General features: G+C 43.3%; 2 protein-coding genes across 2 annotated transcripts; both read right to left on the reverse strand.

Moving 5' to 3' along the window:
• Positions 1-25,015: 25,015 nt before the first annotated feature.
• Positions 25,016-45,907, reverse strand: ptp4a2b (protein tyrosine phosphatase 4A2b). The gene is made up of 7 exons (XM_030082355.1): positions 45,789-45,907; positions 29,961-30,256; positions 29,520-29,628; positions 29,340-29,432; positions 29,119-29,249; positions 27,175-27,249; positions 25,016-26,416 (listed from the first exon to the last, which is right to left on the reverse strand). The coding sequence occupies exons 2-7, from the start codon at positions 29,963-29,965 to the stop codon at positions 26,305-26,307; spliced, it is 525 nt and encodes a 174-aa protein (XP_029938215.1). The 5' UTR covers positions 29,966-30,256; positions 45,789-45,907; the 3' UTR covers positions 25,016-26,304.
• A 2,319-nt stretch (positions 45,908-48,226) lies between these two features.
• On the reverse strand, positions 48,227-89,336 carry col8a2 (collagen, type VIII, alpha 2). Its single transcript, XM_030082281.1, has 3 exons — positions 88,490-89,336; positions 55,636-55,827; positions 48,227-52,363 (listed from the first exon to the last, which is right to left on the reverse strand). The coding sequence occupies exons 2-3, from the start codon at positions 55,796-55,798 to the stop codon at positions 50,460-50,462; spliced, it is 2,067 nt and encodes a 688-aa protein (XP_029938141.1). The 5' UTR covers positions 55,799-55,827; positions 88,490-89,336; the 3' UTR covers positions 48,227-50,459.
• Between the last annotated feature and the right edge of the window lie 54,843 nt (positions 89,337-144,179).

The raw sequence follows: 144,179 nt of genomic DNA on the forward strand, positions 1-144,179 counted from the left end.
ACCGATAACCACTTCCTACAGTTTCTCCCACATGTCAGCAAAATTTATGTAATCATTTGTTCTCTCTCGGATCAGTTCCAGCAGGAAAACACTCTTTTTGCCTCCCCAATCTACCTCCATGCTGTGGAACTTTGCCCTGATGCAGCCCAAACTAATCAGCAAATCATCTGACGGAGACGACTCCGACGGTCCTCCCTTCAACACGCCACGCACAAGTTTGCGTGTATCACTGTGAAGACTGCCAGGAGGCCCGACCTTTCCCACTAATCATTGCGGCAGGGATCCATTACCTCAAAACCTGCTGGGAGAAACGTTGTGCTAAAGACGCACCACTCATCTGCCAGCATATTTCACTCTTCCCCTCAAGAGGTGTCTCATAAGATGAAAATGAAATATGGGAGCAATCAATATGAAAGTGGGTTTTTTTTTTCCCCCAGTCTCATGAAGAGTGATTACCATCGGCACATCTAGAGAAGAGTGTGATGTTTATTACTGGGGAACCATGCTGGAGTTGTTAATGTTTCTATTCACTGACACACTTACTGATAAAATTGTTTGTTTTGTTTTTTTTTTAAATCTCAGGAGTGGGAAAAAAATGAAGCTGCATGTTTACTCAATCCTGACTTGTTGCAGAGGACAAATGTGTTTAGAAAACTTAAACACATGCTGCATCAACTTATTCTATCAAAATAATGAAACTTAAATGAAGAATTTACTGATGAACACTTAATAAAAGAGTAAGACTATTCTTTAACTACACTATACCATGCGTTTGTTTCATCTAAACGGACACGAGTAATTTCAAAAGGCTGAGACAACAACCAAAACTGTTAAATCATAAACATGAGCCAGAAGGCAATGTGACAATTTCAGGCAGGATATCAACCTGCCGTTTTCCCAATCAGTCACAGATTCCCCAGAACATTCTCTAAAACATGTTTGATTTCCAAGGAGCTTTGAAGAAGACACCTCAGTATAAGGTTGCTTCAGTTCCAGACATTCCTCAGAGAAATAGATCCAAATTTATCACAGACAAAACCAGAAGGAAAGTTGGTGTGCAACAACCAGTAACATCATTTGCCAATAATGTAATAAAGTAGTTAAAGATTTTATCTGAATAATTGGAAATATAATAAAGAGAGACTTCACTTTGATGGACTGTTGTGGACTCTGAACTTTTTTTTTCCTCTCTCTTTCATGCGAGTTCGGCTGGCGAAGTTGTCAATCTTTAAGGCTACTGCACCATAATCCAATTCTGAAATACCACTCAATATGTACACAGCACACAACGATAAAAGTCTGGGTTTGTGAACTTGTGAAATGCCGTGACTTTCTTCTGCGGAGCCTCGGCGTTACTCACGGTCAGTACATTTCTGTCAATGCACTGCCTGCAGCTTCATCCAGGGAGCATTGTCTTGTGAATCTCTAACAATTTGTAGACCGTCTTTCATCTGCCCGTCCTCTGCAGAGGCAATCCTTTTAAAAGCTTGTACCAGAATCACATACCGCCATCGAGGCTGCGATGATTAAACGCTGTGCAGCCGGTGTTTGGGCGGTAATGCGTGTGTCCATGTTCCCTGTGTATCCCTCATCTTGAACATTAAATCCTTCCTCCTTCCATCCATCCTTTTCTCCCTTCATGTGAGAGGGGAATAATACGGCGCTACGTCAGATCCACAGAGAAATGGATACAATTTGCGAAGTAATGAAGAGAAAGACAATAAGCGGGTGCAGGCAACTGAACAAGCCGAACAATGGTGGAAAACACCCGAGGCTTCAGGCCACATTAGGAGCTCTCAACATAATCAGAAGTGACAGAACAACACTCGAATTATGGATATCTGGTCACGGCCGCAGATGCCATGCGCACGTATACAAATACTTGCAGGCAAACGCACGCACATCCAAAAGCTGTTGACTTCACCAAAAATACTATTTCTAGCACTTTGTATATTCAACAGCAGCCGCCTCAGTATCAACTGAATCTGGTTAGGTTGGGGGGGGGGCGGTATTTTTGAGACATTTTGATAAACATTTTTATGTAGTGTCAGCAGTATTCCATCTCCCTCTAATCAGAATATGTCAGAAACGTAACTCCCCTCAATGCTCGGCTGTGTCACAGGAACCTGGAGTTGCATTCTTCCTGCTAGAAAATAGCAACACACGTACCCAAAATATATATATATATATATATCTCTATATTTGTGACATTTTCTCCTGCAAGCCATCAAGCCTTTGTCAGCCTAAAAATAACAGCTAGCTACAGAGTATTCACAGGCACATTTTCACCCGTCTCCAGCAGCAGGAAAAAGAAATCCGAAAACAAAATCCAATATGGTTGCTGGTGCCAGCATCACATCTGAACTGGGCCATATGTCTTCATTACAGAATCCTGGGAACAAAAAAAAATAAAATAAAGGCAAAATATAAGTTTAAATAATGAAAATTCTTCTTGCACTTTGCGCTGGGACACCTTATTATAACTCACACCAGAAGTCGTCATGAGATCGCTCATTTCAACTCTAATTCTCTGCTCCTCACTGGAGAGCCACAGCAGAGTAACGTATATATAAAATCCTGCAGATGCCAAGGGTGTTGTTTTGACAGTGTGAGGAAACAGGTGAGAACAAGGGGAGGGTGGAGGGGCTTCTGACACGGGATGATAAATGTATGGCAGAGGTGGAAATGACTTCCACCTGATTTGATATGGAACACTCTGCCTGTCCCTCTTAATCTCACAGACCTGGTAACATATTCATTGGTACTGTCAGACACACTGCGTTATCGGCTAAAGGTGGGGAGTGTTGCCACATGCTCATCTGGGGGAAAAAAGAAGGAACTTTTGGCATTTCAATACAACACAAGCAGGACTCTATCAGCTCACATAGGGGATTTCAATCCATGCAGGAGTTGATCAATTCATTTTAATTCGAGCTGTAATTCTGTTTTTTTTTTGTGTTTTCTGACTTAGTTGACAATGCAACTAAACCAGAGCTGAGAATGAACACCCAAAGTGAAGCGAGGTGGGTAAATGTAGGTTCAATTTGATATTAGAACAGATCGGGGGTCTGCTACTTCTGTGGCCAAAAGGACCATTTCTTTGTGTGATTTTTCACCAAATTAAGTTTACTTGGAACTGAAAAAACATGTTTGACCTCTAAAATGAGGCTCCTAAGTTTAATATATACGGTATTTTTGAAACGTGGAAAAAAAAAAATCATTCAGCTACCGATTCACACAATAAACAGAAAGCTGAATATCAAATAAGACAGGATAAAAGAACAAAATAACACAGATCAATAGGTATACATGAAGGCATTTGAGCACTGAGAAGAAATCCAAGTGTGTTTTATCAAATCATTGCGATTTGATCGAAAACATATGAAGTCTTTGACATGATCACCTCAGCAATTCAATAACTCCAGAAAGTGAAGCATGATCACACATCTGGTATTTCTTTACTTACTTATGCTTTTTGATACCATCATGAAGAATATTGAGTTTTATCACGTCACAAAAGCCTTTTTTCACTCATCTTCATTCTGCCATCTGATACCAGACTTAATGCTTCAGCAATGATTAATTTACTCTACAAGAGATTAGACCCATTACTTGTAACTAGAGTTTAATTTGCTTATATTGTGATCGCTGCTGTCATTACAAGGTTCAAAGGTCACTAAACTTGTGGTGTTGGATGAAGGAGTTTAGTGAAGATTTGTAGAGTTTTCTGTCAGAAGTACTGACTGTACTGTTTGCTATGTTGCAAGCAGACTGGAGGTTTAAAAACGAAACTAAAGGCTTTATTTTAACGGTCTGAAAGACGCAGCGTTAAGTCCAAGGCACTAGTGCATTCAAACAGACCCGCTGTTTAAGGTCCAATGATGTGGAAGAGAAGGTTTTCAGTTATTTTTCTGGACATAAAACCGCCGCTTGCTGTATAAATACTGTCGGAGTATCAAACCATGCAGCCCTTGGAGAAATGTACACCGCCAATTTTTCGGCAACTGTGCAATGCAGTGCGGCTATTCAGACCTCTGCGATGTCACCGAGATACGCTCACACACAACCCACCACGCAACCTTTAACAGGAGAGGAAACTCGCGAAAGAACAAGACCAAAGTAACCTGTGCTTGGTCCAAGTGTGCAGCGCTCAGAAAACAAGCTGCTGCACACAAGAGAAAGCCTCTTTGATAGCAATGTGCCTGTAAGCTACAGACACAAAACAGTATGTTCTTAGCAGAGCTCTAGAGACAAGCTTAAGAAAGAAGATGTAAAACTATATTGGGATCGTTTTTTGCTACTTGAAAACACAAAAATATCTTCTGATGTGTATCAAGACTGAAAACAAAACAACAGAAAAGTGCGAAATGTGGGAACTTTACAGCCAATCAAAGTATCTGGTTATAAAAAGCAGAGCATAAAGAGAGATTGTCAGCCTGAGAATCCCTATTTTTATATCTTTATCTGCAGCTCTGCATAGTTTACTTACACGGACACACACAAACAAATCCTCTGCATGGTGCGGGCTGGGAAATCTTCTGCTGCCAGAGAGACCGAGAAGCTGCAGAGGCCCCAGCTGACCTGGGCACCGCTGTGCTATGAATCTTTTATCACATCACCCCTGCAATTGTTACTCTATCCACTCTGCCCTCCCCAGCATCTTTCCCACCCCTCGCTTTCTCTTCATCGGCACACTGCAAAGAGACCCAGCTTTTTCTTACCATTGACAAAACAAAGAGGTATATGTGTAATTTCCAGAAGTGCATCAAACTCCACAAGCTCTTTTCAAAAACTCAGAAAAATTGATGCCCAAGGTCGGCAACCCTCCTCCTGGAGGGACGCAGTGCTGCAGATTTTCTAAATGTAATAAACGTATCATAATGAAGCTCTGCAGAAAGCCTGATAACGAAGCTCTCATTACAGGTTGGGCGTGTCGATACAGGGACACGATGAAAACATTCAAGGCTTCACCCAACAGGACCCATTACTGCTGCTCCCGTTTCTCACGTTACAGTATTTGGTTGACACAATCTGACATGTCTCTATTCAATCCAAACGAGGTATGAATTAAAAGTGTGCCAGTATTTGCCAGCCTTTTTTTTTTTTTTTTTACATACAGAAACATTCTCAGTTAATGAGCTCGTGCAGATGTATGTCACACTGCAAGGCCAAAGGCTGGATTTCAAATGAGGTCAAGGTGAATGTGCGTGTCTACCAACTCCCTGGACGTATGCAAAGGATTAATTATGTAATGTACGGAGAAGAGAAGCCTGCCTTATTCCATCGTCTACGAGAATGTGGTAGGGTCCAACTTACTTGGATAAAAAGGTCATGAAATGTTTGTCAGACATGTTTCATGCCAGGATGCCCTGTTATGCCAAACTATGTGTGTGTGGATTATGCTCCAAAAGCTTTTTACAAAGCTCAAAACAGCCTAAACTTCTGCACTTCAGACTCCTGCAGGCTGGGAGACCTGTTGCACGTTGCTGTAAGGATATCTTGTTATTGCTGTTAATGTCCGTTTGTTGACCGAGGAGTAAGAAGACGGTGACAATGAACACATAGTGGGGAAAATAAAGCTTAAGGTTAGAGCTGCCATGTACTTCCAGAAGGGTGGAGCCCTTTTGAGTCTGTTTAGGATGAGCTCTACCACCCTCAACACAGCTGCAGGTCCTTCTTGTTCTCCTCTGTATGCTTGGAGATCCACACGGTGCAGTAGTGCGTCTTGAGGCTTTCTTTGGCCGATTGTTAAAGAACGAATCAGGAGGTGATCGGCGAGACGAGCCTGTTTCAGCCTCCTCTCTGAATGACTTTGACCTCATGTCGGACGTTTGTAGTTCAGCTGAGGTCATCTGAAATGCAGACACAAAGGAGTACAAGTCTCTCCGCCCTCTCCATTTCCTCAGGGTGTATGCAGAGGGCAGAGTGAAACAAAGCAACGCTGCACAAAAGGTAGAAGCGGGAAAGAAGATCACATGGCTTTGTAAGCCGTCCCATCCTCCGCTTGTTTCCTGTGTCTGCAGGGCTGGATGGAAAGAGGAGAAAGGGAAACTGAGAAAGGAGAAAATGACAAGCGGAATAAAGAGTCACCCTGAGCCCACGCATCAACTACGCAAACACTCCGGCAACATCAACACATCCCGCGAGCTGCTTTCTGATTCAAATGCCTCACTTCTTCACCTGCAGTCATTTCCCAATCTGCTGTCAGCCAGCACGGCGGCAGTCCAGAGAGAAGGTGTGTCGTTCAATTATACCTCCCTTTCCAGGACGAGTGCAGCGACCTTGGCCACCTCGGCTTAACTTTAAATGAATAACAGAGGGGACTTTTATGTGAAATGTGAAACAGTACGGCACATGACAGGCAATTACTCTTGGTGATGTCAGTCTGTTGAGAGGTCACTCCTGCCGCCATTGTTGTTATGCGCTGCTCCTCCTGTTCAGCTGACTTCTGATGGACATTTCTTTAGAGTTTAGGCCAAGCGTTGCTGGCAGTTTGTGGCTCTGACTGGACAGAAACTCAATATGGGCCAAAGCCGGTATGAATGAACTAGAAGGAAGGGATTGGGGAGGGAGGAAGGGAGCGAGACACCGAGCGAAACAGTGATTTCACTAAATGACTCGAAGACAGAGAATAATCTTTGTTTTGAGCTAAACCACAGTTTATTCATGCCCAGTGTCTTTTATTTTCTATTTACATGTATAAAATTATTCAACCGTGAGCCACATCCAAGCCTTCTGAGAACTTGAGTGACTGTGGAAGACCATGGATGATTTCAGGAGCGCCGTGTCATTCCAGGAGACAAATTACAAACAAGCCAAAATCTCATCAAAGAGCACAGCGTCCTTTTTGAAATTTAGCCACCGTAACCACATCTCATTTCCCTGTTGGCCATCAGATTGGTCTTCATCACTTCAAGAAGGAGCTAAGAGAATATATAAAAAAGGAGGGGAAAAATGGGAGGGTCTGTTTTCCCCTGGGCCCCAATTAAAACTTCCTTTAGCAAAGTGACAGCTTTTTATCCTCTGCCGTCCCAATGTTTCCCCCCACCACCGCATCGCTTAACAAACTGCAGGAAAGAAGCTGTGAAAGCAGGCTTTTAGGCACCAAGAGCCAAGTGAGGGACGAACGAAGCCACGAGATAGACAAGAAGACGGAAAGAGCAAGAAAGCTATTAGTCACGCATTAGTCAGAAATTATGGAACAATTCCAAATGTTAAAACTCCATATCTGGTACTCGGAGTCATTATTATACAGTTAGCTTGAACCTTGGAGAGTGAGTGGACTGCTTATGTAGAACAAGAAAGACAACTTTTGAATGGGGAGGGGTTATAATGCCAAGACATTAAGAGGTTGTTTCACAAGGTCTTTTAAGTTGAACGACAATCAAGAGTTAGGAGCGAACGGTCAACGTGGGACGCAAAAGGAAAATGTGCACATCCGCTGCTGTGATGAAGCTGTGGGTTAATTGCCGATCATGACAGATCTAACAGACCACAATGTGTACGTTCAAAGTTGGAGCTGAAATTTCCCGTCCAGTGTTCTGCACAGTGTGAGGCAGGCTTCCAGTGGGGGGGTGGTGGGGGTCGAGTGAGGGACGCAGCAGCAGGAAAACTGAGGGAGTCGGTGGAATGCCTTTTCACAGCTTGAATTTTCCCTTTTATCTTTAGAAAAGGAGCAAAAACCCAAAGAAAACATTTCCAGGGTAATATTTATTGTAAACGTGGATATCATTTAAAGCATAAGCACAGACTTCACATGACGTCCCAGATCACTGAAGTCTTTCTACCAGGACCAGAAAAGACACGTCGACTGTTTATGAATCCTTGATATTCAACTAACGTGTCGTTTACATGGTAACAGTGCTCGGAGCCACGGAAAACGCCACTTTTTGACAACAGCTCCCAAGGTGGACCTCAAAAATGCTCCAACTCCGTCTGGCCTGACATGCTCACAAAGTCGTTCTCTGCGTTTCTGCCGTTTCTGTGTAAACGTACATCGATGTCAAAATGTTGCCAAGCAAAGGTGAAACTTTGCTGAACAGGAAACGCAAAAATGGCCTGAGACCTCCTACTTCACTCTATCACACTTTGAAACCCCCGTTTCACTCCCTGACTGATGCCGGGCAGGAGTGCGCACGCTGGCCATCTATTCGAGCGCACACATGCAAGCGTGCGTATCTTCCACAATTACACATCAAGCACAGTCACAGTCCAAAAAAAAATCCCAACATGTCTCTGGTGCTTTGATGAAGCGCAGTGCGCTGTGCGGTGATTAGTGATGCTTGTGGGGTGTGGATGGAGAGATGGCTGTGCTTTTAGGTTTTTTTCCCCCCTCTCTCTATCTCTGGAAGCCAACAGCTCAGCTTGTTGTTTCTCAGAACACAAAGTTTCCATCTGGACCGTACCATCAGATTCAATTAACTGAGCACAAAGCCCAAAACAGCACAAAACCCTCAGCATTCAGTCACTGAAAATTAAATATGAATCTATAAAAAGATGGGGGGGGGGGGGTGCTGCTCTGGTAGCAGAATTGGCCCTTGAGGTATTTTGATTAAAAATATCGACTGATTGCTTCCTATCTAGCTTTTTATTTTTGTGTGCAGCATTCTAAAGACCTGAATGAATACAGACACGTTAGCAGTCACGTCTTCATCCAGGTAATATTTTGTCCCTGTGAACTTGCTGGAATTGGCCGTAACTCTAATCAAGGGATTTACAAATTGGGTTGAAAAGGTTAAATATGTTGTTACAAGCCTTGTTTATGGCTGTGGTTATTAACTTCGTGCCAATGTGCATCTATTGTGAAATCATTAAATCCTTCCAGATTTTAGGCAGTGGCCTCACAAGCAGAATCCAATACTAGAGATGTGGGAGAGATAAGAGCTTTGGAAATATGCTTTTTAGCAATTTAAGCATTTCCTCAATCATGCAAATGTATGGTCGCGCTAATTATGACCCATTTTAATCAAGTGTTGTCTTTATTTTGCACTTGATGTAAAAAAAAAAAAAAAAAAAAAAAAAAAAAAAACACATCCTGTAATTTGTAGAAATTACCATATGATCCATGTAAGCTTTGTGCCACTTCATCCAGTTGTGTTCACACCCTGGACCAATCCATCATGCAGCAAACCGAAAGAGACAGTCAAACACTCAGATTCACATGTATAGAAGCAGTTGATTGAGGGATGGGTGGGTGGGAGTGTCCATCCTATGGTTTGTTAACCGTTCGTCATCCAAACTTGACCATTGTTTTTCCATCTCTTGTATTGCCCCCACATAACCCACAGTCCAAGAAATGTAAACATTTTAAAACTTTTTTTTTTTTTCCGAGAAGGTATAAAATTAAAAGTCTGCAGCGTTGAGAAATGCCACAGAGTGACATCAAGGTGAAAGCAGTCCTCACATTCAGAGTGATTCAGCTGTCACGGCTCTGCATCATCCTCTGCGCCACAAACGAGGAGACGTCCCCAACAAAGCCATCAATCAACGCGGAGAAAAGGTCAAGCACAATGTAAATGAGCTTCCACAAGTAATATTCTACGATTAATGTTCACATAGGCGAAAATCAATCACCGATGAAATTTTTTTCCATGCACTGCTTGGACACATGGATTTCAAAACAACCCAGACTGACTGAACTCTCCTCCATCCGTACAGCGGCTTCCAAATGCTCCAAAGCAGCGACGGACAGCATGTAAACACTCTATCAGTGAGAGACTGACGTATTAACGACATTGATCCTCAACTATTTCATTGCAGCACAGATAAGGCAGCCACTGCTGCTTCACATAAATGAAATCTGGGAATATATCTCAACGCCAGGATGTGACGCATTATGAAATACAGAGGCAACCATGCAAACTGGTTAGTCACGTTGCCACCGAGGGTTTGTGTGTGTGTGTGTGTGTGTGTGTGTGTGTGAGGGTGTGTGATGCAGGGGTTGTGACAGCAAGGATCAGATAGCAGTGAATGCATTCCAGACTGGATTTAGAGTCTGTCTGATATCGGGGTGAAAAGGGGAGATTGTCTCAGATATTTATTGACTGCAGCACTTGGGCAGGCTGTGGCAGTGCTGCGAGAAGCAAAGGGAGCCTTTGTGTCGCGTTTCTTCATCACCAACTCACATTGCGTTGACCAAGACAGTCGCCGTTGTAACGCCCAGGCTGAAACACAATGCTCTACTGTATTGAATATTCCAGGCAAAACATGTAATCATATTTCAAGCTTGAATTGACCATTCTCTCTTTAAAGTCTGTCCCTTTGAGCTGCTGATTTGCAACCTGTCAGCACATAATTACTGTTGTCAGAGCCACACTCGATCATGTCAACAGCAGTGCCACCCATTTGGAAGGTTGGGCGAAAGGCGTTTAAGGACGTAAGGCCTCTGAATCCTGCCACTTCAGATAAATCCATTCGGACTCTGTTCATGACGGAACCAGAGGACGGAGGGTGTGACATGGAGAGATGGTCAGGTAAGTGAAACTGAGAACATAAACATGAAAATCGTGTATTTTGCTAAGGAAAATAAGATGCTGTGCAAAAAAAAAGAAAGAAAGGAACAGCAGTACAGCATGTTGACGATGCACAAGCCTCCCTCAGGCCCCGTTTAACAACGGTGGGAACAGACATTCATATGGACAAAGTTGGATTGCTGTTACGAATGACTCAACCAAGTGCCAGGAGAATACGGACTGAGATTTATGACACTCTGAAGGCCGCCGTGATTGTGAATGTCCATCAACTCGCACGTGCAGAAGAACCACTGACTGTTCACCACGGTGCACATGCACAGCAGCAGCGTTTGAGAAAAGTTGGATTTTCAAGGTTTCCACGAAGACAGAGTTTGAGCGTTTCTGAATATTTCCACCTTTAGAGCTGTAGTCAAATAGCTGTGTTTCCCGGGGCTCAGCGCACCATTGTTGTGTCCGAAAGTTTTCACTTGGAAACATCATCGCATAAATGGGGTCTCAGTCTGTGCTCGCTGAGGGTTTTAATGCAGTTTGTCACCAGGAATTTATGTCCCTAACAAGCCTTTGTCTGGATTCAGACTGAGGCAATGGCCTTGCATGGCCAAGCAGCCTGGAGAGAGAGTGTGACTCGCAACAAGGGGCCAAACCCTGACAGGCCTTTCTTAAAACCTTTTGTCCTGTCTTGCTCCTTTTGCTGAAAAGCCCCAGGTGTTCAGTTCCAATGTAGAACAGCCATCTAACACTGAACACTATGGAACGGTGCAGGTTCATTTAGGAAACACATTGCATCACATCCACCCATACATATATGTATGTATGCATACAAACAGCCCTGCAGGCATGCATTTCCTGATTTGCCTTCCCTCCTCGGTTTATTTCCACATCCTGCTGTTTGTTAGCTGGGAAAATTGCCTCCAAGTCTAAGCATGGCCTGTTCATATTACCATCAAGGTGGTGCTCTGCAAACACATTTGAGGAGGCACACGCAGCGCAGTGCTCTCCTGCATTTGCATGAGGACGAGTTCATCCGTTTCTCAACCTCTCGTCACCCCCTGATTTCCTCCCCGGCCGCTCCTATTACCTCCACCAACAGGAAACCCGTTATACAGCTTGACAGTGGTGGGTGTTTTCCTATGTGCCGCGCAGTAAACCTCCAGAATACTAAACAGGTTTATGCGATGCTTCTATATGGGCTCGGCTGCAGAAACAGGGCTGAATTATACATGCATTTGGAGATCACGGCGAGGATGTGTGAGGAGAGGAAGAGGCGGGAAGGAAAAACAAAGCCGCAAAGGTTGGAGAGCCACTGTGTGGAATCAGCTGTCAGTTGCGATAGCTTCCTTTTCATCCGCTCTTCTTACTGTCTTGGGGGCTTTTTGTCAACTCCACTTGTTGAATTTGGATGTATTATTGTTTGCTTCCCCTCCACCGCCACCACCGTCTCCCTCACTCAGTCCCTCTGATTGCAATCGCAGCTCCAGCCTTTCAGCATTAACTATGCAAGCCTTGCTCCATGCTGTGCATCCACTATCAGCAATCAGCCAATGCCCGTCTCGTACCTTTTTTCCCCCCCCAGACAAAAAGAAGAAAAACTTCCATTTTTTTTCCCCTGGCCATATTCAAAAGCCTTGAGCTCTCGCCCATGAACAACAAGTGGTCTTCGCTCATTAACATTTAATTTTGCTAAGCCCTTCGTCCACAAACAATCAGAATTTTGGATGTCACCACACTTTGCTGGATTACAGAAGTGCAACACTGTGCACCTTGATGAGAAGAGAAAGTTCCTGTCTAAACCTCTTAAAGCAGAGTAATGCACCCTGAGACATTCCACTGGTTCGCTGAGATTAAAGCCTCAGACAGATGCGTGTTGTCTGTCACTTGATGAAAACATCAGTGCCTGTAGCCTGCTTTTATCTTGAGAACAGGTAGACGTCACTAATGATCACAGCTACAAACCAGAACAAGCTGTGGAAGGAACACACACACACACGCTTAAACAACTATGCTTCAAAGTAGCGCCAATAAGCAGATAAGTGTAGCTTGTATTTTTGTTAAACTCATCGACTGCAGTTCTTTCAAAAAAAAAAAAAAAGAAATAAGAGTACACAGCACAAGCAGTTTCAAAAGTAAATCGATACTATTATATGATTAGGGACGGATAACACTGCTGGTGACTGGCTGCCTGATGCTCAGCATAACAGAAAAACACAATCCAGTGAGATATAAACCATATTTGTGTGTGATGTAACTTGAGATTTTCTAAGAACAGAAAAAAGCAATTCAGGAAAATGTTGACGACAGGAAAGTTACCTCATAATATTCCGCTAATCACCCAGCTTGAGTGAACCTCAGTTTATTTGTCTGAACCAAACAGAAAGCATTCCAACTCTTGTCTATCTGCTCAAATGAAAACGCAAAACTTTCATTGCATTTTGGGCATTTCTTTACGTGACGATGATGCTTGGAGCCACTGACAACTTTCTGTAAATGCTGAGTTTTTATAGTTGCGAATCACCTGCAATAACAATCAAACCTCGTCATCTCGCCATATGAATGTCAGTGTATTTGTCATTGTAATTGAAATAGTGTACTTTGCTCTGCATGCTTGTGTTTGTGTGTGTGTAGTTTCATTACAAAAACCATATATTGACTATATATCAACTATTGACATGCAGACTACATTATTATGAGCATTTCTGCCCCTTTCCATGTTAACAGCTTTCAAAACGTTGCCGAGCAAATCAACTTTATCCTAAACTAAAGTGCACAAGCGATGCATTTTCACTTGAAACATTTTATCAACAGGGCTTAAAGCTGACAGTAGAGAGACAGAAATCTGTGCTACTGCACAAAAACAGCTAAATGTACAATCACCTCATCTAACCAAAAGCACAAACGGTTAAAGCACTCCTTTAAAACAACAGTTTTCACTTCAACTCTGTAATGATGATGCTGCACTGGATTGACCCGATGAGTTCTTTTCAGTTTCCGTCTGACAATCTGGGCCGACAACCTTTCATCCATGGAAAGGTTCCCCCCTCACATTTCAGTATCCTTCTCTACGGCATGTGTGAGTAGCATGCAGAGGCCTAGCATGAATCCCACTTTGATCTTCCCACAATGGTGGAGTAGCTCAGGGATAATGGTGATTTCACCTCTCCAAACCTCCTCTCATCGACGCCCTGGAACATCACTGGCTGTAGTCAATGAGCAAAGCATTGTGCTCAGAGTCAATAGTGGAAAAGGGCAGCACTGAAAAGAAAGCCTTATTGAGTCAATGACTTGACCATTACTGTGGGATTAGCATTACTTGAATTGCACGGTTCAATGCCGAGTTGAAACGAGGATCGTGGCGGAGAAAACAAGGTTGTAAGTCAGCGGGAGGAGCATTTGTTGTATGATGCAAAAGAATTGCTAATGCCTTTGTTTTGATTAGCAGCTTGACCCCAGAGATGGACTTGGCTCGTTTGTTGTCAGCGAGAGACTAGAGGGGAGTGTTGGCATTCAGACCAGATTCTTTGGCAGCCGTTTCACTCAGCGGGGATCAGCTGCCTGCCAGAATAGATTACGCCGGGGACGCTGACGCCGTCTCTGGAGAGTGTTTCGACAGCTGACCCTAAAAAAGGTGATCTCTCATGGAAGGCCGGGGCGGACCACGGAGGAGAGTGGTAAAATCTGGGCATTCTTAACAACTTCAAATGGGAATCATGACTCAAATTATTGTGAAGGGAGTTTCAATGTTAAACAGACACAATGGCAGCTACCTAAAAATAGTCAATATATTGAATTACCTTAATATAATCAAAGGCTTTCCAATATCAACATTATGATAATGAGATTTTCTCTCAGCAGTCACGTTCTTTTGAACTTCTGCACCAACAAACAAGAGATTTGAAGCCATCGCTGCCCGTTTAATCTTTTTACCACTTCTAAGACACGCTTCAGGGCCCCTCTCCCGCCCGAGATCTGGCTTCAATATAATGTTTCAGCCAGACATGTTCCATCATGCAACACTGAAAAGCAGGACATGTCAAATTCAAAGCAACTGGCAGTTTCCCAGATTTGGTTGAAAAGTTTAACAGCAGAACAGGAAAAACCTTGAGTCTTGATGCCCCTTGGAGGGGGTCCCAGACCACAGTTTGAGCACCACTGCTGTAGCAGAAGATTCATATTTTTATACATTTTATGAAAATGCAACAAATGACAAAAATCTGGAGTAGATCACGCCTTGAAAATGAGACAAATGATTATTTTGGTTGTTGTTGATTACACAGGTATAATACCGGACTTGAGTTCTGGCTTTTCACTTTAAGAGATACAAAAAAGGAGGATTATTTTTAGGCTTTCTAGGAAACTGCCTGAATGTTATGTAGGAATTGACCTTCTACAGAGTGTGTGCGTGCACACACACACACACACACACAAACAAACAATCCGGTGTATTTGAGCACCGACACGACACGTCACGACGTCGACACTTGAGCTCAATCTGAACACAGGGACAACTATTTTTATCTGAGATTCAAAGACGTAACTGAGCATTTCAATGTTGTGTAGTTCTTTTACTTGTTAAAATTACTTACAATGGAAAACTAATATAACATGAGAATGCATTTCAATATCTTTAGTCAAACGTCAAATTCTAAAATATCCTTGAATGTGTCCGTTCAAGAGTATTTTTGTCCACTATAATGTTTTTTTGTGCACCGTTAGCTGCTACTTATCAATTTCATTACTCACTGTGACAGGGCTGCGTTCAAGCAACCAAAAGACAGACAGAGAGATGTAACAAAGAATGAAAAACAAAGAGCTGGACACACCTTCCTACTTGAAGGCGTGATCCCAGCTGCTAATGAATAGACAGCTCAAACACAGCCAATTAGTTGCAGTGCTTGTTAAAACAGCCACTTAACACATGCTGTGTCAGGATAGATTGGCCTTTCATGGCTGCTTTGGGGCTATTGATATGGTTGCTGACAAGTGCATTACAAAAAAAAAAAAAAAAAAAAAAGCTTGGGGCTGAAACAAGCCCCCTCTTCCGCAGTAGTTTTCTCATTTCAGAGGGCAAATAAGTCAGATGGCTAAACAGCAAGAAAAACAAACAAGGATAAAATCATTCATCTACCATTCTTTCTGCTTGGAATTTTTTGTCTAGTTTGAGTTTTCATAAAGAAAAAGAAGGGCTAAACATGGGGAAAGGAGGGAGGGGACAGAGAGAGAAACAGACCAGTGAATAAGAGACCGGTGGGGTGAGAGGGTGAAGCTGTGAAGCACTGCAGAGCTGCAAATCCACAGGAAGGTGGGGGGGAAAGATGCTAAAGCAGCAGCTGAAGTGGAAGATGAAAGCTGGGCTGATAAAGAAACAAAAAGGCAAAGAGACGAGTCAGGGGGCATGATCGCTGAAGACAAAGGAACATGCAAACAAACAGAGTGAGGATTTGGGCAGGTTTGGCACAGATGAGGCAGTGCTGCATTAAGGTGCGTCTTTGGAAGACGCCACATATCAAATCCCCTCGAGAGCGAAGGAGAAGGGCCGGACAAACCCTGCTGATTGACTGGCAGGCCTCTGCCCGTCATTCACCCGCTCACACTCATCAACACCGGCCAAGCTACCGGCGATGAAGCCGAGGGCGGAGAACAAGCACAGCACAATAAACTTCACCCATATAAAGCCATTCAATGCCAAACAACTGCGCCACATGAAAGGAGCTTTTAAAATATGCAACTCCCCGTCCCGGGCGCTTCTTTATCCAGTAAACATGCATGTTATTCTGGCAACACATGTGAGAGCTCCGTCAACCACTTCTCATATAAACAAATAAGATTAAAGCCACTGGCATCGCAGCAAAGGTGTAAGACAGAAATATGCACTGTTAAAAAAAAAAAATACAAGCTGCAGTCAGAATCAGCTTCTCACTAACATGAGGCGAGTTAGGTGGGGCCGAGTCACACAGAAGTTGAGCAAGCTAAGATTTCGTCTTTGTCTCACAAACGTGAACGTGTGGTTATTAATTACTACTACCGGTCCCTGCTGCCGGATCCGAACCTCCTGAACACAGTGGCAGGGTAACTCACCAGACTGGCGCTGTCCGAGGTGCTGCCAGAGAGAATACATCACTCTTCTCAACACTGCGGCCCACCAGTGGCATGAGAGACAGCGGCGGATCAGAGCTGCACTCTGGTGGAGGTGGCGGGGTACTTCCGAGCGGCTCATGCAGGTCTGCAGCACCATCTGCTGGGGAAAACAGAGAATGCACATTTCTGTCTCTCTTTTCAAGTGGTTAACAGAGGAGCCTGGAGGCTGTCCGCTTTAATTAACTTTGGACATTTGAAAGAAAGTCATGGGATGCTTTTACTTCTTCTTCGCTTGTATGTAGGTGAGCAAAAGTGTGAAGGTGTGTTTGTGTGTGTGTGTGTGTCCCGAGCCCTTGACTCCCACCAGCTCCCCAGAGCGCCATCAATGTGGCCGCGCACCACATCCTACAAACAGGATGGGTAAATGTGTTTAAAGGAATATGTACATATTAAAGTTCGAGAAGCGTAGTTACAGCTGTAGCTGAAAAACAATGGTTAACTAAAAACTCAAATATATAAAATAAAATCAAGAAGAAAGTGCTATGCTGGGTCAAAAGCAGTTGTAAGAGGGAACAATGAGTAAGGACAAGAGCGAGAGGGCTGTGCACACTCTGAACTTCATGTTTGACCTTGATACCTCCAGGAGAAGATTATCAGCTGGAGGCACAGAGCAGGAGTGTATGAACAGAGCAGCTCAGAGAGCTAAGGCAGAATAAAAGAGCCTTAAAATGAACTCCAAAGTTCACAATGCAGTCATTGGAGGAAAGCTAGGGTCGACGTTACGTCCTCTGACGTTCTCCAGTGGAGAGACGAGCAGCTGCATCCTGACCCAGACGGGAAGATTGTCTGACTTCAAAACAAAGTGCATTACAGTAATCCAGCCCAGACATGATGAAGGCATGGATTACTGTTTCAAAGTGCAAGAAAGGGATTCACCTTTGCAAGCTGCCAGAGCTGAAAAAAGCTGGTTTGGTGATCCAATTTAAAAATCACTGTCCTTTAAAATCCAGGTTACAATATGTTGACTTCACACACTGTGTCAGCGGGTGGTTGGACAAAAGCTACCTGAACCAAATAACAGGACGTCTTGTTTTTCTTCTCTGGTGAATTTGAAAGTTTAGTAACCATCTAGGCTTTAAAGTCATTGAGACAACAGAAGTGGCGTGATGAAGAAAGCATCTTTCTTTATCAGTGGTATAAACACCTATTCATCAGCAAAACAGTGAAAAATGTACCATGCTTTTCAAAATTGGAGCCTGAAGGAGGTAAATAATGATGGAGGGAAAAAGAGGGAGAGCCCTGCGGAAGTCTGTAAGTCTGAGGAGCAAAGGAGGATTTATATCAAGCAAAACTCAAACTTTCTGCTCGGAAGGTCCTGAAACACTCCAGAACACAAATTCCCACCAGGGGCCACAACCTTGATACAAAAATATTGTAGGCCACCGTATCAAAGGCAGTAGTCAAGTCCAGTCAGGTCCAGCAGGAGGAGGGAGAGAAAATCCCAAAACCTCCTGAATTGTTTGCCAGAAGAATGTCAATGAAGTCCCAGAGAAAAACAAAGTCTGAAAGCCAGACTGGAAAACCTCCAAGATATTAAGCTCATTCAGAAAAGACTGCAATTAATCGTAAACAACGTTCTCCAAGATTTTGCAAATAGGTCTAAAGTTACAGCACAGTCTGATCCAAGCCAGGTTTCTAAAGCAGGGGCGGCACAACAGCATGTTGAACACTGAAGAGGACCAGACCAGAGGACAAATTGCTGTTAATAGTGGCAAGACCAGATGTCACTCTGCTGAAGGAGACTCTTGAAAAAGTGACCTGGTCCACCTCAACCATGTTTTCTAAGAGTTATAACGTTGCAAGGTAAAACTTCTCAAATACAGTCTGGCAAAGGGCAGAGCCGGAAGGGTCAGAGGCAGCAGCCCAGATGAGAGCCGTTCTGGAGCAAACCTGAGAAATGAAAGACTGCTGCAAGTTACTGCACAGTTTAGCTTCCAAACACCAAGACTGTGGAATATTTAGGATTGAGTTACGGGTTAAAAAAAATAACGTGTAAGAGTGCCGATGGCTTGACGTGATCATGTTTATTGGGTGTTGTCTTTCAGCTTGTTCAACAGTAAAACGTCCAAACATCCTTTGATAAGACACCTGGAGCTCAACAAAGTGTTTCAATATCTATATAAACTGGACTCAGAATGGCAGTAAGAGATACAAAAACTGTTCATTCTACTTATTCTAAATCTGTGCTGACTGTATTGGAAGTGCAGAAATTTTAGAGAAAATCAATAAACTGAGAGGCAATCCATCAGGTTTTGGTCAAAGCATAAACAGCCTGATTACAAGCAGCTAATCACTCGTTGCTTAAAGTCAGTCAAATAATAGTTACAAGAATAAATCACAGTTTAATATTTATGCATTTCATGAAGATATCAAATGAGTAGTCGAGCTCCAGACAGAACTTCAGTCAACCAATAAGTTTGATTTTACTAGTTTTACATTAATTGGTGACATAATTACTCAAAAATGTGAGACAACTGGCTTAAACATAAGAACTGTTCACAGGATGGAGTAGAATATGGGTTACAACTGACACTTCCCGTGAATACATGGTTCACACATTATCCAATTAAAACTGTGTCATAATAACACTTCAGAGTGGATCGGCACGATTCGACTGCAAGGGTGATCAGAACAGAAACGTTGACATGACCCCATCCATGATCTGATTAGAGTCGATGTAAACTCCACATCAGATTAATTCCAACTGTCGCAGCTTTGTGGACACGTCTGTCATTTAACGTCACACTTCACAGGCAGCGTTTCTCAGAAAATGAAGGTAACAACTGAAAACATGCACACGCACCGGACAATGACATAATACCTGAAAATTATAATTTGGTCATTCTGACTGATATAGTTGATCAATCAATCAATCAATTTATTTTTGTATAGCCCAGTATCACAACAACAGTTGCCTCAGAGGGCTTGATAACGAAGCAAAGTAGTAAAATATCTGACAGCTATGATTAATAAAGAATGCTTCATAGAATGTTTACTTACTGAATTATGACTTCATCATCCATGATGCCATCTTGTTCATAAGCAAACTGCAGAAAGTTGCCAGAATGTCATTTCCAAGAATTACCCTAATAAAACTACCTTTGGCTCCTGTTATATTTTAAAAGCATTTTTGAATCCTGCTTCACTCATGTAATCATGAAATTTTTGGCAAAATGTTAATATGATAATGGATCAAAGATCAAATGGTACAATTGGCACCTTCTCACATTTTGGGCATTATTACATTGAAAAAGGCCAAAAATCTGACATTACAGACTCACCAGGGTTTGCAATAGCGACTCATTTAATGAGACGCTAACTGGGTCCATCAAATCCATCATTGCTACTGGCAGGCTTCCAGGTGAAGCTGGATGTCACAAACTGCCAACTTTTACAGTGCAATGCACCATGGGATTGATGCACTGACTGAACAGCATAATATTACCCATGCAAATAAACCTGCACGTCAAACTGACGGCTTCATTCAGAGTTTTCGTCAACAGGAAAGGGTTCAATCAGACTGTCCGAAGACACTTGAAGAGATATGGGATTTATTGAACGATGTCTGAATAAACCTCTCTGCTTGGCTGACATTACACCTCCGACTGCAGTGAAGTCAAGTTTAACTACACCCCCGACTGCGGGACTGCCATTAACACGCTCACTGTTTGCAGAGGCGTGTTTGTCGTCTTAGCATTCATCATTCCCACAAGACGACACTCTCAATGTGACAAATATCCTTTTTGCAAATCCCCGCCATCGCCGGGTGAAAATTGATAATTTCTTAGAGTGTGCACAGTCTTAAAAGATGCTAAATCCTACTTTGAAAATTAAATGGTTTTGCTCTGAAGCAGCGGAGAATGATATGCACCAGTGTAGCCTGTGGGGAGCCACAGTGCGGAAATACGCCGTCTGCATTCGACAGAGACAATTGATCAAAACAGACTAATTAATGTATGTGTTTTACATATATTCATTTCCGAATCAAATATTAATGAAAATAAACGTATTTGTTTTTCAAATGAGCACGAGGCTATCAAATATTTCAGACACACCTCATTAAAGATACAGAGCCAGGAGCGAACATGCATTTTTAAAGGGCCACGATTCACAATGGGATCTGACTGAGCTGGCTGCTCGGTGCTGTGGCCCAGATCAGCCGTTTAAACAGGGAGGGCAACGTCAGAGACGTCTCGTGTGACAGGATTAACCTTTGAGCTGTTTTCATAAAAGGCGAGCTTAAAACTAGGAAGTTGGACTCATTTTTCAGAGTAAAGTTAAAACGGTACATGATCAGATTTCACATTTTTAACAGAATGATTGATGAATGTCTGCTCATGACAAGTGATCAGATTGATCTACATTTACACTCCACTGTTCAGAGGAGGGGTCTGTAACATGCACCTCATGTGGATCTTCATCCCCTCTCTCTGAAGCTACACAAAATCACTTTTCGATCTGCAGTTTTATTTGCATTTTGGACTATGTGTCTAAAAGTGTCATATGTTACAGCTCATTTCTGGATGAACAAAGGGTTTGTCAGCTATGTCAGAGGCATACTCCCTTAACTTTAGATGATAGGAGTTCAATGCAAATGAAGAAAATTGTCAGGAGGAAACAGTTTAAATCAACTTGGACAGACTCATTTGATTAATAGAAACAAAGTTATGTTCAAAGCTCTAAAACAGAAACACCACAAACAATGAGAGGAAAGACAAACTGCTAAAACATCTGAGAAGTGTTAAAAGAGAAAGATAATGTTTCATTATATGTGATCAGAAGCATCTCTGTACAGCACAGAGCAAATAAACTGCACAACCTCCCATCTCCGGATATGACTTAACAGAAAATGAACAAAAACATCTCATCACAATACAAATTGTTGGAAAGTATTGTAATATAATTCAGTCCAACTTCTAAGCTGAAGTCAAACCAACCCCAGAAACTGACCTCCAGCACTTGAGGCCTCACATCCAGGCTGGTGCCTGAAGGAGCCTGCATGGGAGAACTGATGAATGAATGTTGGCTCCACACAGAAAGTCACCAGTTAGAGAGACTTCATTACCCAAACTAGTGCATGCTTTTCAGACTGTGGGATTATTGACTATTAGACCTATTGACCTACCACCAAACTACTAGACCTGAGGCAAGCCACCCCTTTATAGAAAATAAATAAATAAATTACAACTTTTTTTCCATTACCAATAATAATAAACACACAACTGGAACAACAGCAGCATCACTTAGCACATTCACACTGCATGAAGACTGAAAAGAGTTTCACTTACATTTGAGAGCTTTCCCAAACACAGAAACAAGTTTCTGGTTTTTGGTTTCTGGTCGGTCCTCCTCCAGACCTCCACGGCTCTCCGGGTTGTGTCTCGGCTTTGCTTTTCTCGTTTCCTTGTCGGCTCGAAGAACTGGCTGCTGGAGTTCTGGTTGATTTCTTGCTGTAGTCCCGGTTTTGTTCAAAAGCTGTTTGATAATGAAGTTTACAGCAAGTTCATGATCAGAAAGGCCGGAAGAACCTGCACACGTGCAGACAATTAAGAAATTATACTTATGGTGCGTTCATGTAGTGGGAAATCTGAAAACTCTCATACAGCGTGTGCATATCAGCCAATTCATGGGCGGAATTGTGTTTGGATGGTTGATTTTTTTTCCCCCCATCATCATCATAACACTAATCATGTGAAGACACTGCAGTAACTCCTGGGACTTTTCAAAATAACCTACTTTAATAGCAGTCAGCTGCATTCTTCCCACTCTGGAGTAGAACTTTTCCGACCACCGTGCTGTGCATAAACACACCATCATAAATAATCTCAGTTACATTCATTTTAATTCTAATAACTTGTGATACATTCCAGTTATCTCAGGATTTCTAATTCTATTTCTATTCTGTCTATTATATTTGATGTACCATACATCGGGCTAGAAAAGGCAGCAGCCAGCTATTGAACTGTAATGCAATAAAGAGATTACGCGCTTTACAGAAGAGTGTCATTGTTTTCATTTTTTATTACATACAGCAATGTAGCATGTAAGTTATAGCTGGTGTCATTTGAGACAGCTGCTCAAGATTGAAATGCAACAAGTTGATATCCTCATTTGTTTCAGATGCTTTATATTATTTCAATCAGTGATTCTTACATTTTCTGATACTGGTTGTTACTGTGATTCTGACCCAAACATGTATATTGTAGAGTGCCAGAAGTGTTAAACCCTCTTGAGGAGGCACCAGAGATGTGCATTTTCAGAATAAATGCCCTCAGTTGAATGTCCCTGCTTTTTCATGCCAGTGAAAGTGGATGTAACCATGTCTGTTTGGCTTCACTATAATGTCAAGAAATCTGCCGCCTTTGTTTCCAGGTAGAAAACAAAGGGAGTGATTGGTAAAGAGTCAACATAACGTCAACAGTAGTTTCTCTTAACAAGTTGACACAGGTTGTACTAAAAGTGACTTTAAGTTGTCTTCAGTGTCACGAAGCAGGGAATGAATCTTCCTAATAGCACTGTGTGATCATTAAAGTGAAGTCGTAGACCTGTTTACATGGTAAACAACCCACTGTGTCACAGATTATAGCCAGTTCTGAGACGTGTCTCCGTTCCCTTTCATCAGCCACTTACCCGAGGAAATGTTTCATTCAGACAAACACATGTCTCTAAAATAACTCAACCAGCAGTGTAATTTCTTCCCTGTGTAACCCAATAGATGGTAATTATACAAAGTGAAAGTAGAGGGAAATTACAGCTTCCATGAGGTTGACTGAGGTGAAACAATCCGCTCCATGCAGGCTTGTAAAACACTTTGTTCTGAAACGTGATCTGTGACTCATCGACTGTTCTGCACAAGTTCCCACCTGACACTGAATAATAAGTTCAATTAGATTAGATAAATCTTTATTAATCCCACAAATGAGCACAGTGGAGAGGCACACAGTTATTTAAAAACTAAGCAAATGGAACAGGTCACACGCACAAAAAAAAAACACTGAGCAGTACATACAGTGCAGAGCTTTAATGAAATTTACTCAGTTTCACTTAGGTTGTAAAAAGTTGGACGTAAATCAGAGGTTTCAGGGCCGTCAGAGATTTAAAGTGAGTGACATCCCTATTTTTCAAAGCAGGAAGCAGTGAACTGGCAACATGAGCTAATTTGTTTGTGGTTGTGTTGCTTTGTTGCTTTGACGGCCTCCGTCACTCCGTGTTTATCCTGTCAGAGAAAGCGGCATCTCTTTGTCACACCGGGTTGATCAGATTTCTGCTCAAATTAAATTGTGTTTTCCTTTGATGCAACGGCTTTACAGTCAGGCTTGGACTTTGGACTCAATAAAGCAAACACTTCCTCATGTTTCCGGCTGTCTTTGCATCGATCGCACAGCAGAGGGCGCCCTTTCAATGGGCGAAAGGCATTGGCAGGAGTCGTGATCACCAGTTGAAAGCTGTGACTCATTTCTCAGTAGCATGGTGTCCTGTGCCTTCCACGTGTTGCTGAGTCACTCTCGACCGGGGAGAGAGGACATGCAGTGCAGCCCGTGACTGACATGTCTCACAAACACATGCTGTCCAGGAACCACTGAGCACGACGATCACCCGCAGCAAGGTGGCACCACTGAAGGTCACTGAAAATGACATTTGAAGGATGTTCAACAGCAAAAAAAAAGAGGAAGGAGAAGAATTTCAGCAGTCGGCTTCATTCACGTACAGGAGTCTCTCATCCTGTCCTTTCATTTGTGGGAAAATGAATGAAGAGCGAGATGGGTTTAAAGGAGAGATTCAGAGTTGAGCTGCTGCTCGTCCACGATGAGAGGAGCCGGTCGAGGTGTCCGGATGCCTGGTCAGGCACGTCCGACAGGCGGGAGAGGAATCTCTGGAGAGACTACAGCTCTCGGCTGGTCTGGGAACAGTTTGAAGGATGCTGTGGGGTACAGGGATTTCTCACCTTTTATGTTTTTAAGTTCCATAGGTATTTATTGGGTTTAGTTACAGAAAAAATAGGAAAACTAATTTACTCGTAAAAAGCGTGCTGTGTTGTTTGTTTACTAGACTTTGAGCTAAAACGACAAAGGAATAAAATTTGTGATTTAAATCTATGGAAGTTCTATTACAGGAGAAATACTTTCCCCCCATGTTAGGGGGGGAATTCATTATGAAAAGGAAGAAGTGGAGTAAATACTTAATCCTGCTGAACCTCCTTATTACTCAACTTATTGTGTGTGAAGGAAGATAGTTGGAAGATAAGATGAAATTTTCTGCTGAACCACAGAAACCAGTTGTAGGCTATGTAAACAAAGAGAAAAATATTTAAAATTAACATCTTGTTAACATTGAGGGAGTTATGTTGCCTATGGATCACAAAAGAAAAGAAGACAAAAGACACAGAAATGCTTTTTATTTCCATTTATTTATCTTTAAAGAACCAATACGAATTGGGGATTTTTTTTTTTTTTTTTTTCAAAATGGGTACAATGATAAAAAACTGACCATTTTCATTCTTCTCCACATTGTCTTTCAGGTTGGATCGCAGGCTCGGTGTACGAGTTTAAGGTAACGGGAGGTCCGACTGCTGTGTCCCCGTTACCGAGTGAATGAAAGCAGGAGAAGTACCTGTTGTAGCAGTTTTTTTTTCCTTTATCCTGTATGACTGTTGGTGGTGGGTATGTGTGTGTTTGTGTGTGTGTGCGTGTACACGTGTATGTATGTATGTGTGAGTGTGTGTGTGTGTGTGTGTGTGTGTGTGTGTGTGTGTACACGTGTATGTATGTGTGAGTGTGTGTGTGTGTGTGTGTGTGTGTTGCTCTGCAGGATTTGGTGGGCTTAACTGAGGTGGACTGATTATTGCACTCCAACAAGATAAAGAGACAAAAAAAAAAAGAGAGACAGAGAAGAAGAAGAAGACATGGCTCTCAAAAGAATATTGACGAAATATTGGAAAACAAAGTGTCCTTGCCCCTGCAAAACTCTGCCACACATATCTTGTGAATAAATATTGCAGACATACTCCAAGTCAGTGAACCCCTAAAATTGAAAGTGACTCTAAGCAAGTGAAGGGTAAAAATGAAAAGAAAAAAAAGAATTACTGCATTTTCAGGTGAACCTTTGAGTTTTGTGCAAAAAAAAAAAAAAAAAAAAAAGAGTCACAACGTGTGTTCAAAGTTTAAAAATGTTGGGGTTTCTTTTCTTTAAAAAGGTACATTATCTTGGCCTAATCATAATTTCAATAATGAGAGGAAATTAAAAAAAAAAACGAAATAGTACAATTCATCTTACGTTTGTGTAAAAAAAAAAAAAAAAAAAAAAAAAAAAGAGAACATTGTTATCCCATGATTACAACTGAGGAAATAAAAAAAAAAAAAAAAAAAAAAAAGAAAAAAGAAAGAACGAAAGAAAAACAAACAGGATGGACTCAAGTTGCTAAATTGTGGCCCGTGGTTGAACAGTGTAACCGGGAGGCGGGCCTTTCTGTGTGCTTTAGACTTCCATTCATTGGTTCGGCTGGTGGATCCCCACATCTGGATTCATTCGTTTGATCACTCGCTTGCTCTCCGATCAATTAACCATGACTCAGTGTTAACAAATCACCACAATAATTACTTATAGCACTCTTCATTTTTTTGTTTTTTGTTTTCCAAACGTCTCCCCATACCGGGAGACTCCCCGCTAAGATGCGCACGAGAACGATGCAGTGGCGAGCGGCCTACTGCACGCAGCAGTTGTGGCCGTTGGTATCCTTGAACCGCAGACGCATTTTGGGTCTGTATTTCTCGAGGTAAAGTAGCTGTTTGGAGTTGAAGGCTCCACGTCTATTCCTGGGAGGCAGAAAGGAGGAAAGAAAGAAAAAAAAAAAAAAAAAGGAAAGAAAGTTAAAAAGATGCTGGAGACTAGAGAGCAAAGATGACACTTAAGGTGTTTTACATGATCACAGTTTTCATCCTGTCATCAAACCGATGGGTTTATGTACACCAAAAATATCTACTTCAGTGTTTAGGAGCAGCGTCAGGGTGAATTTTCATCTTGTGACCAGACATAATGGACATTTGTGACTGTGGAAAGCAATCTGAGGGTTCGTTTTCATGGAGTTTGATCACAAGGTGAAGAACAAAGTGACTCTGGCTCGTCCATAATTCAATCAGACAGCGCTAAACTCATCACAAGTGTTTACACGACTTCATTTGTTTTGGAATCGTTGACCGTTTGATATTTGCAGCAGAAACACTGCAAATCACTCTTTCAGTGGTAAATGGGCATATTAAAAACTGAATGGAAACATGAAATTGCATTTTCTAACCTGTACAAGGAATGTTGAAATTAGTTAGATTGCAAGTTTCCAAGTTGACTTTTTTTTTTTTTTCAATTAGAAGGTGGAATGTTTATTTCAGTTGCTCCAATTCTTCACAGCCTTCACTTTGCATCAAAGCTCCAGAATTCCCACTAACATTTTGGAGTGTTTGAACAGCTTTGAAACACTTTTAACAGGAATGAACCTCATGAGCGCAGTCCGTGGTAACGACCTGTTTACGACAAAATCATAAATTCCAGCTATAAATAAATATAGAGAAGTACTTACTGCCTTATGAACTGCACAGCATCCTCATACTTCATCCCACACTCAATGAGGGCTAAGGCCACCAAGACCGGAGCTCTGCGAGGCGGCGGAGAAATCCAGCGGGCCGGGAGAGGCGTTGGAGGAGAGAAGGAGGACAGAAAATTAAATGCCAAGCTTCACATGGCTCCATAGTAATATGGTGGGGAGGGAGGGGGGGAGGAGGGGTGTTTCAGCCTTGGAAACGGAGCCTGGGAAATCGACGGGGGGAGGCACAAGTTCAGCGTTGCCCTGCTGGGGCACAGCGCTCGCACCATGAGCCTTCGCACATAAAAACACACACGACTGCGATAAGTTACGGTAAGGCAGCCTTCTCTTTTCTCAGCGGAGGAGATAGGGTGAGAAAAGATAAACACCAAAACTTGGGGGGGTGGGGGGGATCACTCGGCAGGACAGGTCTCAGCGCTGACGGAGCACTTCCTGCTGCTGCTGCGTGTCTCTCTTGCGCAGAAATAACAGGACGGAAAGAAACAAGTGTAAAGAGATTACTATTAACGAAAGGACAAGCAACAAAAGCAAGGCGCGCTGAGGGCCTGTGCGTGTGTGTGTCTGCCTGCCAGGAGGAGATGGGACTGCGAGGCTACGGAAACCCCAGAAGATTACAGTGAGCGCAGTACGGGTGGAGGGGAGGGGGGCGGATTCAGCAAATGCCAGTCTAACCAATACTGGGGGAATTATACAACCTCTGGAATGCCACAGCAATGCGAAATGCTCCGAGCCATTGAGAAGCGATTGGCTAACTGTGCTCTTGCGGTCAGGAAAGACATTTTCACACTCTTCTGCCCACGTCATGTGCTTCTGCCTTCCTTTGTTTTATTTTTTTGGTTTATTTTTTTATTTTCGCACTTGCTATTCAGCGCAACTTTCTGACTGCGCACATATTCAAATCACATTTAACCTCATGACCAGTGGAACAAACGCCACAGCTCCGCTCCCCTCCTAGCTCTCCCCAGCCAGTGACTTTTGTAATGAGTGATAGCTTATTCAACCAGCTGATTGTCTATTTACAGAGCTTGAAACGGAGGCTGGGAGAGAGGGGGGGGGTAATCATTCAGGTTACTGAATGAGTCACTCGTGTGTGCTGAAGATGAAAGGCAGAGAGCTGCGGGATCAATCAAGCACTGCTGGGGTGACGTACTACTGTTGACCAACTTGTTTGCGTCGCTCTTGTTCCCTCAATAAAAAAAGCTGACAGGATTTTTCCGTGTGGAGAGGCCGGGGCAGAAAACAGGATTATAGACAGTCATTTAAAATCAACTCTACCAACCATTCAATCTGATTTTGTGGAGGTACTCTTTCAGAGTATTCCCTCTATATTAATATGACTGAGTAATCAATGACTCAAATCTATAAGGTGAAAGGTTTTTATTGTCATAGTTTGTATAAACATGGCTAAGCTGTGACGCTTCACTAGTTTGGGTTTGGCGTGATTCCATGACACTCAAGTGAAACATAAAACCCGAGGCGCAACTGACTTCTGCAGAACTCCAAACTAGTCTAACAAGTAAACGACGGCAAGGTTAGGAGACAGAAACGCATCTGAACTCATATAGCCTGCAACTGATCAATGCTGATGTGCGGCCTGTGCATCGGCCGTCCCAGACAGCTCCTGTCTGGACTCACCGCCGTTGGAGGGGAGATCAAATGAACCCTGATCTGAGCAACAAAACATCACCACTCTAACCAGATAATGCTGACAGGAAGGGGAAACAGGAAGAGGGACCTGATCAAATGGGCTGCGGTGCACACGGGAGAAGAGGCTGGACGGAAACAACAATGAACAACGTGTGAATGAAAGCATGTCGATACACTGTCTGATTATGTTTAGCTATCAGAAGCATACATGAAACACACAGATACATTGAAAATAGAGTTTCAGATCAAAACAGGTCCAAGAGTCTTGCATACCTGCCCAGTCCTGCCACGCAGTGCACGGCGATGCAGCAGCCGGGTTCCTCTCTGAACTTGTTATTGACCAACTTGAGCCAGTTATCCACGATCTGGGTGGGAGGGGGGGCTCCGTCATCGAAGGGCCAGTCCTTCAGCAGAGAAGGTCAGGGTTAGAACGTCAACAGCAAAACTCAACGAGCACACACTTTCAATTTGTGAACGTTGGTGTCTATTCTCACCAGGACTTGTATCCCCTCTTTTTCTACCGGAGCCTTGTCGTAGGTGGCATCGCACACTCTCACCAGAGTGTTCACCTTGAACTTCTTCAGCTCCTGGAAGACATGGCAGGGAGAGGAGTTTAGGATTCTGGAGCGACTGTTGCATTATTATAAAGAGCTGATGTACAGATGAGAGCGTACCTCGGTGAACTTGTTTAGCGTGGCATTGGTGGGGTTGTGGGTGATGAGGAACCTCATGCACTCGTAGGTGATCTCGACTGCAGCGGGGCGGTTCATGTTGGCGAGACGGCTTAAAAAACAATTACAATAAAAAGACTCTTACAAAACGAAAGGCGACTTTTGGCTCAGAAGTCAGCAAAGACTGCGAGGAGACTATTCGGGTGGGGGGGAGAATAAATAAGTGACTACATGTGAAGACGGATGGGTCAGGATGACAACAGACGGTCACTGTGGGATGATTTACACAGACGGGGAACAAAAAAGGATCGACTAGTCTTCCAGGATGTAAAAAATAAAAATATCAATGAATACAAAAAAAAAAAAAAAAAAACTAAGGAATTCAAAAAAAAAAAAGAAAAGAAAAAAAAAGGAGACTATCCAGGAGTCATCCAATCAGTTTACCCCATTCAGGAGAGCTGTTTGTGATTGGCTGCTTGAGGAGAAAGTGGAAAGTGAAGGTTATTCGTATTGGTCGGGACGGGGCGGGGCGGTCGGGCCGAGGACTACGCAATATCCCAGCAGGCCTTTGGAAAAGTCAGCAGTTCCTTAAAGTGTGCCGGCTGTCAGGGGGGCTTCTGGGCAGCGTAGTCCCTCAGGGGGCGGCCGATTCACTTCTCCACCGAGGTGAGGTGCTGTGCCTGGCAGAACTCTCCGCTCACACACGCCATATAGGTACGGCTCAAGTCAACACGGAAACCCTGCAGAGATGGGAAAGAAAGAAAGGAAAGAAAAAAAAAAAAACACGGTTAGCGTCCATCCATCGACTAACCACTTTACCCCAAGATGGGGTTCACATGATGCAACAGTGAGACAAACCAAAACACACACACATTTACGCCAGACATTTTTTATTATTGTAGTAAAATTAAAGTACGAAAGGGCACGTATCTAAATAAATAAAGACACTTCTTGCATATTTTACCAGCCCCCGTTGATCACACTTGCCATCAATTACCCTGTAAATGTCCAAACGCTTCCCCTTGATAGCCACGTTTTATTTGTTTACTACTAGTCATGACGTAAACGAGATGTTGATTTGTATGATTTGCTTCCTGGATGGACGTAAATCAACACAGAAGATATTCGGAAAAGCTGTAAGTATGCAGTTTATATGTGTGGCTATAACAATTTAACACAGGTATCGCTTTGCTGTGAAGCAGACTGCAGAAATCAATGTTGACCGATAAAACAACATGAAAGATTTTTATCCCCATTCAGTCAAAGAGGTCAATATCGATTGTTTCCACATTTCCAGGTTTGTATTACATCACGGTCAATTGGCCACCTGTCACCACGGTGGAAAATAACACACACGCTTCCTAAGAGTGTCTCCCAGAACAGGTAATGTCTGGTTTGCAACTGGCCAGGGAGCAGCCTGTCCGAACTGTGCCAAGTCCTTGACAGTCTAAACCCAGCCGCCACAAACTGGCTGGAGCCGTCTCAGAGCAACAGCACGGGGGGGGAGGGGGGAGGATGAAGCGAGCTGGCTATCACTACGCCGACTACGCACACAACCTGGTGGGCGGAGGGAAAAACGCCCGGACTTCAGCACCGTGTCACAAGGTGAGGATTACAGGGTGGGCAAGGCTTCAAACAGTTCCAGCATTTTAGTCCCACGCTCCCTCTTTTCACCTACTTGAGAATGACACAAGGCTCTCTGTACTTCCCTTGTTTCCCTCCAGGTTATTCAACTTTAATTTATGGGCCCTCCTCAATTTGTCTCAACAAACTCTGCAACATTTAATGTCAGAAACCCAAAGCCATATTGTTTTTTTCCTTTTTCTTGCCCCCTCACCCTCTACCTGCAACTTCAAACCATTATACATCGTGAATTTTATTGTTTTGTTATTATTTATTTATTTATTTATTTATATAGCTGGCAACAGTTACAAGGGCACTCAAAACTGTGTTAATTCTTTTCTCTTTTCCTCATGTGAAAGTTGAAATTTTCTGTAATGCCTTTAACTACCACTCCCAAGGAGCACCGAACAGAGCGCGGCATCGCTTCATATCGTCAACTGAAGCCCGACAAAGACCCGACACGTTTATTCAATTTGTCGTCATCAGCTTTTAACCCTCCAGGAATGAAAAAAGGATAGATGAGTTACAAGGGGTGTAAATACTCATAAAAGGAGCTGAAACAAGAAAAAATGCCGCAAGAACAAACAGAGTGACACACACACACCGGGGACACCGCAATGACAGTTTTGTAAAAAAGATAAAAAGCAACAGGATTGTGGATGGCTGCCCAGGCGCACAAAGTGACTTCATAAAGTGTGTGTTTTATGTGCAGCCAATGAAAGGGTGACAGCAAGGCAACAAAAGGCAGACTTCAGAGTTCACAGAATATTCAGAAAGTGAACATCTCAGCAAGGTGGGGGATCATGAGCAGAAAGTCTGAGACATCTGCGTTAAGTTCAGTGAAATTGGAATTCGACCACAGGTCTTCATTGTGTGACACTCTGTCAGATAACAAACCAAAACTGTTATTTGACAGAAGAGCACAAAGAAAGAATGAAGTCAAGCCCCTTCGGTCACATGATGGTAAACCGAGCATTTTGTGATTCCCACAGGTTGAGAGTTAAATTGTGGTTCAGCATGTGACTGGTGTACAAAAAGAGACAGAAGCAGTTCACAAAAGAACTATCTGACTCTCTCTCTCTCTCTTTTTTTTTTTTTTAACATATTCCCTTCAATGCAAACTCTTAGTGGACGCAATAATCTGCAAGTTCAAAAGATCACAGTTGGACAGCCCTTGAAGTACTCAAACTATCCCCAAAAGCTATTCTGATCCATCTGAAGACTAATCACAATATTCAAAATATATTGGATTTTAAAATGCTTGAGTAAGAGGCTCTGTGCACCACACACAGTGCTCTGGAGGTTTGGCGTCTTGGCTAATTGTTTTCCAGATGAACTTCCTGGAGCTTTTACCTTCAACAAAATTAAGTAGAAGCATGTTTGTGGGTTTATTGTCACGATTAGCCTCTTATCCTCCCCGGTCTGAAAAGATAACACAGCTCAACGACACCAAACAAGCCTGAGCATGGTGAGCCAGCACTACGTACTAACAGCTGTCGTTCAGTGAGGGTTAATGTATAAATGCTTGGGTTGAATGTGATGGTGTAAAATATTGATCTACCTCATTCCAGCCATTCACAGTGTATTATAATGCTTGCTATCATTGCTCCTGCTGAGCTCTGGTGAGGGGATTTTTTTGGTGTTTTTGCTATTCAAAGAGAAATGAAAAGAAAACATTAACTATTAGTAGATGTTCTGCCCAACACCACCGCTTGCTTACATACGTGCCAATAAATGAGAGTATAAATCTGTAGACTGAAATGTTGGCCCCCTGTCCCGAGTGTGCTTCACAAAGAAGGAAGCAAGCTAGACGTGGTGACATCGGGCCAGCGCGGCTTTCTCACAACACTGTTGGGAATGCATGCAAATCTCTCTTGAAATTTGCAAACTAGCTCTGCAGTTACACACAGCACAGATGCAGGAAGAAGAGCACAAACACACACGGAGACACAAACCAAATTTGTTTGCAGAAGCAAAGATATGTTTAACCACACAGGAAACCAGTAGAAGTGTCTTAAAAAGCTTTGACACCCCGTGGAGGAGAAAGCAACCTCCAACCGACTCGAACATAATACTTCACACCATCCTTACTGCACAGAGGCCAAACCAAACATGCATCACAGCTACAACTAACTACTCACTTCAACGTAAACAAAGCTGCTGATTAATCACTTCAGTGGCATTTTGAAAGAACTTCAATCATAACTTCAAATTCACTTCAAAATAAGCTTTTGACTCAACATTTAAAGAGCCTGTTACAAACATCTGGTATGTTTTTTTTCTTTCCAAAACTGACTGTCAAAACTGTTTTCATGCTAATTCTTTCCACCACGCAGTCATCATACTTCATCTATTTGACTCTGGAATGCAACATCATCCTCGCTTTGTTTACAAAGTTTCATTTAAAAGTTATTTATACATATTTACATCACCAAATTAAGGTTCTTTTCACCTTCATTTTACCAGGGCCAAACCGAGAACAATGAGATGAAAATTCAATGAAAAACATATCTAAGCATAAGCATCTTCTTGAATTTAGTGCAAGCAATGATACAACTTAAGTGTCTAAGCTGTGGCGCATGATCTCTGCACAAAATGACAAAAAAAGACTTGTGAAGAAAATCCGGGTGGCAGTCAGCATTTAGTTCATGCATGTCTATGTACAAACATATATTCTAAATTGGGAGAAAGGTCACCAAGTAAAGGCAGAGGCCCACTCAGTGGCCCAGAGAAAACTCCCTTGGTGCTCTGCTCTACATCACGTGTTGTGCTGCTGGAGTGGAGCTGCAACAGGATAAAGAGAAGCACGGAGAGAGAGTGATAGGGCCAGAAAGGGACCGACTGAGCTGATATGAAGCCCGTCCCAAATCAGCTGACCCCTCCTTGAAAGCTCTCACCATGAGCAAGAAGAAAGATGTGGCGTGGAGGAGCTGGGAGTAGCGCCTTGGGCTGATAAGAGTCACAGTATCAGAACAGAAAAGGACATACAGACCTTAAACAGGTGGCAAAAAGGAATGGGAACTAGAGCATGGGTGTCAGGAAAGTGCCAACGCATCATTTTAGGATGAACTGTGTGACCCACAAAGTATAGAGTCTAGTCTAATAGACTGAATGAAAAGAGATTTAAAGGAAGAGATGAGCTTTAACAAAGCTCAACGCATCCACAAAAGACAGAACACTGTGGGTGGAAGTTGTAAAGTCATCACAGTGTAAGTGCATGAAGGGAGAGTAAACCGCTACAGTGAGGCAGCTAATTGAAAGCCTTTTATTGTGTTAAGGCTTTTTTTACTGCTGTGGGACTACAGAAGCTGGAAGCTGAAGCAGTGGGCCGCTCCAGTTGACACCTGATAGCAGTCAGGTGGGCCATCTGCATGACTCTCACACCACTACTACTATATACAGTATACGCACTATGTACATCATGTACATAGCGTACATAGCCACAGGCTGACCGGCGAAACATTTGCCACAAGAGCGAGGAGGGAGGTGTTCTAAAATTAGAAATTTAAAAAAAAAAAAAAAAAAAAACACACACACACACATACACAACACTGAGCTGAAGTGTGCAGACATGAAATACATCAGACTTTCACACAAAATGTGGAATGTCTGAGTGCGACGTCTTCTCCGCTTGCGAAAGATGTTAGTGTTGCATGCATCCCCGTCTGGTGGTTTGAGGTTGTGTGTCCCTCGATGTTTTGTCTGGAGTCAGACTGGGCATGACCAGACTGTACTGCCTTGAAGCAGCTGGAGTGCTAATTCACTGTGTGGCTTCCAAGTGGAGTGGCGGGGGGGCGCCTGCCATCCATGGTAACACAGACACCAGGCAGAGGAAGAAAGGAGGGCAGACCAGAGGAGAGCCCTGTTCTGTTTGAAAGGGCAGACGCAACGGCGGCTCGAGAAAGACGACGCTGTGGCGCTCTCTCACACCATTTACTCAGGGCATGAGTTTTAATAAACATAAACATACAAGGTGACAGCAAAGTACTGCAGTCTCCTTAGATAAGTCTGATGCGAATCTCATTGATGACAATCCACGGGAAAGTAATGAGAGCTGCGAATAAACCTACGGAAGCGGTGAATCATTGGGAAAAGCACCAGAGCCAAGTGTCGCAGAGGCGTGTCTTCATTCCCGTGGCCTCTGTGGGTGCCAAATAAAAGATAACTGACAAAATGTCAAGGAGGATAGGGACAAGAGAATAGTTTAGAAAAAAAGAAAAACTGGTCAGATGTCATGAGGATCAGAAATGCCAAGGAGGACGAAACAATGGGCTTAGTTCAAATAAACAAGGGACAACAAGAGGGAAAACGGGGAAAAAGTCGAGAAGTCAAACCAATGGAGAAAAAAAAAAAAAAAACAGGATCACACCTGCCCAATGGACCAGCTGGTTGCTCTGAGTGACGTCAAACAGACGTCCGATAAGCTCAGTGGGTGGATCTCACCTCGGGTTGGGACTGCCCGCAACCGAACTGCACTCACAGCAACACCAGGAACAAGGGCAGTAACCACTAATAATAACTATTCAAATGTTAACGTGACGCTGTGAAAAGAAAAAGCAGTTGGCAGGGAGCCTTGGTGACAGCCTTACAGTCACATACATGCCTTCTCACAGGGTGTTCTCACACTTCAACGGACATTCAGATCGAGTCAGAGTGAATGTATGTGCACATTTGTGTAAGTGTGAAAACCGATGTCAAACTGGGCTATGGGAGGGAGCCATGTTTTGTGGTTTCTATCAGTGTGTTGCAAGTCTGAGTATCGTTCCGATACCCCACTAGGTTACCCTTCACCACCACCAAGAAAAAAAAAAAAACTCCCTCATGGCAACACTACTGCAGTGGTATCAACAGTCTTCCACCTCTGGCCTCACCACCTTGGGAACTACAAGTGCCCAAAACAAGAACAACTGATTGCAACATCAACATCTGCAGAGCACCAAACAGTTGTCACACTTGTTATAAACAAAAGAAGGGTCCTCTAATCAGAATGTATAAAGATGGCATCACTCAGATCAAGTTCACAACAATAATCACATGAAGTGAGAACTAAATGAGTTGGCGGCCATTGCAATAGTGACATCTGACACAGAGGCAGGGTGAGATGAAAATATACACGAATATACTTCAGTTGATGGGTCTAAAAACCACTAGTATATCAATGTTTTATGGGCGACACATTCAGGAATATTTGTTGAACCAGTAATGCACAAGTCAGATCACATGCATTTGTTACAACTACTGGTTTTCCTGGCAGCTTAACGAAAAATTTTAAGATGAGTGGACGAGTCTAAACAAAAAAGAGAAATGCTCAGAAAACTGTCCAAATTTAACACCATGCATTCATGCTTAAAATACTCCAACTTACTGGAAACTTTGCGGCCTGACGAGTGGTGATCTCCATAAGTGTTAAATTGCTTTGTACAGAATTAAAGAATTGGTTTAGTCGACTAATATTGGTGATGTTTAAAAAAAGGGGTGTATACTTAATTATTCAGCTGATACTGAGTACCTGAAGTCAAAACGACCCCAAAACAATGTATCACTGTTTAAGTGAGAGCCCTCGGAAAGGAGAGGTCACTTTACACTGAATAAAAGGCGCCCTGCACTCTGAGGACACAGTCCAACACTGAAGGGACCTGTCAAAGAGGGAGGGGGTGTCATGACAGGTCACCGCACCATTCAGCAAACAGGGCACACATAAAAGGAAGGTGTATGACTCTTTCCATCGATCATACTTAAAGGGGCAAGCATGCGCACACACACCCCCCTACAACAAACCACTTTAGTTCAGCTCCCTTTTTCTGAGCCTCACTAGTTGATCTAGTGTAACGAGCAAGACACAAATCCCCAGGCATGCCCAGACAAGACACCTTTGAGCGACTGAAGCTTGTATGCAAAACTTAACTCCAGCAGAGTTCCCTAACTTCTGTGGTGCCTCTCATGAGCTGCATACTCTTGGGAATTAGAAAGCAGGAGGCTCAGCTGAGTGACATTTCCAGTCAGCAAATCCTGCGTGGCTTCCATGTTTTGTTGATTCGATACTGTCAGCGTTCATGTGACTGGTTTTCCAAGAATCCAAGCGTTTCCAAGAACAGCATCTTCTCTTCACCTGCCATGTCTGTATGTGTGTGTAGGGACTGAGGAGCAACACAGCTCCACTGTAGTAAGGCAGAGTGCATTACACCTGATAATCAACCATTGCAACTATCTCTAAACAGTCGCAATCATTTATTTCACTCATATCTACGATTTATTGCACTAAACCTCACCAAACAAGGAGAGCGCAGACATAAAAAGGCTGAGAGATTGGTCAACTCCATCTGTTGATTGTTTTTATGGGCAGGCGAATTTAATACATGTTTTGTATGTACAAAACAAGGACTGCCTGCACTTTGGACATCATCGAAGCCTTCTAATTGTGACATGAGTCAGAGCTGGTCATGTCTGGGTTTACCTGTGTCACTGTGAAACCATGCACAGACTGCCCGACTGACGGTTGTTTGAAACATAATGAACAGGGCTTTAGAGAAGGATTATATCCAGATCTATAGCCCCCGCCTCTTTAGGAAGCATCATTGTAAAAAAAATAACTACAAAGAAAACCATAGAGCAGATCATATCGTTCACTTCTGTTGAAAATGCAACAAATTGCAGAGTGAGAGTACAACAAACATGTGACACTATCTTAACGGAGATATCTTGCATTGTAAATGTTTAATGGCTTTGAAAAGCACATTCCTTTAAGACTTGCTACACATCTCTACTGTTCCAGGCTGTGTGTGGGTGGACAGTGTGCGATCAGGCCTAGAAATAGGTTGGGGGTAAAGTAACACGCCTCAACGAGAATAAAAAAATTAAAAAAAATCTACTGCACTGCCCACAACTTGGATTCCTCCACTCACACAACAGCTTAACTATGCTCACAATGATTAAGCCACTTCCAAGTATTCCAATTCTTAGGCTCTGTTTACACGACAACGAAAATTAGTGTAAATGCAAAACTTTCGTCACGTTTCGGGTGTCCCTTTACACAACAGTGCTCGGAGCCACCACACCCATGACTTTTTCAAATCGGCTCTCAAGCTGGAACTTGACTTTTATGTTTTTCTAAAAAGAACAAAGTGTTGTCACAACGTTGTCATGTAAACGGAGCCTTAACCAAAAAAAAATAAAAAAAAAAGAATAGGAAGGCCAATTTTAAAATAACCCCTAATCGCTTTGTTTATATCAATCAATTTCAATCAATTTATTTTTGTATAGCCCAGTATCACAACAACAGTTGCCTCAGAGGGCTTAAAGATGTTACATTGGTTGGTAAAAATAAAAACAGTGAATAAGCATAATGTTAATATGTCAAATTCACAGTAAAAATATATAAGGCCAGAGAAACGGACATCAATAAAAAGACATGATATATCGTAAGGTTAAGACAAGAATAACTTGACTTTCTTGCACCGTTTGAGTTTTCAGGCCGACAAGCTTAAAATATTAATAAGCTTTGAAGTTTAGTGGCGGTTTAACTGGCAGACGTTTCCTCAAGAATGACTCATGCCTGTCGGGATGGTCTGAACCATAAAAAGGAACTTTCATTCAGACGTTCGGAACGGTAGACAGCAGTGTTTTCTTTAAAAACCATTTAGTTGAGCATAAATACACCAGTGCAGATGCTCCTGGGCTTTTTCCACATGAGCATTATAGCCACAGCACTTTTAACAGACACTACACACAATTTCTCCTAAACATTTTTTGTCACAGTTTCTATACTACAACAACTTATCTATAAAATATACAAACCATGACAGCAGACGCGTGTCTACCTGAAGGACATCTACAAACCAGTCAGAGTTCCACTTATGAGTACCTCTGAATGGGTGTAACTTTGAACAGGCCACATTATATTTGGTATGCATTTAGCTGCTAGTGGCTGTAAAGTTCTCCCAAATCATTATGAATTACTGGTTGAAGCCTGAAAAAAAAAAAAAAAACTCGCAATATGTCACAGGAAAAAAGCCCAGGTGTTCGAGACAAACTGAAAAAACAAAAAATACCCATTTGTTTTTGACGGCCCAGCTGGATGTTGTTGACATTATGATAAACGGACATCCTCTTTCTATCTCCTGTTGAGCGCGACAGGTTCCATCTTTCTCGGCTCCCTCAGGACAGCGGTTGATCTTTCTGTGGAGAACTTGTTGTTCTGGCTCTGTGTGTCAGTACAAACTGGGCAAGAGAACGGAGGCAAGAGAACATGTATCCCCCCCCCCGTTTTTCCACCAACAAGAAAAGCCCCCCCCCCCTTCCAGCATGCACACTCACACATGGTGAAGCCCACTTATCACACTGCTTTGCAGCCTCTGAGTGAGCACAGATAAACAGTGTGACGATCAAAGGCCTCCGATAGCGCTTAGGGGGGGAGGGTGAGTTCACGAGGGGTGAGGGGGAAAGAACTGAAGAGACCACTACCTTAGAAACAGAAGTGAACAGGGGAAAACACAAAGGCATTTTCTGTCTTTAGTGTAGCTGCCATAGCTGCATGCTCAATCACACGCTCGCAAAATTAAACACGAGCACATGAATGCCAAAAACTGGGAAAGTCTTATTTCGAGTTCAAATGATGTCAAGAAATACAAACTCTTTGTTGACATTGGACCAACAGCAGGTATTTCAGCTAAAAGGTACTACAACAAAAGGTTTGGTGAAATATCAAACATGAAGAAGCATACTGCGAGCCCAGTAGTCTGCTGAGCCAAAGCTCAGGGGAATGTCCGAATGTTTAAAGACATTTCAATCATTTCGGTCAACCAGCTCAGCTAGACATAGATATCAGTGACATTTACAGCCAGCAAATTGTCTCATCGAGGTAAACCAGTATCTGATGGAAGCACAGAAACCACCTGAAGCAGAAGAAAACAAGAGTCACTGGAAGAGAAGGCGATCAACAGATTGCTTCATGGGAAGTTCAACCTGTGTATGAAAACTCATTAAAGGCCTGGAACGTCAGTCCGAACTGCTTTCGTGACGTGAACCTTTAGTAATTATAGATTTGGGTTTGTTTTGAACAGTGTACAAAACAGCCATGCTGCTTAGCAATCCATCTCTCTTTATCCAGGCGTGACTGGAGCCGGCTAATTGTGGCGACAGATGAAAAACTAGCAAAACAAGTTGGAGAAAAATGAAGCGAGCAAACATTTTGCCCTCAAATTTACACTGTTAGCTCCTACACATGAACAATTCGTCCCTTGTGAAGAGTGATGTTCCATGTGACTGAGATGCAGGACTGACTGCGGGACTGTTCAAGCTATAACCAGTAGATGTTCTCTAAACGGCTCATATGCTGGATATTAGTTGAGAATAAGTGCAGCTTGAAGTGTACTCCCATCAGATGCAGGCGTGACCCCCTCCCCCCAAAGGAAAAAAAAAATAAAATCAAAGAGTAAAATAAGGCATCATTGCCTAAGAAAAATGATTTAATCTCTGTGCAGTTCAGTCAAGCACAGCTCTTGTAAAGGAAACACTGCACCATTTTAATAATAACCTGCTGAGTCTAAAAATCTGAACAACATTCTAGAGGACAGCCTTTGTCTGTGCTTAAATAGCCAAAATGGGAACCAGTTCAAATTTTTCTTAATGTTTCAATGGTTCATGAAATGACTTTTGAAAGCTCATCCACTTAGAACAACTCAGTCTTAGATAAGACGCATGACGCACAAGTTTTGAAGGGGCCTTAGTTTACCTTTTTAATCAATAACCAGAGACTTCTTTGTGCACTGAGGATTCAAACAAAGCAGGAATTATACTTTAAAGAAGAAACTGTTTTGCACATGTTCCATGAGGGAATGCATTCATTGTATTTGATTCACATTGGCGATAAGCACAGGAACTAAACATTTGCTTGGTTTGAAGAAACATTGACATTCCACTTTCAATGCTTCTGATACATTTGTGTACTGCAAAGTGTCAGAAATACTCCCATTTTAGGCTCAAATACAGATACTTTTGTTAAAAGACATTGGTGAGATACTAATTCCACTTATGCAAAAGCACAAGTTATAGAAATCAGTAAATATTATTTTCTTAGAGGTGTAATAAGTAACGTTACGTCACATAACATATTTCTCCCCCTCCCCCTTGGAGAGAGCCGTGTAGGGTGCCATTTTGGGAGAGTTTAAGTAAGTTTACACAATGCAGGTGCATTGCAGAGTAGACGCGCACACGGCACATCCTGCATGGTCGGAGCCACATACGTACGGCACATTGAGCACGGCCGGTGGCACTCGGCATGCGGCCAATGGCACGGTCAGACAATACGGAATGCTGCGCTGCTTGCTTGGCAACCTGGGGACCTCACACATGATTGGCTCTGGAACCAGGAAGTGTGACGGTCTAGCCCTGACCGCCAAAGTTGTTCTGGCCGATACCTCTCATTTTGAAAGAAGAAAACCTGACAAAGACATTGTTGATGGAGACAGCATCTTGTTTAAAGGAAATTTGGGAATGATTTTAAATTTTATGGTAAATTTCTTAGTAAATGCACCTTTCATACTGGGTGGAACTGTTAACACATATATGAGTGTAAAGTACACAACTATTAGGACCTTCATTGATACACCTATTTAATCTTCAGCCTGCCGAGTTTTTCTATGAAATTTAAAGTTTTATATGAAGATAACAAAAAGTAAGCCTTGGCATTCAACCAATATTGATGTAACTTTATCGCTCTTGAATTTCTCAACTTTATGGGTGGATAACTTAAATCACCAGCAGCTTTGAAAGTTTTACTGACAGATACTGAAGTCACAAACTCTTTAAATGTTATTTAAGTACAGTGGCAGTATGAATGCTGGTGGATCCTATACACCAGTGCTGGTGTGCAGGATCTCCCCAGATGGGACAGTAACATTTCCAGTCCAGATGGAGAATATGGGTCACAGAACTATATCCAGCTATCTGAGCTCCTTTGATAAGTCATAATCGCATGTCACAATCCTAAATCGCCTCCAGGATCCCATCTCCCAGGGCACCCGAGAGGAGCCACACCTCCACAAAGTTAGCCAATACATCAGTTCCACATGAAGTGCACAACAAAAACAGCCAGAAAAATGAATCGCAAAGCAAAACACATTGAATTATAACGCTGAATGGATGAACCGGTACACAAGGTGTTCCTTCCACATTTGAGCTTATAATTTGCCTCCACTTTGGTAAATGACTGATGGCCACTGCATGCAAAACGTAACTAATTTACTGCTTAAAGGGACAGCGGGTTATTGTTTACAAGTGTGTACCATCCACCCTTATAGTTATGCTTGCTATGAGAATTCGGCATAAACTGAAACCAAGAGAAAACCTTGTGTAAAGTTCAGGAACTGTCTGAAATGAGACACGTTGCAGTTCAACAGGCCGAGGCTTGAGCCAGAGAAGAGCATTCAGGTCCACATTTTTGCTCCGAGGTGCAGGGTCCCACTGGAACATCAATTCTTCTGACATTTGAAAACCAACTTCTCCTTCTGACAGCGGCATCAGGGGATGCCTGTTGCTATACCAACGATTATCTCTGTGGTGGCAACAAGAGCTCCTGCAGGGAATACTGGTTGTCCCTTGTGAAGCGTTGAGAGAAGAGCAATTGTACATTTTTTTAAACATTCACAAAGCAAAACTGAAGAGGTACAACATTAAGTGGACAAAGGTCCAGTTTCGACGGTTTCACAAACACCTCGACTGAGAAATTTTAACTTCTGAACCAACTTCTTGGAGCACAAATCACATTCTCTGATCTTAGATTAGCTCCAGGTTGCAAATCCATCTTTTTAAGGATTATAACTACAATGAGTACATTAGTTAGAGGCCGGTGTTGTGAGTGGTAGTCACACTTTTCAAGCGCTCAATAAGCCCCTTAATGAAATGAAAGGGGGGAAAAAAATAATCAAACAAGCTCCCGGGCAAACAGCAGGAGCGTTTTCTGAGCAGTAACCCGGCTTTTCTGCACCACAACAGCTTCAAATCTTTCCTGAATCAGAAACGGTGAGCAGTCATAAACAACAAACAGTAGATTCAGTGATTCAGTGACGATAAAGAGTAGCTCCACTGTTTCTAAGCTGACTGTTGGCTCAAGCTGGAAGCATTAAATAAAAACACAAATGATAGAAGAAGATCCTAATCCTACCTGTTGCTATAGTTTCACTTGGCAGCCATGCAGCAGCATCAACAAGTGTCAATCTGTCAGACACTGCCAGCGCAACAGAGACCGTGTCGTTCCTTTATCCCAACACTGTGGCAACAACAGTAAACGAACACTCCGCCGAGCGGGGCATGATTCATTAACCAACACACTGCACAACAAACACACACACAAAAGGTGCCCATGGCTACTAGAGCAGAATCACATATGCATTTTCTTACTAAAATGGCTTCAAAAGTGCACACAAAAAAAAAAAAATTGTGACCATCTAATCCCAGTTTTCTACTTGGAACCGATTTCCACTCAGCACAACTTCTAAAGATATAAAAAGAAAAAGAAAACAAAGCTTGTGATCCATTCTCACCACCACCAGACTACCCAGAGGGAAGAAGCAGATTTTAAATTGACCAAATCTGTTAAGCCAGTCAGTGTGGAATGGGCCTCTTCCACCCAACTTTTCAACACTCTCAGTCACCCCGTGGCTAGATGGGCTGGATGCCAGCAGGCTACAACATAGGTGTTCTTCGCCCCCAGTAACCCTCCTCGGTAGGCTGGCGTCAGGTTACCGTACACTGGGTTCACCTTTCACAGTTACGGTAACCAAGGCTGAGAACTTCCCCGCTTGACAAGAAGCGTTTTTCAATGTGGGCAGTCCAGAGAGGAACTACTCAGTTCTTGGTATAAAATATAACGCAGTCACCAACATGGTGCGCTCGCAACATCAACCTACTTATTCAAGCACAACTCAGTATGTGTCTTTTGATTCAGGTCAGAGCAAAAAGGGCAACAATGCAAGCCATGCAGTTTACAAATAAACACTTTTTGCTGAGAGTGGAGCGACAGGTAGTTCTTGAACTGCATGTAACTGCAGGATGTGCTGTTCTGAGAGGAGAATACTATTCAGATATCAACCAGTGCATCATGTGCCCATTAAAAAAGCAGGTCAAGAGTGGGAGACGCCTACTTTCACCATACAATATGAACAGCTAATCAAGACTTACAGGATTAATGGGACACTCTTGTGTTATTTGTTCTTTAAGACTACAATTTCAACTCCGGATGGCCAAGCCTTAGGTGTAGTCTGATAACTACAATGGCAAACTCAACTTCCCTACACTCCTGAGGGAATTTAGGTCACCTTGCAAGTGACTCATGTGCAGGAATGTATAATTAGCTTACCTGTTACACCAGTTACTCATTGACTCATCCGTCCTGTGCTGATGAGTGTTTAAACCTGGTCGTTTGTGTAGCCGCCCAGTGAGAGGAGCGTGGAATCACTAGAAGGTCATAAATTGAAAACTGAGAGGCATGGGAATGAGCCGCGGCCTTTTAGTGTCACAGCTGCTCCAGTCAACTTCCTCCCCAACTGCATTTCCTCATTTCACTACAGCCCACATGGCTAAATGCTCGGGTGCTTTCCGTTTTAGGAAACCAGAGGAGGCTAAATTACAGAGCCGTCTAACCCCAGTGTTAGTTACATCTCAGCAAAGGAGATCTGAGGCAAGTCAACTCGTATATAGTTCACAGTTTCGACAGCAGATTGAGATTATTTAAACCTCCGTAGATAAAAACACCGATCACACAGGAAACACAACGCAAATCAAGTGTAAACGGGGCATATGGCTTCACAGAAACTGGTCAGCCATGCTATGGCTCAAGATTTCACCACAAAGGGCGGAAGAAGCTTTCGCTAGCAACCAGTTACCTCCAGCCAAGCTTTTCATAACTACTGACGTCTATCGAGACCACAAAGAAAAAAAAGAAAAGGAAAAAAAAAAAACACAATAACATGTTTAATTGCTCGGACATCCGAGGACGGGGTTAGTCTCGAACCAAACCGATCAACTGTTGATATGGAAAGCAAAACACTGATTATAGATAATAAGCCGAATGCTAACGCTACCTACACCGACACATCAGCCCATATTGTAGGTTTTCGGTATGATGCCAAGCTTGGGAGACAAACACCACAGTGATCAACACAAAGCGAAATCGATATATTCTAATAATAAAAAAAAGAATAAAATCGCTCCAGTTTTTTCGTCAGTCACTGATTTTTTTTTTCTTGTTGTTATGAAATAGTCATAGCCGCGATAGCTAGCTAAGCGCTACTACGTTCGCTAGCAGGCTAGCTTAGCTCCGCACTTTGCTTTCACCGGAGATACGTCAACACTCAACGAACTTCGAGGCGACTCGCTCCGACAGAAGAAAAACATTTTTTCTTAAAAAACGGACACCCATACATGTTTGTACAGTTTCCAGCTGTAGCGAAATCCTGTAGCCACCCAAGCTTTTGAAGCTAACGTTAACGTGGCTACACACTGGCTACGTCTACTCTTCGTGCAACTTCGGCTTCAGGTTGGTCTACTCCCAGCAAACAAGATCGAACCCAACTTTCAACAGGGCTCACCCACACCTGAGACGCGTTTTTAAAGCGTCTTCAGGAGCTCCGTTTCGGTGAAGTAAGTACTTACAAAGAGCAGGCTGAACATTGAAATCTCGTGACTGCGCCGGAGAAAGTGGAGGGAGAGCTGGAGCCGCTGTCAGGTCGCCTTTTTGTTCCTCTTCAATGTGGCAGCCTGGATTCTGGTCTGAGGCTGAGAACTGAGAGGGGAGGAGCCATGCATTCAAGGACCGTCGGAAATCAGGATGTCGAAATCGGTGCAGGACAACTTTTTGCAGTTTGTGTTTGTGATTTCATAATTTTAATAATTTCTAAATATTTAAACACTTTAAAATGTGCGAAACAAGACCGTTGTGGTGTTTCTATTTGATTTAAATGTGTTTAACTGACAGGAACCAATCGTAATGTCAAGTCAAGCTGTGCAGTTCGTTTCCCTTCGATTGTTATCGCTGATAGTTCAAACCTTTCATCGTGAATTTCTAAAATCTCCTCAATGAACCTCGAAAGCACACGTATGCACATCATGTGGTTAACCTCGGGATGAGATTTCCCGGGTGCCTGGAATGCAGCACGGAGTGTGTGGCGTCAGTAGGACGTAAGAAGAATCCGGGAGCACGAGGATCACGACGGCTGCTCGCCATCGTGACGTCAGTTCCAGAAAGTAATATTATTCTTGTGCTTAATATAAAATCTCATGTCAGATTATCAGTTCAGGAACCCCTCAAGACTCTATAAAACCCAACCCAGGCATATCTATATCCGCATGTCCACAGAGTAACACTAAAGGCCAATCTTTATGCTTGCTCACGTTTAGTTTCTTCCATTTCTCACTCCTTGCTGCAGTATTTGTTGTGATTTATCATATCCTTAAATGTGTTGTAGTATCACATCAGGATATGAATATAAATCTAGTTTAAAACCACTCTGGTGGAAGCAACAGCCTGTTTAAGCAGATCAGTCTTGCTTTAAATGTATATCCCCCCCTAGTGTTCAATTATTTTGCCTGCAACATACTTCTTTGTCGAGCTGAGGTTTGCATGAGTCTTCACACCAATTTAAAATGAAATGCATGTGAGAAAACCTACACGCGCGCACGCGCACACACACACACACACACACACACACACACACACACACACACACACACACACACACACACACACACACACACACACACACACACAGAACATGCAAACTCCACACAGAAAAGTCTACAATTGTGGATTTTGTTGCTACAATCACAACACTCAACATCAATAAAAACTCTTACTGGAGCTACTCAGGGTCTGGTCGGACAGACGCATGCATTCCTAATGAGGCAATATATTTAATATGTAGCACTGCAGCAGACAGGGAGCAAAAACCAGTCTGACGCCAACATACAAGAACATTTTTATTGATGTGGTATCAATACAATCAAGTACTGTAGATTTTGTATAAGCAGACAAACATTTTCAATCAAAAGGAGTGCATTTTATACCCACATTCTATTGCATAGAGTGCAGGAAATAGCCATTTATGACCAAAAAAAATCTATACGTTGATACATTGTACAATACACAAATACAAAATACAAGTCCACAAAAAAAAATCCTTCACAAACAACTCTAGAATGCTAACTACATGTTGTAAATGCTCTTAACTCATCAATGCTGTTAAATACAATCTATATGTTCTAGGCTTCGGTGGTCGGTTTTGGCATTCCTATTAAATTAGCATAAATGTATAAATACATCTTCATTAATTTCATGTGCAAATGGGAAAGGACGTTTGTATTTATTGAATCTAAAACAAACAAATATCCCTTAATGACCGAAGCAAGGATTTTGTAAATCTTTTTTCTTTTTTTCTTTTTTTTCCTTTTTTTCATGTTTATCTAGTTTTTAAAAAGAAAAGCAGAAAAAGTTTCATTTCAATTTGTGATCGAGGCGGTACATGGGTCTTACTGACACTTGATTCATGATTTGCACGCAGGGGCAAACTCAGCAAGCAAGTGACGTTGTCTAAGAAAACATAAGAGCGTAATAGGCTCGTGTAACTCTCATCACCATTTCATATGTCCAAAGAATAGAAGGTGACAAAAAAAAAAAAATAACATAACATACAGTACATAACGAGTCTTGGACAGCCTTTTACACTTGCATAAAAACATCAACAGAACAGTTGCGGGCTTGCTCATGTTATGAGACAGGAAGGTTGAGTTTAAGTGCATTACAAGGGTGTGAAATACTGATTAGGCCTCATCCGTGCACTAATTTTCCAGAGTAAACTGGACCATTCATGGATAGTGATAGAGCATTGTACATGATTCATGAAAATTCTAGTAAATCAATGACATACATTCATTCTAACTGCAAAGCTCGATATTTGGCACAATCCTTCAGTATCGTGAAATTTCTCCATCTGGTTGGAAAGAAGCTGTAATTCAGTGTAATATAGATTTGGCTGGCATAAATTAGAAAATCTGAGCTGAGAGACAAGAAGGCACCGAGACAGTAAAATAAGCACCAAGTGTTCATTGCAAACACTTTTACCCAGAATATTTTTTTTTTTTTTTTTTGGGGTGGGGGGGAGATTTTCCGAACTTTGGAGTAGATCTTCAACTCTGCACAACTCCGAATTATTGCACGCTGTTGTCATTTATTTGACCAACACGCCGACTGTTCAGTGTCAACCAGTAATGCTGTCATTCAGTATCCCTGTTTCATTTATTCTATCTCTACTTCCAAGTCACATTCATCCTCTATTCCATTGCTTTTTCCCTTACTTTAAAAACTGTATTAAGACATATGAATTCTGGAACTTTCTTGTGGATCATTCACTCTTCATAAGTAGGTTTTTTTTTGTTTGTTTGTTTGTTTTTTAACTCTATTTGAGTTTATTATTATCTTTGCTGAAGTGATCTGAATGACAAGGGGCCAGCAGTGTGACACACACTCGCACACAAAGACATGTTGACGCAGTGCCAGACAGAAGAGTACACCGTCGAGAGCGTACAAGCTGAGGAGTGTATCTTTCATGTTTCACCCGGCAGAAATGAGTAAATACACAGCGCTCACCTCTGACCTGCCACCTCTCCCAGAAATCTGGCAGTGATTTGTTAAACGTTACACAACCTGTGTTTCACAACGTGCGGGCCGAAGTCAGTCCCTTTACTTATTCATAGAGGAAATGCAAATCAATTCTCATTTCCAGCAGTACACTTAGAGAACACTCATTTCTGAAACATCCTGTGGCTGAAGCTAAACAGTAATTCAGCTTTTTTTTTTTTTTTTTTTTCTTTTCACACACTCGCACACACAAACTGGTTTGGAAATGAATAGAAGGTCATTTCACTCAAAACTAAAGAGGATTCAAAATTGCTTGTATTTATCCAGCGACAATCAGAAGTCAGACACGAACTGGCACTGAAGGACGACGCGGATGTGTTTGAGTTGTTCAGCTTTGTGTCAGAACTCGGCTTTGTGACAATGCCTGTGCATATTACATTTTGTTGTTGATCAATAGGTAGTATGCTATTAGAAATAATGTGACGTTATGATCAGACATCAGGGAAAGGATGCCTGTGACACGGTGAATGGATTTACAGTGCAAATGGGAAAAATATGATCAATAAAAGGAAGCAGGCCATTGATCCAGCTTTATGTGTTCTGTCCATTTGTCAGCTGCATTCTCTATTTTTTCTATGGCATGTAAACATTGACTGCATGCATACGCATTTTTAATTCATATTGTCCTGAATCTTTTTTTTTTTAAGTCTTGTATTTGCATGATACTGTAAATTTTAATGTTAAGTTAATGTTTAAACCTCTAATACTTTAAGGTCATATTTATTTTTTGGGTTGTTTTTATTGGATTCAAAATTCAATAGAAAATCCAATATACTTCGGGAAAAAATACTCCAGATTTCAAATGGTTGGCTATTGAACACAGAAATAATAATAAAAAAAAAAAGAGCTTCCAACAGAGCCTTTGGCCAACGAAAATTCAAAATATATATCTTATTCTAAAGACAACTATTTAATCCCATTATAGTTTTTAACATAGCAACTGTCCGAAGTACCAAAAGGGCAAAGTGAAAAATGAAAAGTGAGAGTATGACAGTCTTGTTTTGCCGCTGTACGTCAGAATACTGTAAATGCACCTCGATGTGTTGGTTTCTTGGTTTTATTGTCACGATTATGGTTCAGGTATTAAAAAATGGGGTTTGTGACCGCATCCGGCGAACAAATCCACCCTGCTGGGGTTTGGTGAAGGCGTTCTGACGTCAGAACGCGTGGGCAGGATGTGCAGTCACATGGGAAGCTCTGTTACTAGCACATTACTCGGAGAAGGCACTTTGTGGTCTGACTCCACTGACCAACAACAACAACGATGACATGGACCAAATAATAACAATAACATCATGACAAAATAATAATTAAAATAATATACGCTAAAAAAAAAAAACAAAAAAACACCAACATAAAATACAACCCAAAACACACATTTGAAGGACATTGAAAATAAAGAACACAGTATCAAAAATCCTTCCCCTGCCTTTTAAAACTTCTCCTATATTTCATTCACAAAGTTAGTTTTTTTTTCACTGATGTTCTTGAGAGCGACACGGATACAGACGGAGGAAAAAGTATCGGAATCTTTCTGGACGTTGTGTTTTGATTTATGGCTACAGGTCTTGTAGATTGAGGGCTACTCTGAGGTGCTGATACAGGAAGGTGTGTTGAAGGGAGGGACATGGTTATGTGGGACAGAGCAGGAACCCTGAAAAGGAGGAGTGGATGTACTCGGTGGAGTAGAGGCCGTTGGCCTGATCCGAGGGCATCTGGATATACACCTGGTCTCCCTCTTTCAGCTCCAGCACGGCGCTGCCCGACGCCTGGTCCATGTAGCCTTTCTTGTATTCGTCGTAGGTGTAAGTCGCTGGTACATTGTTCTTGTACAGCGCCACCCACAGGCTCGTTCCCTTTACATGCATGTGGTACGCAAAGTAGTAGACGCCGGACAGTGGTGCGGTGAACATGCCGGTGGCGGAGCTGTAGGCGTTCTGCCCGTTGTACAGGGTCCTGTCGAATTTGATGGGCATGCCGGAGGGAGGGAACGGCGTGGTGAGAATGGCGGTGAAGGCCGGCGCCACGGAGGCAGAGAGCGGAACCTGACTGTACGCCGGCCCCTTCCTGTCCCCCGGTACTTCACCCCCTTCCAGCTGGGAATCTGTCGGCCCTGCCACCACCGTCTGGCCGTTTCCTGCCGGACCAGGGGGGCCTGGAGGCCCAGGAGGACCAGGCATGCCATTAAGCCCAGCTGGACCCGGCTTCCCTGGAGGACCTTGAGGACCTATCGGTCCCTTCTCACCAAACTTACCCAGTCCCGGAGGCCCTGGGAGTCCAATGTCACCTTTTGGGCCAGGGACGCCTTGTGGTCCCATCGGTCCCATCGGCCCCTGAAGACCCGGAATGCCTGACTGGCCCCTGGGACCCGGAGTCCCCACAAACCCGGACTCTCCTTTAGGTCCAGGGGCCCCTGTCAACCCTGGGTTTCCGGGTAAACCGATATGCCCCGCCTCACCTTTGGGTCCGGGTTTCCCAATAGCACCAGCAGGCCCCGGAAGGCCTTTGTCTCCTGGGATTCCCACTTTCCCAGGTGGTCCATTGAAGCCTTGGTCTCCTCTGAGACCAGGCAGTCCTGGAGGGCCCTGAGGGCCCAAGTCGCCTTTTAGTCCTGGAACTCCATGTTTCCCTGGGAGTCCCATTGGGCCCTGAAGTCCTGGTGGTCCTGGCAGTCCATTAAGACCTTGCTCTCCAGTTGGGCCCATCATTCCCTGATCTCCTTTATCTCCAGGGAGACCAGGGAATCCACCATGACCCTTTTCTCCTTTTGGTCCACTCAGACCTGGTTTTCCATAGCCAGGAGTTCCTGGCATCCCAGGAATACCTCTCAGTCCTTGCTCCCCTTTTGGACCCAGTGGTCCCGGTGCTCCTGGAACTCCGTCTAGCCCAGGTTTCCCTAATCCGATTGGCCCTGGTTGCCCCTGCAGACCTGGAGCACCGCTTTCTCCCGGTTGTCCTCTATCCCCTGGCAGTCCTTTGTCCCCTTTAGGACCAGGAAGTCCAGGCAAACCTTTCAGTCCTGGTTTACCATTGCCTGGAAGACCAGGTGGTCCTGGACTACCTTTCAGTCCAGGGGGACCTCTCAGACCTGTAGGGCCTGGCTTTCCATTTCCATTTTCACCGTTTAAGCCACGCTCACCTGGTGGACCTGAGCTACCCTTTAATCCTGGTTCACCTCGAGACCCTGGTGGACCTCTGACCCCTGGAAGTCCAGGTTTACCATTCAGGGACAAACCAGCTGGACCAGGGAGGCCGGGTTGCCCAGGTGGACCGCGTGGACCAGGTTCACCACGGGGACCAACCTCGCCATTGAGTCCTGACAAACCTTTAGGCCCAGGCTTTCCCGGAAGACCAGGAAGTCCAGGTTTACCAATGCCTGGAAACCCTGAGGGCCCTTGGGGGCCAGGTTGGCCATTGAGACCTGGTTTGCCCACTCCGGGTTTTCCTTGAAGCCCTGGTGGCCCAGGGGGACCTCTTGGTCCAGGTTTTCCTTGGGGGCCTGGAATCCCCTTCACTTCCATCATAGGTGGCATATCTACAAAAAAAAATGTAGTTACACTGTTAATATAAAGACATCGAAAAACTAAATATGTCTCACACAAATCAGAAAAGGGTGCAGCAAGAGATGTGAAAATAACCTTGGAGTTTGAAACTTCTATCTGAGATACACTCTTTTACTGCATGGCCAGATATGTTTGTACTCCTGTGTATACTTGACTTTTTAACAGATACTGTCCATCATCAACTAGGACTACGCGTATCAATGAAGTTAACCCAACAAAGTATGAAGTTAAAAAAAATTAAAAATACAGCAGCGACACCTTAAAAATTAAGATTGTGTTCATAAAGACAATTTCATAAGAATTGCCAGCAATAAATTGAAAAATAAAGTGAAGAAATAAGATCATACTGTGATGTTTTAGCTCATTAGCATGTTGGCTGCATGCATTTGATGTTTCTATTTCAGAGAGTTAGACTAGATGAAACTTTCTGCTTCTCTACCTGACTGACCTGGAGGTGTCATTAGACCTGATGTTTGTTTGTGCAACACGGAGGAAACCTGACTGACAAAGTTTGCCACATGTCTCAATATTCTTTCCAAGCTCAGTACAGTGTCACACACTGAGGCCAAAAGAATGGAAAGACAAATCCGGTCTGAGAGAATTTGTTTCCAGTTTGAGATGGTTTGCTGTTCCTGTGTGTCATGGTAGCAAAATACTGCTTGTATATCACTTTCCAGAGTCAGGAGAACATCTGGTTTTCTCTTTGTATAACACTGCAAGCATGACAAATGTCAATATATAAAAGCGTGTAGAGTGCCCAACAAATTGGGAAGTAATGACTAATTTATTTGGCTCGATTGTATAAAGTTTCATCTTAAGCTTTAGGGAAGTCCAAACCTCTTTACTCGTTTAGCTTAGTGAGTAAACTACTGAGGACAAAGTCTGAAGTGAGGTCTGGGATGTACTGCTTCTTCCAAATTAAACCTGTATGCAGCCACACGGTGTTTATCTAACTATGGGCCCACAGCGCCCCCTGCTGGCCATCAGTGAGACCAGCAGTCTTGAAAACCGAAATTCTCCCGACAACACTCCAAACAGAAACTGAGGCTAAATTAATTTACATCTGGGCTTTAATGTGAGTGTGGAAGTGGTTCTAATAAGTGATATAGAAAATGTAGCTTTGGACAAACCGAAATAGGTTTAAATAATGATGGATACAGTGTTTATATATATATATATATATACAAACAAATGCCACTGTAAATATTTTAGAGTATGTTTGTTAAGGTTATTAAAGCAATGTATCAACATTTAGTAAAGTGCAGCTTCAATGAGGTAACAGCAGGTGAAGAGTGCGAGAACACAAGCAGTCAGTTTGCAAAGAAGCAAAGAGGTTATGAATACATGAAACCATTTACATATGAGGAGGGTGATTTGCAGAATAAAAATAATTTAAAGAAATGTATGTTCGTCGTGATTATATAAAAAAAAGGTATTCAAGAATGAAAGGCATAAAGATTTATTTAAAATTATCAGTGTTATAGATGCAGTTTACACTAGTTTGACAGGGTGACAATAATATGACATACTCTGGAAAACATACACAAAATAAGTAATCAAGACTCAACTTAAAGCATATTTATTAAGGTACTTTGCAGTCTGTCATGCATGTCAGTGAAATGTTATGTGTTGATGTGATTTTTCAACACTGGTTGGGGTCAGATTGTTGAAAAGAAAAAAATAATTTCAACTCAGTTTTAAGTGTTTTTTCCTTGTTATGCAGCTCTCCTGAATATAGCTGAATTTAATCCTCCAGAGAGGAGACAGGAGCTTCACTGCAGAGCATTGTATATGCTTAGTAAGATTCATGCCCATTTAAAATAATTTACCTCTGGGATTAATTAGGTAATTCTATTCTATTGTATAATCTCCAGAATGTAAACATTCATAAAGCACTCATCAAAATATTTCCAATTAGAAATTGTTCATCTTGTCATGGACACTTTTTCTTTTTTGTTCTGTGACAATATTGGCCATTTGAATTTGATTTATTTATCTAAATAACAAATAATCAGTCAATCAATAAAATTACACTAATCCACACACTCATCCATGTCTCCACTTAAAAATATAATTAAATTTGAAAATAATTTCATAGTTTCACCATAAAGACGTGTTGGATGCATTTCCCTTTTTTTTTTAAACCACATTTTCAATACTTGTAAGTTCCCTAATATGATGTGTTATTGGAATAAAGTAGCTTATTTATGATTTGAAATGCATTGTGAGCATGTTTGAAAATAGAGGTGCACTAATTCGACAAGTACAGTGTTTAACATCAAATACGATGTGAAAAGGTATAAATACAATCGTTTTTATGTTAGTGAGCCCTTCATTTTTATAATCCTCCCATATGTTAGAAATCCTGTACAAGCTGTATCAATAATCTATTTTAAAGTTACAGAAAGAAATGTGTCAGTACAGAATATATTCACCTGTCCAATAAAGGGTTAAAAGATTTAATGAGTGCTTGTTAATGTATTCATACGTGACATTAACAAAACCAGATGAAAGAAAGAGCATAGAAACAGAGTTCAATAGAGTTCAACAGAAAAATAATTCAGGTTGTGATGCAGTGTGTCCACATTCTCACTAGATGGCGATAAAATCATTGCAACCAATGCAAACTTCACGATCCCCACTTCCAAATGAGAAAGTGAACTTCTACCACATGTTTTGTGATCCCATTTACTGAAAGCACAGCCTCACATTAGGTTTTCTCTGGAAGATCTCTGATATTTCTGTGCAAGGCATAAAAATGAATTCAAGTTTCAGCACTACATTATTATTCTGTCTTGGCTTTTTGTGCAAACTCTCAAAAGTCAATGTGCAAAGGGTTCTGTGACAATAAAAGGCACCTCTTACATAATCCAGAATTTGCAGCTAGTGATATTCACAGAATAATTGTGCTCTTTGTGTCCCAAATTCACCAGCTTGAGCCTTCAACTTGATCTGTTTTGATTCCCTTCACACTTTCTCCCAAGGAACATGTGGGGTAACAGCATCCAGATGGCGAGAGGAGTAACTACCTCTGCGGAGTTTAGCAAACACTGAGCAACCATGCTTTCATTAGACCCCTACTGAGAACCTGCAAAATGCTATGGCCAAAAAGAAAAAAAAAAAAAATCCAGCAGAATCTGTTTAAAGCGCCTTCTATTTATGCTTCAAGCCGAGTAAACCTCTCCACCTGGAGAGCTGCTGAGCGTCTCACACAGGGCAGAGTGAAACATTAAAGAATACTCACCGACGTAATGTCCCTTGCCCTCTCGAAACGGAGGCCCGATCGGGCCTTTCATCATGGGCTGCATGTACTTCATTTGTGGCATGGGGGGATAGCCTCCAGCAAGAGTACGCCCCCCGAGCATCAGCAGCACACAGACAGGAGCCAACAGCATGGTCACCAGCATCCCAGGATTCAGGAGTCAAACACAAAGAACTGAAGGGAGTAGAAAACAGGAAAGAAAGAAGAAAAAAAAACAACAGCATGAAATCCACTGACCTCAACAGCACACAGTGATTTGACGGCTTTAACAGACGGGTGTGAAGAGAAAAGTGCAGCATGATGTTAAAACTGTGTAACGTCACACATGAAAATACAACGATCTCACGTCATGTTGGCACTAAACACCTTCTGTTTTGATAATTGACCCTAGATTCTGTTACTGTAACACCATCCAGTTTATACAGCTGGAGGACCAAACTCACTTCAGTTCAGGAGCCACAAAAAGTCCTGTTTGATCTCAAGTGGACTGAAATGATAATCCAGAAAAACCTGTGATGAACAACTGGAAAATATATTTATAATAACAACAATTTCAGATTTTTTAGTTTTTCATCGTAGTTATTTTGGCTACAATTGTCCTGTCCCACATGGCATGATAGATAGATAGATAGATAGATAGATAGATAGATAGATAGATAGATAGATAGATAGATATCATCATCATCAGCTAGAATGTTCAATAAACTTGATAAATGTTTTTAAATTTCATTTATAAAAGTTGTGTTTTTACTGCCTTTATCCAGTGAAGCCTCATTTCCCTCTGACCCTCGTGCGTGCTCGGAGCTGCTGCTCAGGTAAAGCCTGTGGTCAGCTCCTGGCCGGGCCACTGTTTGGTCTAGACGTTCCCAGAGGAAGTGCGACAGGCACTTCTGTTGACTTTAATTTACTCTGGGATAAAAACGACAAAATCAGTGTGAACAGGAAACCACCAGAGGACAGTCTGAGTGTTTGTGTATCCTGTGAGTGAGTGACGGTAGGTGTGCATGACTGGCTTCAGCTTGGTGAGGCGACGTGTGAAAAACAGCACGTATTTCCACTCCAACGGAGCGGTTTTCATCAGTTTGGTGTTTTTGGATGTGATGACTGACGGCTTTTGGGGGTTTTTCTTTTTCTTTCTGGTGTTGATGTGGGATGCAAAATGTAATTTCAGGCACTGACCGCTCCACACACTATTAAATGCCAACCGCGTCATGCGTTTATTAAATGTGGAAATTCTGTGAGGACGAGAGATAATGTTACACGGCCATGAAAAAGTATATCCCCCAAGTTTCTTCCCATTAAGTGTGTGTCATACAGTGGTGCTGTGACGTTAAAGCAATGTACAACAGAGTTATTTAATAAGGAGTATGGCTGACAAATAAAACCCACAGAGAGAAAGTGGGCTGCAAAACAAGCCAACCAATGGAGAAACACAATATACTGCTCCCATCGAAGGTTTAACCTCTGACAATTACCACGGTAAAGCTGCAATGAACAACTGCACACAACTTGTAGTCATATCAAGCACCTAGTTTGAGGCAATTCATGCCCAATCTAATAAAATCATCATTTTCATTTCACTCTGATTGGTCTCACTGTCGGCAGCGCTCAGTGTTATTCCACCAGAAGATTATTCTGAGGTGCAGCAGTTACTCGAACACGAGCTGACATTGTCTAATTTGAAAATTGCATTACATTGCACAATGCAGTTAATTGGCAGCAGGATCGGGGGGTAATCTGGGAGTTTACAGCAGACTTTAAATCACTAGTATTTAAGAACAAAAAAAAGAGGTGTGTTCATTGCCTCCATATGTGCCGAGTTTTGGCCTGTTTTTACTGCTCCACTGTTGCCATTGTCTGTGAATGTTCAGTAACCACATAGCTAGATAGTCAAATTCTTGTTTTAAAGCCATTTACTAAAGTGTTTGTGAGTTAGATTATGTGATTAGTGGTGTCTGTGGCTTTTGTTTGCTAATGTTGCTCCTTGCTGTTGAATTCATCACGAGAGAGGAATAAAAAGGTTTCATCTGAGATTATCACATCAAAGCACCGCGTACGAAAAAAAAAAAGAAGAAAGCTGCGTCGGAGACGTTAAGGGACATAAATGGGCGAAAGGGAGAACAGCGTCGCCTGGCCGACTTTCTGGCTGGCTGGCAGGGAATCTCGTCTGGTGTGGGGGTCTGTGGTTTCGGTGCAGATGGAATTTAACAGTTCTGGATGCCCACCGCTCTGAGTAACACTGACTCACAGACGGGACCTGCGCACAGACGGGGATCAGTCACAGACTGCTGGTTTGCAGGCCTCCGCCAACTGTTTATCAAATGTTTTCGTTGAAAAGTTCTCCAGACAAAGTAGAAATAAAAACCCCACAATCCCCTCTGGCAGGCCACCACGAGCCACTGCCGGACCGAGGGCCGTGCGTGCTCGTGCACACTAGAACACCCACGTAACAAAACACTCACTCCTGGTATGCATGAGAACACAGTATACCTCTGGTAAGTGGTTAGCCAGGGTGTCTTGAAAATAGTCACACTTGTTAACTCTCGCCCACTTTCACATTAAAAATCAGCCATAACAGAACGGTTAGTCTGAAAAGAGAAGAGGTAATCGTGAATGTAAGACTCTCTCAGTCATTAAACGCAAAGCAGCATGAAAGTAAAAACAACCTTCGTCTGTCAGGACGAATGATTCTTCATATAAAACAGATTTAACCGAGAGAAAATCACTACACACACCAGATACAAAACAAGGATGGGACAAAGAAAGTAGCATTAATGAAGAAAGGAAGGGCGATCTGACTGTTGTGTGAAAGGGTACTGACAGTCATCCTTGGCATTTTCACATTCAGACAGCTGCCACATCATTAAGCTCTTTCTATCACTCCAACAGCCACAAACCTGAATAATACGCTGCTTGGAGCTGTCTTTGCATTCCTTTACCTTTCTTTTTGGCAGAGTTGCGTCTGCTTACACTAGCTCTTCTTCTCCATGTGATCTTTTTGTGTTGTGAAAAGATGTATCAATTGGCAGATCAGATTAAATGTTATCATTAAATTACCCATCCGTTCATCTTCTTATCTTCTTTACTGCTTTGCTTGACTGGAGGTTGACAGGCTGCTGGAACTGATCTCAGATGACAATAAGTGAAGGCCATAGGTGACCAGTCCTCACTGACACTTGTCACTGTCCAAAGTTGGTATTTAAATGTATGATTTAACGATATGTCGAGGGATTTTCAACTGAAATATCAGTCTTAACATAGAGCCACCAGTTTACCTTATACACATGTGAGTTGAAGATGGTGTCACATGACTGCAGTAGCTTCACTGATTGACTCTGGGCTGCTGACCTGTCGTCTGCTTTCTCTCATAACTTGCTGGGATTGGCTCCAGCGCCCCGTGACCCGTGGCTGGATGAAGCGACGCACAAGTTGGATGGGTGGTGTTGTGCTGGCGCGTCAGTTGGCCAGACAGCCAACATCCCCACTTACACTTAATCTCACACATCTGCCTCCAAACCACCTGGTGATGGGAAACTTGCAACCGTTGCCTTTCTTCAAACATGTCTTGGAATTGAAAAGCTAACCTTGTGAAGGCCGCGGATGGCCAAAGCAGACCGAGCAGCCTCCAAACCCAAATTCGGCTGCATCTCAAGTAGCCTCTCTAAGACAAGCAACAGAGACGTGAGACGGCCGAGCTGAGCTCCAGCCAGGCACACACTCCCCTGCTTTTCTACCGTTTAATGAAATCAGCAGCGCTGAGGTGAGGTTGGAGGTGCGCGCTCTTCTTTCCCCCCCAAAGCTGCACATGTGCGAATCCAGACTGCCAGACGTTTCCTAAACCACGTGCCACAGAGAGATTATAGGTGCACCAAGTGTGAGGATTCAATATCATGGAGGGAAGAGGAGGCGGTTGTTTTTGCGGTGAACATTCGAGCCGCTCCTTGAGTGGAGGAATCATCGCCTTAACATCATGTACTCTGCTATGCCAGCTTCCACAAAAACACCCCATCGTTCAACAACCACTGAGGTGCGTGCGGGTTGAATAGCTGGGCGAAGACCGCAGGCCTCACAGACTACTGCTCTTAAAAAATCTGACCAAATATTTCAGCTGATTCAACCAGTTTTAACAAACCTTTGCCACAACCATGACCATAACCGCTCCTCGCACCACCTCTCCACCCACATGGCTGCTCAGCTCTTCCAACCACAATCATTTCTTTTAAACCAAATTCCTCTTTTTGTTTTTTTTTTTTCCAATTTAATGAGCAAATGTGGGAAACTGAACCACTGTAAGAGGAACAGAGGTACGGTTTTACTCTTCACTGTATAGATTTGTGGTTGATTTTCCAATATGTAGTCTAGACAAGCAAGTATTTCTTGTAAGAACAAAATGCACCTGTAGATATCTTAACATTAAGAATACATAAACAGACACAAAGGGGCCCGTATGGCAGCGCTATTAACCACTGGTCTGTAAATACACTTTGTCTCATACATATACAAGAGGCCGGGGCAGAGAGGGAGCGAAGCAGCTACACAAGGCCGCTCTTCATGAGTCTGAGGGTGGCTGTGTCTGCGTGGGAGGAAACTGAGCGTGCTCACCGAGGTAATCCCTCCATCATCCCCAGCAGCCCTTTGAGGTGTCGGCTCACAGCATATTATTTGAGCACTGGTCACAGGTTTAGGTAGCTCTGAACACACACCGCATTACCCAACAGCATGTAAACAAGACAAAACACATGGCCGTGTGTGTATATTCATATATAATGAGACGTTAACGTCTGTGTTCTACAATTTGTTTTTCCACTGAATCAGAAGTTAACTATAGAAAAGTAAATGACATGATTTTTTTCCCCCCAGCAGTCGAGACGTGATGCATATGATTTATGGTGATTCGCATGTGAGCGTCCACACATATAACTCATGAAACTACAAACACTGACAAACATCCATCTTTCTGTCTCTGACTGGTAATAATGATGATATACAAGTCCTGCAGGTGGCACGAAGAACATTTTACTCAACTCGTCAGCCCTGCTGGTTTGTCTGTGTGTCATTCGTCCTCACCACTGCACTTTAAAATCTTTTACAAAGTTTGTAAAGGCAGAGGCAAAACCAAAAATCCCATATTTTAGATAAACTGGAGACAGGATTGAAGGAAAGAGTGACGTCAGCTGAAGAAAAAAAAAATCACAATATATGCAGAAGGCGGAGGAAAGGAGAAGGACCTCTTCAATTCTAGGAAACGGTACCTGTGGAGCAGCACTGTTTTCCTAACATCCCTGAAGGTTGGAGAGGGTGAGAAAAGTGCCAAGGGGCCTTCAGAGAGGACGGAGTTCATGTTGATGGAGTGTTTAAAGAGGGAACAAGCAAAAGGAAATGGAGGGTGTAGGTCGTGTAAAGAGTTGGGGGGAAAGGGAGACAGGTCGTGGCGAAGGGAAAAGAAGGGAGGAGGTCAGATAGAGGCTTTACATTTCTTGCTGACTTCATTCAGAGGAGCACGTTTAATACTCATGAGAGTGTGTGTGTGCGTGTGTGTGTTTGTGTGCGTGTGTGACCGGTGACATTAATGAGGCCATGTTTTAAAGTCAGGTTAGGGTTACGCAATCATTACTTGTGGTTGATTTTAGAGCAAGAAATTAATACAAGCCAATGCAATATGCCCATAAACTAATTAGTCTCAGATACATGGGATCTTTTCATTTGTAGAGTTTCATGTGTGATTAACAAGGAACCCTTATTAGCTCTTCCACCTCCGAACAGTGTCCTTTCACTGACAATAGATCCAGTACAATTCATTGGACGGTCTGCCTTCTTACAGCTTTGATGAGGCACACTTTTATCACCTCATCTTCTCTGTGCGAGCGCCACTGAAAACGAATCCCTGTGAAAATGGGGTAGGGGTATATAGGCAGACGCAGACAGCTATAACTTTCTGTCTGACCTGTAAATGCACCCAAACGCAGTATGAGTACCTGATTAAGTAACCGAGAAGAAAAAGTGGAAGAAAAAAAAAATTGTCTCATAATGTGCAGTCTGGTTTAACCTTTCCGGAGTTATACTTTACGTGTCCTGCTTGTTAATGCGGCAGGACAGCTCACTGAAAGCACACTTCCACCCTCTCAAAACCTGACATTACGAGAATTTCTCATCCTGTTGAGAAAAAAAAAAAGAGAGAAAGAAATCAACGCAATGATAGAGATTTATGGATGGGGTTATATAACCATTAAGGGAATTGTGTGTTCGAGGGCACAGTGGAGATGACCTCACCTCAGGAGGGAAACTTCGAGGACACCCAGTAATATAATCTCCTGTAAATCAGAATGATTGTTCTGTCCCTCACTGCCGAGCAGGTCTCCACTGGCAAGCCCAGCTCTTTTCTCTCCCTTTATTTCCCTTCCTAAAGCCTCCTGCTCTCTGTGCTGCTCTTTACTCGTGTGAATGCCCTTATTGTTTGCTGCCAAACCGAGACCAAGCAGGGCGAATCTTTTCCTGCTGCTAGTACAACAGTGTGGTACAGTTTTAGGGGGAAGAACCGAAAAGAGAAAATTGAGATTGAGGACTTTACGAGAATTCAATGCAAGATTAACTACTGACCAAATTAAATGTACTGCTGAAGGAAAGTACTCTAAAATACTGGATCTGCAAATGCGCATGCTTCTGTTTTTGGTTGCTGTCTTCCTCTGGCAAGAGGAAAGACTTCTTTGCAAACGAAAAGGTCTTCAACAAGACTTTAACATGATAATAGTATCGGATTGCTGCATTTCATTCGTATAAACATGTATAAAGAATGGAATAGAGAATGGTTTGTCAACAATCAGATTTGTACAGAGGAAGTTCTGGCCTGAGGTAGCACAGTGGTGCAGTAGATGGAGCTGCCCCTTGACACCTGCAGTGTTCCTGGTTTGAAATTGCTAACCAACACAAACTTTCTTGACTTTCAGTAGTTTGCATGTTCTCCAATGTGTGGAGAGTTTTCATTAGGGACTTCAGTTTGTCAAATAATCCAAAGTTTGTGAGGTTATATTGTGACTCTACATCATGGACGGGCAAATTTGATCATGTTCAGAAAAAAACAAAAAGTTTTGGAATATTTAACCATGTATGTAGTTCAGGAAAACAAATAATTGAATGGTTGTAAATTCAGCTTACCAAATCAAAATAGGTGCATTTGATAATTTCTACTTTGAAATGCATTTAAATTCTTGCAGTTGATACTGTACTGAAACATCAATAATGTGGTTCTTCCTTGTATCACATTGAAAATTTTATCTTCATGTTGTTCAAAGAGGCTTTCTTTGGTTGTCTCTGTGTTAAACTGACTCTCAGTGGGTACCTGAATTAGCCATCTTGTGCTTTAGCCTTTCGTGACCCTAGTCTGATCAAACTGGTGAAGAGGGTGGACAGATGGATGCTCAAGCACTGTATTTTTTTTTTTTTTTTTTTTTTTTTTTTTTTTTTTGAAACATAAACTGTAACCCTGAAATGCACTCAGTAGGAAAGGGTCACAAACAAGCTGATATTATGTTACAGCAGATTAATTTCTCACAGAAAGTTTCCCATACATTTTTTTTTAATTCATGCAGCTAGTTTGCTGAGGACTGCATGTTTTTCTGAGTTTCAGTGAAAAGCCTTTGCAGGCGTTAGCCTCAGACCGGATAATCGCTGTTAAGGGGATAGACAGTTAGACAGCATGGTGTTGTGCAGGATCTGGATCGGATGCAGGACTCAGTATAGCACTAATGTCCTGGACAGGGCTCTCAGTCTGTGTTATGTCTCCTTTTTCTGTGCCATGCCTCAAAATAGCTGTTACCTTGATCCTTTCTGCGGGGTGGGTGGCTACTGCTTTTTCCAAAGTGGCGCCTGCACTGAGCACATGTCAGGGAACGCACCCGAAAACTCTCGAAGTTCAGACAAAGACAAGAGCTCCAAACATGCCACTGCACAAACGATTCATAATACTCCCAATAATGAGTTTTGCAGCGGGCCTTTCGCAACACGGCTTCGTTATTTCCTGACCGTGTGTCAAAATACTCGTGGCGGCAGTTCATCCAGAGTCAAAGACGGTAATGGTGAGCAGTCAAAAGTCCATGCAGAGCGGGCGCACATGGGTTTATTTAGGAGTCAGCATTCGAAGGTGAGAAATGTTCTGGAGCTCTGAAATAAGGGGCCTAAACCCGGAACAATCACACACTATCAATTGTTCCATTCTTCATTGCCGGGACTGGAAAAATCCCAAGCTGCACGTAGCTCGGGCGAACTTCCAGGAAGGAAGAGCCCAGAAAAACCCTCTTGTAGTCTGTTTTCGTCAAATGATTCTACAGTTTGATACTCCATGAAAACACTGAGCTATTACAGATCCTGATGATTCAGAGAGACTTGTGGCAAGGGATGAGCAAACACGAAGAAAAATAAAGCAACTTATGGCCATAAACAAGATTAAAGCAACAGAAGGGGAAGAGAAAACAGGGGGCCGTGTTGGAGACATGAGGTCATAACAAGAGGCAGAAAGAAAAACAGAAGGAAGCAGTGGAGAAATGAAAAAGAAAGGGAAAAGTAAAAGCCTCAGCTCTTAATCTCCCCGCTGACCTACTTCAGATGCGTGCCCCGCCAATCATTTCACACACTCCTTCCGCTGGCAGCAGAAAAAGCTTCACACATACGCGCACTTGTCGCGCACCCACAAACACACACATCAGTTGGCAGCAATACAGAGAAGGGAGGCCATGGTTTCTCCGTCCAAAACAGAGGGAAGAACACAAAGAAGGAGAGGTAGAAGGGAGATTATAATTTAATAAGGGGCAGGAAATCTTGGTCAAATCCCCCTGAAGGAGCTGAAATGCCTCCGTGCTGGAGGCTACTGCTCTCCAAACGGACTGAGCTCCGTCTGAATGGGCTCCTCTGACACCAGCAGCCAAACAGACAACCGAGGAGCAAACAGAGAGGAAGAGAGGAATTCCAATGACGACGGGAGTTGTACACCAACATGCAATATCTATCAACTGAAGAAATGTAAGTTAGCAAGGTGACGTAATGAAAGTTGAAGAATTTTGAATTTTACAGGCAATTCAACATATGTCCAAGTTGAATTACTTTTTTTTACATCATTTGGCTGGTCTGACTGGAAATTCCAATTGAGCAGGGTTGTCTTTTCTCACACATTGAGACTGATTTCCAGATAGATAATTCTGGGCAACAGCAGGATCTGATGAATCCACTTCAACAAGGGGCATACTATTTTCCAATTTTCCTTTGCAATACCATTATAATGGTATTGAAGTATAAAATAAAGAATAGAAAAGACTGTAGTCAAAATTGATATAATTTGCAAGGATGGTGATACATTAGAGGATACATTAGTTCATATGGACCACTATAAAAACTCATCCATACCAGACTGAGTAACACTGTCACAGCAAAAACCATCAAGTACATCTTATTGGGCATGAAATCTGCATTCTGATGACTGTATTATTCATGTTTTAGAAGTTGCGTAGTTCTACCATAAAGCAAGAGTAAAACTAAACACACATGAGGAGAATGACTCAATGAAAGACACGAGGAAACCACTACGTTTGAGTAACTGCAGGTTCTTGGATCTCACTCAGGCTAATATGAGACCTGAGGTGAGGGTCGAAAAGCCACTCTAGACGCTCAACAATAAAAATCCAATAAATGCTGCAAAAACAAGAACTGCCAGAAAATAAACGAGCAGGTGAGAGGCCGTCGTTGCTCCAGCACAATGATAGGAGGAGGAGATGGGGATGGGAATTTCAAATTGGTTCAGCAAACAGCAGCGATGAAGGTGACATCTAGATTTTGGAGCCAGATGGTAACATCTTCCACTCTCACGAAAATAAAATGATTCAAATATCATACATCAAATGCTTTAAATCTTAATGCAAAACCATCCATTGGTTACCTGGTTGATTGATCGTTCACATAAAACCCTGCTGACCCCAACTGGTTGTTTCAGGTTCCAGCTATAGGCAGCTGTAAAGCACCCGCAAAGGACACCTCACACACACACACACACACACACAGACATATCAACCAGACCACCAGCGTGCGCAGCAGAGCCCCCTCTGACTGTGGTCCTCGCTTCGGCCCACCCCAACCTTCAGGCTCAATGCGGGTCTTTATTAGCTGCTGGCTAAGACTGCTGGCTGTGTAAGAAGACCCTGCCCGTTCTGGCCTCACACCTCTGAAAATCTACTGCTGGGCTGTGTAAACATGGCTCTGTGTGCGTGTGTGAATGTGTGTGGGTGTGCACACCCGAAGTGTGCGGACATGTTTTGTCTGTATCGTTATAAAGATGGTGTCAAACTAAGATTTAAGCAAACAAAGAAAAAGATTTAATAAGTTGGGTTTGCTGGGAGCAATGAACTGTCATCCAAAACTGTCATCCCCTGTGTTTAATGCTATAACTTTTCAGGACACACCAAGGAGTTCCTAGCAGCTCTTTGTTGAAACAACAGCCCGGTGTCGGTGGAGCGAACATGTGATAAGTGGAATTTTTATTGTGGCCACATCTGTGCAGTCATAATCAGTCTGCTTTTCTAGTATGAAAGGCATAAAAGAAGCTATTTGGCTGCTGAAACACACACACAGGGCCATTCGAAAACTGTGTGAAAACCAAGTGATATGTGTCCCATTGGAGGAGTGTTCAGCTGGCCCACACCAGGCTCTATGATGGCTATAAGAGCCACCAGAGAGCAGTACAGGTCAGACCAGGCAGCTTTGGGAGATCTGCAAAGTGTCAGGCACTGGAGGAGGATGACGAGTGGAGGGCTGGGATCGTACCCGTTCCCTTTTTAGACTACTGTACACATCAGGGTTAGTTTGGGATTTTTCATACTGAGATGCAGCTCACAGTGGTGCAGTGGTTTGCAGTTTCATACCACAGCAAAGATATCTAAGTTCAATTCCCAGTTTCAGTTCCACAGTTTGGAGTTTGCATGTGTCTCCTGTGATCACCTTGGTTCTATCTGTGTACTCCAAGATATGGATCATTTGTGCTAATTTTGTAGCTTAAATACTGATTTTTCGCTCCTCCCTGGTGACTGGTGACCCTATCTCTAAGGGAGCGACCAGCCACCTTATGGAGGAAGCTCATTTCAGCCGCTTGTATCCGGGATCTTGTCCTTTCAGTCATGACCCAAAGTTCATGACCATAGGTGAGGGCGGGGACGTCGACTGACCGGTAAATCGAGAGCTTCGCCTTTCGGCTCAGCTCCCTCTTCACCACAACGGACCGATACAACGACTGTATAACTGCATTCGCTGCACCGATCCGCCTGTCAATCTCAAGCTCCATCCGTCCCCCACTCGTGCACAAGACTCCAAGATACTTAAACTCCTCTGCTTGAGCCAGAGTCTCCCCGCCAACCTGAAGAAGGCAGGTCGTCATCTTCTTCCAGTCAAGGACCATGGCCTCGGATTTGGAGGTGCTGATCCTCATCCCTGTCGCTTCACACTCGGCTGCGAACCGCCCTAGTGCCAACAGGACAACATCATCTGCAAAAGCAGAGACGAAATCTTGTGGCTACCAAACCTGACCCCCTCCGGCCCCTGGCTGTGCCTAGAAATTCTGTCCATAGAAATGACGAACAGAACCGGTGACAAAGGGCATCTTTGCCGGAGTCCGACATGCACCGGGATCAGGTCCAACTTTTTGCAGCCCATGCGGACCAGACTCCTACTCTGGTCATACAGAGACCGGACGGCCCTTAACAAGGGGTCCCGGACTCCGTATTCCTGGCGCACCCCCCACAAGACACCACAAGGGACACAGTCGAACGCCTTCTCCAAATCCACAAATCACATGTGGACTGGTTGGGCGAACTCCCACGAGACCTCGAGCACCCTATGGAGGGTATAAAGCTGGTCCACTGTTCCACGACCAGGACGAAAACCGCATTGTTCCTCCTGGATCCGAGGTTCAACTATCGGTCGAATCCTTCTCTCCAGTACCCTGGAATAGACTTTCCCAGGGAGGCTGAGGAGTGTTATCCCCCTCTAGTTGGAGCACACCCTCCGGTCCCTCTTTTTAAAACAGGTTGAACACCACCCCGGTCTGCCAATCCAGAGGCACCGTCCCCGACTGCCACATGATGTTACAGAGACGTGTCTACCAAGACAGTCCCTGCACATCCAGAGACCTAAGGTACTCAGTGCGACTCTCGTCCATCCCCGGTGCCTTGTCCCTCGGGATATGAGAGAAGCTCTCCCAGAGGTGGGAGTTGAAACCCATGGTTTTTTGGGGGGTAATTAAAAATATACATACTTATAAGTTTAAAGACGCAGCCACATTTCCACACTGGTCCAAATTACCCTAAAACAGGAGTGACTTGGAAATTCAGTGAGGAATATCATTGGAGTAGTGCCCAAATACTGGGTGGATTTAGTGTGCTTGCACCTCTGAGTTACACTTTGTTGAGAAAATGAAAGAACATCACTGCTGAATAAGATACAAACTCACATGTATATATGGAACTCATGAACAATCTAACGACAAAGAAAATAAATTCACTGAGATGACAAAATGACAGGATGGGACACAAAAAATCAAGACTGTTAGAGTATTTGGCTTGGACCTAACAGACATTTCCTTGTAGAAGTACACTACTCGTGAGCTCTGGCAATTAGAAACACACCAACATATAAACTTCAAAGGAAAATGTTGCTAATGACAAACATATGCATTAGAATATCAAAAATTCCCATTCGGATAATTCGCAGCCTGATTATAAGAGATCTTATACAGGAGAGTCGGTGCACGTGCTGTTTGCTCATTTCTGTGTGATCTAGTGCAGCTCCACAAGCATGTTTGTGAAACATCAGGGAGGGACGCCAGTTCGCCAGAAGCACTGCTTCTTGTTTCAATAATCACACTTTTAGTCTAAAGAGGGAGGAAAGCAAAGGTGCCAAAAAAGATGCCGATCTGCAGACAGGCCAAGACAAATGGAAGATGGAGGCCGAAATAACAGCAGGAGGGTTTCAGCTGACAAACACGAGAGATAACAAACTGTTTTTGCTTCTTGTTTTTGACCAATCATTTCGGAATTGTTTCAGGTCTGCATGATGGCGGTCCAAAAGGTCACAGCTTAATGATCCTCATCTGTCAGGCAGCGTGTTTATCGTGTCTGTTAGCTTGAATGCAAGTGAATTAGGGACTTAAGAAAAAGTGCAGCAAATTGGATGATGGAGTGTGGGAGGTAAGAAGAAAGTAGAAGAGGAAGGATAAATCAGCCCAATCACGGGGGAGGACAGGAGAAACGTGCCCCTCGGCTGCAGGGGTTAACTCAATATTTCCTCCCGAAAAAAAAAAAAAAAAAAAAAAAAAAAAACTTACCAAGCAGATGGAAAAAAAAGAATGCGAGTCTGAGAATGTGAGTCTCTCTCTGTCTGACTCCATCTCCCCTCTCCGATACTGTTTGTCCCTCTGACCTTCCCCTCCTGCGCTGTCAACACCCCTCCACTCTCTTGACACTAATCGCTATCTGGGTGACTCCCTGTTCGGTTCCCCTTTGGGTGATTGATTACATCGGGGCTCCTTTTTATATTAAAACCAGATCTCCTCATTCCTGCACTCTTATCTCCTAGGCCCAGTCATCAGGAGGTGATCAGAGACGCACACAGGAATGTTCCAGTCGCAGCGAGACGAGACATAATGACGAAGATCAAAGGCGGCGTCAGTCCACATTGTCAGTCTGGGACAGGCAGGGAGGATGGAAAGCTTGCCATATGACAATTCCGCACACTTAAGCAATTTAGATCTAACTTTTATAGTTTGTATAAGATCTGATGGGTCTGTTAGCATCGGAGCATACAAAGTGTGATTGACTTCAGCACTTCAGCACAAAAGTTTTTTTTTTTTTGCACATCTGTTCATGCATGAAAAAAAATTGAGAATTAACTTGATCGTCAATGGTCTATTAAAGTGTCTGGTCGGTTTCCCTGAATGTCAAGCCTGTGCACTGTTCATCGGGAAGAGGGGGGAAAAAAACCCAAATTAAAGACAACAAACATTCGGATAATTGTGTAGTGGTGAATGAACGCCATTTCCTCGTTCACCTGCCTCATGGAATTCCTGCAGTTCTGCCAAGAACCAATAAAATGCCACATCCAACTTTTGCAAGGCCAGACGCAGTAATAACCCTCTCATTTTGCATTATGTAGCAAATGGTTGAAATTAAGTGGCAATAAAGAAATGCTCAAGACATATTTTCTTTGTTTTTGAATAGTGGGATCTGTGCTCGGGGCTTTAATCAGATTATATCGGTGTTTGGAGCCCAGTTTGGGAGGTTATGATGAGGCTGACGGAGGCTACATCAGTCCACATGCATCTAATGGTTCATTAAAGGGTGATTCTCAGGATCAGATATGTGTTTATCTCAGATCTGGCAGCCAGAAGGACTGGACATTCTTGAGAGTCTGGAGTTGGTTTAGATTGATGGGCCCTCGCTTAGATAATCACAAGACCAAAGGAGGGCTGAAGCAGCTTCTTTGTCTCCACTTGGCAGCTGGATGGGACAGAAGGATTGGTGGGAGGAATATGAGAGTTAGAGAGGAATAAAACTTACACCACAGACAAGAGACTGAGACACATCCTTGGATATGGGAGTAGCAGCAGGGGGAGAACGGCGCAAAGCTAAGATCCAGAGGAGGGCAGAATCCTCAAACTGGGCCCATTCAAAAGAAGTAAAGCAAAAGACGAATGGGCAATGTCGTCTTTACAGGCAGCACAACATGCACAACAGCTCAGTTAGCTTTCACTAAATGGTTTGATCATCCAGCCAGAAGCAGGTTGGTAATATCCAGGGTGACAAAAAGCACATGCACAAAGTTAATTACTGGCGACAAAATAAAATATGCATTTATAGTGCCATGAAAGTTCTTTCAGAATAAATTAGCAGAGTTGAGTCAAGAGGAATTGACGGACTCAAAAGAAATATTGTTTTTGCTGCCACCAAGTGGTCAATAACCTCCAACTACATGTTCAAGAAGTTTGAAAAAGTTCAGTTATAACACCCCCTCTGTGTAGTACGACATGAAAACCATCCAATGTGTAAGAAGGTACACCGTCATGAAGTCTGATTCAAGGCTCTCAACGAATGGAACCTTCCAAAGACATGTTATTTCTCCAAACAAACCAAAATGACCCACTCACAAGCAGGATGACAGAGAAGTGGGTGTTGAGTGGCTTCTTCCACCAAGTTTGTTTACATGCAGTCAACTGGCAAACAAGTGCAACTTGGACAAGGTAGGCAGTGCCAAGTGCTGTCAGACTCACTCACATCAGGGAGGGGGAGGCAGGTAAGGCTGACTGTGTGATCGTGTCCTGCTCTGGCAGATGTCTCCGATCTACATGCAAGTGTGAGAGTGAGCTCACAGATGAGAAAATGTGGCACTTCCTTTGGGATACACCCTTGTTAATGATCTGTCAAATCTAACACACAGCAGACTTTATGTTCTGTGAAACACCTGACACTTTAACGGAGGAGGAAAACAGCTGAGTCTTTTGGGTGATTTGTCTGACACTTTTCACAATTTCATGCAGAATTCGGACTAAAGTTGGACGACAGAGAAAGATAGTGAACAAGTTTAGCCGAGGCCTTTTTGACTGTTGGAGCAAGAAAAATATAATCACAGGCCACTTTGGAGTCTTGGGGCAGGTTCCATTGAGCACAAATAAATCCAGACTGACTTTCAGCCTTCGACGCAGCAGCAGCTTCATGGGAAGGACTGGAGGAACGCTGAAGAAAAGCGGAAAGAGAGGCAGATGGAGAAGAAAAGCTGCTCAAGCCGTGACAGAGAGCAGGTTGCTGCGGGAAACCTCGGCTGCTTCTTCCACTGTGGTCTGTGGACATAAAGAGCTCCACGTCGTTTGATCTCCAGACTTGAATATGTCTCTCAGCTTCATGAGAAAATAAAATAAAATACACACACACACAGCCTTGGAAGCCATATTCCTCAATTATTGTGCCGTATTACTTTCCCTACTCTGACCTCTTTTCTTCTTGCCATTCCTCCCACATTCGCAATCCTGTCTTTGATATCAAAGTGGAGTGGAGATTAAAGTCTGGGTGAGAGGGAAAAGTTGTGGCGATCCAGCACTTTTCGGGGGCTTGATCCAGGGAGCTATTCGCCCTCTGTCTTCCCACTGCTCGCTTGATCCAAGTGAGTGAACATGACAGAGGAAACAAAGAGGCTTGTTATACCTTCAAGGTGATGTACTCAAAAAAAGATGTCCAGCTTTACATCTGAAATATATCTGTCAAAAACTCACATTTTATTTTATTCTGACTGAAAATCTAGATCTCTGAAAGACACAGTGAACTTTACAAGACAGGAATGTGACTCAGCAGTCCGGAAAAAGCCAGAGGTTCCATCTTTTTGAGCCGTCAGCCTGCACTCGGTCTTCACTTTCACCAACCACCACCTGACCACCAGCGAAGCACCTGCCAGTGAAAAGTCACCGGACCATCACCGCCTCCTGGCCTCCAACTTCTCGAGCACCGCAGCCCGCTCTGACCTCAGAAATGTAACCAATTACAAGGTACTTGGCGTGTTCAGAGGGTCAAATCTCATGTCAGCCACTCCCCAGGATCGTGTTTGTCACCCTTGTCACTCAGCGGATGTGTTTCTTATCTCACAACCTTTGAATCAGAAGTAAACATATGTTTTAGCATTTTTTAAGCTCTTTCACTTACTTGTCTTATTGACACTAAAAAAATACTTCAAGGGAAATCTTTTTGGTTTTGTGTAGCTTCATTTTTCTAATGTAATTTGCTGGAGAACTGACTAATGTCAGTCATACATACATTTTCATGCATTTTATGCTTTCGACAGGTTTATGTAAATTGGAGACAGGATTTGAGAAAGCAGATTTACAAATGTGCTGATGGACACGTGTTCTGTTAACACATTTGTCAATGCCCCATCTCTGAGCAGGTTATCTGCACACACTGACAGCACTTTCTCTTCGTTACCAAGCCTGGGGGAAGCAAAAGGGATCAGGGCAAACGCAGACAGAAGAACAATAGAATCCCATGCTTACTGAAAGATGACATTACTATTTGATACAATGTTTTAAAGTTTAAACACTGGCAGCTCAAGTTGCAATAACAGCACTAACTACTTCCCCACGATCACTTTACAGTAAATTCAATTGTATTATAATAGGGAATCCAGCCGTCAGGGACACTTGCCCCAGCCCTATTCGAATACTTCCATCAAAAGACAAAACTGACGACTGACCTTCACCTCCTATAAAAGTTAATGTGGTCAGGAAATAGTAGAGACATGAAGTATGAAACGTTATGAGACAAGAAAATGACTTGTGGAAGTCATGCACTCACTGCAAGGCCATTTAAAACACCAAATAAGGAGCATGAACAAGGATCTGGAAATAACAAGAAGAGAATTTAAGTTGAGATGGTGTGCTTGTGCAGACCTTTTGATCAGTGAAAGCCAAGAGATAATCACAGAACTCTCAGGTTTATCCTCTGGGCACCTTGGATAAATGTTTCAAATACTCAGGTAATCCATCCAGAAGTCACTCCAGCAAGGCTCGGAATTTGGACGGCTTGAAGCACCGGCTTAAAATAAAATGACGCAATCAAAGAGCTACCTTTAAAGTAAATAATATTTCACAATTTCACCCACACTGGGAGATATTTAGAATAAAAAAAAGTAAGTGATATAGAACACATGCATTTTGCCCCGTGAAAGACCCCAGGCTTAACCGCGACCGCTCAGTTCACACTCACTAAAAGCAAAAGGCAGCATCATTATTTGTGATAACTGTTACGATCGCTCACTTCAAACAGAGGAGGAGGGGGCGACAGGGGGAGTGTCTGCATCAGTGGAAAGCCTAACCCAATCCCTTAATGCTACCAGGCCCATTTCCATACCACATTCTGGCTTCTTATCCTTGCTGACCTCATAAAACCTTAAGGCATATCACAAAAACAGAGACAAAGACGAAAAAAAAAATGTTTTAGGGAGAGAACCACACATTTTCGAAGAGATTCAATTGGCTATAAAATGTTTTATACGCTAACAACACATGCTGCCTGATCCAAACTTGAGTTTTCCCTTTCGGATGTTTATGCTTTTGTATAACAGTGATAATATGCTCGCGTTGGATTCCCTACATATATATATATATATATATATATATATATATATATATATATATATATATATATATATATATATATATATATATATATATATATATACTGTATATATATATATATAGTTTCCACATGGACATGGCATGCTGCAATCAAGTCTTTAATCATTATTTATATAAAGTACTCTAAAACTGGCTGCTTAACAGCAAGACAGTATCTTTAACCTGTGTTTTCTTCTGTCAGATCAGCAACTACATTTGCCACATTGCTTCTTGGAGAAACAGGAACTGAGGAGATCGGCTTCTGGGAGACTCTGCTGAAGATATTATCTTGTTCCTCAAACCTGCCGTCTAATGGAAATCCTAGGCCTCGGCCAAACTACACGCCTGTCTTTAGGTATGAACCTCCAAACGCGCCACGCTCCCTTCTCCCCCCCTCTCTCATTCCACCAAATATTTTCATAGGACATCTGACTTCTGTGGCTTGCTATTAGTTCCACAGGTGTGGAGAGACAAACTCCATTAAAACACTCGGGGACATTCCACCGCTGCACTTGCCATGAGCTCAGCCCATGTCAGACTTTCTCTCCCTGCTGCCATGCCATGCGATAATCCTCATGCCTTTTCAGTAACGGCCCGTTCTGTGACTCCCCGGATATAGCCAGTCAACAGATTTCCAGTCTGATGGTTAAATTCCTTGATTCCTGTCATACGAACACGTGCCTGTGTGTATGTGCAAGTGAGAATGTTTATTGCCACAGTAGCAGGAAATATGCACCCAGTCTTGAACGGTTGTTGTTTTAAGCCCCTTGCAGGTCTCTGTATCACTCCCACTCACACAGGCACGAGATCCAAACTGTAACCAGATGGAGGGCTTCTGCCATTGTCTTCCAGTCGAGCGCTACATCCTAGGGAGGGATATGTGTCTGTGCATCATCCACCAAAGCTTGAAATCACCTCAAAGGGAATGTGGTGCACAAAGGAAACACATATATCTCTTCATGCTGTATTTTTCCTCCCATCTGTTTATTTATCTCTCATCCCTTAGTTCTCTCCTTTGAAAACGTCTTATTTTTCCACTTAAAGACATTGATCACATTGTCAGAGTGGTAAACCAGCTGGTCAGAATGAAGGCAAACAATCAGAGATGTGCTGGAGGAGGGGCTGCCTGCAGCCTTCACTTGACCCTGCACTGACTCTCAGTCCCGCGTATGTAAATTGCCCACAAAACCTCTCCTTCCTTTCAAATCACTCATCCACCGCTGGGAAAGCATAACGCCAGGCCCTGTCTGACGCGTCTCCTTAGCACCGCTCTGTATGGTTTGGAAGCCGACGTGTTTACTTAGGTTTGGAGAGGTAGGATTGAAAAACCCCAATGCTGTCCATGTGCATGTGTGTGTATATATGGGCGCCTGCGTGTGAATTAGATGGGAACAGGAGACGTCGACTCATATTCAAACCATGACATGAAGAAATCTAAAGTGCATTAGAGGTGCAGGTGATGCATGTCCAAGGAGGAGGTTCTCTTTTAAACCAACTACAGCCTGCGATACAGCAGGAGCAGCTTTTGAAAGGTCTGTGAAATAATTCAGACTGAGAATTTGGACTGTGTGTGTGTGTGTACGTTGGCGTAGAGATGCATGTACTTCTGCATGCCAGCCTAATACAAAATGACCAGGTGTGTCACTTATTTAAAATACAAGACCGGAAAACAACTAGTTTTTAAACAAAAATTTAAGTTAAAATGTCTTTCATATCTGAAATACCAGTCCTGAACCCAGTTTGTAAAATAAGAAAAGCTTAAAAAAAAAAAAAAAAAGCAGTTTTCTTGAATAACATTAGGATGCATCAAGAAAACAAATCCCTCCTCTGAATGTCTCAGTCATGTATGGTCACACAGCGGCATCCATCAGCCTCTACTTTTTATTTGTATGTTGTTCTATTAATGGAACCTGATTCCCAAAAGGTAGGTGCTGCTCTCTTTGTTAGTATCTGAACTGTCACATCAGAATACGGATGCATAAACAAAAAGCAGGAACATCCAATTGAACAATTCAGCACACGTTATTAAAAAGCTTCGGTCCCTACATCGCACAGCCGAAACAATGGAAGTTCAGTGGCGTGCAGAGCTGAAAATGATCTGTCATCATTGTTACCCATAAGGATCATCGATGGTTTGGGGTAAAAGCCAGGTGAGGATAAAAAGTTAATGTTTCGCCAGACCCTCCTGTGTATTAGGTCCAATAACTGGATTTATTTTCAAGCAATATGAGTCGTTATTTTGCTGACCACTTTCCTGTGAATAATTTTTAATAACTGTGCTTCAGGAGACTGTAAAATCACTTTATGTCAACAGTCTGAATCCCCAGCGAGGGCAGACGTCGACAACTTTGTAATAAAAGTCAGAGTAGGGGGGCAATTTGTCAGTTTTTTTGTTTGTTTGTTTTTTGGAGTTTTGTCTCGTTAGTAAAAAAATCTGCAGATTTTCCAGTTGAGCCCATGGAGTCTAAACTGAATGAACCCTAAGTGTTTGGTAACCGCACTGATTTTTATGTAAAAGCTATCCAAATCTCTGCAAATGAGACAAAAATTATTGACGTGGTGGGATAACGCTTAAGCTAAGTGCGGAGATATGGTCTGGCAACTCGCGTGAATTTGACAGAGAGTATTAACATGAAAAATGAGAAAATAAAGATGAAGACAAAACAAGGATTAAGGCACGAAAACAAAGAGGGATGCAAGACAAAGAGCCAAAGAGCAGGGGTTATCCAACATCCCCATCGCCCTGCTCCATATTTGCACTCTTCTGGCTTTGCTAACGCTGGCCAGGACCGCATGGTATGAGAGAGCTGTGTTTAGACGGCTTTTCACAGCTCCACAGTTGAGAACAGTGCAAATAGACGTAATGCCAAAATAACAGTCGTCGGAATGCAACGATGCATATGTGGTTGTTGGCCTTGGATGGATAACTTCAGGTCATGAGACAGACAGAACCCCCTCCCCACCCCCACCCCTCGACTCCACCATTCTACATGTTGATCTGTCACATTTTTGGAGGACAGTCGTCTGGAATGAGAGCGTGGGTTATACCTGTCGGTGGGTAGATAAGTATTAGCTCCGGCCAAAAAAAAAGCCAGCAGAGTGCAACCGGGTGGAACATCCCGCGATTCCTTTCCTGGCAAAAGCCGACCGACAAGCGGTTGGTATTTGGAGACTGTGAGCAAAGTTGCATCACGGCATGAAGTCCGCAGAAGGACAGCGGTGAGAAAAATCACACGTTTTGGTATGAGGAGAGCTAAACTTAATACTGATAAGCTTGGCGGCCGTACAGAGCCTTCACACCCTCCTGTAATCACTAAATCTTTTTCCCAGACTGGTGAACTTCGCAGAGAAAAGCCGAGGGTGACATGAAAAAGATTCAAAGAGCAGACTTAAAAACAAACATTGTCTGACTCACTTTTCCTGCTTTCTCTCCTCTTCTCCGCCGCCGATTCACCCCGGGCCTGCCCATGCCATAACTTTCTCTCCCTCTGTCTCCCCTGGACAAGGTATTATAACGGCTGCGGTTTTTATTGGAATGACTTAAATGGCTCTTAAAATGCCGCTTGAATGATGGGTGCTGGTGTCTGTTCTGCCCTTCTGTGTGTGTGTGTGTGTGTGTGTGTGTTGTATGCTGACTCCAGACCCGGTTTCCATCATAGATGCCAAATTTCTTTCACCCACCCACCCATCCCCTTCAGTCCTCGGCCCCCGCTTCTTGATGCTCACCACATCTCCCACAGTGGTCACACTCATTTCTTGCTTGTGTTTTTTCCCCCCCTCCCTCCTGCCTTGGCTTATTTATCCACACTGTGGGGAAAAAACACAATTGCACTCTCACACTCATAAGGTAATGGCTATAATTTTCTTATCAGCGGAGCGCAGATGTGTAAATAAATAGAGTCTAGACTGATAGTGGAGACGAAAACCTTACCATCTGTGTCTAAAATCAGTTTCCCAAAGAATCATGAGTCAACAGAACAAAGATGTTTTCTCTTTTAGCGTACTTTTCAGTCAAACAGTCCACGCTTACTTCTAATATCTTACTTCTAATATCTGTTGATCAGACGATATTGTCAGCCCACAATCACAGCTCATTGCTTTTGCCTGTCTGCGCAGTCTGTATCCCCGTCATCTGTGCTTCCACCCACCGGGGAGGCTTTGCGTTACTGCTTAAGCACTCTTCTTGTTGCAGACAAATTCACTGAAAGTGATTACAGACACATTCCAGACGCCCTCCAAGGAGTGAGTGATGCATCGCTGGAGAATCATAGACCAAGCAGTGCAGTGCATAGGATGAAGTGCATCTGGGGTTACAGATGAGGCATGACAACCCTGCCTCTCTGCTCCCTGTGATTTAGAAGAGGAGCAAAGTCTGTGCTTCCTACACGGGGAGAGTTGTTAAAAAGTATTCGTTTTGCAGATGATGGGCAAAGACAACAGTGTCGTCATGCAGTCTCTTGACAATGCACAGACAGAGCAAGTCTTCAAAACTGCAAAAACACTCAAAAAAAAAAAAAAAAAAAGGAAGAAAATCCCAATTGTCCAAACTGAACTGACTCCTCTGACAGACATAGACTGTGGATACGTTGTTGTGTCTGGTGGGCCTGAGAACTATGCGGACAATTTTGGAAACGAATGCTCCCCCACCCCTCCATTGCCACCTCCTCTCAGAAAAATCACACTGCAAGCAGAGCAGGGGAAAAGAAGCAGGACAAGTGTCACATGGAGAAGATTATCAGATTAATCGATGCAGACACGGTGGAGTGCGTTCCCTAATGCTGTTCTCTCGTTTCATAGACGAATTCCGGTGGTGATCAAGGTCCCTCTCGGTCAGCTGTGAAGTTGTTCCTCAACTTTGTAAACATATTAAAACGATTCTCCAGAATGTGAAAATATGCACGCAAAAATATACTTTTCTTGAACTCTTACAGGGACGAATCAACAGTTTCTGTACATGGACCAACATGGAAGAAAGAACATTTATCTGATGTGTTTTATGTCTTTAAAGACATCAAATTATCTCTTTAAAGCACTAATTACACTGAAATTAGTGTAGAAGTCAGGTTTCATCAAGTCTGGTGGCTTTAAATTCCTGTTGATGATTTTACGCCACCACAACGACTCTTGTGAGAGAAGAAACCATCTCCGTCATCTTACAGTAGCATCGCCTTGCACAACAGAAGAAGTATTTGTTTTCACACAGAGCTCTGGAATCATATTATCCGACTCTCAGCACTTTCTTCTCACTGGGAGATGCCTTTCGACAAGCAGAGCTCCAGAGACAACAGCAAGACATTTGTGATCAACAGAATTATGCGCAGGAACAGAAAGAGACCATGAGACGGGCTGAAATGTTCGGAAAACCTGTTTTTTGGATCTCACACACGCATATATCGTCCCCGCAGGCAAAGACCTTCAATTCATTAGGGCACTGTTAGTGTATACTATGCTGACTTGGAGGAGATCCCTGCACATTCCCCTCAAGTGTTGAAGGGATCTGGATATGTCATTGTCTCCACACCAGCGTAGATGGCTGTTGTGTGTTCCTCGGCTTCGTTACACCTGGCTCCTCTCGGCTGGAGTTCCTCAGCATCCCTGAAGACGACTTGTCCGATTCACACAGAGAGAGGATAACTGCACAGATCCATGTTTTTTCTTGTGTTGCTCGTATCTTATTGCCATTTCCGACTTAGGTGCATTTGAACCTTGTGTAGTAGGGAGTTTCTGTTGCTGTGCCTTCCATCTTACGGTGTGACGGCTTGGGAATAGCTATTGCCACGACCTAAAATAACCCAAGACAGTCTTCCAGCAGTGTCAAAAAGCATTACACTTCATAATGTGAATGCTGCTACATCTTACAACTACTTATAATGCAACACTGCTCCTGCGCTCAAACAGCAGATTGCACTTGGCCATGGATTTAAAACACTGCACCACATCCACATTCTACTAAGCTTTTTCCCTGTACATGAACGCAAAAGTAAAAAATGTCTAAATTCCTGGTTGGCTCAGTTTATTCATCTATTGATGACCTCGTCTTTTCTGCTGATTCTGTCACAGTTGATAATAAGTATTCAGTGATGTCGAAACCAGTTCTGATATTTGACTGAATTACCTTTTTGAATTGGTGCTGATAGCAATGGAAATAATGTTGATTCGTCAAGCAGTACTGAAAGAGACAGTTTGAGACAGCTTAACTGAAACGTGCAACTGCTAAGATAGACCTCTGGTGTTGCTCCCCAAAAAACCAGCACAAAAGAGCAAATTGAAAATGCCGGAGAGATCTCCAGAGTCAAGAGGAACTGTAATTCCAATTAAAATATCTTTGTGGTTTTGTCACTATGAGTGGTCCCTCTCATACAACACATCATCATATCAACTGTGAGGAAAAACAAGCTCTCCATGCAGCTCTGCTGGATTAAACGGACACTTTCGTCCAAAAATCTAACCCTAAACAAGGCTCAAACGCAAGTGTCTCCGCTGACTATCTAATTTCCAACATTTGGTTTGAATCAGCGTGTAGTCATATGGCAGGCAGTGAGCATTCAGGAGACATCCTCTTAGTGTAACGATCTGCTCTGGCAGGCCATGTCTGCATCCTCCTCTTCCTCCTCCACCTCCTTGTTATCCCTCCTCCTTCCTTCCAGACAATGAGGGATAGAGAACATGCCTCATCCCAATGATGGAAGACAGTGACTGGAGGGGAATGAATGGATTCTGTATCACAGAACTAAATGAAAAATGACTTTGTTGCTGAACATACTCCAGACTATAACGGCAGCAGTGATTCACGTGCATGTATCTTTCAAATCTCCAGAAACTGGCCAGATTTTCGCTTCCATAAGAGATTAATGGCAGAGAAAGCTTAGCTGATTGCAGGAATTCTGGGGTATTACTGAGCTCATTATGGAGCATGAGCAATGGGCAGACAGGGCACACAAATACTGTAGTGGTAAAGAGGTTGCAGCAAACTGAAGCAGGGTAATACACAGACAAACGATCTGAGTCTGGGAGCAAACACACTGGCCCAGCATGTTTCTGTTGACGCCGATTCAAATCCGCGGCCAGATCAAAGACACCACATGCTGCAAAACTCAGCTTTTTTTCTCATTTATGTTTCTTTTACCTTCACATTTTTTTCCCCTGTACTTTCACCTCTGCCTCTTCTCCCCGCTTTGCCCTCCCGCCACGATCTTTCCATGGCGTCCCAGTGCATGCGTTGTCATCCCCTCTTTCCCAGCCCTCGCTGATGTTTCCCATCTCCCTATCACACTTTCACCACATGTCAGGAAGACCACGGCTGGCGTGGTTTCTGCCCGGCTTTGGGAGCGGGCCAGCTCAGGCTCCACTGGGCTGGTTGTCGGTTCGGCTTGCGGAGCGGGCCGGGGCCCGCCGTTAGGAAATGACCACTTTCTCTGGTTCAAATTAGCAATGAAGCAACTCTGCTGGCTTGCAGAGGAAAGAACAGAGGAAAAAAAAAAAGTGGAGAGAGAGAGAGAGGGTGCATAGCCATCTGCAGACCACATGAAAGGGAGCAGTAATTGAGTCAAAGCCCGACCTAATTAAATATTATGTTGGTTGGCAAAGGACCATCCTCACAGAAGTGGTTATTCTTCCGTAGCATTCATAGTCCAAACAATCATACACATGCATGGTTATCATCAGAGATGATGTTTTATTTCCACCAACTTCCTCTGCATTCTATCAAACCCTGAACATCCAGGTTTGAGCTGAGGTCATGTTCATTGTTGACCTCTCCGGGATTTAAATAAAGTCTGTTACTTTATGCAACAGCAGCTGTGTTTTTAATCCAGCATTCTGCCTCTACGGAGGGGTTTGCTTGAACTGGGTATTGTAATTGAGCTGCGGCAGTATGTGTAAATGTCATCAGTCTCGTGACAATGCACTGAAAAGTCATTTTCTGAGATTTTTTTTTTTTTTTCCCGCATGCTTACTTGTCTTACCTCCTTAAGTTCACATTGACAGACAAAACTAAGCAAATGGGAGAGGAAAACGGACAAGGCTGTCATGCAATTAGCCCTTTGTTTGTTTATCTTGGTCTTCACTCTACAGCATCTGAAATATTCCCCATGAAACTCTAAACCACATGTATCCTTCCTAAATGGCCGGCGGAGCAATAACCCTTCCTGTAAGCATGAAACGCAGTAATTCTTCTTCGGCGGCTTCTTTGAATGCCGAGGAAAGCTGCCAAACTGCATCACCTCCGCTGTCGAACTCAGGGAAGCCTTGCATACGTTGCGGGGATAAACACAAACAGGAGAAGCGCAGCCAGGAGCGCGTAACCACACACAATGTGGAGCGCGCTCGCTGCATCCACCTCAAACAAGCTGGAATGAGCACAAAGTCGCTTTTTCATTTTATCGTTTCACTGCTTTGCTGCTGATTACAGGAAATGATTAAGACAAAAAGCCTTGAAGGGCTGGTTGTGCTGTGCGCTGCGCAAAGCTTCTGAGCGATCTATTATGAAACACATGTTGCTCAATGGGCTAAAAATCTGTACAGAAAGGATTAGGTCTCTAAGCCAGGGCCGTTTAAACATAAAGTCTGGGTGAAAAGCACCACTGAACAATCATGGGATGCTGTAATAGCCCAACCTAAATTTGTGTGTTTTGTCTTATTTGGATTTTCAAGCTGCTGTCCACTATACATGGGACCGAAGCCATGGTAAATACACAGCAGAGCAGACAAACACTGTGTGAACCACCGGGGGAGTCACTTGTGCTCTTGAGATGCATAATGCAGTATGGCATGACCAAATTTCCAGAGGAAACAACTAAAAAAGCTCAGGGTGGTCCTTCGCTGGGGGATACAGCACCTTAAATCCTTCGTTCTTGGGAACCCTGCGAGCCAAGCCAAATTTCAGGTGTTTATCTAGGCAGAAGCTGGCAACAGCCGCCAGTTTGTTTAAGGCTGGAAGAAAGAGGGCTAGCAGATGTTTGTGGCTATGTAATGGGCAATTATGGTCACCTGCTCACGAAAAGACACCAGAAACACTGACAGCCTAATGTGTTTTCATATACTGGAAAAGAAAAAAAAAAAAAGAAAGAAAAAAATTGAAAAAGAGTATTTCTCGATCTTTTTTTTCCAACTTTCCTTTTTTCAAACAACAAGTATGCAAAATAAGCACATTTCAAATGAAATTGTAGACCAATAACTTTTGCAGCACTTTCTGGTTTACAGCAAGAATTGACTGAACGACTGGACAATATCGTCCGCCAATGTTTTCCTGCCAAGATCACAAAAGAGCTGTGACCATCTTGCAATGTTTAAAGCCTGGTAAGGTTAGTGTGAGAGACGATCTGATTTCAAAGAAAGCTACCATTTTGTGAAATTAAATGTGAGTGGCCATGGTTATGGTCACAACAAGGGGATGGTATTGGGTGGATACAATGAACAAACAATGGTTTGTTGATCCAACCGCATCAAAACTTCACCTTGCATCATTTTCACGCCCAAGCTGGCTCCACACCCGAAAAGCCATAACAACTGCGGCGCTCCTTTCTCTTCACCATTATGACCATAAATCGGTTTGTCAAATGGGGATTTTGCTTAAATCGCTGCTGATTCTGTCTCACTGGGATGGTCAGTCACTTTTCGATGAATTTCTGTGGTAAAAAGAAACAAAATATTACAAGCTTGAACTGTGAGGTAACTGTGGGAACATTGCTGATGAATGGCAGACATGAACTTGTTGTCTACTACCGAATAGCAGGAAGAAATGATACATGTGTCATTTAGTAAGCATCCATTTCCTTCTCCAGAAAATCTGGCTCCATGAAATAAAATGCTTTTTATTATCCCGCTCCAAGGGGATCATAACACCACAATAACCCCAGTCTCTTTTCTCTTTTTTTTACGAACACCTACGCACACGTCTAAATCAAGCTCAGACTGAACAAAAACAAAGTCTGGAGCTTTTCAAATAGTCTCAGAAGAGTTGTTTCCAACCCCTTACTCACTATTGACTTATCAGAGAGAGATATATCCATCCTGCATCTGAAGCGAAATAATAAAAATAAACACTTGGCTTGGAGGAGTATGTCAGTAATAAGATGAAAAGGAGGATAATGTAGGTTTTATACTAAGGAGCTGACCCCTGTTAAGAGTTGGCCGAACGTCCTGCTTCGGGAAGCCCCAAACAAAACTCCTGCCAGACGGTGAACAGAGGGGCAATGAATGAGAGGTAGCGGACTCAAAAAAAAAAAAGAAATCCAAAGGCAAATAAACCTGCTCACATGCGCTGTACACACACATGCTCATTTGTACTAACTATCTGAACATACAAACACATGCGCCACGCAGCTAGCCAAACATCAAGCAATCACCAGTTGGCTTCACACCGTGACATGGATCTCCCGCCCCCTCTTTTCCTTATAAAACTGAGAAAGTTGTGTGGGTAAGTCGTTCTCCCCAGAACATGCGGGGGAAACTCTTGTTTTCTTGCACTCAGAGTCGATCCAGGGAAAACTCAGCTACAGCAGATATCGCATCCCACTACCAGGAACAGTTGTTTTGTTGGATGAGCACATCCCAAATTCATTCCTGTTGAAAACATGAAAATATAAGCTTCCCTCAAACAAGAAAAAAAAAAAAAAACTCAAACAGACCTTTGGAAAAATATAGATCTGACTCCAGGAAGCATTGCTCAATACGCGTTCTGCCCGTGGCTTACTTACTGTGCTCGGTTCAGGCCTCGGTGACTAAAAGCAATGCTTGGCGTTGGAGAACAAGGCTGCTTCACCACAGGGGCTTTTAGTTTGAGTCCAGTAAAGAACTGGGCCGTCATTCAAAAGAATCTGTAGCCTACACCAGAGAAAAAAAAAAAAATTGAAATGAAAGAGAGGGGAAGCAGGGGCAACTGGAAGAGAATCAAGAAGAAAGACGTTTGAAGGAAAATGTGACATTGAACTGATGACCCCTCGCTGCTCCCGCCACCGGTTCACTCCCGCTTCTGTTCAGCTGAGCCTGTGATAAGTTCCCTCTGATAACCGAGGACGACATGTTGTCACTCGGAGCTCGCGGGCCGTTCGGCGGGAGAGCCGCTGCTGACAGAGTCAATGGGAGGCGGAGGAAAAATAACAAGAGGCGTCTGCCAAGCCTCCCCACCGCTCGCTCGCTCGCTCGCCCCGTCTCTCTTTTCCCGTCCCCGTGTTGTTGCCAGGCCTGTGGAAAAACTTCCTCCGGTCCAGACACGGTTATGAGAGAATGAGAGAGCAAGTGGGAGATTGATACGCGGAGATGAAGGGGAAAAGGAAAACGGATCAGTGACTGATGGTGAATAATAAATATGTCAAGCTGCCAAAATTGTAATCACAAAACTAAATCAGAGTTAAGAGAAAAACAATTTACTGTTCTCTCTCTCTCTCTCTCATTGTTCCTTCCTCATCAGGACCTAAGAGCCAGAATAATGTCCTTCAAGACAAAGCTTGATTAATATCATACTGCTTCATCTACTCTGGAGGGCCGTGTTTTTGTGCAGATTCACTATCTGCTGTATAGCTGGGTGACTTCCCCATACGTCAGCTGGGTGTCCAAGGCCAAGATGGCTACCGGTGACGTGCAAACAAGCTCAGACACATATAAACACACCCGGCAAAAGGAAGTAAGGCGGAGAAAAGATGCCTTTTTTATGCATCTCTGCTAGAAAATATGTTTGCCTTTTTACTGCCTGTCTCTTTCTCATTCTTCTTTTAGCTGAGAAAACAAATCCAGCCCATTAATCTTGAATATTTTAGTCCAAGCCCTGATTAAGACCAGGGCCTGTATTCTGTTCCCACAACCGCTCAGCACAATTCTTCATTCACTACATCAGCAGCACCAGTTAGCATTCCTGAAGATGCAGGCTGAAGAGCTTCCACTTCGTGTGTGTGTGCGTGTGTGTGTGTGTGTGTGTGTGTGTGTGTGTGTGTGTGTGTGTGTGTGTGTGTGCGTGTGTGTGTATGCGCTCTAATAGGTGTCCTATAGCGCTCAGGAGAGTAAAGGGTGTTCCCCTCAGCCTGAGAATGAGTGGCATTCTCCTTCATTTCCTGCGAGTACTGAAAGTAATAGAGACACATGTGGTCGCACACACTCTCAAACACAAACACACATGAAAGCATGCAACCATGCACTCCGAGCTTATGAGAGAGCATACCTTGAAAGTCCACAGAGAAGAATGGGAGCACAAAAAAAAAACATCTGAATGATATAGTTTGAGTTTGATAAACTATGAGAACATCTGACAATGCGTCAGTGATACTGATATCAAAAACATTTCCAGTTAAAACTTTTCTGCCAGATGTAATAACACTTAACATTGTTCACTCAAAAATGAGCCAAAACAACAGGCATTCTGCTAACTGAGTACCATGTCTTTGAACCCTGTGTTCCTCAGTGAAATGTCTGCTATTCCGCCCCCTAGTGGGGACAAAAAGAGCAAGGCTCTAAGTGGTGGATCATTAAAATCAAGCCACAGAGCCCCATCATTACTTTTCTGCCTAAAGCTGCACAACTTCAGCAGTCAGAACGACCGAGATGGGGCTCGTTTTCAAGCGAGGTTTCTTTCTCTTTTTTTTTGTCCTTGTTGTGCTCAATTTACCAGGATTAGAACCAAAAGCCAAAAGATCTGCAAAAACATTTTGATGTTAGAAAAATACTCGGGGTAAAAAAAGAAAGAAATGGATGTTGAGTTTGGATTGTAAAAAGTCTTAACGTCAACATGTTCTGGCCTATAAAGTAAATGCAACAGGGCATGAGAAGCTCTGCAACATATGAGCGGGGAGTTTGGCAACGCGAAGCAGCATGGATATGTTCATCTGTTTCAAATGCGTATCTGTGCCTGTGTCTGCGAGGAGTGTTAAATCCATGTAGGTGTTTGCATTGCACAGAGCATAAAGTGCGCTGTGTGTGCCCTTGGGTCTCCAGAGTGACTGCTGTTTGTGTGTGTTTGGTCACGCTTTGGCACTTTGTATCAAAGGCCTGAATGGGAAGCTGGTGGAACATGGTCGCTGTGGTCGAATAATGTACTCCGCACACAAACACACACTCGACTTGCCCGTAACCACAAACCAGCCGGTTCCTGACCAGGTGCCACCCAGTGGAGGACACATTTCTGTGCAGGGCAGCGTTGGCTGGACAGGCCATCGCTAAAAAGTTCCAGGAGCACGGCGAGAAAAAGTGCGAATCTTCTCACCTCACGCTTCTTTGATCATTTTGGGACACTGACTGGAAACTACGTAATCCACATTAAGGGACCTGGACTTTATGAGCGCCTTTAAACTGTGAAGCACACACAGTGGCTCAGCGGTTCTGCACGCTGGCAGCGCTGCAGACCTGCCAACTGTCTCCCAGGAAAGTTCACGCTTCGATGCGTGTCCCTTCACCCCGCCGGCCATGAAGATGTTGTAACACACTCTGATACTTGCGTTCAGTCATTTCAGGACATGCATGTGGGAATGCATGTGCACAGACAGACAGATGGAGACACACGTGTGCACACACACACACACACACACACACACACACACACACACACACACAGGTAAACATCCAGCTGAGTTCTCCTGCCATCAGCCAGTGAAATAAAAGGATGCTGCCAAATGCTTTCGGGATTGCAGATCTCCAGACCGCTGTCTTTTCCAGACTCTCTCTCTCTCTCTCTCTCTCTCGCTGTATTAATGTCTACCTCCCTCCTCCTTCCTCTGCAAGAAAAGCCTGCTACTGGTGTATTCAAACACGTGATCGAAAAAACCCTGCGTTTTGAAATATTTCAGAGGTTTTCGAAGTCTTCTTGTATTTTCCCCCCTGATATCTTTTAACTCATTCATGTCCGTCTCTTCGCGGGCCAGTCAGGCTTCTGTCGGTTATGCTGGATGACTGAAAAATAAGACCCACAACGTTGTGTTCTTTTTCTGTTTGCAACGGAGAGATGTCGTTACAAAGGAATGCAGCGTCGCTTGCCAGAGGCGTCACAGTGGATGGACAGAGTGAGGCAACGGGGGAATGAGCAGAAGAGAGGAGTGATATAAACACCACTCACACTCTCATCGGATAATGTCGCATGGGCTGAAACTCTGTGGTACGAGTAGCAGTTACATTACACACACACGATGCATCCACATGGTGGACGCTCCTGTTATGTTCATGACCTGGTTGCCACGCTGCCCCACCCCACTGTACACTCACACTGCACACCACTCCCACTTCAACATCACCAGCAAAATTCCCACATGTATAGGAATAAATACATGAAATAAACACTTTAGAATCCAGTTTCAATTGTGTTTCATTGCAGTGAGGTCTGGATAAACTACATAATCACAGATGACACAATGAGAAAACACAGATCTACGGGTTTCATATAAAAAGTCTTGATACTACGTCTCTGGAGGAGCTGATTGAACAAACTGTGCCAGTTCTTTCTAATCTGCAAGTCGTTATTCTGTGCTCTAGCTTAGGACTGAGAATTATGCAGGTCTCATGACTAAGATATTAATTCCTCTTTTTCCCCCCCTTTTCTTCTTTTCCTGCTTTCTCCTTCTATTTCTTTTGGCAAAGTCCTTCTCACACACATGTGATACAAATGAAAGCGAGTCGAGATGACAGGAGGATGCTGACAGAGCCAGAGGGGCTGTGAGGGCAGGTAGGACTCACCTTTCTCTCCTCGGAGTGTTGAGGGGCAGGAAGATGTCGGGGGGGGGGGTGCACTGGGCGAGGGTGGGTGGAAGGTGTGCGCTTCAGGTGGGTCTCTCTTCTACCTCCCTCCTTGTTTCAGCCACGAGTGTCTCCCATGGGATTCAAGGGCATCAGATATTCAGCAAAACATGCAGCCAAAACTGAGGAGTGGAGTCCTCCTGGGCAAAGAGCGGGCACTTTGAATGGGTCCAGTGCTGCCCACAAATGTGGAAGGAAAAAAAAAAAAAAAAACAACCAAAAAAAAAAAGTACAAAAAAAATACACAGAGAGAGAGAGAAGAGTTTCAGTTGCAGGCTGAGAAATCTGTCAGTTCAACTTTTATTTTTCTGCCTCCGGCGAAAAATTAAAAAAAAGTCCATCCATGTGCTTTTTGGCAGAGAGGATAAAAGTGAGTGATGGGATGAAAACCCAAGTGAGCAAAGAGGGAAAAATCCTCTCTGTGCCTTCTTCAAGCTGTCCAGACGCAGGTCTGAGGAGCACCTTCCCAATCTGCGTGCTCTCACTCTCCAGGGTGGAAAGTAGGAGGGAAGGAGCAAGGGAGCAGGACAGAGAGGGAGAGAGAGTGAGTAAAAAGTGGAGTGAAACTCAGTCAGTCAGGTCAGGCAGGCAGGCAGGCAGGCAGGCAGCAGAGGCAGTGCGATTTGGAGCTAAAGGCTGTGGGTCCAAGCAGGTTGCGCTCCCACTCCCAGGACTTATAACCAGGGGCTGTGCACCTCGCTGCTCCAATCTCGCTGGCTTACTCGGCGATCCCTCTCCCACTGGCTTATTTTTGGGGGAAAGACAGACGGGATTGTTGATGGGGTTAACCCCCTTCATACAAAAAAGCAAGTGTCTGCGGCTGGCTGCAGCGAGGAAGGAGGGGAGCGAGCAGGACGGGGTGGGGTGGCAGCCGCGTACAGAGGGGTGGAGTAGGATGAAGAGAAGGAAACTCAGAGACACGAGAAGAGGTGTCTCTACCAACTTTAATGGAAGGAATCGTGCTTCCCTTTCTTGTCTACCTTTTGAAACATGCTCACAAGGCAACTCTCAAAGTAGATAGTGGCACAAAACAAGACTTGATTAAAAAAAACCTTAATCAAAACTCTACATCTGAGGCTCCAAGAATAGATTAATCATCTTTCTGACATATCCCTGATATGTTTAATACATAAGGAGCCAGTTTATTGTCATTTAAAATCTTCTAAAGTTTCAGAATAACCATCACACAATGCCACTCTTGGGGGTGATTCCGAGCAAACAGCAGTAAATAGCATCCTTTCAAATGTTGCTGCCACAGCACAGCTATTCATTGCTATAAGTATCAAACAGACCAGACGTTTCTCAGTGTGCCAGCACTTGTCGGGAAAAATCTTAAACTCGAATCAAATGGAAATTGGACGTGACCCGAGAACTTGGAAGGAGCGCAGTCATTCCTTATCATTTACCTGGTAACATCCAGCAGAGCAGAGGGTTGCTGGGACCGGCGCACACACAAGCTTTCAGTGTTTCATTGGCAGTTTGCTAACTGGCCCTGTGCGATGGTAGTGGACCTTGAAGAGCATGCTGTTCTCTGCTTCTGATTGGACGCGCTGGAGGAAAGCTGGCCTAGCCCTTTCCTGAAAGACCTACTGGGACCGAGCCATTGGCTGTGTTAGAGATTAGATAGAGGCCGCGATTCCAAGAAGATCTCGAAACACCGCGGCGAGGAGGGAAAGAAAGGTAGAATGGCTCAAGAACATGTTTTATCTGGTGCTCCCAGTCATTATCCTTTGGTCTCTGCGGGGTCGTACTAAATGCTGTCATTTCAGCAGCGTTTAGAGATTCATTCCTTCAATCATGGTCTAATCTCGAGATAGTAACAAAACCTGGCAGTCCTTTTTCCTTACTCTCTCATTCATGTTTATTTATGAAAGTAAAACCTGTCCCCAGACTGTATAATCTAACAGCCATTAGAATCAAAGTTGGGCAGCAATCCGAATTTCCTTTCATGAGAACGTTAAAGGTCTAAGCAAGGCCGTATTTAAAATAGATCTATTATATATAATGGAACCTGCCGTTTGAAGTTGTCGTTTGGAGCACAGATGGAGTTTTATGTGTTTTATTTGCATTCTTTGGCAAATTCCAACAATATCAAGGCAACAAAGTATTTAAACACACTTTAGTGAAATAAATAATGTGATTAGTTTGATTTCTTTACTTTTAACAGACATTTATTCTGGACTGACGAAAGGTCATAAACTCAGTTCTGGCCTGAAAAAAGTGGGTTGTTCACAACTGGAGCCGACCGAAATTGAATAATCTTCGAAAAAATAAGCAAGAGGCGTCACGTCTGTGAAAGGGCCTCGGTGTAGCTGAGGTGAACTTAATGGGTCTCTGAACATGAAAAGGGTGGAGTGACCAGATGCCCAGCAGTGATGTCATCAATGGCAGCCCTGTGTGGTAGTGAGGCCCCCCATTCATCCTGCCTCCAGGTGTGTGTTTCTGCATGAACATGTGTGTGTGTGACGTTGTCGCTGACACCCCACCACAAAAAAAAAAAAAAAAAAAAAAAGAAGAAAAAAAAAGCAATAGCTGTCTGTGGCTTTTCGACGAGGCAACGAGTCGGTTGCCGGAGGCTCATGGACAAACAAAAGGCAGCCTCCGCCTCTCCCAGTCATGGCTATGCTACAGTTGCGATGAAGAATTCTGTTTGCGGCTCCTCGAGAAAAAAAGAAAAAAAAGAGTCTCCACTTACTCTCTATTGCTTTCACACAACACACATTTGAGACCACTCATGCCCTTTTGGTCAGCACACACCCCTTGAAACCCCCCCAAAAAACCGTTCACCTCAACACGGTGCAAAAGTCCCCTCCCACCCACTCGCTTGCTTTTACAAGGTGAAACATTCCCGAGAAGAGGGAAAAAACACCTGGTCGTCATAAGTTTCTCTTTTTTCACTCCACTTTTCCCCTTCGCTCCATTCCATTAGTAAGAGTGAAAACAAACACTGGCCGTTTACTGACTGGAAAACCGTTGCGAAGCATCACGCAGGCCCACTCTCCTCTTGATGTTCGTCAAAAAGCCCCAAATAGGCTGTGAGAGGCGAGCTGGCGTCACAGATACACACTGCTCTCCGCACCACACCCAGCGTCACCAAACATAGAGCCACTATGTTGTTAACGTATGGAGGTCTGTTCCACCCAGAGGTGGCGTGTTTGGGGTGGGGTGGGTTCGTACGGGGGTGCACCGGACCACGGGTGTTCCTTGAGTGGCTCGTGTGAATGGCTGGAGTGTGTTGTAGGGTGGAGTTGTTTGTGAGCTTGATTGAAATTATATTTAGAGTTGTGATAGGACCTTGTTTGTCGGAGTAAGTGGCCTCGGTCTCTCTGAGCACAGGGCTGCGTGGTGGTGACTGCCTTGACGGCATAATGTGCTTCTTATCATGGTGTTACTCCGATAGCACTCGCTACACCCATTTAGGTATAATTTACTTTTTTTGGGGATAAACCCATTTCATTCAAACAAGCTATTGATATCCAGTAAAGTTTAGAGGTGAGGGTTCATGCAAGGACAGCAGAGGACAGGTGTTCCTCTCTTCCGTCCTGCTCCTTTCATTGCCTTTATAGCCCTTTCTTTTTTTCTTTTTTTTTTTAATTCTCTATCAGCGTCTCTTTTCCCTTGGCGACAACTCAAAAGGGCCGTTTTCTCTCAGGTGATGTGTCTCACCTTTGTCTGGCCTAACCTTACAAAGGAATGCCTGGCATTCACCAGGCTGTGCCTGCACAGGGAGGAACGGGAAAGCTGGTGAGGGTGGAAAGTAAAAGACAGAAATTGAAACAAAGTAGAAAGAAAATACATATATATACACAACTGGACATTACAGGGGTAAGAAAAATTGTTGTTAAGAACAGATGCTGTGAGGAATGACGCAGAAAAATCGATGTTAAATGAAGAAATGGACAGGCAGATCGCCAGGAGGGAGAGAAGAGTTGCAGTGTTTTCACACGCTGGACAAAACTTCTGAAATTGATATAAATTTCACCAAGGAAATTCCTCTGCCATGGTCTTGAGACTCTGCCATGCATTTAGCTGGCACATAGATTGAGAGTGAGTGTGGGTGTGGTTAGGGGAGGGTACAAGAGGGGAGGATCGCTGGAAAAACGGAGGGATGCGTGGACGGAGCGGGTCGAGGAGGGGAGCGTTCTTGGCTGGACTTCCCTTGACTTACCTGACGCGTATTGTTACAGAGCTCAGTTTCCCCCCAGGTAATCATTTGACGCTGATAAAAGAGGGGAGGGAGGGGTCGCTGAAGAGAAAAAGGATGACAGTGTTTCCACCCTGGGAAAAAGCTCTCCGCGGAGATTAGAGGACAGCTGGAGTAATTCTTCCGACTGTTCGGCGGAGTAAGGAAAAACTTTGGGAAAAGCACAACATGAGAAAGTGCTGCGGGAGACAATGAGAGGTTTGGAAAGGTGTCTGCAGAGTTTGCACACTGACGGACCACATGATTAAAGGGGTGTGCTCGCTTTTTAAATGTTTCCACAGTCGCTCGTGCGCCGTGCATGCACACATACCTACGTGAGCATGCACACGAAGCGCATGCGGGATGCTGCAGCATGTGCAAATAAAAGAGTGGCGACTGAACGGTATTTTACTGCTTCTGTATTTATGACAGGTTATTTTGACCCTGGGTGGTCTCCGCTGAAAGACTACCGGGGTCATTAATCATCAGTCGGGAATCAGATGTCAGGTGTGTGCCTGAGAAGGGAGTTGGTCAGTAACCAAAGACGGGCCAAAGCGCCGACTGTATGCGCATTACTGTACCCAGAACCGGCGAAATGCAGGGACGCACATATGCGTTTGAGGTTAGCCTTGCGTACCAGCGGATCCCCTAATCAGCTGGGCTGCTGGTGAGATGAAAGAATGCGAACATTATTGCCCGGTAATTGTTTCCAGAGTGGAACAGTGCTGCCATGGCTCAAGGAAAACTTTCACTGCAACGCGCACGTCCAACACACATCTAATGCGGCAGGAGTCAAGGTCGTGGGATGTGTTCAAGAGCAGAACGCCCACTGACGGGATTTCAGAACCGGCACTGCTGTGATCCATCAGTTTGATAGCTGCATGATATGCTGCTGTATTTTCTTTGTTGCTGTTTACAAGTAATCATAACTGATTAATTTATTCCTTATTTTGTGGTTTTGAAAATATTTGAAGAACATGTTTCCTTGAATGAAATCATACTTGACTGCAATTTCAACAACTGCTTCCTGACTTTGGTTTATATATGTCACGAGGTTTAAAAGGTTAAAACAATGATTTTTACTAATAAATTGCTGTCTGATGATTGCCAATCAGTAGGCCTGCAACTGATTAACATTAGGCCACACCCACAGGAAGTGCTGTACACTAAGGTCCTGTTTACAAGTGAAACTTTTCTGAAAAGTTTCGCACTGCAACATTTTGAAAAATGGCAAACGGCAGAAACACCGCAAACAACGTAGCTGGGCATGCCAGGCCACAAGCTGGCACTGTTGGTTGTTTTTGTCATGAAACTACATCCACACCAGCACAGAAAACAAAATGATACAAACAGTACAGTGGTAAGTAGGAAGATATTTGAATGGACAGACAACGGACTGAAATTATAGGTGAATACTAAGTCCCAGGAGAACCATGTGCAGAAGAAGTGTTTACGACTGCCAGCATTTCAGAAAAGGGGTCGGAGCATTTTAAACTTGTCAGGCTGCTGTCCCCACTGGTACAAATGTGAGTGATTTCATGCACAAATTGATGAATGTGACTGATCATGTAAAGTGAATTAAATGGAAACATTTGGTATGTGCTTTCATATTTTAAAAATGTAAAAATCTTAAACCGTATAGGATCCCTTGTCCACTTCTTTGTCATTTGCTTTCCTACTTATCCTGCTGAATTATATTATTTACTAAAACATGTGACCAAAAAACCAAATTTTTTTACGACAATGTCTTCCTCTACAAATGTAATCAATATCCTGCAAATCTTCTGGTCTTTCTCTTATACTTGCACACAAACATTAAGAACAGCCAATTCATTGCTTGACAGCTAAACTCATCACTCCACTCAGCTGTCCAGTGATTCTCTCTTTCTCTATTTTCCCTAACCGTCTCGATGACAGGCTGGTCTCAGCCAGCGAGCCCTGATGGGGCAACGAGAGCGACCATCTTCCACAAAACAGAGAGAGAGAGAGAGAGAGAGAGAGAGACAGAGAAATGTTTAAGTTTGTTTTGTTATCATTTTTAAAACCATTTTCCGTTTCAGGACCAGCAGGCAAAAGAGCAATTTCCTTCACAGCAGGAGCAACAGAATCCTCAAACCCAAACAATCAGGTTAGAATAAATAAAGTCAACTGCCAGAGTTTAGAGATCTCAGCAGCACATTCAGAAACTCCACCCCGGTCAGATATGAGGGGCTGGCACCGCGGTCCAGTGATGAGCAAAGTTCATTCATCAATGTCTGAACGAAAGAGGGTTGCTCAACACTCCTGAGTCCGCTGGCCTCGTAACTAAAATAATCTCCACCAAAGTCGAAGAAAATGGAATCTCCACAATTATCCCTCCAGACATTACTTGTCAATTTCCTCAACTATTGTCCTTCATTATCTCATTGAAAAATAACTACTATGACAGTTGAAGAATTTGTGAAAGTTTAAGGTAATTCAAGATTAGATTGTGTGTCTAGCAAAAACAGAATGATAAAAGTTGTTTTTGTGATCATTTGATTAAAACCTGATGACCTGAAATGCAAACAGGCTCATTATTCGGTGTCTTCCTTTGACACGGTCGGCTCTGTTAGTTGGTGGATCACCCGTACAAAACACTTTAATGGCACATTTAAGGATTTTACTTCGAGGTAACGAGACATAAAAATGATTTAAATGGTTTTCTCAGGGTAATTGGCCGCACAAAAGCCCTGTTTGTTATCTCAAAGTAATTAGATAATGAAGTCCCGCTAGCCAGAAAACAGCCTGATATCATAACGACAAGCTAATTAAGCCGTGCTCTTGAGATAACAGACTAAACAAACACGATAAGTAACCGTGGCAGACTTCCTGCTTTGAAAACAAAAGCAGGATAAGAAACAGTGAGAAGACATGGCCGTAAACTGTCAAAGAGGGCGAGGGTCTGTCCCATTTAGGTGTCATAAAAACTGCTCGGACCAGCATATTCTGCAGCTCAGCTGAGATTTATGTTGGATACAGCGCAGTTTGCATGTAGAAACATCCTCAATCAAGTAACGCTACACCATCAAAAATACCTCCAATCTAAGCCTGTTATGTCTGTGTGGTGTAATCCATATCTGAGGTCTGTCATTAGAAAACTATGCAGGAAAAGTGAAGGCTGCACATTTGGAGCTGCAGTGTACCAGCGACTGCCCTTCTCACCAGGATCGTCCCGACAGGGACGCTCAATGCTTGAAAATTTCACTCCGTCATTTGGTTTGGTTCACCTACAAAAATGTGAAAGTGAAAGCCCAGTGTTTCATGCAGGAAAACTTTTATAAAAACAATGCTCGTTTACATGGAAACAGCAGAAACACTGAAAACAGGGTAGCTTTCATGTCAGTTGCCTGTAGGTGTGTATATCACTGTGTATCTATCCCTGCAACCCTTGTTTGGATAAAGCAGCATTATTCTATGATGAGAACCTCATGCTTATTGATTTAAAAAAATAAAAACACGTTTTGAGAAATTTTCAGATTTATGTTTCCTTACATCCATATACAATAGAAATATTATTAAGAACGTAATCATACAAGACACACATTTGAAAGGAGAGATTCAGACACTTTTTACCAGAAATGAATGGAAAAAGGTATCGTTTCACTGCAGGGTAATAAAATCTCACTTTAAAATAACTTGTTTGTTTTTATTTCTCAGCTTCATAGATCTTAGTATATGCTACAGGCAGGCCAAGACAAATCAAGGCTATATTCATTATTTGGGAAAATGTCAACGCAATTTGAAACAGTTTTTCCACCCCGGCCAACTCGAAATACACTCATCATTCACATCAGGTACAGTTCTGCAGTCTAAGGTCAACAGGTTCATAGCTCTGCTATAACCTCAGGTTTTATTAAAGTAATAATGTTTAGTTTAGTCTTATATCACTGGAGATATTATATTATCACTGTATGATTATTTGAGGCTGGACTAAATGACATCCGGAGGTGTATAACGGTCTGCAATCAGGACAGGGTGAATGCTAGATGTGTTTTTTAGTGACGTGGATTTGATAGGCAGGCCTAATGAATTCAGCTTCACAAAAATGCTTTCAGAAATTTGGAAGGAGCTCCAAAGTAGCACTCCCATGAGGCTCCAGCCTTTCCAGAAATACTATGATTGCAGATCTTGCTCTTCCAAGCATTACAACAAACTGGGTTGTGAACTGTTGAGTGGCAGCAATCCTTTTCCCGACCTTTACCCTCTGTATTCACACTAAGTAGATTCTGTGTTCCCGCTGCGAATGCCTCAGGAGGTCACCCAAGCAATGTAGTGTTTGTTTTGTGTTACAATCGTTAAAGGCAAATGAGCTTTTTGAAGCTGTTTTTAGCTCCATTTGATAAAAATGAAACGAAAACAAAAAAAAAAAAAAATAATGTACACGCTCACGTTTAAGGGTCTCGTACCGCTGGCCCCGTCTCACCTGCCTTCCTGTCTCACTCTGTCAGTGTGTCCTGACCTCGGCGCTCACAGGAACCTCCTCCCTAAACAGCTGTTTCCACGTGTCCCACCGCCCGGCGTCCGCCATACACGAGGAAACGGGAGAGAAACCGCCGCGCAGACAGTCTCCGAGTTCACAGATTGTTCGCACACAATCTGTGGATATCACATCATGAATTTAACATTCTGAGAGGGTAATGTGTCCCGATAAATACATCTGGGAAAGTGGTTTGAATAACACAAAATTGGTTCTCAGTGAGACATTTAGAAATATTAACTGTCGGAAGGGATCATTTTTCGACTTTGATCACTCTCGGAGTATAAATAGTGAACAATATGACCTTGTTCGGAGTGGGGGGAATTAGCCATAAAGCACTGGTGACTGAGTGACTGTTTGATCCATAATGCACCCTTTGGGGAAGCACTGTTTTTTCATGCAAAATTCATTACGCTGACTTATTCCTGTGAAACTGAGAAGACAGGGCGGAGCGAGGATGGAAATATGTGTGTGTATATTACACAAAACAAGCTGTCAGAATGGAGTATAAATAATGAGGCTGTCAACATGTGTGCCAGGGCTGTGCCAACAAACCACAGTTCATGTCAAGAGAAACGGGGAAAACACTAACTCTCACATACACCTACGGGAGAAAGTGGCAAGTTGGTTTTTTTTTTGTTGAAGGCAGAGCATTTGTGTTTTTCTGCCTCTCGGCTTCTCCACCCTCGGTTCTGTTTTCCTGCTTTTTGCCCGGTTTCTCCTCGAAAGCCTGCAGATGTGTTGATACGCAAAAAGAAAACAGGCAGCCGGCCTCCGGCTTTGGTTAGCATGGGGAGGCACGCCAGAAAAACAAAGACCCCTGAACTGTACAAGCACCACAGCACAAAAACTGCCGCGAGGACCACCCATGTAGGCGGCAAGCGAGCAACCAAAACTCAAATCCATTTACTTGGATGAGGGTGCTGGGAGATAAAGAGCATGACATGCATGGATGGGTGAAGAGTCAGGCACAGACAAAAACAGCGGCGTGAGAAAAAAGGAGCGGGGGCAAACGGTGTGATTGGAAATGGGGCTTTTTCTTAAATGCAGACCAGGAATTCATTCATTTATCTTGGGTGAATGTGAATCTTAAAGTTTATATTCTGCTCTAAGATCGACTCCACAAAGTGCTGCGACCCAGGGAAGACCAAAGTAAGGGGTGAGAGGAGTTCGCTGTTTTCTGTCCAATATCACTGCATCTCAACAAGGATCGGTAATCGATGCTCACTTTTATTGTGATTGCGGCCAAAATGTGTTTTAGTAATTGAACTCAAATGGAATTTTACTGTACTCTACTGCTGCAGCCGTCTGAACGCACTTTTAAATGATCGGTCGCCTCCGCTCATTTGTGCACACAATCATTCTCCCACATCCGCCTCTGGTGAATGCAGGGTGCGCTTGGGTTTCAATGTTTCGGCCAAGGACAAAGCGAGATCGAACCGCCAACCTCGAGATGGTAAATGGACTACACTTACATAGCGCATTAACACTGCTTGATCAGAGTCCCAGAGCACTTTACAGTGTCATCCACATTCATCGGCCCTTTGGCTGGTGTGTAACGGTGTCTGAAGTGGGAGGAGATGACGCACTGAACTGAATATTACATCCATGAAACATCTCATGTAAACCTGTGCGTTGGTAAGACATTGGATGGGTCCTTGTTGAGTTTGCAGCTTTGTTTTTATAAAAAAAAAAAATAACCTAAAATTCTCAATATGAAGTGGTAGGATCTTTTCCCAAAAAACTCCAAAACCTGTGTAACCTCCCACTGATGTCTCATCTGTTGTGTTTATGTGTGAGAGATGCAGGCTCGGATATGTGCAGGATATCTACATTTTCTCCCATAGATTTCCTGCTTTGACTAGCAGCTACCGGCAGGCGTGTCTTTTCTTTCCTGAGACAGACGCATAAACATTATTGTTGGAGCTAAGGCCAGTAACGTGTATCGGACGAGGTTGTGACTTTTGCCAGTGGAGCGTGGATGGTCAGGAAAGATACGATGAAGACGGCTTGTGTTGGTGCTAAAAAAAGAAAGCAGGCGATGGGGGGAATTCCTTTTTAGAAGATTTGACATCGCCTACAGTATGTAGAAGCACTGTTGCTGTTTTTTCATGACACATAAATGTTCAATGGTTAGATATATGCTGTTCTTTCCCTCCATGCATCTTTCGTCTGCGGCTGACTACTGAAATTGTTCGGCATTAGACTGCAGCCGGTCCCAACAAAAGCACTGTTATCACTCCATCCATGTGGATAAAATCCAAAGTAATCCGGTCCAGAAGAAATTCCAGGACAAACAACCCTTCAGACGTCGCATCCAACATTGTGCTACTCTTTAACTGTAAAAATGCAAATAACCGGTGGAGGCACTGAGCTTGGCAAGTGCTCCTTCCAGGCCAATTTCTCGTGGGAAGAGAAACAAAGTTGAGCTGGAACGTTTTGGAAAATGCAAATAATTTGTTAGCGGCGCAATTACGGTCAAATTGCGTGAAATTGTCACTAACGCAATCACAGTAATTTATGAAGTCTCAAAGAAAAACCCGGGCGGCGTGCAGGGGTTTGAGGGTGTCGTTTAGTGTCTCGGTGTTTTAGAGTCTGCGCTGGATTTTAGGGTGATTGAAAGTCATGAGACTAAAAAAAAAAAAAAAAAAAAAAAGGAATCAAAGAAAATCTTTCCATGTACCCTCAGTGACCTTTGAGTCTGATTTATATAGATGTTCCCATAAATCATGTAAGTGCCAAAAACCATTTTAAAACATATAAAGCAATATATCTGCTGATCTCATTGTATAAAAAAGAGTCTACAACTTTTATAAAAGTATGATTTTTATCCTTGCTTGGGGCTAATCTCTTTTTCGTCTCTTGGTATAAAGCTAAAGTCACGCTACTCTGGAAAAGATATTAGGCTGTGTTTTGGAGGAAACCTAAAGCCACATCACTAACTTTATTTGAATCACCACTACCATTTATGGTGTAATTTTTGATAGTGTGTAATTCTCCTTTCAATTTATGTCCGTAGCAGCTGGAATGAATAGCAGTTTGGAAAAAATGAACAAGGAATAAGAGCGAAAGCACCGACGTGTGAATGTGGTGAACAGAATGTGAAAGCCCGCACTTGTTCCTGACCTTTCCTTCGTCATCTTTCTACCTCTTTGCCCTTGTTTTCCTCTCGACTCCAGCCCCTTCAGCCCTCCGTCTTCTGCATATTTCTTGCTCGGTGTGCGCTTTAAAGGCTGAGCCTTCAACCCAACCAGTGGGCTGTGGTTCCCTCCAAAACCATTCACATGGAACTGGTTAGGAAGACATTCCTTCCATGGAGGGAATGTCTGGCACCGAGCGCCTGTAATACAGAAATCATAAACGGGAGGTCCGGCCTAATCACATCCCGTGGCACTCTCACCCTCTCTGAGCTCTCTCTTCCTTCTTCATCTTCCCTCCGTCCTCTCCGGGGAGTTATTTAGGAAGGGGAACGGGGAAGACGAAGAACATTAGCTGATCCTATCTCTTCCTTTTCTTTTGTGATGTGAGGATGTAAAACAATTGCGGATATGAAGTGGATCACATTTTTGTGACTGGCAAATGCGCTTGCTTATCTGATCGTCTGTCTTTAAGCATTGAAAAAAAGGTGTTTAACATTCAGAGAATTTATTAGTTTTCAGTTTTTTCCTTCTTTTTTTTTGTTGTTGTCTGAATGTGAAACGAAAGGATGATTGCTTACAGGCTGTGATGGAAAGCTCGCCAGCCAGCAGTACTATCGATGGATCTGATGGCCTGTTGTGAGTTTACACCCGTGTTTCAGTTTGAAAGGCAGCGTCCAAAGAAGTTTTCCCTTGATGTTGAAGACTGGTTCATTTGGGAAGAGTCCTTTTAGCTTACATCTGAGAATTACCAGCCTCTGCAGTGATCACTCCACATGAAGAACATTAAAGCGTCTTGGATCAGAGATGACAGGGTTTCATGGACTCCTGGCTGTTACGATCCAACTGCCATTTAGACAACTTCCATTTCTCAAAGGTCATCAACTACTCAGCTTTTTGATGTGATTTGGCTTCATCAGTGTCAGTTATATTTAGGATGTCACATTGATATTTCAGTAGACTTTGTGACATTTTTGAAGAAAAGCAGAAAAACTCAGAATTTTGAAACCCAAAATGAAAAACCTTGCGTGTAGAAAATTGAAGCATTTGCTGTGAAACAAACTTCTGAAGCCTCAATTACACAACGAGGTTTTCGAATGAAAACAGAAAACTATTGCTGTGTTTTGGGTGTCTGTTTATAAGACAAAGGTGCTTGGAACCACTGATAATGCAACTTTTTGAAAACAGCTTGCAAGGTGGAACTTTTTCAAAAGTGTTCCTTCTCCATCTCCGTGTAAAGAGGGGAAAAAGCTTCAATTAGATTTACATGTAGACACAGGAAAAAAAAAATGTTTGTTTGAAAGCACTGCTCCCACTCATGCACACCTCAGCCACAGCGAATGGCTCAAAATGTTAACATTTCGAGGGAGTGAATTTGTCTGCGTATCATTTAGAGGACAGTTCGACTTTTTGTAAGGTAACCAGGTTTTGCGGATGAACGATGACTGGACTGGATAACACGTCACATGCAGTGGTGGCTGGCCAAGAGGGGGCGCCACCGAGCATTGATCAACAATAATAATTAATCACATGAAATCAAACCAACCAGCGCTGTTTGATGACTGTGGTTTGAGGAGGATTTAAGGTCGCCTATCACTATCTGGTTTACAATTGCACTGAAATAAAAATTAAAAAAAAAAACAATGCTGAAGCCCACTCTGCTCAATAATCACAAAATAATAACAAATGGAAACAGGCATAAAGTCACATTTTCTTTTTGCACATTTTCACTGAATTCGTTCAAAAATGTCAAGATATTCGGATGGAAACCTGACAGGTAGCAACAATGACAGCGTGGTATGACTTCGGCTGAGTTTTAGAGTCCATCAAAAAACATTTCTATTGGTTATTCTGTTTCAAAGCAGTTTTTTTTTTCCTTCAAAAACTGAGTTCTCTGGCTGCGTCTTTACATGAAGAAACTCTACAGTAAATGGGTTCAAAATAATAAGTGTAAAATGTGAAATTATATGGCTTGGATTGCAGTACTTTCTCAAAACTGACATACACCCATTCACACACACACACTGATGGTGAAGGCTGGGAGCAATTCAGGGTCCAGTGCTCAATGACACAGGACGAGATGAGGGAATCCAACCTTGTGATTGGAGTCTCGCTCGACCAACTGAGCCACAATCACCCCGGTTATAAAATTTGCCCAATGGCGGAAGATGAGTCACAGTAGATTTTTCAAGTTAATGTTCTTCTCTTTCAAAAACAGATGAAAAACAAACAATATTAGCCCAGTTTTTTTTCAGGTGGTTGTTCTTGCTGTTGTAGACTGCTACAATACCACAGTCTGAACACAGTTTCAATGTATTACAGCTTGTAATATCTATATATATTGAGGCATCGATGCACTCCACATGATTCATTTTCATTATTAGTGTTATTGTTGCAGGAAAAAACAATTCCTCAGACCAAAGATTGAATAAATAGCTCGTCATTTTCTTTGTGTATGAGTGCGCATGCCCAGTGTGAGTTCCCACCAGTCTCTGTCTGTCCGTCTGGCTCAGTTCGGGGGAACCTACAGATGTCCCTGCCTCTGTTTCCTCCTCCTGTTTCTCCAGCGCTGCACTTGGCCCTGTTTCATCCTTCTTGGATAGAGACAATGAGAAACGGGGCGGCAGAGTATTGCCTCCGTCCCAGGGCTTCATCCAAGAGCCAAGTACAAGCAGCGGCTTTTCCATTTGACGTTTCCTCCCATGACCTCTGGCAATTGAAATCTTAAAATAGAGAGCTTAATTTTAGCTGACAGCGTATAGTTTTGTGGAATGACATGACACATTTTATTAGACGTCTTTTCATGAGTGATTGAAAAGCATTACAGGAGCTGGTCAAATTATCACTTATTAGAAATGTATCGCTGTCATCTTTAGTGATTTTGCAGAGAAAGACTCAGTAGTAGAGCCATTCAACAGTGTAGCGGTTAGCAGAAAGTCCTGTGTTCAAGTCAGTGTTGAGCATCGGAGCGTTTCTGTGTTTGCATTGTCTCCCTTGGTGTGCGTCAGGTTTTTTTCCTTCGGGTTAACCGGTTTCCCTCCAACAGTCCAAAAATATGCATTTAAAGATAACTGTTCACTTGAAGATGGACTGGCAACCTGTTCAGTGTACTCTGATTATCCTCAGCTAGCTGGGATTGGCTCTTGACCTTTAAATGGACAAGGCTATACAGAAGATAGATGGCCAGTTTAAAATTGCATCCAGTGTGACAGAATGACCACTTGGCAATGTAATACAATGAGATACAGATTTAATGAATAATGGTTGTGTGTATCCATATGGTTATTTAACATAGAGTGGAAATGAGCCTTAAAGTGGGATATATGATGGACAGATGATGGATGAATTGAGAGAGCATTAAGGATTTAGTAAAATTGGCATTAAATGCTGAATTGTGCCAAAACGCTGTGAAAAGGGTCATTTATGTTGTCAAAGAACATAAACATACTCACTACTTTTAAAATTCTGGATATGGTACCTAGAAGAAAATGAGTGACGGCTCGGGTCTTCTGACTCGTCTGTTTCGTCCGTCTTTCCCTTATTTCACTGGAACACGGTGGCACCTCCACATCTCTCATGGTTTGGGTTTCTAAAGGAAACATCCCATCACTGGACCCTCGAAAACCTGGCCGAGGGAAACAATGGTGCCCTTGAATCCCTCCTGCTCATTTTGCATGTAATGATATCTAGATTAAACACAATATTATTGTTGGCCCTTGCGAGTCAATCACGCTTTTCTCTCACCCACACATCAGAGCATGGTGGATGTGGAAATAGGCCTTATTTCAAAACACCAGTTTTACTTACGGCTTCCTGATGGTAGTTTTGGGTAGCGGGGTAAGGGAAAGGGTAATTGCAGTGTCGATGGAAAAAGAATATTGAGGCAGCAAGAGAACAAAAAAGCATCTCCAAGATCAACTATTGCACTGAAGAGAAAAACAACAGCTAAGTATTTATGCAGGGTCACTCAGCGTCAGTGGATACTTCTTTAATTTTAGCAAGACCCAACATATCAGAGCAGTTTGTGGTTTAAGTAACAACTCCTGGAAAATTGCATGTTTACTTCCTTGCCAACAGAATGATAAGCACATGCATACATTAAGCAAAATCTGCACTGTTTCAAATGTTAGAGGAGAACACAAAAGGCTAAAACCTCTGCAAGCTTTGTTTCATCGATTCAGGACTGAATCTGTCGAGATTTGATTGGTGTATTTGTTGGATCATCCTTCATTCCTATTCAAACGTTAACATCTTATAAAACCAAAGAAAACATTAACCAGCAATGTGCTCCTGATAGACTCAGACAAACACTAATGTACCTCACAGAAGAGAAACTAAACGAATAGTGAGCCCTGCCCAGATGACGCTGACTGGAATATACCACTGGAGCCAGGCACCGGGGTTGTGTTCGCCGGCGATTGTGTCTCATTTGGCAACGGAATGAGGTCTGAGCACAGCCAGCATGGGCAAAACCACCAGCAAATTCCAACATGGGGCAGCGGCGGTGTGTTGCTCACGCAGTGATAAAGACCACGGATGGAAGGATGGATGGATTCTTTCAAGTCGAGACCTTTCATTTGTCACAAACACATAGTAAACGGTGAAATTTCCAAACTATTTCAATGCAAAGAGCATCCCAACACTCGTCTCGACCGCCACCAAGCTAGAGGCATTTTTCCCTTAATTTCTCCTCTCTCATCCGCCTCCTCACCTGGATCTCCGAGAATAACAAGAGAAACACCGAGTAATCTGTCTGGGTCAGTGTGCTGGGCGATGCACGGGCTCACGTTGAGGCCAACCTAATCACCTTTCGGATCAGCCTGGAGAACAGAGAAGGCTGTACCTTTTATCCCAGCCCAAAGTCAACAAAGCAGGATTCTTGAGAAGCATTGCTCACATTCTTAAAAGCAAAAAGGAGGGGTAAAAAAAAAAAAGAAAAAGAGCCACTGACCTCTCTTTTCCAGATATCAGCGAAGAAGAAAATGAGGACAAGACAAGACCATGTGGGTTTTTGAAGAAGATGGTTCTGTTCTTCCTATAATACATTTTATAAAGTGATGATTTTGCAACTTCCAGCATGTTTTAGAAATATGACTCATAACACAAACTGCCATCACTCAAGCTTTCATTGCTTGTCATCTCGTGTGACCGTCTGTGCCACACACACACACACACACACACACACACACACACACACACACTCCCAAGCAGGAGCAGAAGTTTGTCCACGGAGCTGGGGTAATTAATAACTCTCCTAACTAGGTGCTGTTTGCACAGATGGCCCTCCTCCTTCGGAGCCGGCCACCCTTTTTGCAGATGCTATTTCCTCTCTCCTGTTGGCCCGAGCTATCACATGCTGTGTAAACACTGACACTCGCTGAACATGCCAAGCACAGCAGCACTGCTGCGTGAGCTCCTTCACCGGAGCTCCGTTCACGTCAGATTTCTGCCCTGATTTATTTTTTTCATTTATTTATTTGTGCCCCAATGTTACTGGGAAAAGAATGTATTTGTTCTGTGAGTCATTGCAGACGCATTCAAGAAAGAGAAATCATGACAAATTTCAAAGAAGCGAACAGGGTGAGACGTGAGTGGTAAGTGCTATTGAGAAAGTCGACAGCGGCGGCGGCGGCAGCAAGAGGACGGGATCGAAGACATTTTGGCCGGCGGTGTCAGAAAGGAATCACTGAATACCTTGGCTTGTTTCTTTGTGGTGAGAACAGCATGGGCCGGGAGCTGGAGCCAGAGCCCACAATGTCTAGCCTAGAAGGTTCTCTCATTAGAGAGATTGGAGCATGCAACCTCCTGGGAACTGCAGCTGCAGAGCGCAGCGGTTGTGTGAGCCCTGGGAAATGTTGACTCTCAAAACCAGCTCAGGTACAAAATAATGGAGATTAGATTTATTTGCAAGTTGTTACGTTTCTTTTTTTCTTTTTTTTCTCGAACAGTCTGCCACTCTCATCTTTTCTGAGTCTGGGCTTTGCGGCGGTGTTTGGATATGCTACGTGAATATACCTCCCCTGTGAGTTTGTCAATTGAATATGTGCCCGAGAATATCCGACGAGACATGAACTGAGTCCCTGCGCCGTCTCCATTGGAAGAAATATCCCCCCTTTGAAGGAGTGCAAAAAGCATGCCCGTGTTTTTTCTTCAAACACGGATTTTATAGCTTTCAGGGAACCGAGCGGAGCCGGTCGGCAGGAGGAGGAATGACAAAGTACAGAGCAGCAGCATAAGAGGGAAGGGGAGAAGAAAGGCACAAGGGTACAAATATTCCACTGTGGAGTCCTTGGCGCGGCAGATCATCAGACCATCTGCGGCACGGCCGCAAAGGCGGTCCTTTAATGTTACCCCATAAATGATTAGAAACAACATTTGAACCTGTGTATTCAGCCGGAAACTATAAAGCATCAGGGGGCTCAACAAGAGCCTGGCACACGTAATTGCAACAATCGAAAAGTCACAGGAAAACGCACGCAGGGGTGCGCTCGCCCCTAAATTAGCCATGACATGTGGACCCAATCTCAGGCCATAAACTACTTGAATATTTCAATTTGCAGAAATCCTGGTAGAGTTCTGTCCTTAGCGTGCCGGCCCTCGGTTCGGGATGGGGATAATGAGAAGACTCTCGTGAGTTCAATATTGAGTTAGCAAGTGAGGAATGACGTGTGTGCATGTGTGTGTTTGTGAAATGACTGAGTGTCTGACGGTCTGAGACGCTCTGTCTGAGCTTCTCCCCAACTTCTGCGAAAGCATGTGTGTGGCTTGTCAGCGGTTAGATTCAGAAATGTGTTTAGAAATACTTTTATATGACGAGCGGCGTGAACCATGACCTCATCTCCAGAGCCATTTCAGAGGGGATGAACAGAGGTGCTTGCAGCTATTAAAAATCTTGGTGTACGACATTTTTGATTTGAAAAAATCTGCATGAGCTTTGTGCGCTTCCTCTCATTGTGAATCCAACAGTGACATATTTTCATGGTGCTTTTGCCGCTAATCCTAATGATTCGCATTAAAGGTGAATTTGGTCGAATGAGATCATGAAGAAAGTCAAAATTGTTCCGCTTGAAGCCAAGAACGCTGCTGTGTGACATCAAGTCTCATTTATTTTGTGTTAATAAAACACTGGGATTTCCAGGTTGATGACATTTTAACACTAGACATGACTGTTTGAAGGATTTTTTTAAAATACATTTAACTTAACTACATGGGGTTGTAAGAAATGGTTCAATTTTCTTTATGTCAACTGAAATGTGCTAGAAAGCTGGATCTACAGTGAGCCTTGAAGGCCTTGGGAGAGCACTCTGTGGTGTTTGAGGCGGTAGTTATACATCTGGGCCTTTTAAAGCAGGTTCATTCTTTATTTTAACAAAGTTTTGTGGCTTGGTGTGAGCTTTCAGACATATGCACAGCTGGTTATGATTGAGTAAAAGGGCTGGAGAGTGAAACCTTGGTACCACAGATGAACAAGTGATTTTTCTTTTTTTTTTTTTTTTTCTTCACTTTGTGCGAGACACTTCGGACCAATGACTCAGCATTCCTCCTGCTCCGAGTCCAAAGGTGTAAAAACAACAGTCATCACGCCGTAGCTGTCTGGGACGGCATGTGCTCAACAAGTGAAAACTGTCGCTGACATTAAGAGCTCGAGTGAAATATGCAGGACACACTCGTGACTGCACTTCAGCCACTTCACTCCGGTGTTTTCGTTTTTCGAAGTAACAGCACGGTGTTCAGTTGCCACCCTCATCATTTGCTTCTGCGTCAGCCCTCAAAAGGTTAAGAGTCTGTTCTTTCCCGAAATATCCAGCCAGGAGCTTCCTTTAACATTTACCTCATCAGTTGTGTGAATAAAAGGCCTCTTGTAGGGAAAAACGTGGTGATTAATTTTGCCCCCAGCATCATAACGGTGCTGATTGTTTCCGCCCTGTGGGGACGCGCGCCTGAGTTGGCTCGGTCTTAATAAACGGCATTTAATATTTCATGAAAAACTGACATTCTGTCCTCAGCAAACTGCCAAGACAACATTAAAAAAAAGAGTCTTTTTAATTAAATGCTTTTGACACCAGTGAGACCGGGTGCTGTTTTCATTCGAGATCTCAAGTGGGGCCGCTGACTTTGGTTGCCTTTTTACCTAACATAGAGTAGAACAGTAGAATCGAATAGAACAGAATACAAATACTTTATTCTAAACTAATTTCTTGAAGCTAGTTCTAAATTAAATTTTATTAAAGATATTTCTCAGTGTTTACAGTTTATCTTTCCAAAGAGTTTTGAAAGTAGACTTCATTCATAAATCTCGTCTTCATATGTTTACGACACACTATTTGCTGACTCTTCAATTAAACTTTTGAAGCATCTCAAAGTCAGGACATTTCTGGAAGCACTTACACCAAATTAGCTTCATCTGGCAAATCTAATCTCAAGACACGATCAGTTAAAATCACAAGTCATTACACTGCACATACAGTTGGTTTATGAATCAATCCATAGTAGAGACTAGCGTGCCCGTTCAGAGGCCTTCACAGTTATAATTTCTTCTCAATATTTTGAAACAAATTTTGTTATTTGCCCTTATCTAGATTATGTGTGATAACAACATCGATTGGCTCGCGCACAGAACTTTTGGGTGGACCAACGCTTGAGCCTGAACAAAATCCTACTGTAAATCCACAAAGGTCACAGTGTCAAATGAAGAAAAACACTGAAAGGTCATCAGGGAACAAGGAAGGAAAACTTGCAAGTTGTTTCACTGCAATGGAACGTTATGTTCAACCAGAAACTGGAGTGTTCTGCAGAGTGGAGACCAAATCAGTTACGGTACATTACTGATGTCAGATAGCAGCTTATATTGAATAAATGGACATTTAAATACATATTATTGACTCATGCTTCGACATTTCTCCAGTCCTCACTACTAATAAAAAAAAATGATACATTTTTATATAACTTCCAGAAGAGTATAGCGGACACAACACAATACAACACTGAGAGCCGAGCTGAGATATCAGGCAGGCTGCTATGAACACAAGCTGGTTCATTGCCAACTTCTTTTACGTTTCACTCTATTCTGCAACAGAAGGTTTCATTAAAATCGGTTTCTGGTCTCAGGCCTCTTTACCCTGTTGTAGGCATATCCCATTTTCTTGCAAGTCATTGATATTTAACTTCAGATGAGACTGGAGTGAATCATATTTCCAGTCTGACTTCCTGACAGCACTGGGTCGCAGCAGCAGAAAGTGGTGCTTCATCAATTAATTTGACAAATGCTCTCATGAACCCATGACGCATCCTCCGAGTATGAATGGTGACATAGTTATTCCAAATCACAACTTGTTCCACTGTGTGTTCCTGGAAAACAGCATATTCAGACCAAAAACACAATTACGTTGCCAAGCAGATGACAAACATGTGACCCAGACTAGAACGATGCCACAACAAGTCTAATTTCAATTCCAACACTTCCCCAATCAGTGACAGCAATCTCTGGTTCACACATTGTCCGATCAGGTGTGTGTTATCAGGTTTTCCTGGCCTTAAGCACACCTTACAGAGTACGTCCTGATAAATCAAGGCCTCTGATCTTGCAGCCAGGAATTCCAGACTGCCTGGACCGCGCCATTCACATCCGTGAAATACGGAAACAGCGGCTCCACGCACCAAGAATTCAAAGAATGCCATTGCAGTCCATTTCTTTTATGCAAAGGTAACTAGAAGAGGAGGGGGGTTATGAGGGAATAAAGTTTTTTTTCTATTTTATTTTAAATAAGTGAAATAATCCACTTTTAACCACGGCCACATGTTGCGCTTAGGTTAGACCACACAAGAACACCAGGATACGCATATACGAGCGCTCGGCCGCAAAGCGAAAACACCCGCATGGGACCCGAAGCGCACGGCCACAAAGCCGAAAAGACATGAATGAATTCTACGAAAACAAGCAGGCACAACTGTAAATATCTAGCAACGTGGAAGAAGAAAAATGCCAAACTGGAGTTTAGGCTGCGTCACGACCGATCTCTCTCAAGCAGCCTCCGTCCCGTCGGCCTGCCTGCAGCCAGCTCATTAGTGGGGCCGGTGTTCTGTTACATGTGGAAAGACGAGGTGGGTGGAACACATGGGGAGCTGCACAGCATCTCAGCAGGAGCGGCGGCCCCAGCTGCAGCCTCCACCGTTACCTTCATTCCTTCCCCGTGTCTTCTGTGTGTGCATAGTTTCTGAGGAATGTTCCAGGTGTTTCGTGGGTCGGATTTAAGGTGAAATCGCAAAGGAGACGTCAAGCTTTTTAACAAAGAGCGTGCTGAGAACGTACTGAAAAACTGGCTTGGAAGTTTTAGTGAAAGAGACAAACCGTAACTAGTGCTCTTTGACAGTTGCTGGTGTGATGCTCATCCACTGCAGTGGGATGGCTTCCTGGTCTTCAGACACACTATAGCATTTTAAATTTAGGATTCACTTAGTTAAAACACGAGACATAAAAATAGATGGATAGATCTAGAAAACTAAACCGTCCGTCCAACACAGATCTTCTTACTTGTTGTGCTTAATCGTTTGTGCCGATGTCTTAGTAATAGTTCTGTTTTGGGGACAGTGTGTGTGCCTGTGCCTGGGGAGCTTATTGGAGGAGACACTGCAGGAAGAGTCACACGACTGGAATCTGCAAGGGGATGAGGTAAAACTATTTTCTAGTTGTCAGATCAAAAGCTACAACGACAACACTTGACACCATAATTTCGGTCAGAAGCCCACAGTCCCGGTCTCGGTTCTCTGTTGTGGCATCGACCCTCTGCTTAGATGCCTTCATATTGTTTCAGGGATGAAAAGAAAATAAACATAACGCTGACATTTGACAAACTGTGAGTCACTTCCCTCTGCAGTGCTTCACAAGGTGAGAAAAGGCCTCGGCGCTTTTTTAAAATGGAAACAATCCTCCAGCCAAAGACGCAGCGGTTTAGGTGTGATGCTGTGTGTTGGGCGAGTTTCCTGTGGCAGAAGAAAATAAAAATCATGTGTAGTTTCCAAGGCCGACTGTTGAGTTTTTGTCCTGATCGGCCAACATCTGACCTGGAACAAACTTAATGCAACAGACTCAAATCTCTCTGCTGGAGCCAAATCTCCGTAAAAGAAAACACAGTTGTCGACATACGTCCTCCCTGCTCTTTCACTACAGGAGCCGAAGAGCAGAATATCTCCACAGAGAATCTGAAGGCTGAAATTCAAAGCTAAATTTCCCAACCGTGTCCACATTTTCATGCATGTCAGGCAGCAGGAAGAGGTCAAAGGTGAAAGCAGACATTTGCCATCAAAGTTTATTTTTGCCTCACAACATGAGAACATATTCATCAAACAGTAGCTTTTGGGAAAGATTTTACTGACACATTTACCACCAGTCCAAACTTTAAAAGAGGTAAAATGATCTGAGGCCTGGTTTACACAGTGGTTTCCAGTGAAAACGGAAAACTTCCATTGCATTTTTGGTGTTCATTCACACGACAATGGTGCTCGAAGTCACTGAAAACACAACTTTAAAAGATCTTTTTGATAAAGAAAAACATTGGCTTGACTTCAAAGACTTCAAAACCCAAAATCAGGTCGGGTTTACCCCAAAAAGTATTTTCAGTATGTATTTTAAGCAACCAAATGCATCCACAATGTGAGGCTGTTGTTTTTTTAATGCACTACAGTGAACTGAAACTGGAAAAACCTACGCCATTTCCAGATAAGATGTGTTCCTATATACAGTAAACAGAGCATTCCATCAAATTTAACTCAATTCTTCCATGTTGTTTCTCATTTTATCTTTTTAATGATTTCATTGGTAGGAAAAAAGTCATTCCGGGAAAAATATAAACTGCTTCAATACCGCACCACCGGGGGGCAGAATCAAAGAAACGCTTCTCGAGAGAGTCGTGTTCGGCTAATGCGAATGACTGCTGAACTCAGCAAAACGACGTTTCAAATGTGAATTTTTCACACATCATATTTATTATTACTTGTGAAACTGCCTGAAATTTTAAGAGGAGGAAATATGAGTCATAATCGAAACACAGGTTTTTGAATGGCGCTGTTGAAAGTACAGAACGAGCAGCACCAGGTGAAAAGCGAAAAGTGAAATTAAAACGCTCGATGACCGGTCTTTTCCATTTTAAGATGAAGGGATTTCTCAGCTATTATGACAACTGGAACAGCGTTACAGTGTTCCTGGAAGCTACTTTTCCGGACTTGTCCTGAACTGCCCTTAATCATGTGGCTGCCACACACAATCATGCTGACACTGGCATAAAGTCACATTTTTAAACACGCAAAAGGATCGAGAAGTGGATGGTCAAAAAAAATGAGAAACCGGTGAAATGGACCTCTCTTCTGTTTTACCATCTATCAACTCCTAGTAAATTAGTCAGTCATGCATCTGCCTGTTTATTTCATTCAACACATTTTCCTGCGATGAAAAAATTCAGCTAATTGTTTTGTTGCAGCACAAGTGAAAAAAAACCGTTGCAAACATCACTTTCACTGCAATTTATTGTTGTCGACCACCACACAAACACAGAAAGGCCGGACATGCTGAAGATGCTGCGGCTTGCATTTTAGGCCTAGTTTACACAACAGCGTTTCAAGTGAAAACACATTGTTTTTTGCATTTTTTGTCCTAGAAGATTTTCACATTTACACGGCAACATTTTGAAAAGGATGCACAAATGGCAGAAATGGCAACAATACTGAAAAAGATGTAGCCGCCATGTCAGTCCACTCGGAAGCGAGCGCTGTTGTATTCAAAAGAGTGCACAGCAGAAGCACTGTGGAATCATCCATCATTATGAAAAGTCAGGTAAAAACTGCTGACTGTGAACGGAGGCCACATGTGCAGATAAGTTATGCTTTCCCGGTTCACACAGAGCTGGAGACCGTGGTGTTTTGAAAATGTTTTCAAAGAGAAGCGATGCCGTTGTCATGTCAACAAACATCTGAAACACAATGAAGGTTTTGTTGGTTTGAAATTGAAAACATTGTTTTGTTAAAAAGGGATTTATAGAAATCCAAATGTGTCACCAGATGCGGGAGGAATAAATTACTCTTCACTCTTCCCGAAAGTTGAGGAGGTTATGTTCAAACCACGGCGCTCTGTGGAGTTTAGTGAAGTTTTGACCAGCGTTTGTTTTAATGCTCTTTTAATGAGGTGTGGCTCGGAGCCTGGTCTCAGTAAGAGGCGATTAGTTTTAGTGTCAAAATGTCAAAACTGAGACTAAACTGACACACAATCAGCAGCTCCAGCACAATGGATTGACCAAAAATCCAACCACGCTCACACACACACACAGTGTTTCCATGCCTTGTGGGGTCATTGACTCGCATTCATTTCCTGCAGACCTACACTAAACTCAGCTGTAATTACTGAATGTCTTCCCTTAAAACGTATCAATTTCCCTAATGGGGAATTTAATTCTCGTCCTTTTGGTGAAATGAGTCCCGATTAGTCGAGGTCCCCACCAGAATAGAAGAACAGCGCCACACACACACACACACACACAAGCAGAGAAACATGCAAACGCCCGGCCAGGTGTATCCACTCAGGAGGTATAACACGGCACAGGCCACACTTTATAGGCCCTTGAAGCTAATATAAGCTGTGAACCTTTCTGTGGCAAATGCCTTCCTGTTCAGAGGCTGAAAATTACATGTTGGGCATTAGATCACTTTGAAACAATGTCTATATTTTCGTACTTTTTATTTGAGGTCTGAGGCCCATTAAGGCCGAGCCTGTGCATCAGTGGTCACATATAACCTGCATTTTAACACGCTGTTACGTTGTAACGCCCATCCAGGCCGCCTCTGTAAAAGAGCGCGCTTGTTTTTTCTAACGTCGGACGACCACTCTTTACATTTTAACCTTGTTTTCTGTGCCAGAGACACACATTTCACAAGGAATGCCAGCGTGGGCAAGGAATGCTGAAAATGCGGAGGAATTGCTCCGATGGTATCGGCGGGTGCAGGGGGTAAGGCAGGAATCCACCGGCACTGATAGCATCTTGCTCGGGATTACCCCTAATGTAGCTCAGACAGCGGGGGCATCTACAGTGCAAAGGTATTACGGAGTGAACATCGCTGCTGTAAAAATGTAGAATACAATGGACTCCAAACACACTCCCTCACTGATGGATGCAGGTTTAAAAAAAAAAAAAAAAAAAATTGCGACGCGAGTCCAGCAATAAAAGATCCCTCGGGGTTCTGCTCCACACTCCTCAAATTTCCCCTCCCTGTTGTGGGAGGCGGGCCCAGGGCTACTAAAATACATCTGACCCCTGCTGTGTGTTTGACCCCACTGTTAAAACAAATACACACGTCGGCTGCCTGGAAAGCTTCCCCTTTCTCTTTCCCCGGGCCAAAATCGCTTGAGAGGAATTGCGTGCGACTTGTCTTGCTATCACTGTGAATGCTGGTCACCCCCGCATTGGGAAATCCTTCAGCGAGCCAATGATAAGCAGAAAGAAGAAAAAAGTTAAGCTGCATGAGTCAATCGCACCTCGTTGCTCAACTGATCCAGTTACATGTGAACGACAGGTTCTGTTAAGCCGCTATTTCCCAGTGAAAAGATAAATGGCGAGAATCGTTTATTCCCCCCCACAATCCTCGCCGTACATCCAACAGCGGCGTCTCAGCAGAGCAACTCCGTCGATCAACGTGCCTTTCCGCGTCATCCATGGATTTATTTCAGCTCCTACATATATCCTCACAAATGTCTTGACACGCATCTCATCCTGGATGATTCTGTTAAAAATGAATGGTGAGGGGGGGGGAAAAAAGCAGAAAGAGAATGACGGGAGCACTCCTCCCTATTCCCTTCAAAGAGAATCCACCGACACATAGCACGGTTCACAATGGAAGACATAAAGGTGAAAAACTGGATTCAAGCGAAAGGATAGTAGGATAATGAGTGAAGAGGGATGCTCAGTGGAGGATCTGCCTGATGAAATGATCGTTGTCATTAATCTGCTTTGATTTGGCTCAGGTTGAATACTTCCTGACTGGTGGAAAGAGGGTTTTAGATCAGTGATGAATGTGCCCAGTGAGACAACTTAATGATGGAATGAATGTATTAGGATCCTTCACCTAATCTGGGAATGAATTAATGGTTTTTTTCTAAATTCTTAACTGGAAATGAAAGGACGTCCTCGGAGGAAACGGGCTGTACTGTTCCAGCTGACCCGAGTCTGAAAACAGAACGGAGGCATCCAATGAAGCTGTTTTTCACTCTTTCGAAGGAAAAAAATATAAACATCATGTGGTATTATGGCAATAGCGCTGCAACTTCATACCCCATTGCAAACCTTATTTCAGAGCTGCTTATATGAGTCATTTAATTTTCGTAAACAAAAAGGAAACCGTGTTTGGAATAACATGCCACAGTTGGCATCTTAATGCAGAGTTCAGATTCTGAATTTCAACCTCATTGTGGTGGATTTGCTACTCTGACACAAACTAGGAGTGTGTTCACACTTATCAAATTTCTTCTGGTTAAAGCAAACCATTTACAGTCCCAAAATGTAAACATTGCTTTCTGGACCAAACAAGTGGACCAAGTACCTTTAAAACGTTGTTCTCTGGTGCAGTGGATGGATAAATGTTGCGTGCGCTGAAGCGATGTGCAGCATGATGTGATAAATACAAGAGCCGTTTTCCTAAAGCATACTATGTAATTTTAATGCATTTATGCATTTAATAGGCTGCCAGTGACTTATTGGCTGTTTAATATCCAACAACAAACGTCCAGCCGGCATACCAACGCATCTAGCTCAACATACCAATCTGCTGAAGAGCCAGTTCTTATAGAGGGCTTCACAGGGAAGAGTCAGCTTTTTCAACTCCCAAGTGGTCGTCTTATATTTTCTGGAGCGGCGGGATTGAATTAATATATTACCCAAAATAATGTAAAAAAACAACCTGAACAGCCTGATTACTAAAGTAAAAATTATCTGTAGAATGGTTACTGATATCTGGATCTGCGCATTGAACATGAGTTTTCTGGAATCACTTGCAACCATTTTTACCAAATCTTCATAAATTGTCTTCTGTTTTACAGAGGTCGTAAACTTTCGCACAAACTGTCTCATAAAGTTTGAGGTCGTGACCTCTTCTCTACTCACAGATGCAGTTGACTCAGTCGTTCACTCTAAAAGAGCCGCTTCATTTGCAACTGATACATCTCTACCGGCCAGGATCTCATGTAATTTCAGTAATGATGCTCTTTCCCCAGTCAGTCAATCTTGGAACCACCTTCACATTTCAGCCCCTCCCCTCGCCATTCTCAGCACCACATGCCAGCAGCTCTCTTGGCTTCGGCCGGTCGCAGCATATATGGTCAGCGCCGCTGCTGTCCTCTCCCAGCAGGCCTGATCAAAGCCTCTCGCCGAGGAGCATTTCACCAGATCCCCTTAAACCCATCAGCGTTTAATTCCAGAAATCCTGCGCAAACCCCGACCGTGGCACAGATCCGAGCTTCCTCGGAACCCGCTGATCACACCACAGAGAGGCAAAACACGTCCAGAGCTCCGAGCGGGCCGTGCACCTGCGAGTACTCCTGAGAAAAATAAAATCAAATGGGACAATGGGCTTGAAACAAGGGAACGCTAAATATTTATCCAAAGAAGAAAAAAAAACACACATGAAGGTCTGAGAGACAGAGATGAAGGGATAACAAGAGATTGTCCTTGAAAAAAAGCGGGAAAAATATATTTCATTTTTGTTGCACAACTGAAGCGTAGAACCAGACTCGCCGTTTGTTTTTTTCGCTTCCACTTCCCCTCCTCTATTTTGGCCGAAAAACGAAATTTCTCATCTTTACCCAAATACACAAGTGTCACTTCTCCCGATTTTCAACGTCTCCAGGAGGAGAGATGTTGATAAGCTGCCCGAGAGTTCTCCAACAGCAGCAACCCCATCTCTTTCATCCGTCATCTCCCATTTATACATCGGCCCACAGCTCCGGGTTTAACTGCGCCTGTTTAAACACATCGGAGAACGAGCTGTTGCTCAATTCCTTAAAGCTAAATAAACATATTTAGTCGTTTTTTTTTTTTTGCCTCCAGTGAGGAATTAGCAACAACACATAAAAAACCACAGCAGACACGTTTAAAGAGTCTGGTAAGAACTAATCTATAATCATGTTTCCATCCAACTGTGCAGGCCAATCTCACATAAACATGCAACAAAACAGTGTGATGAGAATTAGGTGTGCTTTGACTGGCGAGGAAAACGGGGCCGATAAAGAGAACTCCGCCGCATCGGGAACCACTTTGCTCTAATCGGGGTGTTGTAACTTACTCATGAATTGTGTTTCCATTGGGTTTCTCTCTCTCTCTCTTATTTTTTTTTTTTTAAATGTAGAAATTAGCATGGCGATTCTTTTGAGGACAAACACAACCACGATATTTTCCTACCGCTGCAGTTCCTTTAGGTTTGGCAGTGAGAAATGTAGCATGTGGAGTTTTCTTGTAAACAAGCAACTTATTTGCCCATTCAGTTTGTTTTTCTTTCTTTTTTTTTTTTTTTTAAATGCTAATACTCTGCCTATTCTTCCAAACATGTGCCTGCATTCTTTCTCCTTCCTCTTCTAAGCTGTATTTTGTCGGCATAATGTTACCACAATCCGGTAATTAGCAGACTAATGCAAAAAAAAAAAAAGACCGTAAAACTCCATATGTGTATCATTAGGTTCAGGCTCACTGTTTCAGTTTTAAATTAATCCACTGTAAGTATCAGACGATCCAAACTCACGACTATTTTGCTGCGTGTTAACCGCTGTCTTCTCAGCTTACTTCCTAAAATGAGAAAATTAAGCACATTGCACGAACTCCAATAAAACGAGCAGTGCTGCAATAATGTGGCAATATTAAAACGTTTCAGTTAATTAAGTCAACCAATAATTACCCACTGCCAGGCTTCTAAAAGCTCCTTTTTTTTTTACGACATGCCATGCTGTTTAATAAGAGATTTGGCAGCGGGACCGTGACTAATAAATCAAGTGGCCTCTTTAGTGGAGACGGGGATGATGCTCGCCGCCACCCACTTACAGCTGAAACGCAGAGGGGAGGAGTAACTTCATTTTGGAACCACAGTGAAAAATACATTTCTGCGGAACAGTATCGTCCGTGTTTGTGCCGGCTTGATGTACCCACAAGTGGATATATGTGCATGCGCACCGTACATCTCTTTAATAGTCTGCTTGGAGAACATCAGATTTTACACCGTGTGCGTGTTGTCATGCCGATAACGGAAAATATGAGGGCGGCTTTACTGCTGTGCGGGCCTTCGGGGACGAACAGAGGACCCCCCCCCCCGCCGTGCTGCGGGACAGTGATTGATGATCGGGCTGAGGGAACAGTGGCTGGACCCTCAGACCTCCAGGTGCTCCGGAGTCTCAGGCGCCCGCTGATCTACAGTCGGCTCCTCCGCATGCTGGCGGCATTAAATCTCCCACATGCTAGCTTTATATTACGCAGGCACAAACATGGAGACACAAGTACACAAACACTGCAGTCAGGTGGGAGAATACACACCTTATGTATACACACATGTGGTTTTGCGTCCGATCCTTCGGTGTACAACAGACAGCATCGAGACTACGCCCTTCCCTACGTGGACTACAGTGACAGTTGTGTATATCGGCCTGTAAGTGAGACTTTTACTGGAGTTATGTGCAAGAATAGTTCTCTTGACACTCTCCATCTTTTTAATGTTAGTTTAAAGGAAAGCGTCTCACGTCTCCTCATGCTGTCAGATACAGTATCAGCTCCCGTGGGATCCGTGGAATCGATTTCAGAAGAATTATGGCTATTTTTAAGGAGGAAGTAATGTATTCTTTCAGGGAAAATATTTGTTTCATGACTGATATTTGATTTGTGTTATTGAATCTGACTGTATTTATGGGTGATTGTGTTTTTGTTTCAGAGTTCGAAGCCTCCTCGTCTTCCTCGCAGACTCCGTCCGTGGGCAGCAGCACGGAGAAGCGGTGGGCCAGCTAATCATTTGCGGAATGTGGCGTGGATATAAGATAGGGCCAGATTGGGAATGTACGGAGCCAGAGGAATGGTAATTACTGTGGAAATCAAACACCATCAATTGTGAGGTTTTTCAACATTTCACAGTGTCCCTCTCTCCTCTTCCCCTGCCGAAGCCCCCCGGCTCCCCGTTCGCTCCAACTCAAACGACCCTCGCTGCTACTCCCTCAAACCCTCGGATCTCCCTTCTGCCTCCTTCATTTTTTTCTTTCCACCATTTTCCGCCCTACTCCTCTCCTCTCGAACCGCCCATTTATTTTCCTTCAATTTTCTCCACCTCACTACACCCTCTCACTTTATCTATCTTCACTTTGTTTTTCCTGTCTTTCACAGCACACCCGTTTATACCTAATCCCCTGGCCAAATTGGCTTTGTTTCCCATCCTATGCGCTCCCTCCACACTCATTTGCACACACGCGCACACACACACACACACACACACACACAGGCTCTTGCACAAATGACCACTTAAGACAAATGACCCTCATCACTGTATGTCTGGTATGTGGAAACAGAGAAAAACTCTATCTGAAGCATTTATCACACACTTAAAATGCTTTTAGAGAACTCTGCTTATTGTGCACTTGTCTCGCCAAAAGAAAAATAATAATAATTTAAAAAAAAAAAAAAAATCAAGTGATTACAAATCTTGCTCATGCATTTGTCTGGAAATTTCCTTGCAACATTCGAACGTCTCATTCATCCCTTACGTCCGTGTGCCTGGTTCCTCAGACACGAAGCCACACACGTGCATCTGTAGCCTCAGAGGCAGTTAGAGGGCCGGGAGGTGAAAGGTGATTACAGGTCAGTTACAGGCCCTGCTCCCTCAGCATGGTACCCAGACCGTTCAGTTTACATATCCCCACGGCGGGCTGCGTGACGCTACCCAGCTGCGCTGCAATCAGAAGCACTTTCTGACAGTCATGCAGCCCGGTGCGTGCCAACCGCTCCGGTTTGGTGTAAATATCAAAGCCCGGTTGTTACGTAACACCCACACACTTTGTTCTGTCCTTCATCCCATCGTTCCTGATCCTTTTGACAAAGAGCATATGTGGATTGGACAAATAGGACCTCTGCAGGGGTGACTTCCAGTGATAAGGAGGAGAGGGCCTTCGGGAAGCAGGGAGGCAACAGGGGCCCAGACTCATTCATCTTTTGATGACTGTAGCCCCCTCCCCACACACACATACACACACACAGCCCAGCTGCCTCCTCAGCACAGCTCCAGTTGGCTGTGACTCTAATGAACACAGATCTCTCTAAGTACTTAAGGCTCTTACTGCTCATGCAGGATTAGTAAATATGTTTCTTCAAGCGAAAAATTTCCGAAATCGTATCCATTCTGGAAAAGTCAGATCTCCCGATGTGATCATGATCATCTTGATCCATGGCGAGGTTAAAGGTCTGTCAGACCCGGACAAGTCGGTCAGTAAACTAATGCCCCCGTCACGCCAGCACCTCCGTTCCCTAAAAGACAAATAGACGAAGGAAGCGACGCATTAAGTATGCAGGAAATCTCGCCCAGACTGAGACACACGCACACGCGTCTGCGCATTCGCAGGGCGGTCCAGACGCTAACAACGCTCCCTGCCAAGTGTCACCCGGGCAGTGTTTGTCAGAACATAACATTCACGCTGTGCCATGGCAACAAGCGCTTCCTGCTTCCTGCTCTCGCCGTGTGATGAGACAATTTGAGGAAATCAATTTTACTGCAAAGGCGCAGAAAAAAAAAACACACGGTATAATTGCATGAGTTCGGGCGATAACGGGGGTGCCACTAAAAATATTTGAAATAGAATTAAGAAAAGACACAACGTGCACGTGCACAGACAGTGCTTTTTTTCCTCCTAGAAATAATTACAGAGAGAAGTTTAGCTACAACTGAGCAAACTGAAGCCGACTGTTCCTTTGCACTCAACCGAACAATGAACGTTTCCATATTCAGTATCAGCAGCAACGACCCAAACACTTCATGATGAAGGAGCTTTCACCACATCACATGGATCCGCGTTTCGTCGCTAGGAGGAGAAGGCGAGTGTATCAAAATAAATACCACATTTGCATACAATGCTGCGAGGGGAACATTTTGCGGAGGTCTAAACAAATCATAATCAAAATAAACCACACTGTCGCTCGGGTTAAAATGCTTCCTGTTTGTGAAAGCGCGCTTATCATAATATCCTGTCTGCGCTCAGGCGCAAACAGCAGATTGGGCATTTAATTATACAAACATGTCAGAGGCAAGGCTGCCCCCGAGAGAAAAGTGATCTCACTGCTCGGGTTCAATCTCGAGAGGTGGAGCCGAAGGATGACAGCTTTTCAACGCAAGTGTTTAGGATGGTAAATTATAGAGAGCAGAGCAGGAGATATGGGGGTGAAAAAAGCAACAAAAAAAGCAGGAAAGAAGAAAAACTTGGTAAGATCAAGATTAGAACAATATTGCAGGAAAGCCCTGACCGATAAGGTGTACTTTGGCTACTCAGTGACCTTCCTGTCTGCATTCAGGATTCAAACCAGCAACCTGTCAGAAACCTGTTGTGACAAAATTTTCCATCACTACCATTTTTTTTTTTTTTTTGTCCTTCTGTGAGTTTCAGCCTTTCAGTTTTTTGTCATCACTGAGCGACTGTCAGAATAGATCCTCACAGGAGATAGTTCCACTCACTTAGTGTCTAAATTAAAATAACTCTTTGGCCCTGGTCAGTTTTCCCATATTTGCCTGATGAGAAATCTCATTTTTGTCGTCCGCCCAGCTGGCAGGTCGCCGAGGCCACAGTAAGCGACAAAGGAATGTGCATATTCAAATGATGTAACTGACATACCTAATGGTAACGTAAGACCGTCAGTGTTGACTTTGAAAACATTTTGAAACGGGAGGCCTTATTGCCGCTGCTGCTCAATTCTTGCAATATGTTTTCCTACAGTTTTGTTGCTCCTGGGATGTGAGGTAATTTAAAACTTTCAATTTAGCCTTGTCTGTGACTGCTTCAGAGAGCAGTCACTATAAACTGGGCAGATACATTAACAGCAGTGTCCTCTGTATTAAGTGTCGGAGGCAGTTTTGGAAAGTAGGTCTGTGGATTGCACCAACCTTCTCTCAGAAAACATGCAATAATTGTTCTCTTGGTTGTTTATTTTGTTTTTTAAAGTAATGTAGCCCGAGATATGTTTGTATCAGCACACAATCTTCCCTTGAAGGTTCATTATTTCTGTTGTCTTCTTTGTTTCTTCCAGTAGTTGCACATTAGCTGTACTACACAACACTGCCCCCACAGGTCAACAGTGGTATTACTCTGCTTGCTAAGCATCTTTAAACTCCCTGGAAACAAACCAAATTAATCAAGCAATGATGGCAGAATTCTGTAGCTGCAGTAATAAAGAAGCGTTGGCTTCCCTTCCTGATGGAAATCCCGTCAAGCCCATAGCAGCGAAGTAGAAAAAACTCATCCTGATGAAGATGAGCAGCTCATGTTTAACTCAATCATCTTCAGGGCTGCCCTGTGGGAGTCCACGGCTGTCGAACCCTTATCTGTGTGATCCTGGAAACAGCTGAGCTTCACCTGCTGAATCCTGGTCATCTTTGCAGCACAAAATTATAACCATCTGTAATCCAGGCTCAACAATTTGGGGGCTCGTCCGGGAAGGTGTTGGCTCAAGAGCAGATCAATCCAAACAACTGCAGCACACTCAGATGGGAAAGGAATGACCTTTTTCAAGTGAGTGGGAGATAATACACCCACAAGAATAACTGCAAACCCTGTGTTAGACTCAACTAACGTGAACTTGGACACTCTAATACACTCGTACACAGAGCCCTAAAACAGCAACGTGCAGACTAGCCACAGCTTGCATGATGCCGTTTTCCTGTGGCATGAGCCATGATTGCTCTGCTCTGGATAAGAAGCAATGCTCCGACACGTCACTCAACTTTTATGGATGAAATTCCACTGTTGGATTATTCATCGAGGAAGCAAGCACCCGTGAAGCGACTGGACCCCGATTCACACAAGCACATGTGCACTCAGACACAGGGGCAAACATAATGGAGCTAATAAAGGAAATCAAAGCAGAGAGCTCCACTTGGCGATGACAGAGTGCTCCAGGCCTCCATCGCATGACCCCTGTCTGCTCCCATGGCAACCCTCGGCGATCAGATCTCATCTCACTTATAAGCAGCTTTACAGACCCCAGTAAACACAAACACTGCCGCCCCGCGTCTGTCATCCACTGGACACAAACCACTCTTGATTTACAGTTTGTTGCTTTGTTTGCTTGTTTTTTTTTCTCAACCTTTTGGATAGGTTTCACTATGTCGGGACCGATTGCTGTGTTAAAGCTTGGTGTGTGCAAACATGTGAAAGCAGCGACCGAGTCTATACCTATACCTATCACCTGAGACTGTCTGACACGATTAAAGAAAACCATCAATTTTCATTGATTCAGGAGTTCTCAACCTGTGTTATCAGCACAACTGTATGCGGTGAGAAAGAAAAAAGTATGTGTGCCTCGTTCTTTTCTACAGCAGCTCCCGTTGCGTTCAGAAGTGAATGATTTCACTCATCAGTCCTCCCTTCCTCACAATTTTTTCAATGACTGAATAAACACATACATGCAACGTGCTTTCATATAGAAAAAAATGTCTAAAATTTGGGAATTTTTGCAACTTAGAGATTAAAATAGACACGAAAATACACCAAAATACAAGTAGACACATGCATAAACATGTGCCATCCAGCATGCACGCAAACAGTGATCTCACTGTATTAGAAAAGCTACTTACTTTCACATGTCTGAATGGCATGCAGAATTTTGGAAAGCAGTTAAGTGCACCGCATAAGAGGTAGTGCAGGGCACTTTTTGGACCAAGTACAAAGACTCCCCTCCATTAATCTCAATTTAAATGTATAGAGTACCAATTCCTGCCACCTCGATTACACCAAATCGCTGTGCTCTCCACACCCATTAATCACTGGAATCATGTGCAAGAAAGCATGAGGGATCATTACAGGAAACTCAATTGCTTTTTCTTTTAAGGTTTTTTTTTTTCTTTCCTCCATCAGGTCTGCCTCATGTCTTTCCATCTTTGCTTCACCCACTTGCACAGTTTGCTTTGCCACGGGAGCAAGAAATGCTAGATTGAGGAATAACAGTCAACATGACATGTTAGAAACGAGACATGTCACACAGCACAGCAGATGGAAAACATGCGTCCAAACGCTTCGCGTGGTAATAAATGCACTGCGGCGCAGCCGAGCCCTCGTCCATAAATGAGTTTTAAATGTCAGCGTAACCGAGTTTGACATCTTGCTGTAAGGGACAGTCTTTGTTCTGCTCTTGTTAATGGTCTTCAGGATTTGACGCCAACTGGTGAAAATGTACTGAAAATCATCAAAAAGTGTCAAAACAAGATGTTATTTCCTTGTTTGAGCTAACACACCGTTAACTGTAATGGTGATGGACTGTGTTAACCCTTTGTGACTTATGATTTAATGAGATATTTGCAAAAATTACCCTAAATTTGCCTCTTTATTGTTCTACCTCCTTAATCTTAATATAGCCAATGGATTTAACACCAAACACTAATAGCCAGCACATACAACTGTCTGGTTTACAAGTTAATAAATATATTTTTAGAAAGTTTTTAAAATACAGTCATATTATTTGTACAATTATTTTCTTATTTACGTGGTAAAACACTCTTAAAAGAGCGAACTGCTTCTAGTGAGTTTCATATTCACCTCGGTTTAAAACTTTGCAGCTGCTCGATGGTCAGTTGAGACATGTGATTGATGACAAGGAAATGTAAGCAGGAACTGCGGTTGTTGTGAAACGATTGAGACGAGCAGACTTTTCCAGAAAATATCCATCTTCATCCTGCTGTGTACTCCTGATGAGAATGAGCCGACCGCCACACATCACGACTTCAAATTACAATATTCTAACCCAGCTGCATGCACATTATTAAAACCTAAGAAAAAAAAAATCATCTTACTTGAGAGAGACATGAAAACCCTTTTTCCATAAAGTAGTTTATTTTGATTTGGAACTCATTTTGCGAGAAACTGAACGCAATCAATTTAAAACTTTCAGGAATTTATTCATTTAGATGAATCTTTAGAGGAATTCTGACACTGCTATGAAACTGGATGCAAGTCAGCACCACCAAGAGCTGAGAACACAAAACAACTTCAAAAACTCACACATGTTGGATAGGGTGCTTGAACACGACCTCAGATGGCAGATATTGCCATACAAGAACGTGTAGACTTGTTGGAGTTCAGTTTGTTCCACATTTTGTATTTTAAACAGTAAAACCCGTCCAGGAAATTGAGACACTTATTCATAAGTAAACACGGGAGTGTGAAAATGGAGATGAATGACAGAAAATCACGCACTTGGTGGTGCAAAAACATGTCCCGGGTTCTTCTGGAGAGCTTGAACATCCCACAGGCTCCAACAAAGCCACTTGTACTGTTGTTTGGATGAAAGCGTTTCCCATATCAGATTAAAAGTTACCACATTTCTCAAAATTTCAGGGAAAACAAACACGAGCGGGGCTTCGCCGTACTTACTGCACAATCAGTTACGAGTTATATTAACAAATCTAAATTATAGGGGGCAAAATCCGTAACACTTGAATAAAGAAAGTCATCTGGGGCTGAAATAGTGAACGCAAACAACTTTTTTTTTTCAGTTCAGTTCATCCATATGATAAATATTTATACCTGAAATCAAAGGAAAATACACGGGCAAAAAGGCTATCACCTGGCTTAGCTCACACAGGCCTCGACGCCTGCCAGAAGAACCGGAGAGTCGTAAAGCTGCGGTGTGTTTGAGTTCTCTAAACTCCATCAACGCCGTCCGCGTCCTGATCCGTCAGCTCTAAACAAGGCTGCAACGTACACTTCTGCTCCTCGAGGCTGGGGTGACCAGGTTCACAGACGAGTGACATGCACCTGTGCTCGACATGCGGCGTACGCACGCGAGACGCACATGCACACTCGGCCACGCCGCAATTACGATTGCGTAAAGTCAAAATGCAAAAAACACGCATGGAAGGACATGAAAGGAACCTGCCGGTCCTCTTCTAAGTCGTTTATCCCATTCAGGGTCATTTTATCTTATATGGCATGGATAAACATACACGTCCGTGTGCGCGCACACACACAAAAACACATACACACACACACACACACACACACACACACACATCTCACACAATGTTGAGAACCAAATTGTGCAGACATTGCCTGAAGGAGCACTCAGCTGCAGCACAGATGTGCTGAGTAGAGTGGATAGATGAAGTACAACATACACACGTGCGCACATTCACAAACTCACACACACACACACACACACGTGGAGATGGAGAGAGAGGCTTTGGACAAGGTAAAGGGAGGGAAGGCGATAAGCATCACATTCCCTCTTTGGCCAGGTAAGATATTGAGACGCTATGATCAAATGGAGAAGGAAAGAAACAAAAGAAAACATCCCTGGAAAACAGCTGCAGGGTCAGGATGAGAGAGAGCGGGAGGAAGTTGGAATGAAAGCGAAAAGGAATGGGGATGGCAGCGAGAAGAAGCAAAAACTCCGACATGCGGTTCCGATTATGACTCGCTGCCCCGAACATCCGAAAAGAAGAAGCTTTTTGTGTTGATCCGCAAAAAACGGACAATGTGTGGCTGGAGGCATCGGAGGTGTTTTTCTTTGGCGGTGGCGAGAGGCAGCCAAGCGTCGCTCGGGTTTATTGGTTTTAGCACAACACGGCTTTACTGCGGCGCTCTGCAAATTCGGCGACGTTTGTGTCCCGCACAACACAACCGACCGCTCCGTTTTCCATCAGCGCGCGTCTGACTTTCAATAAACAGTTTGAAAAAGCCAGCTGTCCTTTTTCAAACAGCATACACACACCGGTGTGAAATTATACTGAGTCTCAAACATCCAATCATGGTGTAATCAAGTTTAGCCAATTAGGAAATGGAAAGGCTGTTTTCACGGTTGCTGTAACTTCAAAAGAGAAAAAGGGAAAACAAGAATAACGGTGCAGACACACCTCTTGCTGAACCACAGATCCACGTTTTTGTTTCTGCGATCTCTTCGCAGCGCCGATAAACAGGTAACAGAGATTAGGCTCAAGCTCTCATCTTGAAGCAATCAAAGCAAACCAGTCTATGAATTTGTTTCTAATAGGGCCAGTCCAGTGCGTGTGTGTGTGTGTGTGTGTGTGTGTGTGTGTGTGTGTGTGTGTGTGTGTGTGTGTGTGTGTGTGTGTGTGTGTGTCTATTATAGAGCCTGTTTCCGATCTGCAAGAAAACAAAACAAAAAATTCCAGGGCCCCGGCTGAGGCTCCAGCATCTATTGAAGGACCACCGGCATCATGTGGGCAGACAGACAGGAAGTTATTATTCGAGTGCGTCGTGAAAAAAGAACAAGCACGAAACAACGCCACGCTCTGAGAATCAGAACAGATCTGTCATATCAAGTATTATTTTCACTGTTGATTTTCTTATGAAACATTTATTATAATTTCATGAGATAACCTTGAAGGAAAACTAATACTGTCTGTGTCTACTGACACAGCAGATGACCAGGAACAGGTAACTACCGTATTTCACCTACGACAGCAAGGTATCACCTCTGTATTCTGAAACTCATCAGCAGCCCCGAGGGGCGATGGGGGGACCAGGCAAAGACAAAGACGCCACACACATTTGGATGGACCCCACCATCCCACAGATATAATCACTCCTGGAAGAGTCTCTGCTAGTCTGTTTCCCATTTCAAACCTCAATGAATCCCATCCTCATCCTCTAGAAGCACACACACACACACACACACACACACACACACACACAAACCCCGCTGCCTGGAGAGACGGTTATAGTCGATGTCGACTCAGTGGAAAATTTCTGAACCACAGAAACAAAGGCATTTGGTCGGATCAGGGAACCCAGCTTATATGCAGTACATTATATTGAGTGATTTGTTCTTGAACAGTTGTAGGTGATGTCAAGGTTTCATGTGTCACGTGGAGATTTGAGTTTGAGAGAATGATTTGTGCCCGATGTTTCTGAGACTCACAGGTCAATGTCATGCGGTGTATTGGTTAGATTTTAAAACTATTTGATCATTTACTTTAAAAGCAGAAGCGCCTTAATCATGCTTTACGTTCTCGTTGCAGTGTTGTTTTCATCACAGTTGAGTCCGGCCCTCTCATGCATTGATCTGTTTACGGTACCTCTTTCCTTTTCCATTCTGTATCTTGCAAAAAGGGAAAACGTGTTTTTTAGAGTTGTGACATTCTCCCGAATGTGCTTGTTTCAGAAACGGTCTTGGCCAGAGCTGTCTCTTTCCAGCGTGGGCTCTGAAGATGAAAATGGAAACATCTTGAAACACCCGTACAGATCCAGCTCCCCCTGTTCGCTTGTGTACATTCTTCATCAGCAGTGAGCACTGCTGAATCAGAAGCAGTTGCATAACAAAGTTGCGAAACCGAGGATCTCGGGTCAACAGTTGTGACTTTTCCCTTCAGTTTCTCAACATAATTAAATCTTTGAGCTGTGAGAATAGTTTTGCATATTTGAGGTGCTGTTATCTTTCCCCGTATTTTGCTCACTTTAAGGAGCTTGTAGGATGTAATCAAGGTCTGGAAGAGGTCCGCGCCGCCAGCTTGGCTCCGTGCATCCACGGCAACACTCAGACGAGTTCTCCTCACTTTCCCATGTTAATTGCATGAGTGATCACATCACTATTGTATTCTGTTTTCACAATCTGATTTTCAAAGGGATGGAAGCCAAATTGATCGCAGACTGTGCAACCACAAAGTGGGGCTACTCGCAGGCCGATTCAGCTGAAAATGAAGCCATGCAACACTGAAACAACAGAAAACGAAGGGGTATGATGAGATATTAAAAATGTGAAAACACATGATTGTACTGCAGTAAAGTGGCATGAAGGACAGGGCAGCACTTGTAAATATGTAAAGACCTCAGCATCAATATGAGGAATTGACCATGTTTTTATATAAAGATGTTTCTAGTGCTCAGGCAAAGACACCTAAGACCTTAATTGATATCAAGTCTTGTATTTAACACCAGCAGATCCATTGGGACCTTTTAAGGTGACAATCAGATGCTGAGTGAACTCTTAACATAACTCATCCTTATTATAAGGTTTGCTTTTGTGGAAATCTCCGTGAGACTGATATTTAGACTAGTACGTATTTTGTTTATTACATTGCATACTGATGATTAAAATTATGGGTTTTCAAAATGTGTACTGTGAGTTCAGTACAAAATTAGTTTCTCAGAATGGGATGAATGAGGATAGGATCAATAACGGTGTATATGTTTCCATTAAAGAAAACATTTTTAGGGCTTAAAGGTGCATTAAAGAGTTTTTCAACTTTAAAAATACTTATTTTCCACCATAAATATGTTACAAATATTCAATGGTGTGTACAATGTGCCCTGATATATTCATTGGAAGTACCGCTAACAGCACTAAATTGTCACTTGAAAGTTGCAAAGTTGCAGTGCCGGTCCAGCACCAGAATTTCTTTGTGAGTCACACGGCCTGTTCTCAGCTCTGAAGTCTGTTTATGGCCCAAGAACAAACACTCTAACGCCTGTCCAGTCAGCTGATGGGAGTCGCCTCTTCACAAATCTGTCCGACATAACAAACCGATGGCGTGAACACTTCCACGAGCTACTAAACCAACAAGGCTCAGCAAGAGGAGACGCTACATCTACATTGACTGCTCACCCCACAAGACACGAACTGGATGAACCAATCACTTCGGCTGAGGTGGAAAAGGCACTGAAACAGACTCGATCTGGAAAGTCTCCTGGCTCAGATGGGATCCCCTCGGATGTCCTGAAACATGGTGGCCAGCAGGTTGTAGATCACCTGTTGCACTTGTACAATCTCTGCTGGGAACAAGAACAATTACCTCAGGACTTCAAGGATGCACTGATAGTTACCATCTATAAGAAGAAGGGCGACAGAAGTGACTGTGGTAACCACCGAGGGATTTCCCTTCTATCAATTGCTGGGAAAGTCTTTGCAAAGGTTCTCTTAAACAGATTGAAGAAGGTGTCAGAGAGTGTCCTGCCTGAAAGTCAATGTGGTTTCAGGACTGGTAGGTCAACAACCGACATGATCTTTACTTTGCGTCAACTGCAAGAGAAGGCTTTTGAACAACAGCAACAGCTGTACATTGTCTTCATAGACTTTTCTAAAGCATTTGACACAGTTGATCGAGCTACACTGTGGAAGGTGCTCAAAGTCTATGGCTGTCCTGACAAATTCACAAGCATGGTCAAACAGTTCCACGACAACATGTCTGCAGTCGTCTCTGTTGGAGGGGACACCAGTGCTTCTTTTCCGGTATGTCACGGCGTCAAGCAGGGGTGTGTGTTGGCACCGACCTTGTTTGCGATATATCTTGCTGCCATTCTGGAGTATGTGGGTAGCAGAACTACAAAAGGAGTGTACATCAAGTCACGATCAGATGGTAGTCTCTTCAACCTTGCTCGGCTACGAGCTGCCACTAAGACAAAACTGATCTGTGTGAAAGAATTGCTCTATGCCGACGACTCTGCCTTGGTTGATACAAATCTACAAGATATACAAGAGATTACCAACCTATTTGTTGAAGCAGCAACATGCTTTGGCTTGCGAATAAATGCCTCCAAAACTGAGCTTCTGTACCAACCACCACCGCACCAGCAGCCTGAGCAACCAGCTGTAGAGGTGAGCGGTGTGGCCTTGAAAACAACGGCCATTTTCACCTACCAAGGGAGCACAGTCACCAACAAGAACTCGTCTGATGCTGAGATTGACCGAAGAATTCAAGCTGCCTATAAGGCTTTTGGGTCACTACATCAGCGACTCTGGTCCCGACATGACATCAAGCTCTGTATGAAGATCAAAATCTACAACACAGCTGTATTGCCATCACTTCTATATGGCACGGAAGCCATGATCCTTTATCGCCGACACATCAAACAACTAACACGTGTCCAACTTCGCCACATACGCCACGTCATGCACATTAAGTGGCAAGACCGTGTCCCAGATGTCAAATTACTAGAACGAGCAGGAGTGGTGAGTGTAGAAGCTTTGCTGGCTGCAGCTCAGCTACGCTGGGCTGGACATGTCTCGAGGATGCCTGATGACCGCCTCCCCAAACAAGTGTTCTACAGCGAGCTGCAGCATGGGAAACGTATGCATGGTGGTCAGAACCTTCGATATAAAGATGTCCTTAAGCGTCACATGAAATCCGCCCAGATTGACAGCGACACTTGGGAGCAGCAAGCCTCAGACAGGTCCAACTGGCGTGTTGTTCTGCACCAAACCATCAAAAGTGTCGAAGAGAAAAGAAGAACTGATTATCTGTCCACTCATGATCGCCGTCACACTGTTTTAAGTGCCAGTGATTTCACCAGTGGCAAATGTGGGCGACCATGTAGATCAAGAGCTGGTCTGATGGCTCACCTACGTGCATGTAAGAGATAAACAACTCCCAACCTTCAAACACCTCTCCACCTCTCTCGTCCTCATCGAAATCGATGGACTGCCGAAGAAGACGAAGAAGAAGAGAATTTCTTTGCTGAGAATTTGAGATGATATGACGTAATGCGCGCTCCCGCTGGCCTGATTTCCTTAGATTTCGTTTTGTCTGCCATTACTCCTCCAGATGCTTAGTGAGCAGCAACTGAGCAGGATTGAGGATGGATCTTACAGAAAGTAAGAAAGGACCAGCTTCTGGCACTGCCACAACTCCAGCACAGACCCCACCAGGCAAAAGAAACTTAAAGGGCCTGTATCATGCTTTTTTAGCTAGTCCAAACCCTATTATTTGCATTAACATGGTAATAGTTTATTTTTGGCGCTAAGGAAAAGTCATTTTGTGTGAAATAAAAGATTTCCTGGGGCTAATTCTGAAACCCGAAAGAGAAAACGCTCTGCTTCACTGAAGATCCCGCCTCTCCCCCTGTGGACTTTGACTGACAGCGAACTTCAACACAAATACGTAATGCGTTTGCGTCTCTAAGGGTTCGCTTTAGCTCTTTAGCTTAAGCTTCTCTACACGCAAAGACACGCGAAAACATCTTTTCCTGTTAAAACCTTAAAGAAGTGGATTTTGCATGATATAGCTCCTTTAAATTTTACTCTAGCGCTACTTAAAGAGCGAGGAAGGAGATCCCCTCTTCTGTGCACGTACATGGACACAAGCCACAGACACGAGCGTTTCACTAAGCTGCAGTTACACCCAAGGCCTGCAGGGGCCGTTGTTTCACATAAAACGTGCGAACTCCTTAATGCACCTTTAATGAAATAGACGCATTCTAATATAAAACTGCACATCTAACACGAAGAAAGTGTCTATAGATCCCAAATGCTATCAATAACAGTAGTTTATTTTATTATTAGAAATCCATATACAAGTCAGTCATAAGGCATTCAACTAAGGATTTCTCTCTGGAGTGAAACAATAATTCATGAGCCCTACCTGTGGATCCATTCTGAGGTTGATAGCTGATGATTAATACCTTATGAATAGGTCCATGGTGACCTCAGTCGTTGCTGGCCATCCCGATTAATAAGATAATAAATCACATTGTTAAAAGGTTTTGATTACATGCTGTATCTGGCTGATTTATGCTGCTATCTAGCAAACCCCGCATGGTAGCTGATATATGCATAAAAAGAAAGGAAATGTGTGATTGGAAGATGATTTCTTTGCATTTGACAAGCATTATTATATGACTGGAAAACTTGATAATTTCGCAGTTGCATGGTGCCACACCTGTAAAGAGCATGCATTTGTGGGATGAGCAACAGAGTTAAATATGTGCGTTCTGGAAATGGAAAATTCTGAAAATCTCTGCTGGCTTTTCTCTTTGTTTCTTATTTTGACGCTAAGCGCTCCCAGGTAATAAATGGAAATTTTTTCATTAGGAGTCAGCTCTGAAAACCATCATGCTTCATTTGACTTTGGGCCCACGTGGTAGGAAAACACCAAGTTGGTGTTCCACAAAAGCACACTGCATCATTTGCTGGCAGGAGCCGGAAGACCCTCTGCAGACTGAAGGACAAGTTCAGAGACTGGCCCTGAAGTGTGCGTCCAAAAAAGACAGGAAGAAAAGAAGAATGTCCTTGTCCCGTCATCACTTAGAAATCGTAGGCAGTCTTCTATAGATCTGCAGGAAGATACAGTCGATTGTTCTGTCCAGACAGTATAGCATTCAGCTTGTCTCACAGGTCTTACATGGCAGCCATGACTTCCCTTTTCACTGTGGCTTCGTACGGGTGTTGTCAACACGTGCGGCGGGGCCCGAACACGTGGAGGATTGTAATGTTCACCGATGAGTCCACACTCTGCCCGATGGCACTTGGAGGCTGTCACGGCTCTGTATGGGTCTTCCTCACGCAACTGAGGCTCCTGCTCGCTAAATGAATATTTGTTGAATTTCGAAAATGTTCAATCATCCAATCCGCCAAACAACATCAAACAAGCCAGACAAAGAAAAGCTCTTTGGCCTTGGCAGAGATGATCTAGCTAATTTTTCATGAGTACAACCAAAATATTCAGCTCTGCGACTAATCCCACGGATGCATGCTCCTTACAAATGTGGCATCATTTAAAAAGGAAATGAACAGGCTTCCAGTAGTTAAGGATTTATTGCCAAGAAGCATTGTTGCAGCAAAGAACTAAATTTCCGCACTTTTTGTCCATAGTTTAGTTCTTCTCCAGTATACAGATGGTCGCTCCACACTGCCTGCTGTACAATAACTGTCACACATTTCATTGTAAGCACAGAGATAAGAATCTGTTTTGATAAATTGCTAAATCAGTCACAGATTTGTTGTCATGTCCCAGTTTAAAATGTTGTGTTGGATCTGGACCTATTCAACCGCTTTGCCAATTATTATAATCTACGTCTGCGTGGGATCTATTAAACCCAAACCATTGAAATGTGTAGACATGATGTCAGAGGGAGAGAACTGCTAATCTGCTGCAAGTTTGTCTGAATAAATGTTTTCATTGACGACATTTAAGGCGAGCATTACAAATATCTGGCTGTCACTTTTTCCAGTGTATAAAAGATGACAGGCAGGGCCTTTTGTCAAACCCAGTGGTTCGGCTCAAAACAACTAATTATGGCAATAAAGTCCAACGCGAGCTGCAATAAAATGATTCAGGAACAAATTGGTTTCCAGATGGCTTCTCATATTTTTATCCATACCACCCTGGAGTTATCTTCTGAAAAGCAGCATTTGCAAAATCTATCAGTCACTGGTAATAAACCGGCTCTCTATTTGGGAAATGAGAAACACCTGTGTTCGATAGAGTCGCCTTCATGTTATCCGCAAATATGATTCTGCTTCCATGCAGCACATACATCACAGTCTAACATGTGTCGCTACAACGATACAGAGTCGTGAGTTTATTTGCACCCCTTTCAGCCACCGTGGTCAGCACCAGCTCAGCATCTCAGAGGAGTTCAGCAGGTAGGGCAAGCAGTCTTCAAGTGCCCGCCACTGAAATCTCCGGGGCTTTTCAGCGCGCCATTGGCCCAGCGCTTCAAAAACACTCCCCAAATCCTGGAGATCACCCTGAGAGGGAACATCTGTGGACTGGGACAAGCTGCAGATGAGAACACAGCTCTGTGTGTGTGTGCGTGTGTGTGTGAAGAAAAAAAAAAAGATTCTGGTAGTCTGTGGCTATGATTTATGTCCAAAACCGTTAAGACCATTGACGTTTAACATGTATAAGTTGGACTGCGGTCACTTAATTAATAGCACTGCTGTTGCAGCATCAGTCTGTGGGTGGCTGTAAGTGTGTGTCATCAAGCGGTGCAGTTGCGACTCCCTTAAAATCCCACAGTCATCAGTCACTGGGGTGAGCAAAAGCCATTCTGCGTATATATTTCTATAATTACAATCATGTGTGCATTGCAAGAAGAGTGTGTGTGCCTACATACGTATGCATCATGCAAACATTGACACAGCTAATTATCTAATTTCTTTATGGCAGCCTAATGCGTTATGTTCACAAGCGTAATTTGCAGAAATATTTAAAATTCCTTGTTTTCATAGGTGCATCACATAAGTACCTGAATGCATTTTCACACTGCTCCACATGCTCGGTATACTTCGTACCTAAATGTTCATGATGGAGATTTAATTGGCCAAATTTATCTTTGACAGGTGGTCGAAAATGTTAACACTGAACAGATTTTTGGAATGACGAAGGCAAGTAGTCTTCAAGATTTAGAAACACTGAAAATTATACAAACTGCAATGAAATCCCATGTATGTGATCAATGTGGACAGACTTCAAACTGTTTACATTCAGACTATTGTGCATCCAAAACTCCACACAAGATCTCTCTGTGCGTTGTGTGCACTAATTCACACGCACAGCAAAAAAACACCCACACAAAAGTAGTAGATCTGCTGCACACACACACACACACACACACACACCTGCACATGCCGCACTTCCAGCCAAGATCAACTGTGACGGACAGCTTAAGCAGATTCGGCCTATCTGTTCCCATCAGGTGTGATGGCGAGCAAACCGAGGGGGTTAAACCCAAAACTCCATTCTAAACAGAAAAAGGGTGTATATTTAAACAGGTCGCTGACAACTGGCCAAGGAAAGCAGGACTTTGTAGCCACCTCAGCAAACGGCTCGATTAAAAGGATTTAACATTGATTTCTTGGTTAAGGTTACAGTGGAAATATTTGGACAAAGGGCCGCTATCAACATGAATTACCACTGACATGTTTGCACGTTCGAAAAAGAAGTCAGGAAAGAATGCTACACTTGGTGAAACCTAAGAAAAGCAAGAGAGCAAAAAAGAACTGGAGAAACACAAAGAAGCACAGAGAGATGAAGTGAAGATGAAAGTGTGGGGCGGATTTTGAAGCGGGGAGGGTGGCTACAGACGCCTCTGATGTGCGATTCTCGGTGGGAAGCGTGTTGGAGGCTGAGTACACTCTAGTATGTGGTTTTCCCAAGGCCAAGCAGAGCCGGCCCGGCTCATCGCCTTTCTCATAGACACATAAGAGTTACATACTAGGACTCAGAGGGAGGGAGAGCGAGGGTTTTCCTGCTCATGTGGAAAAAAAAAAAAAAAAGAGGAACGGGACGAGGGAGGGGAGGAATGAGCGGAGGTAACCTTAGCCGCCGAGGTGGCCCTCTGGTAGGGCCCAAATCCGACTATTCTCCTTCCTGAATCTCTGAGCCAGACACGGCGAGCCGAACACGTGGGGTGAGGCACTGTGCATGGACGATGGCCGGTGGGGTGGGGTGGGGTCCGAACGCTGCCAAAGCCTCTCCCGGTTTTTTGACCACAGCTACATTACATGCCAGTGGGTGTCTGGCTGAGAAAATAAAGCAGCGCACTGGCCCCATCCAGGTCCGTATATGAAGCATATGTCTCCTAAAACAGGAATCCAAATTCCAAAGGCAGGAATTCAGCAGAACTCTTTCATTCTTCTCCGCCACTGCATGGAGGTTTTTCAGTCCTAAACACGATCACCTTCCACACAAATTGTTTGAGGACTATAAAGCTTGATCCACTGCGTCTCTCCCGTCTCCCTCGCCGTCCCTCCCTCTGGGGGACACTGTGCAGGTATTACTGCTCAGATCCTGAAGAGGGCACGTCGAGGAGGGATGTGGATTCCATAAAGCGCTCAGCTCTCTAAATTTCTCCCAATACACACTCAGCACCTGGGTAAATATTATCCCAGCAACGATGTGGTGACATCCTCAGAGCACTTGCTGTACTGACTGTGTCTGATATTACGGTTAATGATGTGCTGCATGTCAATATGATCATAATAGCTAGTATTTTTACCATGCAAAATTAATTTAAAAAATGTTTTAACACAATGCCTCCTTGATCTCACACAGAGGCTGTCTGTCCCTTTGATTTCTGGGCCACAACCAACACTTTGGTGACTCAAACCTTTGCTGTCAGATCGTTGTCAGCTGTTGATAATTAAGTGAACAATGGCCCGCTACATTGCTTTTCAACTGCAGCTGTCTTTCCTCTAATGTCACTGCTTTAAAATGCCAAATCATGAAAAAGCACTTGATGACAACACATGTGCCGGATCAGGGCTGCAGCTCAATGCAAAGCAGAGCTGTCAAACACATTTTAGTTCAGGGGTCAATTTCATCTTTGTGGGCCGAAACAGTGAAATAATATATTTCTCTGTTGTGGTGCGGAGTGTACATGATGGAAATGTCTATATTTTTGCAATACTGTCCTTCATAGCAGCATCGCCGACACTCAGCTTCATCCTCAGTGTTGTGTTGAGTCCGTTGCTCTTACGAAATTTGTTTAAAGATCAATGTTTTCCTTGAAATTTTTCATAATTTGCTTGGTGGTTTGGCCGGCCTGATTGGAGCCTTTTGTAAGGAGTTTGTGGTATGAACTAACTGTTTATTTTACTTTGATAGAATGGATGAAGTTATTCTAAATAGATATGTAGCCAATTTCTGTTATTTTTGTTTTGGATTAGGCTTAAAATTTATAGTTCTAATTTTAAGACAATGGAAAGTCATAGGTTTTTGTTGTTTTTACTTTTAAATAACAAATTGAATCAGTATATCATTGAAAAAAGATAAATTGCCTCAACTCTATTCAAATTATGAAATGAAATGACTGCTTCACTGGATTAACTATGGTAAAATCTTCAAACAACTGTTTTACCTCTGCTTTTGCGAGTGAAATTAAAAGATGTGGGACTAAATTAAGTGGTGTAGTAGTGAGTTGCAAATCTGAAAACTTCACAGCCTTCACCAGACACGGTTAGGGATAAGGTTATTAACAACTGCTATCCAGCAGAGAGTTGCTACATATCAGACGCACTAATACAGCTTTTAGAATTCTATGAGTAACAATGATAGTTTACTAAAAATCAGCTTTTTCTCCTATTTGTTTTCTTCCACAGCAAGTTATTACAAACAGGTTTCTCTTCTAAATGAGACGAACTGAATCAAAGAAGTTCATAAAATTACTTGCACAGTTAACTGTAGTTTTCATGCTGGATGTCTTTCCTGCCACAACAACGATTGAAATCTGCTCAACAAAAACAGTTCTGGTGAGTTTACTTCCCTCACCAGCCACAGAAAAGGACACTTCTATAAATGGACCCAAACAAGATTTATGAAGAGAAAAAAACAACGGGAGAACATGGCAGCTCGTGTGTAAGTCAGTTTCTTTGTGTCTATTAAACCCCCTCTCTGCTTTATGCATTACCTTATTTCTGATCTGTTTCGATCATGTAACAAGCATGCGCCGCATATTGAACCCTAAATCAAAATACACCATATAATGAGGATCCTTGGCCACCGTCCACGTGAGGCAAATAACTACAACAAAGGCATGTGACATTTCTGGCCCCAGAAACCTTCCCCTGCACATGGAATGGCTTAGAGTTCTCCAGTCCGTTGCATGTTGAAGCACAACCACAGTCGTATTTTTGTGATTTTATGATGAGTCTATCTGCACCCAGAGACAGATCGAATTGTTCAATAATTACAGCAGTTTTACTTGAAAGGCAGCACAAATGAAAAACAGATATGGATCAGGGAAACGGGAGGAGATGCTTTTTAATAAAGATTCATATTACTTTATTGTTAAAGAATCTATTAAAGTATTAAGGATATTAATGACATGTCAAGTTGAAATCAAAGGCATGACCAGGTTTTGTTCCCGCTGTCTTGCAGTTAATCCAAACCTGGCAATAAATCTCACTTGAAGTAAACAGATCTCTGTCTCGATCCAATTTGATAAATAAAATTGTTCTTTTTAGCTTAATCACAAAACCAGGCTCAGGAGTCAAACATGCTCATTTTTAATGGGCTTTGGCGGCTCAGAACGACAACAGAAAGCTCTCAGGTTACCGCAGCTGCGCTGCGCACCATTCAAATTTGGGAAAACCGATTTGGAGGGATGGATCCAAGATAGAGATGGGATCCAGTGGACTCCATGCGACCTGGACTACATCAGCCAGTGCGCACTGACAGTGATGGAGAAGAAAAATAAAGGGCCAGAGGGAGGGAGAGGAATCGCAGAGGAAATGAATATCTTACAGTAACACATGGTGTGAAAGAAAGAAATGTCTCTCTCGCTGACCTCCTTGTGTTTTTCATTCCTACCCGCTCCCTCTCAGCCTTCCTCCTCCACCTCGAACTTGCACTCCATGCCGATTGAAATATGTGAGCATAATAGTGTGGGAAACAGGATCGAGAGGTTTATGATCGAACGTGCGTCTGGGCAACACCTGCTTTGTCACTGTAAGTTATGTCCATGACGCAAAAAATAAAAAACCTGCAAAGATGAATAAAAAAAAATCATCCCTTATTAGTTAATTGTAAACTGTAAAGTAGCGCAGTGAGATCGAGTGTGGATGAGGCAGAGTTTGATCAGTAATATCTAGTTCTGCAAACAAGTTCACACACAATTTCAACAAGAGAATCCTGCCTTGATGCGTCTTTGACACAACTTAATTAAATGAGCAAATTACACTTTCAGTATTCTCGCCTTCATTGTCTCTACTCCAAAACCCCAGCTTCCTAAAGATCCACCACAACACACAAAGTCCTCTCCAGTTTCACCTCAGATGTGGCATAGGTATACAGGGATGATTGTTGCCCCCCTCCCCCCCCAAAGCAGGACAGCTTTGTCTGCCTTCACTCATCCAGCAGGATAATACAAGCCAATTATCTCGCGCCACTGATTTCATGATTACTTTGGAGGAATCTGTGTGAGAGATACGTTCCCACCAAAGCTTGTGGAGAGATGCCAATCAAGACGTCGTCTTCCAGAGGACTGATGTAGCTCGAGGACACCGCCAGATAATTATTTCGTCTGTGAAAAGGACAGCAGAATTGTCACTGGCTCAATCTAGATTGATCTATTTTATCTTGGAGGAAAAGAGATTTATAACATGGATCTAAAGTCAACAACCTGTTGCACAAATATATTATTTATCAGGTTTTGATTAAACCTCAGAGTTCGCTTGTGTCCGAAAGCTAAAGCTGTGATCACCTAATAAATTAGTTCAAGGTTCCATTTACACATTTCAAGTGAAAATGCATCATTTTTGTGTGTTCGTTTTAGAAAAGTTCTGCGTTTATACGGCAATGTTTTGAAAACGATGTCTGTTTACAGTAGAAAAGCTGTGAAGTATGGGTTTCTTTTAATGAAACCACACACACCCAAAGTGGACATTCTTACATACAGAGTTGGACTGTTATTACAGGTGATTCTCAACTATAAATCTACCAAGTCCCAGGAGAATATGGACTGGGAGTCATGCCACTCTTGAGGCCTCCATTGCTGTTATTGTCCATTTACTTGCGTATTACTGTCGTGATGCATATATGCTGTTGCAGTGCTTCCAGAAGGTTGAGTTAACTGACATCTATTTTAACATTATTGTGTAAATGGGGGTTGAATCCAATCGAAATTCTCTATAAAAGCTGCCCATGAAGTCCATTATCCCTCTTTGGTTCGAGAAGCAGACTGATCCGGGCTGACTCTGTCCCAGTTGGTGCGTCAACATTTTCTTTACCCTGCTGACAGTTCACACGAGTGCATCCTGCTTCCTCCTCCTACAGTGACCTTATCTGTCATCCTCAATAGGCGTCGACAGTCCTAAAACGGAAACATCGGACAGGAAACACCGTAACAGCCCCTCTGTCCTCCCGACGTGATAATATGTGCAACACCAAATAAAGACTTGACAGGCGCAAACTGGCATAAGATACGGGACTGGATGAACAGTCGCTTCATGTAGACATGAAGCTTTTCTGATTTTTGTCGTTAAATGTGATACTACACAAAAATATTTGATGGCATGTCACCAAATTGAAGTTCACAAGCTAATAACTCCAAAAAATGCTAATTGGAGTCAGGAGTCAGCAAACCTGAAGTCCAATGAATGGAAGAGAATTTGATCCAACTTCAGAGCTCCTTTGATTTAAAAAAAAAAAAAAAACTCAAAACATTTTGTATTTAGAAAAAAGCCTCTGTTGATGTGCACGGGCACATAATGAAACATCTCCAAAGATTGTTGACGAAGTTTTAATGATAATCATAGAGCTGGAATGGCTCACAAAGCAACGGAGTCGGAGTATTCATCCGTTCATGGTTAAACGAACGGCACTGAAGTAAAAAGAATTTAGTACCGTGACTATTCTTCTAGAAAAAAGATAAGTTGACTCCAAAGGCACAACAAAAATGTTAACGGAGGGAATGAGATCAAAAAGATGCCAAGACTAAAAGGTTAAGACTTTAAATATTGGAGCAGGCTTAACATCTTTTCTCAGGAGTCTTTCAAAAACAGTGAACACTCATAATTCCCATGAAAAAGACACTGGAGGAACACGCTGCTTTCCAAGGAAAACATCAGGCCCGAGAGCATCTCGACACTCTACCCTACCCACGGATTAAACTAAAGGAAGAACATGCAGCACGACCAACAAGACAAAATCAACTCCGTAAAGAGAGAGGATCATAACAGAGGGGTTTGGGAAAAATCCCAAATTAATCAAGGTGTCTAACAGTTTGACGTCACAGCAGCTCTCCATCACCTGGGCCTCGATATGAGTACACAAATCCAATAGAATTAGTAATCTGTTACAAAATGGCACCAAAATTCTGAGCCCAGACCTGAATCCAGAGGTGATGCTGTGGTTTATCCATCAGACAGTCACTCATAATTCTTCATCCAGCGAATGCAGTCCGATCAGAACATACCTGAAGCACTTTTAACAGCCAATTTTTTTTCCTGCCAAAGTCTCTTCCCAGCTGCATCTTACATGTTTATTAGCTGTGCCCAAATAAAGACAAGACTAAAAGACACGTCTGGTGTGAGGTCAAGCACACTGCGTTTATTATGCAGATGAAACCACAATTTATGCAGAGTCAATGCAGAAATCTAAGAGATTTCACCTGGGAGGGTTTTTCAACCACTTCTGGGAAGCAGAATAATTACGTTCTTCTCCGGAGCTGTTAGTGGAAGCCTGTTGCAGTTGACGGGGTGGGTCCACAGGTGGTGTGAGGTGAACGCACCACACATCACCACCTCTTTGGTTTGGACCACGTCACACGCTCAACACAAGTGCCCGGAATGGAAGAAAATGGAAATATCCGACGCAGTTTTCCAAGCGTGCCACTTGCTTCTATATTTAGTTGCAGGTACACAAGTGTGCAGAGAGGTGCTAATGAATGAGTCACATTTCAAGGAGGAGGCCTGTCATTCTTTCCTTGCTGTGTCCACACCTTACGCCAGTGAACACGGACTACAGTAATCCCGTTCTTTTCATCACTTCAGCCGTGAACGTAAGTCATCCTGCCCGGTCTCTCACTTTCAAACCAGACTCTGTGTATAATAAGTGAAGACATAAGGTTTTACTGTGATGGCGCAATTATCCATTCATTCATCCATCTGTTTATCCTGTCAGCCTGCCTTCATTGGCTCTTTCTGCGAATTCTGTTGAAATCACTCGTATGTGGTCCTTTAAGGTAGTCTCTGTTTTTTTGTGTGTATTTCTTGACCCAATGAAGATCTTACCTCGAAGGTAAAATGTTTCACGTCCCTAATTTCGCAGAAAATATTGTGTTTATTACATCGCGATTGTGAAACGGGCCTCCATGTGTCACAAGGAGCTCAGTTTAAGTGCTGTGGGCTGCAGGGGAGGTCAAAGGTTACTGAGGTGTAAGAAAAACGAGGTCGCTTTGATTGACAGCGGCTTGTTACTGTATAATTGCCCAGTTCTGTTCACCAGCAGATTTCTTCCACACACGTTCATCTCCCCAGGTTATTATTTTAATGTTTTTTCTTCCTACCCTCAGACTTTTGTGCCAATATCTCTATATCCTCCGCTGACATGTTTTCCCAGAGCTGATGTTATTGCTAATACGGTTAGTGCTGGAAAACCAAACAGAGCCTGACACAGCACTCCATCACTTGGCCAGATGATGTCATGATGTCATAAATACCCCGCGACGCCCGCGACCCCACCTTCCTCCCCGCACATGTCAGAGGGTGGCGAGTCACGCAGGTGTGTGCGTTCGCAAATCAGTGACTTTTTCTTAAGACTGAGTGGTGTCAGGACGTGTTATTCAAGCAGCGCCCCCACCACCACATGTTGTTAAGTTGTACCAGACCACGCAGCACCGGAGCTGAACGTGAATGGGGGGTTATGTCTCCGAACAGGCCACTCTTTGAGCTTCGGTTGCCAGGTTCGCCTCTGTTTGATTGAGTATTCACAGTTGAGGTGTCACCATCGGGCCGGCTGGAGCCTCTGACCTCACGTGTTGGATATGGCTTTCCAGCTCGTTTCATTACCACAAACAAGATCAGTGGAAAAAAGAAGCAGAAAAAAAGTAAAGTGGAACGATCAAGTCTTCCTGTTTCCAACCGCAAATTTGAATTTCATATCAAGATTTCTACCATGGATGAGCATACCAGTGTTTTTGTCCTCAAGGCAACAATCTCAAACCACAGAGTTAACATTATCATTGAGTACGGTTCGGGTTGAGCAGTTAGACGACATGGCTGGGTGTGGGGACAGATGGTTTGGGTCACATCATGACATCTTGTAACTTTATCTAATTGGACTTGTGCTTTTGTTGGGATGTGAACGACACTTCGTTCATCCAATCAACACCCTTTACCACCAATCATGTGAACTTTTGCACTGTTTTTGTCAGCCTTGTGT

The sequence above is a fragment of the Salarias fasciatus genome, chromosome 22, assembly GCF_902148845.1.
Source record: "Salarias fasciatus chromosome 22, fSalaFa1.1, whole genome shotgun sequence".
Taxonomy (NCBI): domain Eukaryota; kingdom Metazoa; phylum Chordata; class Actinopteri; order Blenniiformes; family Blenniidae; genus Salarias; species Salarias fasciatus.

Coding starts and splice junctions, on each gene's coding strand:
- ptp4a2b (XM_030082355.1), bottom strand. Junction 29,433..29,519: donor CGCTAAACAAGTTCACCGAG/GTACGCTCTCAT, acceptor CATGTCTTCCAG/GAGCTGAAGAAGTTCAAGGT. Junction 27,250..29,118: donor TGCGTGGCAGGACTGGGCAG/GTATGCAAGACT, acceptor GCCGCCTCGCAG/AGCTCCGGTCTTGGTGGCCT.
- col8a2 (XM_030082281.1), bottom strand. CDS start 55,798: ATGCTGGTGACCATGCTGTTGGCTCCTGTCTGTGTGCTGCTGATGCTC. Junction 52,364..55,635: donor GGGCAAGGGACATTACGTCG/GTGAGTATTCTT, acceptor TTTTTTTTGTAG/ATATGCCACCTATGATGGAA.